Below are 144,179 nucleotides of genomic sequence, written 5' to 3'. Positions count from 1 at the left end.
TATGTAAAACATATGTGAAACTATACATTTCTTGCTGGGTCATAATACCCTACTTTCACCATCTTACCATACTGTTTCCATAATGCCTTACTATTTATCGGCTATCTCCCATACTCATCATCAGACCTAGAACTGCTATTCTGCAGTGCTCTACACATACATTTGCCCATGTATGCACCTCCTTGAAGACCTTTCTGGTGTCACATAGGGTATTATTTCACTGCTATGAGCACCATCTCACCCTGCTACTATAGGCACCGTCCTACCCTTGTTCTACAAGTTGGGGAATATTAATATAGGCACCATCTCCCCCTAGCACTCTGCCTACTATACCACACAACTGTCCCTTCCCAGAGGCTATTATCCCATTGCTACTATAGACACCATCTCTCCCTATTATACCTGCTATCCCACAGCCACAGTCCCTTTCCAGAGGCTATTATCCCCCCACTGCTACTATAGGCACCATCTCTCCCTACTATACCTGCTATCCCACAGCCACAGTCCCTTCCCAGAGGCCATTATCCCACTGCTACTATAGGCACCATCTCTCCCTAGTATACCTGCTATCCCACAGCCACAGTCCCTTCCCAGAGGATATTATCCCACTGCTACTATAGGCACCATCTCTCCCTACTATACCTGCTATCCCACAGCCACATTCCCTTCCCAGAGGCTATTATCCCACTGCTACTATAGGCGCCATCTCTCCCTACTATACCTGCTATCCCACAGCCACAGTCCCTTCTCAGGGGCTATTATTCCCCCACTGCTACTATAGGCACCATCTCTCCCTACTATACCTGCTATACCACAATCCATTCCCAGAGGCTATTATCCCCACTGCTATTGTGGTCCACTGTTGAGCCTTTCCAGACTTTTCCTGCCTATAGTCACTCTGGGGCCCCACTCTGTCTGGTGCCCTGGAATGTCAACCCCTACTTGGGCTTCCAAATTCTGCATTTCCAATAGAGTTCCACAGGTTGGGGGAATCCTAATATAGAGTGTCAGGAAATCTGCTCAGCTGATTCAGCTCTTTAGTGCTACAACCAATTCAAGGTCTTGAAAGTTATCTGCATGTCTGGAGATAAAGGCATACCTGTGTATATCAATAAAATATCCAATTAATCCTTCACCACCAGAAAAAAGGCTCTTCTACCAGCTACAGAAGGGTTAAGTGCTTGCTTGCGATTGATGGGAGCTGCTTCTGGAAGGCGTCGGGAGTTAAGTGAATAGATATATAACTGTACAGGATTATTACAGCAGGCTTTAAACTAATTAAAACAAATTACCGCAGAGACTAGCTGTTGATAAGCAAAAATCTCTTGTTCTGGTTAGACACTTTCCTGATTGAAGTCAAATTATCATTATAAAGATGAGGAGGAGGAGAAGGGGGGTAGGATGATACGGTGCAGCCAGGAGCAGTGCCAGCTTCCCACACTCAAAATCAGGCTGCCTAAAGCTCAGCATACAAACAGTGGCATTGCCAGCACCCCACTGGTAACCTGAACTGCCCAACATGACAGGTATACACCACTGGCACCGCCAAAGTGCAGTGCCACCCTTAGCCACCCTGAAGCACATTCCTCATTACTGTTAATAAGAAACACTGCTAAATAAATAACCCTTTTGCCCACTGCCCCAAAGACCTACTCAAGTACCATCATGCAAAGACAAATATCAATAAATGCAGAGCAGTACATATTTCTCTGTATTTAATATACAGGGAATTTAAAACAATAATTTCAAACTGTGTTATACACAAACCTTGGATGTTAAGTGTTATTTATCATGAGAGGCAAGGTCATATGCAACTCTTTGCACTTACACATATAGCCCCTGTCTCTATAAAAGATGCATACATGAGGGCAACACATGTTCAGGATGTGGGCATATCCTTACATGTACCTTCCTTGTGCATTATTAAAGAGATTCAAGGAGGAGGCACCATGGTATACAATAAACAACACAGAACGCATTTGGCTCTCCAGTGGATTTTTTTATTTCACCATGGTATACAAGCCTGGCTTGCACCTCTGAGCCCTGCCATCTGCACCCACCTCTGGATTCTCTATCCACTGTAGTGCAACCTGCACAGACTAAAGATATGGCAGGTAAGTAGCTTGTGTATAGGCACTATAATGCATGTGTAATGTTATGCATGGAGAAACACCACTTCTGCAAATACAGACCATAATGCCACTTAATCCCTATAGCCTTGTAGTACTGGTGTATCACTGGTTGTTTAAGCAGTGGGTAGACTAGAATGCTCTAATGGAAACTTACATGGTGAGCAGAGAATCAAACAAACAATGAGCAGCATTAGGGCACTCTAATGGTAGATTAATCACTTGGCGCAAGTCCATTGCTGCAGTTGACTCAACCTACTAAGGGAAACCTGGAATTACTGATGGGAATTTCAGGGTTTCCTTGTGTTCATGCATGCACTTGTAAAGCAGGTTAAAGGGGTTCATTAGTACTCACTGCCATCTGCAAAATAACATGTATAGATATAAGTAGGCCTGGACTGGCAAACTGTGGGTTCTGGCTAATGCCAGATTTAGTGGGTTGGTGGGGGCTAATTGGACTTCTGTTTATTTGCTAGGAATGCTAAAGCCTATTTTGACTCCCAATTAAGACCTGCACTTACACTAGCATTGTAAATATGATTACTCATTTGTGCTATGGGCATGGTGCAAATATTTGCCTCGAGGAGGATCAGCTTAGATATAAAGTCAATAATACGTCAAACCTGCACTACCCATCATGGTCCTGATATCCCTCCTTGATAGACTGCAAATGCTGGGCGCACTTCATATCTTGATGTTGTGCTGTTGACTCTGCCACAGTAATTTAACTCTGCTCTGATTACTTCATAGTGCTGTCTCCTGCCTTCTTGGACACTGGCCCAGGCTGAGAACAAATATAGAATAGTCAATGGCATTACCAGCATGTCTTTTTGTGTAGAACGCATTCTTGCCATCTCGCTATATTTATGGGGAAGAAACCATGTGGGCCGCTCTAATTCTTCTATCTCTTGTTTCTCAGTGTCTTGTTGGGAGCCAAAATACAGTTGCAATTTCATTGATTCCTAGCTTCGCGGGTCCAAAATCCCCACTACAGAGCAGCGGATTGAAAAATGTGAGAAACCTGTTGAGATTCTGCCCCAGAGAGTTGATGTTTATGGTACAATGAGAAAATAGCATGGGGCTAGAATAATTCATTGCATTAAAGGTGTATACTAGTGTAAGGAGGTACTGCTTACCTTAAAGGTATATACTACTGTATGGAGGTGCTGCTTACGCTAAAGGTATATACTACTTTATGGTCTTAAAAGGTATCTTAAAAGTATATAATACTGTTGGGAGGTAGTGCTGCTTACCTTAATGGTTTATTTAAGCTCCTGGATATTGCTCCCAGGAGCCTCAAATAAGGCACCAAAAAAACCTCTTGTAGGCTGCCAGTCCACATAGGGGCTACCAAATAGCCAATCACAGCCCTTATTTGGCACCCTCAGGAACATTTCTCATGCTTGTGTTGCTCCCCAACTCCTTTAATATTTGAATGTTGCTTACCTTAAAGGTATATACTACTCTGGGGAGGTGGTGTATATACTACTGTAGGGAGATGCAAACATATCTTAAAGGTATATATACTGGGGAGGTGGTACAACACTTCCATATTTGTACTTTTTGCACATGGGCTGCTATGAACCCCATTTACTTGAGTAATACTAATGCCTGTGTTATGATACTGATTTTCCCATAGGTAAATAATTTGGTGATTATTACAGAGCTGAGGCCCTGGGTTTCAATTTCAGACAGGGCACTATCTGCAAGTAGTCTGAATGTTATTACCTTTTCTGTGTGTGTTTCCTCTGTTTTTCTCCATACCTGAAAACTTAATTGGCTCCTGACAATATTGACCATAATGTGTAAATGTGATAGTGTAATAGAGACCTTAGATTGTAAACTATGGCTGGGAAAGGAACTGATCTAAATGGCATAATGTAATGTAACACATTATATAAATAAGGGAAAATAAAATAATAAATATGGTTTTGGGTACACTTATGGGATGGCGAGGAGTTCTTCAATTGGAGCAAAGAGTGAAGTTTGCTGGTGAGAGCTGTAGCTAGGGTAACACTAAAAAGGTGCAACTTTTGCAATTTCAGAATACATCTGTGCAAGATATTCACCCCCCGGGCCCTGCACAAGTTATTTATATGAACACAAGCATGCAGTACCAACGGTGGAAAAAAACCCCAGTTTTGTGGGAACCATCAAACCAGGCCTACACTCGGCTCCCCACCAGGAACCATAGGCACCTGATTGCGGCTGCAAGGAGTAAGTAGAAGGTAAGTGGTATGAGCTGAGGGGATGGTGGAGGATGGCGGCAACAAGAAAAGTTCAAGAAAAGTTAACTTAACTGTTCTGCTGAAGGTAGATTAATGTCAGTCAGAGCTGACTCCTACAACTTGGCTGTGTTTGGCTTACACCTTTAGGTGACATGAATGTACCCATATGTTATAAACACACATAAAATAAATACATGCTGATGCATACTGAGAATTTAGTTCAAATGAATTTGCTCCATTATTGACTAGACTGCACCCCCTTTCTTCCTGTGCTTTAGAGTTCTCTGGAGGGTCTGCTCTGCAAGTTGAGACCCTCTGCTATAGTAACATGCAAAGAAGCAGTCTAATGAACATTGCAGAACACGCTCTGCTAATTCGCAGCCTCTGTTGCATGAAGCACTTTTTGGTCCTAGATTCAACAAGGGGCTCCTTATACTCTAAAGCTGCCCACACACGCACCGTTAATATTGTACAAAACCTTGTTTCGTACGATATTGGGTGCGTGTATGGCAACTCGGCGAGGCGACCGATATTGCAGAAGGCTGCAGATATCAGACAACTCGCTGATCGGGCGGGTTAAAAAGCGCCCTAGCAAAATCTATGTTCAGGGCTGAATCGGCAGAAGGAGGTAGAAATCCTATTGTTTCTACCTCCATATCTGATGATTCAGCCCTGAACGTCAGTGGATGGTTGGAACGATCTTTCGTGCGACCATCGAAAGATCGAAAAATGCCACGTGTGTGGCCAGCTTTACTCTGGCGTTAGCTTTCCTCCTTTGCAGCACTGGGGGTCATAGGTTTAGATAGAGCACTATCTGCATGGAGTCTGTATGTACTCCCTGGGGCATATTTATCATATAGGCACTTGAAGGCCTGTACCTTGGGTGGCAGCTTTAGGGGGGTGTGCTTTGGATGCTTATACGTTAAATAAAATTTAAGAAAAAAAACATTCCTTGCTGCCAGATACTTTCCTATTAAATCCGGCAGCAGAGATGGGGGGGTGGGATAGGGGATTGCTTAACGATGCTTGACCAAAAGTGAGGTGACGATATTGCTCGTGGGCCGATGAGCACATGGGCACTCACTGGTCCAGTGCCTAGGGAAGCACCAGAGCAGAATATGCTTCTGCGTTCTTTGTGGGTTTTCTCTGTGTACTCGCATTTCCTCCCACACTTCAATACTGGCCCAAATGTGTGTGAATGTAATAACTGCTTAGATTGTAAACTTTACTGGTGCAGGAACTGATGTGAATATATAATCTTTGTAAACCAGTGTAAGTCATGTTGGTGCTATATAAATAAAAGGTAATAATAATATTACATGGTCAGTGTTGGCTGAATATCTCCCTCAGATTCTACTCATGGTCTGGCCCAAAGGAACCCTATTGCAGACACTCTTCTCATCTCAAATTTCCCATGGGCAACTACATTCCCAAAAGCTGACAATCAAAGGCATGCAGGTATGAGGGTGGTACCCCAAACCCATTAACCCATCTATTGCAGGGAAGACATGTATTTCTGAACCTTTTAAATACATGACTGACAAAAGGTAAGGTGTTCTGTCACATATATAAAATACAATCTTTAAAGGGTTAACCCCCCTTCCCCTTTATCCACATCAAATTGGGTGCCATAAATAGACTGAGGTGCAGGGGGGCTGCTGATTGGGTGTCTTGGAGCCGTATTCTGCATGACCCGTGGGGTGAGAGCCCATATATCACCCACTGACAGCTACAGAAAAGCCGCAGATTAGCAACTAAATCGGTTATTGATCAGTCAAGCGCTTGGCTGGACGGGATGCGTTAGGGACGCGTCAGCCGATCCCAGCGAGCATGGAAGGGGGGGAGCTGGACTGTCTTAGGGGACCTTTAACCCTTCCCCTACCCAGAAGCACATTGCAATGATTTCTACTATAACACTGCCTGGCAACAAAGTGGTTAAATAGTCTTCAGAAATTGGAGCCATATAACTACGTAGATGCAAACTGTAAACCCCTTCCCTTCCTCCTATCTATCTTCTCAGCTACAAGATGCACTTGCTATAATAACCCATGCAGTGCCAGGAAGAATTACTGGAGCATGTTAACCCTTTGCAGAGCCACAGAATAAATAGCATAAGGCAGAGATTCTGAACCGTTTTACTGAAATCGTCCCTAGACCATGAAAAGAAAAGGAGAGGTTTCAAGGCTGTGTGTCAGAACGCATTGGGACCAGAGTCTATCCCAGTATATAACTGTTCTCTGGTGTCTGGGCCCTGTGTTGGAATGCAGCTCCAAAACACCCAAAAATTTCAGATTTAAAACTTGTACACTTGTAGGTGCATCTAAGGCATCCTGCGGCTTTTAGATATTTGGGTTCAAAGCCTTAACTTTATTACAATGTTTGATCAGGTCCTTCCCTTAATTTGTAACACAGTTATAAATAAATATTTCACTGAGCCTGATATAATTGCAATCAGTCAATAAGCACATACCCCAGAGTTTACCTTTTGTGCCCCCTGGCTGCTCTTCTAGTTGAGACAATTTTTTTATCCTGTTTTTTGGTTGCCAGGAGCACTGCCTCTACTAACCAGATGTTGATGGGCAGAAAACAATTTTAAAAAATTGGAACTTACTTACATGAAATATATCAAATATGAATATAAAGTCAAGAATTGACGACAGAACATTTATGGGATAATGTAATAAAAAGTCTAAAGTCTGCCCACGACTAGTAACCTATAGCAACCAATCAGATACATGCTTGCAAACAACCAATAAATTCTAACTGCTGATTGGTTGCCTTATTTTTATTAAACATATAGCAATCTTTAGACCATTTCCCCTTTAGTATTCTGCTAATTGCTGTGTTTGTACCAAGAGAGCCAGATGGAAGTGGCTGAAGAGTCATCTGTGAGGGCTGTGACTGTAAATGTGTCAGTGGACAGAACCCTCCGTAGATTGTTGTAGTTATAGATAAATAACATGGAGAGTGAGCTAGCATAATAAGGAATGTTGGAATGATTGCTGTGCAGTGGATAATAGGGATCTGCTATGTCGGTCATAAACGTACAATATGATATTTTTAGATACAAAGTTTTGTAAAATAATCTGTCCATGTATGATGGGCTAATGGTGCAGACAGATTTACATCAGCAAGTGCAGTCCCTGTAATTCCCCTGGAGTAAAACCCATTTCATTAAAGGTACCACAGTTTTCTGGAGCGAAATTCCTCCATTTTCTATTCATTTCTATGGCTTTATTTTATCACTTTTACCCACTGATAAATACTCTTTAAAAAATCTTATAGAAATGAATGGAAGGTGGCGGAATTTGACTCTAGTGCAGTAAATGAGCTCTATAATCTTGCCAAGCATTTCAATTGTTTCTACAAACTGAGAAAAAATATTTGGCAATGTCTGCTGGTTCCTTTCAACAATATCTGTACAGTCAGCGGCATATCTAGACTGCACCGGGCCCTCCTGCAAAAAATTTTCTGACTTCTACCTGTCCACCCGCCCTACCTGTCTCTTGTGTCCCTGGTTCCCCACCACTCACAGTGCATGGCCTGTCTGATGACCATTCTCTTCTAAAAATCATATCTCTAAGATAGCAGTCTCAATTTAATGTTATATAATATATTCTCCATAATTGGTCTTATAATCCTTCATTGGGCATATACCAATGTCTTAGGACAAAGCCAGAAGGGGGCCACGATTTTTAAAAATCTCATTGTTGCCACAATGGAAATATGCGGTGCAGCAGAAACTTGTATTGTTGTTGCCAGGGCGATTGGTCACCACGATTGGATTTTTAAAAACAGCAACAACTAATCGCCCAGCATGTCTGCCCTTAGGGACACAAAATAAGAGAAGAGCCAATGACGTTTGTGGTTATGTGTTAAAAGAGGAATTACAGATAGGAGAAGTATAAGAATCATGGAGATGGGATTTATGAATTAGTAAGAAGTTACAAATTTGCTTCATGGACAAAATTATAATATGAAACAGAAGAAGCGCTTATCGGAACATTTGGTATAACTTAATAGCCAGCTAAAAGATAGGCAAATAATTATCTGATGTATATAATAGACCCCAAGAGATAGTTACACTGAGTAAAAATGAAAATGTAGCATTACATGTAGCAAAAAGCAATTTTTTTTTATGAATGGCAAACAAGAGCATATTGGCAGGGTCAACCAGGAAAAGGAAAGGGTTCTTATACAAGAAAACAGCTCTGCTTGAATCTCTTGTCCTTATACAGTATTAAAGACCCTGTAGTTTAAGGACAGAAGTTTGGTTTTTAAGTTTATATTCAGTTATGGATGGCTATATGCGTATAGTGCTGTGTGTGGCAGTACAACGTTCCTGTCTCAAAGGCTACCATGCGCAGCACCAACTTACTTAAAAACAGATATAAACAGAGATAAATAGACATTATGTGTTGAGATTAACAGCTAAACTCCACAATTCAGTACCAAGCCAGGAAATATTAATTTTAAACCTATTGTATATATATATTAAGTTTTGTGGTTAATTAACCCCCTAGTTTGCCAGTGTGCCATATGGCAAAGGGGGGGGGCATCAAGGTAATGTAAACATGTCCAGGGCTATTAATGCTTTAATCCAGTCATAGTAATAATGGAAATCAAGGTAAAGGTTTGTATAATGTTGAGAAGGAGAATAGGAATATGGCATGATTTTTGCCATTAAAAAGTATAATATGACTGGGAAATATGGAGGGAAGAAGTTTTGTACACAACTGAATGTTAATAGTTTAAAAGGACCAGACTCTCTACTATTTTAATAAACTCCCCATTACAGATAACAGGCATTGAAGAGAATAACATCATAGGATGGAGTGGAGAGTTAGCCTTTGGCATAATTTCTTAGCCGACGGTAGCCAAGTTGGCCAGTGGTAGCCAACCAACAGTCATTGACTGAATACTTTCTGTTTGCTATATAAGAAGGAATATCATTCATAAATTGTAAAGAAAAGGTGCAGGTGACAGGCTTTGCAATACATCAAGGAACTGTCACACAGAAATTGGAATCTATAGAAGATCCAATGCAGACAGATTTCAATCTACAGAAATATTGACCCACAGAACTCAGAGATATGACCTAACCCATACCCCTTGCAATCTACTGCAGTTTCATTTCACAGCAGTTCACTATACACCCCTGGGGCTGAGCACCTTATTGTAACTTGTGAGACATGATCTAAACTGCCAGTCGGCCATCTTTGACTGGATCAACACCAAGCCAATCCTACGTGGATTAGACACAATGTTCCATAATGCTTTCTATTCTTTGCATTCATTCTCTATCAGAATTGACAAGTACCATCTATTGCTGCGCTTCTGTCATAGAGTCTAGGCGCTATCTAATGTGTCCTCCCATTCCCTGTCAACAAATATTACAATTGATTATCGCAAGATTCCTCATTCAAGTCATCCTACATTACATCTCTCACATCTTTCTCCTATACAATCCATACTAAATGCTGCTACACAAAGTACTTAACAGTTCCTGTCTTGTGTCTTCCCCATTCTTTCTCTGGACTTTCTTCTGGTTTAATCTATGAATCCAAACTCTCTCTCTATCTATATATATATATATACATTTTTTTAATGTAAAACATTTTGAGTTTGTTTGCTACAGTATCATTCTCTCTGTATCAGATCAGAGAAATGTGATGCACCACACAAACAAACAGTACTAGAACCTGATACTTGGCACTGGCATTGTGCCTTTCATATACCAGCCTTTAGAAGACTTCAGCTATTAACCTTACAATGTATACAGACTTAACAACTATCTTTAACTGATAAACATGCAAACAAAGACTGAGGTCTAGCATGTGGAGGACTGTGGAGACTGAATCTAAAACAAGCTAAACTGAGATTTGGGTTCTGAGTTGTAAAACTTTGGTTCTGTAGAGACATTGTAACCTTCTATGCCCTCCAATACAGTATACAGTATAAATCTGCAGGATCTTCACAGTCTGGAGTAAGGTAAGGAATCTGACGAAGAGCTAAAGTCTATTAAGTGGCAGGAACATAATATTGCTTAAAACAAAAGGTCCAGCAATGTTTAGGTAATGTTTAGTTTAAGTTCTTAAAGATGCTTAAACTTCTAGCTAGTATGTGATGATGGACACTTAAAGTGGCCATATACGGGTAGATTTCTGCTGCCCATTCAGGTCCTTCAGAATGAGAGACTGGAAGATGACTAGTCTCTCTAGGAATAGGCAATCATATAACATACTTAAAGTTAACCTCTCTGTCTGTGAGCAGTCACTAACCCATAGAGCTTACAGTCTAATCACGTACATTCCTTAAACCCATGCCCTCTTAGTACTGACATCTAGACAGTCCTCATACTGTGTTGCCACTTAGTATATTATAGGATCTACAAGCCCATTGCTCTGTGATAAGATTGCATGGGAACTGACCCATTTGTGGCCAAATTAAATCTTGTTTGTTTTACCAAGTTTAACTGTATTTATAATAGCATATTCCATGTTGATCTTGAAGCAGTAATGAGATAACTGAGGTCCTTTATCAGAGGTGCTACGAGCGGCAGTTATTTTTACCTAATGTTTCATACTCCAGGCATTCTGGCCTTTCTCCTCTGCTTGTTCCTCTCTCTTCCAGGCTATATTCCTCTTGGCTGTTATTTAGTGTTTCAAACTGCCAGAAGCAAACATTCAATCAGAAGACACAAACTGTATTATGGAACCTATCTATCATCTACTGACAGAGGGATTAGTGTCACAGTCTGTGAGCAGGCACTTACCCAAAGAGCTTACAGTCCAATCACGTAACCACAAACAGGGCTTCCAGCCATGAACCACACAGCACAAAAGCCATGATCTTGACTTTCTTTTACCTGTTAACCATTAATATAATCTCTGCTTTATATGCTTATCATCTCTGTTGCTTTATCATTTTGTTTCCCTTTAGTAATGATGTTTAGTGATATAGTTATAATAAGAAAAGTTAATGTTCTAATGCATTTGCTTGAGAGCCATAGGAAAGGCTAATCTCTGAACAATTGTCCCATTCTGCCATTCAAATTAAAAAAATACACATTTGTTTGGTTTGACCATATCCATTTTCTAATATAAGAGTTTTAAAAATATCCCCATAATAGTTCTCCCCATTCACAGATACCTGTGCCCTATGTTTTTCTGGATGAAACTAAAACTAATGTAAACTATTTTTAAATGGGAATCTTTACTTTGAGACCTGGATACAATGCATGGATATAGAATTTTTGGATGTGTAGATTATTTGAGATATATAGTAGAAATGAAAGCCATGGAGATCTTGGAGATGTTTTCTTTCAAACAGGTAAAGCCTACCTGCTACCTACAAGACCTAAGGGGTCATTCATGACTGCCAGTGCAAGTGTGGTTGGCACTAAAACAATTCCACTTACACTGTTGGACTGACTGTCAGTTCATTGTCCCTCTTCTAATAAAAAATCGTACTCAAGTGCCCCTATTTACACTGGGGAATCGTGGAACTACTGCTACCCTGGATGTGGTGGTAGCTCCAAGGTCTTGTGCCAAAAGAATCACATGAATATGCTGGTTTAATGCCAAATGATGGAAATGACCAATAGTATAATAATAATAATGGTAATCCCCACCACAAAAACTGTGTCTGCAACTTGAACTAGCTTTACATATTAATGTAAATAACGGATGTTACTCAGAGCATGGCTGCAATTACACCTGCAATCTGGGGGAAAAGCTGCATTGTGGGTTAAAACATGGCAAATGCACTTTGCACCCTTCACTATATCAGTAAAGGATCCTTCTAGTGTAATCTCTGCCATTTTATTACATTAACCCCATAGGGCCCTATTTGTATATCTTCAAAATAGTAACCTGTACTTAACGATGAATAATCTTAGGCAGGGTCCCTGAAATCAGATGCCAAAGTTGCTGCTAATGTCCATGTAAAAATGTATTTGACATATTTAAATGTAATGGAAATCCCCTAATTTCTATATAACTTCTATATATTGAAGTATTTAAAATTGTAAAAATATTGATGACAATTTTGATTTTTTCCTGAAAATATGTTCCAGGCTGAACTTGCATTAAAAAAATGCATTTTTGTTGAAGATTATATTTTCTAAATCTATGAAACTTCAGCAAATTTTATTACATTGGGTGCCTAAATTTGGTCACATGGGCACACTGCTCCCGACATGAGCGCCACAAACTGTAGTGATGTCTATAGCTGTCTGCTGACTAAAGTTTTTTACATACTATGCTGTAATGGTTAATTATAGCCAAAATAGCACATAGTTTCCGTCGGTGGAGATTTGTAGTCACGTATATATTTTTCACATTGTGGCGGTGGCAATGTTCCCCATGTGGCACTGGCCCTAATAATACATTAGTACGCTACATTTCCAGTCTCTTGATTCGTGTTTCCATTACTGGACATTTTTCTTTCCAGCTATCAATATTCATTGCTGTTTTACAAACAAGGATAAGAGTTAATTAGTTACCTAACAAAAATAATACAAATCATGACAGAGATTTATCTGATTATTCAAGACAGAGGAGCGAGTAGGAGGAAGGGAGACAGAGGGAGCTGTGGGGGGAAATAGACATTGAGATATATCTACGGAAAGAGGCAGGGACTGGGAGAGGGAGGGTGGATTAAAGAGAGGGAGGCATACTGAAGGAAAGAAGTGTAAGGTAGAGGGAGAGAAGGGTAAGGGGGTATAGTGAGGGAGGAGCAGGGTAAGGAAGTACAGTGAGGTTGAGGAGGATAAAAAAGTATAGTGAGGTAGCAAAATATAAGGTAAAGGTATATTTATAACTAGAGCGAGGGAGAGAATGGTAAGGAAGTATGGTGAGAAGGGAAAGGATGTATAGTGAACAAAGCAGTATATAAGGCAATACAGTAAGAAGAGAATGGCAAGAAAATATGGTGAAGTGGAGAAGGGTATGGACATATAGGGATGGAGAGGAGGGTAAGGAAGTGTTGGATGGAGAGGAGGGTAAGGAAGTGTTGGATGGAGAGGAGGGTAAGGAAGTGTTGGATGGAGAGGAGGGTAAGGAAGTGTTGGATGGAGAGGAGGGTAAGGAAGTGTTGGATGGAGAGGAGGGTAAGGAAGTGTAATGATGGAGAGGGGGTAAGGACATACTGAGAAGAAGAATTAGGAAGAGATGTACATGGGTGTTGGGCCCTCTTTAATTGTGGTGGGTTGGGCCTCATAATATATTGCAGCACTGTCCAACCTATGCCTTTGGCTGTTGCTTTACGTTATATACAGTGTAGAAGTGTTATATTCATCATGTTGCCTTAGTGTCACCATCATGTTCTGCCCTTTCTACAGCTGCTGCTGTGGTATCCCAGATTGCATAAAGCTTATTTAATGTGACTCACCTCCAAATGTTATGATTTTATGAAGATTACTGATATGAGCAGTCATGACTAAATTGTTATACGTCCTGGCTATTAGCCCACAACAGAATGTCAGACATGAACACAGAAGGATGCCGTGGACCACAAACCCACCGTAACATTGACATCTTTGATCAAAATGATTACAATATAAAGAGTTCAGGACATTCAGCTTTGTTTTTCCACAATGAGGCCCCAAGAGTTTTATAAATGTTTTAGGACAGCTAGAACCTATGGAGAAAGCCACATGAGCACCTTCTCAGCTCTTAGTATGCACAGCCATGTCGGCAGTCATCATTATAACAATATTCCAAGGAAAACCACTGCAAGATGTTCAGCCACTGGAACAACAGTTCAAGTAATACTGTCATGGAAAAACATGTTTTTTTGTTTTTTTTAAATGCATCAGTTAATATAGCTTCTCCAGCAGAATCTTGTATTGAAATCCATTTCTCAAAAACACAAACATTTTTTATATTTAATTTTGAAATTTCACATGGAACTAGTCATATTCTTCATTTCCCAGGGTTTCACAGCCATGTGACCTGTGCTTTGATAAACTTCAGTCACACTTTACTGCTGAGCTGCAAGTTGGAGTGATATCCCCCCCCTCCCAGCAACGATCAGCAGAACAATGGGAAGGGAGCAAGATAGCAGCTCCCAGTAGGTATCAGAATAGCACTCAATAGTAAGAAATCCAAGTCTGGCTTGGGACTCCTCTAGTTACATGGGAGTAGGAGAAACAATAGGTTACCTGAAAGCAGTTCTAATGAGTAGCGCTGGCTCTTTCTGAAAGCTCAGACTCAGGTACAATGCACTGAGATGGCGCCTACACACCAATATTACAACAAAAATACATTTGTTGGTTCAAGAATAACATTTTAAATGGTAGAGTGATTTATTTGCTATGTAAACAGAGTAATTGATAAATAAAAAGTATACCATAAAAATCATAAAATATAAATACATTATATTTTTATAATATATAAAATATAAAACATGGGGCTAGACAAAGATTTCAGCCCATGTGGCTTTACCCCTTGGAGTAGATAGTGTCACATTTGCCCATAAGTTGCCTAATTCCTACTGTTCCTGCTGCACACCATTGCTCCTCCAGTTCATACCAGCAACAATGTTGTCTTGTGGGTTAAATGCAAACCTGTGCAAAGTTGGACCAATGGATTTCCGACCACTGACTCTCTATATTATAGAGAGAATCACTATAATAACGAGTTAAATGAATGAATTCTAATGCCACTCATTCATACACTGGGCACAATGTTTTCAGGCAGAAGCGTACTCTTCTCTTTTTGACAACAGTGTCCCTGTTGAAATTTAAAGGGGAGAAATGGTATATAAACATAAAAGATTAGCTACAAGAGGCGCGTAGGAAAGTGAATTGTCCCAAAGGGTAAGCACTGAGAGACTGAGCGTGGGAGACAGAGAGATCTCAGTAGAATAAAGATAAATAGACAGAGGTAACAGTTAAATCAGACAGACAGAGAGCAGAGTGAGATGGATCGCTGACTGGGACAAAGTGACTGCATGAATAGAGTTCTCTCTGCTCTGTCTGTGACCTGGGACTTGACCCTATGTCCTCCGTTGACCTTTGACATACATAGTTGTGCTGGGATCACAGTGGGGGGACGTTGGTGCCCCCAGCAGACACTAGGTGGCAGTGAGTCATTTGGACGATTATAGTTAAAATCCCGTCAGAAACGTGTCCCTTGTTAAATGAGGGGCTAATTTACAAAGTGCAAAGTGTGCATTTCAGATGCAAATCACTGATTTTCTCAAGTGCATTAGGGCTCATTTATATCCGCAAGTGCAGTGAGTAAAGTGCAAATCTTCCCCCACAATGCAATGTTGCTGCAGTCACAGCAGGACATGCACTTTATTAAGTTGTGTCCAATTCACACAAGTTAACACAACTGCCCATGCATTTTATTGCAATTATGTGGAAGTTTTCTGGTGCCATTTGTGGTGTTCAGTATGTGAGTGTCGTTTGCACCTGATTCTTTAGGCACAAGTGTATTGCACCTATTAACGCAGACTCCTGGGCTGGGGTGGTGGTAGCTCCAGGGTTCCCATGTGTCAGTAGGAACAGCAGCACTTGATTCAGAGCAGAAGGCAGGAAGAACTGGGACGAGAGCATTTTGATGCAAGTACCTTTAATGAAAGCCATTTTACTACTAACTGAACCCTGGGAACTTTGCTGGACCACACCTGAACGTTAAAAAGTAAATGAGCCCTACTGTCTTTTACCAACATAATAGCAAAATAGTGTATGACACAACATGCATGATTCACCAACGCAGACTCTAATCCACTGTAGTAAATTGCACGCAGTTTGCACCTCCAGTTCTTCATAGTGAATATGTTGGTGTCTCTTCATACACAGACAAAAACAGTGTTATTGGGATTCAAACAAATGAATTCAAATAGCGGGTATATGGACCTTCGGATCGATTTGATGGGAAAATCAAACCTGCCTGATCGAGATCTGTCCAGTTTTAGGCCAAATATACTGTAGGTTGGGTTGGCCAGTCGGAGGTGCCCATACACTGTCAGAGAAGCTTCAGAATCGTTCTGAAGGACCTGAATCTGCAGATGAAATCCCCGTGTATGGCCACCTTAAGTATTTATCATGAAACTTGATCTGGCCCTTTATTTTTTATCCGCCCCCCACATGTACAAACCAATAAGGTTCCTACAGAGAGATGAAGGAATAGCAAACATTTAATCTGAGCCAGGTCTGCACTTCTCCTTCATGTAGATATATTGGCTCAGAGTATAAATCACATTTCTTCATGCAGCGCCTCTGATAAGTGGTTTGATCTGCAAATTTATCACAACTCTGGCGGCATAATATATTTATATAGAGGAAAAAGATGGAGGAGGGAGCACGGCACTGTGGGAGGGGAGGCAGAGTGAACACGGAAGGAGGGGAAGGCGCAGAGATGTACCAATCGGTCTCAGTCAAATCTATCTGTATAAGTAACAGGCAAAGCAAAATTATGTATTTCTGCAAACAGTAAGCGGGACTGAGCTGGAAGTGAATACGGAGGCTGGTGTCCTGCATTATGAAGGAAAGTCCTGGTTTTGAGCACTCTGCCCTCCTTGCTGGGGCCACCTTAAGCAGCAGGTTGATTTGTCCTTTTTGGGGCCTCTACATTAGTAATAATATACATTATTATTTTTACCAAAACAGCAGAAACTGAAGGACACAATAGCCATTGACATATTTCTAGGGATGCACTGAATCCAGGGTTCGGTTGGGTATTTGGCCAGGATTCGGCCTTTTTCAGCAGGGTTCGGATACTGCTAAATCCACGGTCCTGGCCGAATCCTAATTAGCATATTGTAATTAGGATTTGAAGGGTTAAATGTCGCTGCGTGGCCGAACCCAAAAAACTGGGAGCATCCCTACATATTTCTATTATAATTTTATGTAGTTGCCATTGGTAACACAGTGTAACATTTGCCAAAAAATTCCCCTAATATATTTTGTATATCTTTTACAACTGAATATTGAATATTTCAACTCATCACAAAACATGTATGATATAGGTTAAATCTTCAGCATCAAGACTTCAGTTATTAATTTGTTAAATGCTATAATTTGGTAATTTGTGTATTTTGGTTATTATAGTGTATTGGAGTAAAAATGCACCTTTATATATATATATATATATATATAGGAGAAAAATCAGAAGCCGCACGCTCAGGTCTTATGAAAATAAAAAAAAATTTAATGCCAAAAAAGTGAACTAACATTTCGTTTTCAAAAAAGTATTGCACTCAACAGGAATTATATAAGTAAAGCAAAAAATGTTTTACTTGGCGACCTTTCTCAAAGGAAAAACAAACAATCAATATCTTTTCAGTATATATACAGTATATATATATATATATATATATATATATATATATATATATATAGTGGATGTGTAGAAAGCACTCACAGCATATAAAAGTAAAACAAAAGTTTGTTTGTTTATTAGCTCATCGCATCAACGCGTTTCGATCCTAATAGGATCGTCATCAGGACGTTGATGCGATGAGCTAATAAACAAACAAACTTTTGTTTTACTTTTATATGCTGTGAGTGCTTTCTACACATCCACTGTTTACTTTTTTGGTTAGCACCCGGCGAGTGCTCGTGAAACGGTGAGTGCCGATTTTTCTTTGATTTTATATATATATATATATATATATATATATAGTACACAGGGAGGAGCACACCCTATACAAGTCCAAATGCCCTTGGTGCAGGTCAAAAACAAAAATATAATAGAAAGAGTGCTGCACACACAGGGACTTGATACAAAAGAAAACGTGTTTTTATTGGAAAAAATTCCAACGTTTCGAGCACAACCAGTACTCTTTCTCAGGGACAAACTATCACTTTTTCTTTTGTATCAAGTCCCTGTGTGTGCGGCACTCTTTCTATTATATATATACAGTATATATAGTGACTGTATTCTTGGAGATTTGGAAATGCCCACCCTAGTGGTGAGGCGTGGTGCAAAGGGACTGAGTTGGGCTTCATCATGTGAAACACAACAGATCTGAGCTGAGTATTAAGCACTCGTAGCTGTTTCTCACAGCACCTTTTTGCCACAAACTGATAACGGGTAGTGATGAGTGAATCCCGTTGCTTTGCTGAAAAATTTGTAAATCTTTTAAAAGATTCACAAACTGGCGAAAAATTTGCAAAACGGTGAAACTGTGTGTCACATCAGTTCTTACAGAGCAGATTACAATCTAAGGTCACTATCACATTCACACACATTAGGGTCAATTTAGTCAGAAGCCAATTAACCTGCTGCTCACAGGCTTTTCTCTAACCTTTGGGGCAGTGACACACAGAGCACTTTGTTGCCCAAGGGGAAAAAATGACGCGCACATCAAAAAAAATGAAATATGCGTCATTTTTTTTAACGAGCACAACAGTTTTTTTGATGTAAGCAACAATTTTTTGACACACAGCAAATTTTTACTCAGCAAATTTGGACAGTCGTTTTGCGGAAAAATCGTGGAAATTCGCCGCAAATCCATGCCTGACAAATTATTTCGCCCATCACTAATAACAGGACTTTAAGCAGTGAATGGTGGCCCAAGCCTGAAGGCTAGTTAGGGTAAATAGAGTGGCAGCAGTGCCCCATGCCTACTGAAGGATAGGCAATACAGACAATAGGGACCATATGCAAAGTTCAAAAAAGGCTTTAGTTGGCCATTTCTTGCACTTTGACCATCTAGTTCTGCTGTGCTAATTTAACAGGTTGCTCCAAAACAGACCTGTGTCTTCTACCCTGTGGCAGTAAGGACAGGGCTCATCTGTGCCTTTTGAAGCTGCTCCTAGGCATAAGAGCGGCCAATTTCTCTTTGGGCAGCAAAGTGCTCTGTGTGTCACTGACCTAAAGGTTAGAGAACAGCCTGTGAGCAGCAGGTTAATTGGCTTCTGGCTAAATTGACCATAGTGTGTGTGAATGTGACAGTGACCTTAGACTGAAAGCTCCTCTGGGGTAGGAACTGATGTGAACAATGAATAATCTCTGTAAAACACTGCAGAAATGTGGTGGCACTATATTAAAAACTTTAAATAAATAAATAAATGAATAATAAAAATAGAAAGGATAATACAATATAAATAAATACAAAATTAACAATATCTGTGTCTTATTAAAAGTTATTTAGTGCTCCCTTGCTATGCTGGGGTGTGTAAAGAAGGGGCAAATCAGGTTATTCTACTGAACTCCATTCAGTAAAGGTACTTGCTCCAAAGTGCACTCTGTTCACTTCCGCAATTCTGTGCAAATGTGTCCGACTTATGATAAAATGCACGCACAGTTACATTCATTTTGGCAAACTGGATGTAACTGTGTCAAGTGCAGCACAATTGTGTCAAGTGCAATACCCCCTTGCAACCACAATGATGCTGGAATTCTGGGGTAAAAAGGCTTCACTTTGGCACTTGATGAAATAAATGAGCCCTAAATTCTCATTAAGAGACAGTAGGATAAGCTCATGAAATGTATCATGGGGCTACTACTTCCCCTGCTAGTTATAACATGAGTAGGCCCCTTGCATTAGAGCTTGGCTGTTCCGTTCCAACACAACTCCATCCAGACCATTTTAGCAGTTACTTAGCAATTAATCCTAATAGGTAACACTTTCCCATTACTGTACGATACCCCGCCGCTGCCTCCGGCCTCACATATACATACCATTACAAATGTACTGATCATTTTCTACCAACTTATTCAGGACTTAGTTTAATTATTTTCCCCCATGCTCAATTAGAACTCTGTGCTTCTTTCCATCAAGCATGGCATGAAGGATTGTCTGTCCCACACCGGCACGTGGCACAGCAATGCACCCCTGCCTCTGTGTCAACCTAAGTAATAATTAGGCCATTGGCTAAATAGAAATGGATGGGATAATTCTGCTGTAGATGTTGTAATGAAATAAAATTGCAAAGCATGGTGTATCAGGAAGGAAAGACCGTAGCTAATGCACTGCTATGCAGAAATGCTATAATAATGAGACATTGGCTTGGAATCATGGGATAAAATCTGGTATTTTCAGGCACTGCCTTATTTGTAAGTATATTGGAATACCTGCCCCTTTTGACTATATGCATCCATCAAATATGTATTGAAGAAACAAAAATGCCTTCATTGTTTAAATATTGTTTATAAGGGTTCGCTGTGTGTGCTGGGTCCCTCCATAGATTTTTTTGCAGGGGGGGCCCCATGCTCAGTTGTTATGCAACTGTTCCTACAATCCCATTTTTGGGGCCCAAACCCACTTGGCAAGGAATTCAGTGACAGATTTCATTCTGCCATTTTCAGCATCTCAGAAAAGTCTTTGCACCGAACACATCAAATTTCTCCAGTGACGGCTGTCTAAATATCAGTCTGAGGCACCGCTCCGCCGCCAAAATAACGGTGATTAAAGAGACGTGCACACACTGATGAAAAAGGACTTTGTTTGTAATACTAAAGTGTCACTCTGCCACCCTCTAAACAAAGGCTCCTGCTTTGGGGCGTGCTGCACTCACCGACGGGGTGGTGTTCGGATAACTGAAGCAGCCTCCTTGGCAGGATTTGTTGCCCAGATACAAAAATTGTGTATTTGGAAAACAGTTTTGTTTCTCCCTTCTTGTTCTCTAGTTCTAACTACAGGGTTGATCCACTAAAGTGCGATAACGCTTATTGCATGCTTTTTTTGCGTTAAAATTGTCTAGAAAAAAAATGTGCAATTCGCTAAAGTATTATCGAATGCGTTAAGTTGCATATCGCGTGCATTAAATAGCATGCAACCGCATGCGTTAATTCTTGCGCAGAAATAATACTAACGCATGATTCACAAACACTTAGACGCACTAAATATCGCATTAGTCTATGCGAAAATTAACACCTACGTGGGGCAGGCGGTAATTATAGAAAAGTACAGTTAATGAGCTTTTGGCAACACAATATGGACTTTGCAGTGTGATTTATTCAAGTCTGTGTTGGCCCCAGAGTGTTGTGTTGAATACTGCACGAAAATAGACTTAAATAACGAAAACAGCATCGCGTCTAAATTTACGCAAATATCCTTTTAGTTTATCGCACTTTAGTGAATCAACCCTATTCTGTCAGAAGTTAAATCAGTTGCTTCTGCTGCAGGAGGCAGAGCCAGCAGTGCAGATAATGTATACAACCATCCAAACACTGCTTTCAGTAGCAGTTACATTTAGAAATAACTTTAAAACCACTAAAAATTCTCGTTTATGTATATTGGAAAGTGGCTTAGAATTATATATATGCAAAAAAGAAACCCTGTTTTTGGGTAGGGTAAGAGCAGGGGCCCAGTAAAGTCTAGTTACACCCCTGTGGAACAGGTATTAGACGGTCGTTTACAAACACAAGTGCAATGTGCAAAGTGTAATGTTACACCCTTAACGGAGCAGTTTCCCCCATAATCAAATTTACTAATCCAGTGCGACTATTGATGTAATATGTTGTGGGGACCCTGCAGCTTCCTTCCGGTCCAGGATGGCAGTAGCTCCAGGGTTCCCTGATGTCCAAGTACCTGAGCAGCGCCGGATTTGTGACGCGGGCGCCCCGAGGCCGCCCCCTCCGGCCTCCCCCTGTGAGCATGCGTGAATCGCCAACCCTGCCCCCCCCCTCACAGCGAGCGCATGCGCGAACACTCCCTCCGCGTCAGCTGCGCATGCGCAAACATTTCATCTCCCAAACGGAGCAGTGGGGAGAGGTCCCCATTGCTCCGTATAGGAGCAAAATTTAAAAATTTTATTGCGGCGGGGCGGCATGCCGCCTCTAAACTTTTGCCGCCCTAGGCCCGGGCCTTTGTGGCCTCTCCACAAATCCGGGCCTGTACCTGAGTGAATTGCATCACTTTTAGGGCAATTGTGGGTGGGTTCGCAAATGAGCCCTGAAGTTTAAACAGATTACTTTTCTATGTGTAAAGCTGGCCATACACGCACCGATAATATAGTACGAAACCTTGTTTCGTACGATATTCGGTGCGTGTATGGCAAGTCGGCGAGTCGACCGATATCGCAGGAAGCTGCTGATATCGGTCGACTCGCTGATCGGCCAGGTTAAAAGATTTTGATCGGGCGCCATAGAAGGCGCCTGACTAAAATCTGCCTTCAGCGCTGAATCGGCAGAAGGAGAAATCCTATTGTTTCTACCTCCTTATCTGCCTGTTTCAGCCCTGAAGGTTAGTGGCGGATCTGACGATCTGACCAATGGTCCCACGAAAGATCGCCAGATCGCCACGTGTGTGGCCACCTTAACTGTAAGGTGCCATATTGTTACCTTCAAATATGCACAATATAAGGGTTTAGCTAACTGTTTATCTGTTAGTATATCTACATGAGGACGGGGGGCTGCCAAACTATCCAGTACAACATGAGGGCGGGGCTTATTGTGTGCATAATAAGGGGTGTATTTATTAACATTGGAGACAAACATCCCCTGATGTTGCCCATAGCAACCAATCAGATATTTGCTTTTGTTTTCTAACTTGTAGGTTCAAATCTATTTGCTGATTTACTATGGGCAACATCACTGGTGATTTTTGTCTCCAGTGTTAATAAATACACCCCTTATTGTGCATGCAGTAAGTGTCCATTTTAGGGAATACCATATTGCTCCAGGGTTGGACTAAGGTGTGCGAGGCCCACCAGGACTGCTACCCCAGGGGCCCCCCACACCCCCTCTGGGGCCCCCACCACCAGCCACTCCTCCTGTTTACACCTGATACCTACTTTTGTCACAATTGGGGAAGAGGGCAGCGGGGGTGCAACAGGGAAGTTCCTGGGGGTTCCAAATAAGGACTGTTATTGGTTATTTGGTAGCCCCATATGGACTGGCCTAATAGTATTGCTCCCAATAGGCATTCTATGTAGAGTAGACGATTAGCAAAAGTACCTTGAATAGACAGGGCTATTGCTATACAGTAGATACCAGCACTACAGTCAAGGCAAGCAATCTGGTAGCTCCCACTCGTGTGTGTGTGTGTGTGTCTAAGCAAATAAGCAGAGAAGCAATGCCCTGTGCGCATTAACTCTCGGCTAATTTAATGTCTGTTTCAGAAATTGAGAATAATCCCTGCTTGTAAATATGGTATATTTCCCTTTAATGGCTATTTACTTTAATACCATTTCCATCAAGTCGTGTTGTCTGTCTTCATTTCGGTTGATTAGGGTGGATGATAATATTTAGAAACACTGGATCCAGGACTCATGTAGAGTAATCTGGTAAAATAATAAGCAATTCGTGCCTTATGTACGATTCTCCCAGCCGCCTGCTTTATGCAAATCAAGCAGAACATTGGATGGTGGCCGCACATCTGAGGACCCTCTGCTGCAGGGTTAAATGGGGCAGTTAATTTAAACAGACCAAGCAGATCTTCACCAGACGCGCAGAATGATCAAGTCCGCTGCAGATTGCTGAGATAACGCCGGCCTCCCTGGTGTGCTCTGGAAACTGCGACCAAAGAATGAGAATTGGGGCCTACTTAATAATAATCCCCCTTACACACACACATATATATATGTATAGAAAATCTAAGTAAAATAAAAAAAAAATATATGTATGTATGTATATCTTTAGAAAGCAATACTTATGTATGCAGCGCTGTACAGTAGAATAGATTAATACAAATGAGGTTATTAAGATAACAATAGATAAATACAAAGTATAACAATAAATACAAGGTACAGTTGCAGTAAGTTAAGAGTTAAAGACTCAAGAGGATGGAGGTCCCTGCCCCATAGAGCTTACAATCTAGATGTATATGTAAACCAGTTATGTGCCTCCTGTGTCCCTCCATCTCAGACTGAACTACAAGGGTCATTTTTTGGATGCAAAGTAAATTGGGTGCAAGTTGCTTCTGAGCTGGGGTAATGCACCTTATGGTGCATATCACTAAAATGGCATTGACGTGATTCTTTAGTGGCGTAACTATGAAGGAGGTAGATCCTGCCTGCGGTTGGGGGCCTGGGGGTCTGAACCACAGGGTATGCTTCTTTTATAGGTTTAAAGAAATCCCCCCTCTTTGGCTGCTCTCCTACTGGAGAGTGAGTGGTGGGGAGCTGGGGATGTGAGTGGGTTTGCAGGGAGCGGGTTGGGGCCAGTAGGGGTTGCAGGGTGCCAGGCCTGTCCAAACATTATTGTGCAGTGGGGCATGGTGCTGTGTAGTTATACCACTGCTTTTGCCACAAGTCTGCTGTACCTATTAACATAACTCACTTGAAATTTGAAATCACCCCCATGTTCTGGGTGGAGGTTGCCCCAGGCTTTCTCAGTGTCAGCAGGCCCATGAATGTTATGCAGGATGAATGTTATGGCGCTAACTGTAAATATAGGGAAATGCAAGGAGAATGTTTGGATGAAACTAGTAGCTCTTAAGGGGAGGTTCATCTTTAAGTTAACTTTTAGTATGTTATAGAATGGACTATTTTTAGCAACTTTTCATTTGGTATTCATTTTTAATAGTTTTTGCCTTTTTCTGGCTTTTAAATGGGGGTCACTGACCCCTGCAGCCAAAAAAAAAAAATATTGTTCTACAAGGCTACAATTTGCTTTTTATTACTTATCTTTCTATTCAGGTCCTTACCTATTTATATTCCAATCTCTCATTCAAACTACTGCTTGGTTGCTAGGCTAATATGGACCGTAGCAACCAGATAGTTGCTAAACAAAAAGCTGCATAATTCAATAACCAAATATAATAAAATAAAGACCAATTGCAAATTGCAATAAATAATACTAAAAGAAGAACCCCTTTAATGAATAGCATCAATAAGTGCAACATTTGCCTTAATTTGACCTTACTTTCAGCTGCATTAGTAAGTGGCCCTATACAACTCCCAGAAACCCCTGACATTTAATATAAGCTAGCCTTACTAGTGGCCTCCAGAACAGTGGTCCCTAGCACTTTCTGGGTTTTTAAAGTTCCTGTACCTGTAGAAAGAGACTCAGTGTCTGTATGAACTATGTACTATACTATACATGCCTAAATTGATTGGGCCCCGTGTAACACATGCGTACTATAGGGGGGCTATAGAGGTTCTTTGTAAAACATGAAATAGTTAAGGAATTAGGGAGCAAATTAGATACACAGAACCATCTCAAAGTCCTTCCCAGGATCCAAACTTTCCCCTTAGTGACAGTACAGTCTGTAAATGACAACTCAGTCATCTGAACTACTGATGGGATTTGGGATTTAAGAACATTAGAAAAAGAAACAGATCATCTCTGTGACCCTTGGCTCAAATAAATGCAATTAGGGTCCTAGGCATTAAATACTGCAAGTTCTTATTTCATGGGTAAGTGGTCTTATTGCATTTCTAAATGCCGGGCATCTCCAGTGATGGTCTAGGGTCACAGAAATGACCTTCAACATTCAGCCAACCAACCTTGTTACCCTTTTAAGTGCCTAATTGTTTAACTCATTTTTAAGCTCTAGGCCTTTCCAGAGCCACAATTCTTTTTATATTAGCTCTCCGCACCAACAGTAACTGTATGTACCACTTGGTGTGTTTATATGTGTGTAGTTATAATCTCACTACCCTTCCCTCATTATTTATGTCTGTTCTCCAGCCAGTCTCTTTCTCTACCCATTACCTTTCCACTCATCCCAGAATCCTTAGTAGCCTTACATGATTAGCAGGGTGTATTTATATATAGGCACTGTGCTTATATTTAAGATTTTTCTTTAAAAAAAAAATCCCTCTAGCCTTTGCTGCAGGGGGGAAGGGGGGTTCACGCTACGTCGCACTGAGGAAGTAACGTCATGGTCCCTTCCCAGAGGCTATTATCCCTCTGCTACTATAGGCACCATCTCTCCCTACTATACCTGCTATCCCACAGCCACAGTCCCTTCCCAGAGGCTATTATCCCTCTGCTACTATAGGCACCATCTCTCCCTACTATACCTGCTATCCCACAGCCCCAGTCCCTTCCCAGAGGCTATTATCCCCCCACTGCTACTATAGGCACCATCTCTCTCTACTATACCTGCTATCCCACAGCCACAGTCCCTTCCCAGAGGCCATTATCCCACTGCTACTATAGGCACCATCTCTCTCTACTATACCTGCTATCCCACAGCCACAGTCCCTTCCCAGAGGCCATTATCCCACTGCTACTATAGGCACCATCTCTCCCTACTATACCTGCTATCCCAGAGCCACAGTCCCTTCCCAGAGTCTATAATCCCACTGCTACTATAGGCACCATCTCTCCCTACTATACCTGCTATCCCACAGCCACAGTCCCTTCCCAGAGGCCATTATCCCACTGCTACTATAGGCACCATCTTTCCCTACTATACCTGCTATCCCACAGCCCCAGTCCCTTCCCAGATGCTATTATCCCCCCACTGCTACTATAGGCACCATCTCTCCCTACTATACCTGCTATCCCACAGCCACAGTCCCTTCCCAGAGGCTATTATCCCCACTGCTACTATAGGCACCATCTCTCCCTACTATACCTGCTATCCCACAGCCACAGTCCCTTCCCAGAGGCTATTATCCCCACTGCTACTATAGGCACCATCTCTCCCTACTATACCTGCTATCCCACAGCCACAGTCCCTTCCCAGAGGCTATTATCCCCCCACTGCTACTATAGGCATCATCTCTCCCTACTATACCTGCTATCCCACAGCCACAGTCCCTTCCCAGAGGCTATTATCCCCCCACTGCTACTATAGGCACCAACTCTCCCTACTATCCCACACCACCAAGTATAGTAATGAAAGAGCTTACTACTACTATAGGAGTTGCTGCACATTTAGGGTAAGAACACATAGAACATTTAGCCTATGTAAAAATTTCCTCCAATACTTTTCCATCATGATCTGTGTGAACTGTCAAAATAAAATATTTAAATCACGAAAATGTATAAAAGTGGTTTATTCTTCCCTTTTTGTTTAGTTTGAATATATGTTGAATAAATGGACCCTTACTCTTTTACCCACAACTGATGAAATGCCTTAACATGGCCCTGCTATCTGTTGGGCCCAAACGTGACTTCTAGGATCCCCCAGAAGAGAGCAGTGCTAATATGCCCCAATCTCTCTATATCACCCCCATACAAACACTCTCTACTCCTCTGTGATATTTCCTTCTAAACCATCTCTGTACCCCTCGTTCTCCCTGTCTGTTTCCCAATTCCCCCCTTTTCCATTCACCCATGTCTTAATCTACCCCACACTTTCTCACTTCTTCACCTTATCTCTCTTTCTCTTTTCTTTTCTCATTCTTCCCTTCTCTCCCTTTCCTCTAGCCCCTTTTTCATCAACCCCCACTTGCCTTGATATCACTTTTCTCCCCCTTTATCTCTTTGTCTCCCCCTCTCTCTCCCCACCCCCCTTCCATCCCTTTGTCTCCTCTGAATCTCTCCCTCTCTCTCCTCTCTCAAGTGTTTTCAATTTTATTCTGAGTGGAATTAACTACCCCTGATGTCAAATTGCCGCCGAAATCGATAATAATATCTTTACAAAAGAGGATATTCTTCTCTCTCCGAACGGCTTCTGAAAAATGGAAAATTTAGTCGAAATTGATTCATTACTTGACACTTTATAGGCCGGGCTGGGTATTGATCGCGCCTTGTCATGTCCCATCTCCCTTAATCGAAGCTGAAGTCCAATGTCGATGCTGGTATTTTTCATAATTCCAGGAGTGCAGACAGACACAAAAACAGACACATCCCCCCTCCTCTCCATGTGCCCCCTTGGCTGCCAGCCAGACCCCCCAAATACCTGCAGCCCTGCGCACATGTCGCCCCTAATTCCCTATCGCTGCTGCCCGAATCTCCGCTTCCTTCCATCACTGCCCGGAACGGAACGGAGAGCGTCGCCATACAGAATACACTATAGAATACACAGGGCAAGCTAAATGGCAGTTCCACCTTGCATCTCATCGCTAGCGTACCCCCATTCTGAACACCCCTGTATCAAAGAAAGCGATGCCGCTGCATTATCAGATCCCACCAAATTAAATATTATGGAGACCCAATGGGTGACCTGACATACTTGTATTAATACCCCAGTTAGAATTATGAGATAATAGCACATTCTCCCAAATCTCAATAGTATCACTACTAACAGAGCCAGCCTTGGTCTACTGCCGTTCCTGCTGGACTAGTCCCCGTTTCTCCCACTTTAACCAGACAAGCCCACTCCAGATATTTTCTGCCAATGTGCCAGGGTACTGTGCCATCTCATTCCTGATGACCCTATGCTTCCTACTTTAACCAAACAATCGCATCCCAAATGTATTCTGCCAACATGCCAAATACTGTACCATCTCATTCCTGATGACCCTATGTTTCCTACTTTAACCAAACAATCCCATCCCAAATGTATTCTGCCAACATGCCAAATACTGTGCCATCTCATTCCTGATGACCCTATGTTTCCTACTTTAACCAAACAATCCCATCCCAAATGTATTCTGCCAACATGCCAAATACTGTGCCATCTCATTCCTGATGACCCTATGCTTCCTACTTTAACCAAACAATCCCATCCCAAATGTATTCTGCCAACATACCAAATACTGTGCCATCTCATTCCTGATGACCCTATGTTTCCTACTTTAACCAAACAATTGCATCCCAAATGTATTCTGCCAACATGCCAAATACTGTGCCATCTCGTTTCTGATGACCATATTCTCCCAACCAAACAATCCCACCCCTAATTATTTCTATCAGGATGCCCAGGTACTGTGCAATCTTGTGCCAGAGGGGACCCAATTTCTCCCACTTTACTGTACTGTAATTGCTCTAATTCATATCCTGCCATCTGTACAATTAGAACAACTAATTGGTGACTGGGATTGGGAGGGGGCCACTGCCTAGGGTCCCTATATAAAGGAAGCCCCCCAGAACAGCAATTGTGATAGAAGTGAATACAAGTCCAGTATAACACCATTCACAATCTGCTGAAAATGGCACTTAGCTTAATAGTAGCTGAGGTTGAAAAAAGACATTCTATCAACTTTAAACCATTGGTTAAGTCAATCCTACCTATTTACAAGCATATTGATATTACTAAGACATATTTATACAGTTCCTAACATATTCCGCAGCACTGTACAATAACTGGGTGTATACATTAAACATACAGATTACATACAGAGAGGGCCCAGCCCATAAGAGTTTTTAATCTAAATGTTGTAACTCTACATCTTGCCTCAGAATGGTAAAATATAGATAAGGAATGTTGTATGGGGATGCTAGAGTTGTAGTTAAACAACACCTGATGGACAGTTGCACTGTCCTACTAAATGTATCTAATATATAATTGTCGTGACATTATCCAATGTGGCACAATTCTGGCACGTTTTTCCTTTATAATGGAGGTTGCTGGGAGTTGAGGTACAGCAATAGCTGGAGGGCTGCAGGTTCGGTATTACTGGCAATTTAGGCTAATGGTTCCTCTATTGATGATTGTGTTAAGTTGGGAACTGCTGCCAACTTGCAACGTGGACTTCCCTGCCCTATAGTTTTTGCATGTTTATATCTTTGCCTTCTGTACCTTATATGTACCATAACATCTGCCTAAAATACACTATTTCTATGTAAAAAGAATTCAAAACATTTAGTTGTCAAAATATCAATGGGGCAGAAGACCATGTGTGTCTTGGGGGACCTGGAGTACTGAGGCCCCAGTGAGGCCACTGATGGTGTGGATTGTGTGGGCTATAGAACATTTAGTTACACTCTCAGCACATCTGTATGTTATTGAGGCTTGACTGACAGGAGAACTTGACAAAGGTCTAAAATACTTTATTGTGGGGCCTAAAATACTTTATTTTGGGGCCAATTTCACTCCTGTGTCCTGTAGCTTGAATTCAACCCATTCCCAATCTGCTGTGTATTCTTCCACCTGTAAACTCCCATATCAAAAGCCTGCTGTGATATGGGGATGAGGAGGGTGCCACTGTTCAAAAGCCTATAGAGGCTAATGAAATATGTGCCGGGGTATAAATAAATAAATACCATATCTAAGGGTCTGGTATATGATTTGCACTTGCACCTATGGAGTCAGTTCTAGCATAAATACCCTAATAGTGTTAGGTATAAGCTTATCCCCTCCACCCCAAACACAGAGGGTCTCCTTGAAATTTAACTTTTGTTGAACTGAGTAATCTTCAGGAAGTAGAAAGTAGACATGCTTTCAAATAGTCTATCAGACTGTAAGCTTTGTTGGCCAGGGCCCTCTTTATCACTTGTTATTTGTTGCTCTGCAGAATATATTGGAGCTTATAAAAAGCACATGATGATAATAAAGATAATATATTTGTAACATTGTTGCAAGCCGAAGGGGATCTGATTACAGGGGCCCTGATGGATGAGGCAATGTATGTTAATGGAATACCACAGTGGGGAGTTCTTCTCTAGTTTATTGGATATTAACACAGGAAGGTAAAGAAGCCCTTTGACCAGAACCCATTTGTTCCAGGGGCCCTGCACATTTACTGAATTAAAAAAAAAATCTGAATTGCCACCCTTGTGCTTTATATCAATTGATGGGATGGCACTGCAGCTGATGGTGGCACTTGGGGTGGTAAGGCATATTGCTATTAATGGTGGTAACTGGGGTATGATGCTGATAGTTGCTATTGGTGGTGATAGCTGGAGTTGATGGTAATGGCTGAAGCTGGTGGTAGTTGTGGGTTATGACTCTGAGGTAGCAGTTGACTGTTTATGGGGGTGGCAGTGAGGCTGAAATTGGGGTTGAGACTAATGATGATGATAATGATGTTGTAGCTGTTTCTGATGGTGATGGTTCTGCTGTTGGCATGGTGCTGGGTGGCTTTAATTTTGTACTTTGTTACTTAAAAACTTTTCTCTCTTTCTATGCAGCCCAGGAGATTTGGCTTCAGACAGTTGCAGGCACTCTGTGTAATGATAAATCTGTATCCCACAGACTTTGCTGCTTCCCTGTGAGTCTGCACCCCCCGGTCTTGCCAGCACCCTCCTTGCATCCCATTCAGTCCCTGCTTTAATGAATAAGGAGCCGGCAGCACAGGCTGCAGGAGAAATACCTCGGGTGCCTTTTTGGCTGCCTCAGTCCCCACCTCTAGAGTGAGAAGCGGTCGATAAGTAATTGTTATTGCGAGCAGGGAATGCAGAGAGGGGTCCAACTACAACAATTCTCATTTATTTGGCAGCTTTTTATTTTTTTATTTTATTGGTGGCATCTGTCCTTCTCTGCCTCACCCCTCCGCTGCCCCTGCAAGAGGGGTGACATCCATCCATCTCACTTTAGGGGGTCTCTCCAACACACACACATACAGGGAAAAGGGAAAGGAGGAGGAGGGGGAGGAAGGAAAGAGGAGGGGGCGAGGGTAAAAAAGCCATTTTCAGCAAAACAAGTTTTTTTTTTTTATCTAGCACTCCCTAACAGCCCTCTGTAAATGAAATCACTCATTTTCATCAAGTGGCAGGCCAAATATTATCTACAGTGCATTGAGAGGGATCGAATCCTATTTAGAATCGCGATTCGACATCTGTTTTCAAATTTGATCATCTATGAACTTTATTTTCCGAGTTTGGGGAAAATTATATTGTATCGATCCCAGACACTGGCTGCCTGTACATATATTTTCTGCTGCTGCTGCTGCTCTGCTGCTAAGGGGAGAAGGTGCTGGGGAAGGAGTTTAGTCTGATACTGCAGCCGATACACACACACACACCTCCTCTCTCCTCTTCTACTATCTCTCCATCTCTCTCACTGACATTTATCCCTCTGGCTCTCCCCTCTATTCATAGCTCTCTATTTCTTCTCTTTACCTCTTTCTCTCTAATTTTCCACCCCATTTCTCTTCTCTTGTGCTGCGCCTCCATTCCTGCCCTTTGGTGTCTTGATTTGTTCTATATCCTTCCACCTCTTTTCTCTTTTGTAACCACTTCATCTTTACTTCCTAACCCATCTCTCACATTTTTCCTATCTTTTCATTCCATCATCTCTCCATTTCTCTCATCCCTTCTTTCCTACTATCACTCCATCTCTTGATTACCTTCACTCCACCTCACATCTCCTCCTCTCCAACTTCTCTCTCCTCCTCTATTCCTCCTCCTTTCACTTTTCCTTTTCTACACTTTCTTCTCTTCTTTTATGTCCTTCCCGCTTCTTCTCTCTACCCCTGGGGTACCTTCCTTCTGAATTTACCAAGCTTTCCGTCCTGGAAGGAGACTTTGAGAAGAAGACACCATTATTATGAACCCCTCTTTTTTCACTTTCTTTCTTGTGGTTTAATTTACCGAACTCCTGCGGAAGCCCCAGCAGTTTGCATTGGATACTGGATGCCAAGGAAAACGTGAGTCCGCTAAAGGGTCTGGGATTTTGGGAGATTCCCCATGTGCTTGGACTATTTGGTGGGGTGTATGTACCAACGAGTCACCTTTATGTGACAATACTGGGCAGGGGATATTGGAGGGTAACGCACCATTGTGCTATCAACGCGGGCTGTTCCTGCTGGGAAAGTCACATAACATAAAGTAGTGGGGATTTAGGTACCATGCAGGGGAAGGTAATTCATTTCTCAAGTCCAAGTGCAGCAAGTTCTGAGCGTTGGTCAAGGGGAAGGTTATAGCACTACCGTAGAGCAGGCAGTGAAGACAGAAGCGTGTAAACGCGATGTATGGATACAGCTGCTGTACGGGCACCATTATAAGGCTGTTTAGGAAGCTTCCCATCACTCGATGTAGTCCGGCAGACACTTCTTGTACGAGGGCACACTGCTACTGTAGTGTTTGCGTTTAGTTGTACATGGAGTACAGGCAATAAGAGTCTGCAATACAGCTGCTGCAGCGGATCTTTGCCCTGGAGGTGGTAACTCAGCGTCTAAAGTGCAGCCCTGCACTCAGATCCAGCAGTGGGAGTGAGCCCATACCTTCTGCATAGCAGCTCTGCACTGGCACATTGTACCGGGGGAGCAACACAACTTCTCTATGGGAACAGAACTTCTGTAGTATAGATTATGCTCAGTATTGGTGGAGGGAGGGTTTGCATAGCTTTTGTATTGCAGCCTCACCTTGTGCTCAGTCACATTTTGGGTTGATGGGAGTTATAAAACTGCTTTTAAGAAGGCACTACTTAGGGCTGGATTGGAGGAGTAATTGCTGTAGTGGACAGGTACTCTATATTAGGTGAAACAACTGTTGTAGTGAAGAGTAAAAGCTCATCTTTGATTAAACTAGGTAACACAACTCCTGCAGTGCACTCACACCTTGTGTTTGCAGAGATGTAACAGAACTCCTGCAGAGTAGTAGCTCACACCTTGGCTTACTAAAGGAAACACAGCGACTGCAGAACAGAACTTCACATCCTTTACTGGAGGAGGTAACACAACTCCTGCAGTGCAGACACTCACACCATTCCCTGAAAGAGGCAACACACCTGCTGTAGCACAGAACTTCACATCCTTTATTGGAGGAGATGACACAAGAGCAGTAGTTTTGAGGTGTAGCACCTCAGGCTTTCCATGCAGGTGGGTATCAGAACTACTGTAGGGCAGAGAGTGCAGGTGGTTGTGCTGCGAGTGGAAGTTTGGCACTATCCTCCATAACACTTGTAAGTTTTACAGCCCATTTCTCTATCTGATCCACCTATCCTGTGTGCCTGGAGTGAGGTTCCCAGTACCTGTATGCACATTTGGCTGCATTGCCCTACCAGGCTCTCTCTCTCTATATATATATATATACGCATGGCAGAGAACTCACCAAACAAAAACACAGCATTCTCTACCCGCTGTTTCCACTGTCTTTCTGATTCTTCATCCCTGCAACCCCCTCCTTTATATAACAGGTACACAGCTTTTTTGGTGAATATCAAGCACACAAATAATTATCCCTGTTGTTAATTAATTTCATACTTTTTTCATACCTTTTTATTTTTTCACTCTTCCTACTCGCATGAAATTCCTTCCCCTGATTAATATCCCTTTCTACCTTTCTTAGCACCCCATTTATCTCACCCATGTCTCTATCTGCCCCCCCCCTCATGCTCACGTCTCATCCCCTCTCTGCAGCTAACTGGGGCCGGTTTCCGTTTAGATTAAGCCAGGGAACCTAATTCCAGGGCAAGGATCGAATTTTCTGGCAACAAAGGGAAATAGCGTATTGATCAGGAGCTCCGGAGATTAAGAGACAAGTGTGTGTATCCATCAGAGCTAAACTGCCTCTCTCTGCCCTCTGTGGGGCTGCCTGCGGACGCCTGCTGCATGCCAAACTGTCACTGCACTTAACTCTCCCATCACCTTTCCAGGCCTGGTACTAAAATATCCATGTCTTGCCAGCACAGCAGTGCCCACAACCAGCTGCCAAACTAGTGCAAAAGCTGGACCCAGCTTTCTTCCTACAGAGTCACCCCAAAGTAGTGTAGGCTTTCAACCCCCAAATTATCTGTGTATATTTAAAAAATAGTTGCCCTGACACTTTTTTTTAGCCCTGCTTTTTCTTACACACTGACTGTGTTCTCTTGTCTTTTGCACTGCTAATTCACTAGTTTCCCTCTATGCCCAGGCAGCACCACTGCATTCTGTCTATGCCCAGGCAGCACCACTGCTCCCTATCTATGCCATATTAGTATTAATGCTCTCCCTGTGTGTACCAACTGAACAATATGTTTATGTGGCCTGGCAGTACCTATATTTAATGCCTCCCAAAGGGGCAGCACCTTTTTTTTGCTCCCCTCCAACACTGCTGTTTTGTAAATGTGCATTGGCACTACTAGGCATTTATAACTGTGCATGAAAGTCCTGGTTCTTTGTATCTGTATGCTTTTCAGTGGTTCCTACAGTGTTGGTGGCATGCACTGGTGAACTGGCAGTACTTTGTGTGCATTTGTGCAGACGGTCCTGCTAGCGTGCGATGACAGTAAACTGACAGTAGTTATGTAATTATGCATTTGTGATACATTTTTTTTAATACCTGTGCAGTAGCAGTGCCCTTACCTTCAGTCTGTGCCCTTACCTTCAGTCTGTACCCTTACCTTCAGTCTGTACCCTTACCTTCAGTCTGTGCCCTTACCTTCAGTCTGTGCCCTTACCGTTAGTCTGTACCCTTACCTTCAGTCTGTACCCTTACCTTCAGTCTGTGCCCTTACCTTTAGTCTGTACCCTTACCTTTAGTCTGTACCATTACCTTTAGTCTGTACCCTTACCTTTAGTCTGTACCCATTACTTTAGTTTGTGCCCTTACCTTTAGTCTGTACCCATTACTTTAGTCTGTGCCCTTACCTTTAGTCTGTACCATTACCTTTAGTCTCTGCCCTTACCTTTAGTCTGTACCCTTACCTTTAGTCTGTACCCATTCCTTTAGTCTGTGCCCTTACCTTTAGTCTGTACCATTACCTTTAGTCTGTACCATTACCTTTAGTCTCTGCCCTTACCTTTAGTCTGTACCATTACCTTTAGTCTGTACCCATTCCTTTAGTCTCTGCCCTTACCTTTAGTCTGTACCCTTACCTTTAGTCTCTGCCCTTACCTTTAGTCTGTACCCATTCCTTTAGTCTCTGCCCTTACCTTTAGTCTGTACCCATTCCTTTAGTCTCTGCCCTTACCTTTAGTCTGTACCCATACCTTTTAGTCTGTACCCATACCTTTTAGTCTGTACCCTTACCTTTAGTCTGTACCCATACCTTTTAGTCTGTACCCATACCTTTAGTCTGTACCCTTACCTTTAGTCTGTACCCATTCCTATAGTCTCTGCCCTTACCTTTAGTCTGTACCCATTCCTTTAGTCTCTGCCCTTACCTTTAGTCTGTACCCTTACCTTTTAATCTGTACCCATTCCTTTAGTCTGTACCCTTATCTCTAGTCTGTGCCCTTACCTTTAGTCTGTACCCATTCCTTTAGTCTCTGCCCTTACCTTTAATCTGTACCCATTCCTTTAGTCTCTGCCCTTACCTTTAGTCTGTACCCTTACCTTTTAATCTGTACCCATTCCTTTAGTCTGTACCCTTATCTCTAGTCTGTGCCCTTATTTTCAGTCTGTGCCCTACCAACGTTTGCACGTGCCTTGGCCATTCCACTGTTTTACATCTGTGCACTATAACTAACTCTAGTTTTGTACTAATGCACTACTAAAACCACTGTTATGTGAGCACCAGTGGTACAGAGTTGCAGGTCATAGAGTTCCCAGGCTAAAACTGTTAGAGGAAATATATTCATTATCACAATTTATCACAAATGTGTGATTTGAAATGTTAAAAAAGCATAGTTTCCTAGGTTAAGGGGCCACTATAGGTCTGGGGGCCCACTGGGATTGTGTTAAAACTGTCCTGGGGTTTGTGATATCTGGCAAATGAAATACATGGATACATGATTTTAGTGCATGGAGAACATGTAAGAGAGAAAAAGAAAAGGCAAGTAATAAAAGAGGATTCCTGTCCTGAAGAGCTTACAGTCTGACTGGGTGCAGGTGGCTATGAGATGGGCCAGCAGGTATCCCATTTAATGGCATGTAAGATGCAAAGTGCTATGCCAATTTAAAGCAGCTGTGAGTAGGGGCTCCTTTGAAAGAGAGTCTGGCCACTTTTGAGTTAACTATAATGAAAATCCCAATTTTCTGCGTGGTCTTTCTGCAAAAGTCATTTGGGGATCTGATACGCACCTTGGCGCACAAAGTATCGATTGCATTTAAAAAAAGTCAGGTTATTGATCGCTAATGAACCATTATCGAGAGGAGATGGAAGGTTATAAATTAGATATGGAGAAAGGGGGATTCGGATATTAATAGGGGTCCCTAGTTCATTGACAATTAATATGGCCAATTATTAAAGCTTTATGGGTCGCTGAAACCTTTAATTGTATGGTAAGGGAACTTGCCCTCCCCTTTAATTCAGGGCATTTATAAAAAAATAAAAACAGGTCCTGGATTTACATTGTCAACTTTTACCATTTGGCTACAGAGTCGATCAGCATTTCTGTAGTGCAGCAGCAGCTGGCTGGCTCCCAGGGAACATTCATGGCCTAATGATTTTGGGGCTGCTACGCAGTGTAATAAACCCAATATATATGTACAATGAACATTAGTGGTTTTTAAATGTTAAATAATTCAGTGGTACTGCTGTAATTTATCTATTAATTTTCTATATAAATTATAATAAGAGAGGGGAATGCAAAGTACTGGAGCTATAAGTAAAACATAAAAAAAAACATGTTTGTATTAAGGGCTAAAAATCAGAGTTTCAGTAATTGTATAAAATAGGGGCAGAGTGAATTGGACTCAGCGTGCGTGAAAATAAATTACAGCGGCTTGCTACAGAGGTATTGGGTTCCGCACCCCAGGTATTACTGTCATATTGCAACTGTTATCACAGCAGAAGTGACAGCAGAATCAGCGTGGAATCTCAGGGTGCCGGAAACACAACTGGAAGCAAGAGTCGGGTGTAATATTATGTATATGAGACAATGGCAAACATTATATAAATGGGTGGGGGGAAATCAAAGGTAAAAAAGATATATACATATATATCTATATATCTATACCGATCTATATATATATATAGGGATAAAGTTGGATAGCTAGATAGACAGGTCTACAAAAAGAAGGACAGATATACAGATATAGACTTAGATTTGGGTGGAGAGAAAGACCGATTGACAATTAATAGAGATAGATATATAGATGATAGATAGATAATAGACAGATAGATAGATAGATAGAGAGAGAGAGAGAGAGAGTTGGTTAGCTATATAGACAGATTTAGCAAGAAAAGGACAGATAGAAGGACAGAAAGACAGATAAAGAGAATTGACTGATAGATGAACAGAGAGGAAAGACAAGAGAGAGAAAGAATAATAATGCAACAGTTTAGATAGACAGACATACAAGATAGATAGTCTGATAGATAAGTAGCAATACAACTTAGACTGCAAGCTCAGTTGGGCAGGAAACAATGTTCTGTAGAGCACTGTGTAAAGCTGTTAGGGATGTATAAGTCCTAGAACAGACAGATAAATAGACAGACAGACAGATGAATAACACACGCTGGGGTCAGTTTATCACTTGTCCCGGAGATCTGGGAAGGGAATTACAGAGCTCTTGACAGCATGTCTGCTAAAATTGACTCTTTAGTCAGATAAATAACTATGGCTAAATACTGCCAGGCTTGACTATTCTGCATAACTAGACTAATTCTCCTGCCCTTTCTGAGCGATAGCCACAAAAAAATTGGCTTGTAGAACCCCTTTAATAACACTTGTAGTGCCTAAGGCAAGCAATTTAAATAGGGCCCCTCTATAACTGCCACTTCCATTTGCCAACAGGTCAATTCACTACTGTTTTTTCCATTGGTTCCCATTTCATGTTTTACTAGTGAACCCTTTCCCCCGAGAGCTTACAGTCTTCTGGTCAGATCTTCTATATGAATATCTACCTAGAATGTGCGCACCTACGGCCGCACTCTGTCCTACTGCTCAGCATGGCTCTAGGAATACATTCGGTTTCTACATTTGTAAATCTTTTGCTTTTAAACCTGTTATATTGTATTTGCGTTATGTTCATCCCACCAAAACTACTTATTTGTGATAAAAACTAGATTTGTCTTCCATTTGTCTGTATTAATTTTACTGCAAACCAAGGGGCAGAGAGCGTGTCTGGTCTGGGTAGGCTGCCCCCCAGCATTAGAGGTTGGCAAATGAAAAAAGATATATTGTGTAGTGTACTGAAGGCATATATTGTGTAATTGCAGTTGTTCAATTGGGGTTCAGCCTTGCTGCATTGTCTAGAATGTCTTATATCTCTCCCCCCAAAATCTGACCTATTTCTTTTCTGCTGTCTGGTTTGCCCCTAAAAAATGTTGACATGATTCTGTGGCTTGTTAATACATGTATATTTCTATTTCTTTAATGCTACTATTCAGTGCCAAATGTTTCTTATAGCACATTCATTTTAGGGAGAGAGGGAACAAAAGTAAATAACAGAGATTAGGGTCCTGTGTCAAGCGAAACAAGGATAGGAAGCACTTTCTTGCCCAATTGAGCTTACAATCTACTTATAAAAACATATTGCCATTCTATATATTAAAGGCACACATTTATATATTCCATTGCTTCTTTCTCCGTCAACCCTAGCCTTAATCTAGGTTGTTAAATAACAATCATTGTCATTGTCAAGGTTTTATGACATAGCCATGATAACCTCTACCCATTGTACAAAATGTGCTAATACTCAGATATTTTAACAAGAAGTGACCCTTAAATTAAACTGTCAGCTCTTCTGGTTCTGGAAGGTGGAGGTGGAGACATCCCTATTCCTTTACACATGGAAGCACTATTTCTGTTTTAGCACAAGCTCAGTTTCAGAGAGCTGAAATATATGTGGATCGATGGGCTAAAAAATATATGGACAGAGAATAGGGTATGGGCCCTCTTATATTTGTTATATTTTAGTCAATAGGATTGCTGCCAAGTAAAATACTAGCCAGAATCTTACTAGTGGAGAGTGTGCTTGCCCTGGGCACCTTCTGAAAAACCTACTTGAAAAGTGGATAATTATCTTGTCAGGTTGGGGCCACTAGGTATTGTCATGGTTGTAGTTTGGTTGGGGCCCTGGCTGCTTATAAAGTTGATAGTGTAGGTCCCAAGTCTATACAAAGCTCCGCAGCCTAACTGCTTATTGCAGAATTGCCATATTCCCTAAATTCCTATTCTTCACCTTAGCTGTGTGCAACGGGCAACAATAAAGTGATGTATGAAAATTGCTCTTTATGGATTAACAGGGTGCGGAGACCTAGATTGCCCTTTTGCACATGGAGAAGTCCATTTTCCATGTTTAATTGGAACCCTCCCCCCAAAAAAAAGAAAAAAAAAGAAAAGGGTACTTTCCAGTTTCCAAATAGGAAGCGAGCACCTTTTATCTACGCAAAATTCGTCTCTCTAGCAGCGAATGGATTAAGGGATCATTTAAGGATCAAGGCTTGCAGCGGCTCTCAGCTGCACAATTAAAGCAGAAAATTCAGTCTGTTCCCCAAGGGTTCACCAGTTTATTATTTTAGAATCATTTGGAACTGGAAAAAAAAAATGAATTAAGAAACATGGAAGTTACAGAGGGAAAAGGGACAACAGTGATTCAAATAAAGAAATGGACAAAGTTAGAAAAGGTAAAAAAAAAAAAAAATAGTAAAAAAAAGGCGAAAAAAAGTGGAAACATTTTAGAAAAAATATATACGTCCACAATATACTAAAACTGAATAAGAATAGAGCAAGAAAAAAGATAAAATTGAGACAAAAGAAAAGGCGTATTAAAAAATCATGTGCTCTGCGCCTTGTGGATTCTGCCAGTTGCATGTGGGTGGAAAGGGTTAAATTGCATACTAATCCGTATGGTACGGTGCCGGTGTAACAACAGCTGTGCCTGTATTTTCCATTACCCGGGTGCGGGGGGTATAGGAACTCATTCATGTGTACCCAAAAGCCATCTTTCCAATAGGCACGGGAGTTTCCGTCAGATATATTGGTATATGCTGTTAGTGGCTGATGCAGCAATTGAATTGACCCACAAATACACCTGTTGTGAATTAAAAAATTATGGGGAACACATTTATATATGTTATATATATATATTCTATGGGGCAGCATAGAACATCAGGTTTGTGTATATATCTTGTACCCCATAGAATAGCTCTGTTTCTGTGGGAGACTGTCCTTTGGGGCCTGTGAATCTAAGATGGACAGGTATGTGATCTATTATCCTGAAACCTGTTATCCAGAAATACTGCAATGCCATTTGCTATTTCAAGAAATTCATTGTTTTTTTCCTTCTATTCTGTAATAATCAATTATAAAACAGTGCCTTTTACTTGATGGTGAGTAAGCTTCATAACCGATTGGGGTTTTTTAACATTAAAATGTTTTTAGTAGCCTTAAGGTATGGTGATCCAAACCACCAAAAGATCCCTTATCCAGAAAACCCCAAGTTCCAAAAATTCCAGATAACAGATCCTATACTTGTACAAGCTCTGTACCCCTAATAGGAAGCAGTGGCCCTAAATAATGTAGTGAAAAAAAAATATTTTAAATGTACTTGGGTGTGACCATTGTTTGTGTTCTACAGGCACGGTCGGACTGGGGGGTGCATGGCCCACCGGGGCTGCCACCCCAGGAGCCCTGCAGGTGTCCACTGCACCCCCTAACCCAGCGCAGGGTCCCCCCGCTGAGCCTCTCTAACCCCCTGGAGGGTCCCCCACCCAACGTCCTCCCCTGAGCATGCATAAGTTTAACGCTTCAGGGGAGAAACAGTCGGCTGGGGGAGCGCTGGCAGGGTTCCGGTCCAACCCTGTCTACAGGAAGGGTGTATTTTTAGTGGTTGATATTTCCCCTTTTTTCTGGATAAATATGGAAGAGAGGCAGCTGTTTATAGGAAGGGGCTGAAATTGATAGGAGTGTCATGTTATAACATTCATTTCTGCTTGTATGAATAAGTTTGTGGAGAAGACCTCTGTGTCTATTCTGCCATATTTAATTGGGTGGGGAAAGACTCTGCGTCATCGTTTTAACTCTGCGTAATCAATTTAAACTTTAACATGGATGTGGGTGGGATTGTGAGAGTAGTAGTTCAACAGAAGCCAGTGGGCAACAGTTATAAATAACATTAGTTGTCTTTTCCATAATGCCTATTATGTATATGTTGATACATATCTCCGGCGGGAATTAGGAAGAGCCCAGTGAGTTGAACTATGATGACCGGCACGTACAATGTATTTTCCAGCCGAGATGTGTCTGGTTGGTTATTAGGAATCTCTGAAATAGATTTAGAACTGTTTTTGATTTATGTCATTCTTGCCCAGAACATCCCATCACTGCTGTCCCTTTGGCATCTATTTCTAGGCGCTAATACGTGAAGAATATTTTCCATAACTGAAAAGTTCATTTTGAATATGCCTGAAAACAATAAAATATATAGAAAAGTTAAAGGTTTTGGGGGGTAAAAAATTATTTGGAAAACTTTGTCCCTTCTGTAGGAGGGATATCCAAATGGCTAAGCTGCCTTCTTTTACCTTACGAAGCAACAATACAGTCATGCCTTATGGCTAAAAATCTAGTGATGCGGCAGCCTGATGTTGTACATCACAGGATACTGAGCTGGGATAAGAAAGCTTAGCAAGCCAAAATAAACAACTGTAGGTGAAAAAGAAGGTATTAAAACTGGGGAAAGGATCCAAAACAAATGTTGGATTTGGAAGAAATAATACAAGAGGATATTGGGTTATCTAAAGGTTACCCAACCCTGCTGTATACAATGAGATATACAAATAATAGCATGTACAGAGGTAGCGACACAGAAAGCTACATTACTTAGCAGGCCAAGTCTTTATGGTATTTATAAAAAGGTGAATATTGATGTTGCGCCCTCTGGCTGAGGTAGATAGGGTTTGTCCTGGAGGTCTGCAGGTCAGAATCCCACACTTCATACTCATATGTATATTAGAAATTACCGAGAATTTCCCAGGGTTAGTGATTTTATCCACTACCCTAATCGGACTAGGACTATTATTTTCATACAGGTAGTGGATGTCAAAGCTCGCTCCTAATCTGATTTGATCTGATTTAAAATAAGGGGAGCATTATTTCTTATAATACTCATATTTCACTGAGTTGTGATATTAGTGACATCACCAAACATTTGCCAGTCACCTGTTTAAAAGCAAACATCTAATTGGTTGCTATGGGTTACTGCACCTGTACTAACTTATCACACATCCCTAGTCCATCTAATCCCTCCATTTTAAAACAGGGTACAGACTGACCCAGAGGAAAGTTCCCAGGAGGTCAACTATCAATTCAGCCCTCTTCTTGATACCAAATGTGGGAATAAAATTGTTCCTTGGATCAATTACTAATTGTTATTTAACAAACAAGACATGTTATGGATGCACCCCCTGTTGTAAAATATATGGAGATTATAAGTTCCAAGGAGTTCCGTGACATATAAAGGCATGAAGGTGCTTTCTAATATCCTCATATTTTATAGCAAATGATACAGAATTTATAGTGTGGTGTATAATATATATATAATATATATTTATATATAAAGGTCACTTTGGAGTCCAACCCTCCTTCGCTGAACAGGACCCCAAGTTTTGGGACAGAACCCCTTTATTCACAATGTATAATTTTCCTTCAAGGAAACACATGCACTGACGCGGGGGGATGTTGCCTGTAAATGCTGACACACCGCTTAACTCCATTGAAAAGTCTCGTGTTCATTTGATATGAGGAGCAAATTGGCTTGAAAAAGGACATGTGGAAATGGGCCTCTGAGGTTAAAGGGATGATATCATTAAATGGTATAGGCTGTCGTACTGATGCCCAAGTCCCTACACTGCTAGAACATCATGCAGACAGGAAAGGTCTCTATTACGGTACAATTATTGACCCTTGCAGCTGTCAGATTATAAATCACTGACTGGTGTCCAGTCTGGTGTCTGACCAATCTATACGTAAAGTGGTTATGGGGAGAGGATTCTGTAACCTACAGCTATAAATATATTACAGGGGCTAAGTAGTCGATGGATGGAGCTGCTGTAGAGCGGCTGTGCAGCGAGGCCCTCTCTCTCTGGAGAACACTACACCCATAGTAAGTCATGTCAGTAATGCAATAGAGTGGGCTTAACATATTCAGAGGTTGTGAGTGGAGAAGGGGTTATTAGAGCCCCCAGCAGGGGTTATTTTACTCTTCTGTTCTAATGTTTTTTTTTTTTGTTTTTTTTTAAATCACTATTTATATGTGTTCCATTAGAGATACATTATCAATGTATAATTACGTATACAGAAAAGGGTAATGTAATAATAGGTACGAAATTTGCTTTGCTCCAGGGGTAGTAACCCAGAGCAACCAACTGAAGTCCTGCGGCCAAACAGCAGTGACTGCTGCCTGCTGATTGGTTGCTTTGGGGTTACTAGACCTGGAGGAAGCTTCACACCTGCTATTAATTTCCACCCCTAGACTTGTGGTTCTATATATGTAAATGCAGCAGGTGCAAATGTGTTAAGGTCTTAATTCCAGGGCCCCCATTGAGCTCCATCAGTTCTGCCTTTGCTAGGTGCACAGCCAAGGTGGAGCTGTAGGCAGGGCCTAACATGAGCTTCTCCATTAATTCTGGGTGCATTCTGGTATAGACATCTAGCATTATGGCCACCAGAATGGCTCCACTGAGCAGACTGTAGCTGCATTGCCTTACAATAACCCACGTAGCCAAAATCAAACAGATGTTTCATTGCCCAGTCTATTGCCTGCATAAATAAATAAACCGCTAGGATTATTTCCTTTATATTCCATTGATATCCATAACTATACCCCAGCGCTAATGATGTGTCGCTCTATCAATCTTTGCTTTTGTCTTAATCTTGTCTTTAATCTTGCATGCTAAATAGTAGTCAGCCGTCTTGAAATAATGCATGAAAGGCCTCTCGTGTTAAATTTACCCCAGGGATGGGGAGCTCGCTATAGATGGGGAGATAATGAAGTAGAAGTCGTTAGTGTCTGCTAGGAGACATTGAAATGATAAAGGGATTCCAGCTGATATTGCCATTAAAAGGTTGGCATGGGTATAGAATGATCTGACATACAGCTTGTCACTATACGCAAGAGCGTGCACTTGGATATCTGGTGTATACTACGCATAGACTAAAGGGACCACAATCTGGACTCAGAGGCTGAGCATGAATCATGGGAGCTATAGTTCAATAAAATCTGGAGCTACGCAATTTTTGTCTCCCTAATTTAAAGGGAAAAGCACCCTATGTACCAGTAGAGTTTACATTGAACAAATTTTCTGCATACGGAAAATTATTTGTAATAACATTTGGGTTTATTTCAGGACTGGTGTTAGAGAAGAAAGGGGATCTTGGCAATGCTGGTGCCATCTTTGTGGGGAAGAAGATTGTATAACTTGCAGATATTCAGGCTATGTTGTGTCTGCTGTTGTCTTGATACAAATCCAGCTAAATAACAGCTAAACATTCTAACAATTATTACACAATATAACATGCTCTTAATATTAGCTAAACATTCTAACAATTATTACACATTATAACATGCTCTTTGTGCTTACCCTTGCCCCAGGGAATGGGACTGGCCATAAAACTGGCCCTGCACTATATTTATAAAAGAATAATAAAAATGTGTTGAACCCTTTAAAGAATGAAACAGTGCCCTCCAATGGGGAACTTGAAACAAAGTGGGGGGCAGGGTTAAGTGTGACCCGCTTGTTGAGCATGTCTGCACTCCTATATTTGCACCTCTGCTTCTGGGAAATGGGCCCAAAAGTTCTTTCATTTCCCTGTGACAGAAGAAGAGATACAAGGGCCTAGTTTGGTAAATAGGCCTGTGATTTTGAAGTGATACTGTATGTGGCTCTAGGTTTAGAGCAAGAATATCATCCTAGCAAGAAATCTTTGGGAAAATTGTATCAGCATTAATGTAATTGTTGGGTGAATTAGGACATAGTTGTTGGTCATTCTAAAGTGAAATTGACTATTATACTGTTACTAGTATATCTGTGTATTAGATATATTCACAGATTTACATTTTCATATTTTACCTGTACATTCAACCTTGTTTCAGTGCAAAAGCACAAAGACCAGTCATTTACAAAATAATACAGGTGGCCCTGTCCAGTTTTCCCTGTGCCTCGGACTACCAGGCCACAGGAAGGAAGTGCCCAATTACCCTACTGCACTTATCTAGTCATGATGGATGCCTTGTGGTGAACTACTTGTCTGCTGTTATTGAATCTCATGGGTTAACAAGGTCCTGCAAGTGACCTTACAAATGAAATATTGTTAAATAAATGTTATCCCTGGAAATGAATACTATACAGACAATGTACATAGAGATATGCTATAAAAGGATACATTGATGGATAGGCCATTAAGTTGAGCTGGTTATATATGGATGTGTTATGTTCTTCTGTCTCCAAGTAGAGGCAAAGACAAGTAGGGTGGGCTTAGAGGGGCCATTGCTAAAGCTAGAATGGGAAGATGAGAGAAAAGAAAAAGACTTTAGTAGATTGGAATGAGTGTGGATAATGTTTAGGGATGGACAGAGATAGAAGAGATATGCAAGGAAGGAAGGAAGGTTAGATGAAGAGTGCTGATAGAAAGACAAGGAACGGACAGAAGGGCTGGAAGAAGAGAAGGTAGAGAGGGAGAAGAGGAGAGAAAGAGGGATCCAAGGCAGAGGTGGAAGAGAGAGGGGAAAGCAGAGGCAGGTGAGGGAGGATAGGTGATTGGCCACAGAGAGAGGAGACAGGGTTAGGTGCCTCTAGCTTAAACTGCAGCAAGTGGAGAGAAAATCAATATGTGGATAGGAGCTGCTGAGAAGGAATGTATCTTGTCAAAATAATGTATTACCCTCATCCCGTCTGATCGATGCTCTGAATTAGCAGAGCTGCAGCTTTAATATTTACCTCCGTGCAACACTTCCAATCTAAATTTTAATTGATTTCGACACCACCAGGGCTGGAGAGAGACAGAGGCCTGCGGAGGAGGGACCGGCATAAAGGAGGCCAGCAGGCCAGAGGGTAGAGTGGGAGACAAGGGGCAAAGCATGAGGGATAATGTGCTGTAGGATTTCATGGGTGACAGCTTTCAATGAGAGCCTAGAGATGTGCATTTGGGTAAGGTGCATTGCTTTGTAGTGCCTAATACTGAATTTTAATGAGTAATGTCATCTGATGATAGAATCTGCCTTGCAGGAAGGAGCAGTGCTCTTTGGATATTGATAATGCCGCTCGCCATATGGAATCAGCCTCCCAGTGATCCCCACTGTGTTACAGGGAATAGCATGCTAAAGCCTAGCAATACAATGACATATATGATTCAGTGCCTACAATGGTCAAGGCACTTATCAGTTGTTTAATGGCATTTGGCCTTACCAGAAGCATACGATGTTCATTCGGACAGTACACTGGCATCTCTGGCCAATGGCCACTAATAAATTGTAAATCCATTCACAGAATACCAGATTCTTTTATGAGCACAAAACTTGGTGGATTGGACACATGATAAGCTCAGCGCAATCCTCAGTGACCTGGTTATATGATGAATTTAGAACACTTGCTTGGACAGCAGGTTGTATGATGAGTTTAGATGATTAATTAGCTGGTATGATGATGAATGCAGAGCAGTCAACATTGGTGAACCTGAAATATGAGAATTCACACATAGGGGCAGATTTATTATGCTGTGTAAAAAACGGCAACAAAATTCACCACACATGGCCAGGCTTTGCCATGTAAAACATGCTCTAAAATTGGCGTTATTTTTTTCTATGATTTTTCTTCCACTGTAAAATAACAGTGTAAAATCTGCCGTTCATTTTACACATCTTTTAACTCTGTTTTTTGGGGAATTTCATTTTACACAGCATAATAAATAGGCCCCTTAGAGAGTCAAAAAGTTTCACCCATTTTAGCTGCCTATTCTCAAGCCGGCCTTTAATTATTAGATTCCTGTTCAACATCCAGAAGTTCAAAGAGGGTTGAGGACTCTCTGCATATGCATAGTGTGGCCCTAGAGAGCAGCAGTTGTAGGTCGGAAGAGTAAGATACAGCAGATATAGTAGAGCAAGATGGCAACAGTAGTGCAAGTTGGTGACAATGGGGCATGATGGCCACTAACACTTTATCTCATTGTTGCTCAACCTGTGGCTCATGTTACTGGGTGCTGAATTACTATAGGTGGGAATCTGTTTGCCCTATGCTCTACCATCATTAAGCAAACTCTGAATTGCAAGCATGTGTTTATAGCAGTACCATAACACTGATAGCTGATAGATCCTTCCTTGGCATAACCAGTGGCTGCATTTATTTTGTCTGGTTCTTCTATGGTGCCCATCTGAGAGAGACCCTATTCCACTTTCTAGATGCCCCCCATACACGTAGAGACCATCAAATAAACATGGTCAAGTGCAACAATCAATAGTTAGAGGAGATATAACTTGGAGAGAGAAGCGCTGCAGTGCTGTGTAGGATTTATGAACAGATACAGAAGCCTTTCTCTTTGTAGAACAAATGACATATCTGCGGGCACAGTTCCAGATGCTTTTTGAAAAGAAAAAAAAAATATAATATATAATCACTTACCCGAGCTGTACATGTGCACTATGTAAATCCAATTTACATAGCATTAGCAAGGAAAGGAAAAAAGCCATAAGGGAAAGGTACGAGGATGAGTGCCTTCAAAACAATACACACATAATTACACATGAAACATCAGAACCCACAACATAAATAATAGAATGTTACATGGAATATACTAAAGGGCACAAAAACCCATTGATTTCTATTGGATGTTATCCTTTGAAACATATGGCTCTCTTTCTCCCCCCCCCCAGAAGACTCCTTTGATTGGTTACACATGCCCTCCAGTCATTGTCTTCCTCTCTACGTAACTTTGCTTTGTACACATCTGCGCGCCTTAATGTGAGCTCAAAAGCGAACACATGCCACTACCAGGCAGCTTGGGTCAGTCTTCAAAGAGAATAGACTGTAAGCTCTTTAGGGCAGGGAGCGGCCCTCCTGCTGTATTTTCCTCTAGCCGCTGTGGTATATTCTATAGTTCTGTTTTACTTCTGTAAGGCACTGACAAATGAAAGCTTTATATGTTTAGGTATTGGGTCACTGGCCAGAAAGCTCAGGGTTTCCTGGATATGGGGGGTCTCGTATTTATATGTATAGCTCTATATATCATAATACAGGGAAGAGAAAAAGTCTGAAGAATGTTCTCTGGCCACTTACAGTATTTTACCTTAATAACTAACTTGTAGTGCCTATTATGCCTTTACAGACCTTATTTCTGTTTAGTAAAGAAAAGGACACAGGCCCAGACTGGCAGTGTGTGGATTCTGGCTAATGCCAGAGGGGCTGCTGTAAGATGCCATAGACAGTCACTATTTATTGGACTGGTGGGGGCTGTTTGGGCCTCTGTGTAGTTGAAATGCCAGGGCCTATGTCGACTCCCTGAAACTGGCCCCACTTACCCAGAACTACCAGACCAGTCAGTGATGGGACAATGCAAGATGCTCTGTGGTTACCTGTGTTCCCCTCCATCCCCTCAGCAGAAACTGGCAGGCAGAGAGAAGGTGAAGGAAAGCTTTGGATGCCATACTGCTGGGAGGAGAAGAAAACACAGGGCACGCTCAGGCAGAAGCTCATCTGGAAGAGAGAGGCTTGAGGGCACCAGGCCTGTGAAGGGAGCCTGCTGGGTTGTGCGATGCCTCTCATGCAGAGCGCAGGAACTGCAAGCAGAGCTCACATATTGTGTGAGTGTTTGCTGGCCTGGGGTGTGTACATACTGTGTGATTGTCTGTGTGACAGTGGGGTGCTCACTACACACTATGCACTATAGGATAGGAGATGCTCTGTGAATATTAGATCTGTATATTGGGGCTGTGTCTTTAGTGCATCAATACACTGGAGTTGTCAAATTCTTTAGTAATTCTGCAAAATACACAAAAAATTGCTTGGTAAACGTATATATAATTGTATTGAGTCATACATTGTGTCAGAGAGGGGCCTCTTCCCTGCCATGTCCTGGCTTCCCTTTCCTCTATCTCCTGCCATGTGGTGACATGGCTTGTACGATATAAACTCCATATGAATCCCCAGCCGTGGATATCAAAGTGATGCAGTTACCTTCAGTTGCCTTCAGCAAGGACAATCCAAGAATCATGGCTAACGTCCCATTTGCAGGCAGCATGGTGACAAAGTGGTAGCATGGCTAACTGGCAACATTTTTGGTCCTGAGCTTGATTTCAGCTTGCACGCTGTCTGCAAGTAGTTTGTATGCTCTCCCTGTGTCTGCATGGGTTTCCCGCACACCAAACACATACAGGAAGGTTAATTGGCTCTTGATAACAATTGTATGAGACCTTAGATTGTAAGCTCCACTGGGGCAGGGACTGATGTATAGTCTCAGTCTAAAGCACCATGTGAATGTGTCCTCACTATATAAATACTGGGAAATAAATACATTTCTGAACAGTAAAAAGATAAGGCACAGTAATACTTACATTCGAAAGAACATTCCAAAATTTTCAATCAATTTAATCAGTTGCCCACAGTCATTCCTACTTGGTGCCCTATGCTGCCCCCTGCAGTCAGATTGGAAATCCAAGGACAGGGCATAGTTCCATATTCAGTGGGTATGAGACACAAGGTTTGTGGAGGATCTTCTCAATATGTTGACAGTAAGCAAAGTAGGTGGCAACATGGTGAGTAGGTGAGTTTTTTTTTTTATTAATTGAGGTCAATAGTAGTCGTTTAAGGGTGAAGGCACACAGAGCTACTAGTAACAGCTACTTGCCATGGCTACTAAAATAGACAATGCTGATCATTTACTGATAACTGCTTTAAGTGTGCTTTAGCAGAGGCAATTCTCACTATTATCTATGGTAGGTTATTAGTAGCCATGAAAAAGTAGCTGCTACTAGTAGCTCCTTGTGTCTTCACCCTAAGCATTTCACTGCATATCATAATGTGTATGACTGTGTATGTGATGAATAAAATTTGAATTTGAATTTTAAAAGATTGTGAAAGTAGAAGAAGATGGCAACAATAGAGCAATATGGTAACAATAAGATAAGCCATAAAAGTAGCACTTTATATGGGTTTACATGGGTTTGGGTCCTTGAGGTTTCTTTTCAAGTCTAGCAGCCACCTCTCAACACCCACCGTAGGGCCATTTAGACAGATTATTATAAAAAATGGAATCTGTCACACTCCGTTTTGCAACCAATGATGGCCCTTAAGAATATAAACCTAGCAGTAGCTTATTAAATGAGAGCAGCAAGGATATCTGTGTTCTCCATGGCTCCTGGCCAATAGAATCTATATCCCTTTATAAAGATAACGGTGTTTTTACACAGAAAGGCATGGGTAATGGAGGAATGGAGTTCTCCCATTCTGTTAATCTATTCCATGTAATATGGTGCCATTCAGCACCGCAACATTAAGCATCTCCTCTGTTCCAATAATTGTGAGAGATTATTGCACCCGCAATTGAGGGGAGCAATTTGAGAGTTGCATTCAGCATTCTCTTTGAAAATGTTAACAAATGTCTGAAGGCCTAAGGGCCCAGTGATCCTGCGGGAGATCTAGAGAATTGGCATTCACTGTGGTGTAAACAAATTAGCCCCCTCTTTGTATGAAAAAAATAATAGAAAAGGTTCAGTCAAACTTACATTTGCCCAAGTGTGGGGGTTGAAGGGGAGCAAACCCATTGCCTCAGAAATAGGATCTTATAAGTAAGTAAGAGCATCAGTATCGGTCTGTGAATGAAACTTTGAGAGTGCAAATATAAGTGCAGAAATGTGCCACTCCCTTGCACTATACTTGTGCCAAAATGACTGTTGTACCTGCACTATAGAGAGCTCATTACTTTCTGAGAAGGAGGATATTCCAGGGTTTCCTTTTCATGTTGAACCAATAGGGTTCCTACCAACTGAATCACCCCCCACCCATTGGCACACCCACATTAGCACCACCCCAACTAGTGCCAGATTTAGTTCCAAAGTAATTCAGTACAAGTTGGATTGTGTACAGTTTTTTGCACTGGAATACTGGGTAAGGTGGTGGATTGTGAGTAAAGAAACACAGCATATTGTGTTGGATTTTTGTGATTTGCCTCCAACTTCATTTTAATTAATTACCCTTTTTGCGTGTGAATTTCTTACAACTAACTGTCAGGGGATCTTTGGTACTTTAAGCTTATACATGTGCCAATCTGTAACCGATATGCCCACCTTGAGATGGATTACAAAGGTAGGCAGGGTATCGGGTCTGTATCAGCATACAGATGTGGTCCTCAATCCGACAGCAAAGTCAAACCTGCCTGATCCATAGAATTGTTTGGGCAAAGATTAGGCTGCCGACTCAGTTTGCCAAGTTTGTAGCTTTTACTGGCCCATTTTTACTGGATAGATAGATAGATAGATAAATAGATAGATATATTTGTTGAATGTAATCCCCCATGAGATGTTGGCTGTTCCAGCAGTTAAGGAGTTAAGAGCTCAGGCACAGGCAATAGATATACATATTGTTTAAAGAGAAAGCAGAGAAATAAAGGTGCCAATTGAGAGGGCGCAGGAGGGGAGGGAGAGTGTGCGGCTGCCATTTAGATGCCTGAAATTATCCAGGTGTATGATTGGGATCGAGCTGCTGTTTATATCTCTAATGACAAATTCTTTTTGAAAGTGTCGTGGTGATGTGTTCCCAACCTTTATCTAAACACAGATCTATAGAGCACCAAATTGCCTCCGAGCAGATATACACACACAAGCCAGCACTCAGCCTGTCTTCTTGTATAGAGAGGTCACAGGAACAATGAGAGCAATTATACCTCTCCCCTAATCCATGTACACAGAGCAGGGACACACTTACCTCTCCCCTAATCCATGTACACAGAGCAGGGACACACTTACCTCTCCCCTAATCCATGTACACAGAGCAGGGACACACTTACCTCTCCCCTAATCCATGTACACAGAGCAGGGACACACTTACCTCTCCCCTAATCCATGTACACAGAGCAGGGACACACTTACCTCTCCCCTAATCCATGTACACAGAGCAGGGACACACTTACCTCTCCCCTAATCCTTGTACACAGAGCAGGGACACACTTACCTCTCCCCTAATCCTTGTACACAGAGCAGGGACACACTTACCTCTCCCCTAATCCTTGTACACAGAGCAGGGACACACTTACCTCTCCCCTAATCCTTGTACACAGAGCAGGGACACACTTACCTCTCCCCTAATCCTTGTACACAGAGCAGGGACACACTTACCTCTCCCCTAATCCTTGTACACAGAGCAGGGACACACTTACCTCTCCCCTAATCCATGTACACAGAGCAGGGACACACTTACCTCTCCCCTAATCGATGTACACAGAGCAGGGACACACTTACCTCTCCCCTAAGCCTACTATGCTGCACAGAGAAACACTCAGCACTTATTATAGCAGCCTGAGCACCACTTACCTGTGGTTTTATTTTGAGATAGGGATCTGTGTATTGTTTTTGTGGCATTTTGGTCTCATGGTACATAACAGGGGTTAAAAGTGAAGTAATATTGCAAAATGTATTAAACTTGAACCCTGTGTGCTGTGTCTCGGGGGGCTGGAATAGTTCATTTTGTAATACCAGTCATAATACTAAAAAACATACAAATGGACTCTGTTTGCAGTGAGGAGTATAAGCTCCAGTGGTTAGAAGTGGTTGCACACAAACTCAGCATCTCTACGGCTACTGGAGTTAATAAATAATGAGTGCATATTGGCCCCTTGGTATAAACTATAGATGTCAGGAGGAATCGTAGAGAGATCACACAGATGCCATATGTCTTTGTACGTGTGTGTACGTGTGTCACAGAAATCTTGTGTTTGTGTCTGTGTATTTGTTTGTGTGCATAGCGGTGATAGAAGTGCTTATGTGTTATTCAGACAAAGGCAGTGCATATTTGTTGTATGGGTTTGTCTGTGTGCGGCTACACAGTGTAACAGAGATATAGACTGTAGGCATTCCATGGGGCTGAGCGTGGCCCTGACAGGATGGACAAATGATTGTGAGGCTGAGAAGCCGAAAGTTCAATTAGAGAACACACTGAGAGAGTCGTTGGTGTAAGTGACCTTACACGTTTAATTAACATCCTATCATTATGAAAGATGGGAATCAAACTTCCGTCACTTTGATAAATTAACAAATTATCCACAAAGCCTGAACTCGGGAGCTGGAGTCCGGTGCCGCTCTCCTACCAAGCTTTGTTTGTTCCCTTTCCTGCCCAGCTCTTTAATCTCCTTACTCCTTATTGTTCCCTGTTTTAGAGAGATAGATAGATGATAGATAAATAGATAGATAGATAGATCATGGATAGATAGATGATAGATGATAGATGATAGATAGATAGATAGATAGATATATGATAGATAGATAAATAGATAGATAGATAGATAGATAGATAGATCATGGATAGATAGATAGATAGATAGATAGATAGATAGATAGATAGATAGATCATGGATAGATAGATGATAGATAGATAGATGATGATGATAGATAGATAGATAAATGATAGATAGATAGATAGATAAATGATAGATAGATAGATAGATAGATGATAGATAGATGATAGATAGATAGATAGATAGATGATAGATAGATAGATAGATAGATACAAAGATGGATAGATAGATAGACAGACAGATACATGATAGATAGATAGATAGATAGATAGATAGATAGATAGATTCAGTAGATAGATGAATAGATAGATGGATATTCCTGGTTTTAATTGCACCTTTCTGACCAGTGTTTAAAGGTTTCTCACTCAGGCACAATGACCCCCTCACAGGTTCTCTTTCAGGGAGTCACAGGGCTCTGTCTTGGACCACTTGCTCTTTCCATCAAATGTATTTATATTGGTATCACCCAAATATAACTTTCTGCTCTTTTCCACCTACAGTATCCCACCAATCTGGGGCTCAGTTAGATTACTTTACTGGCTCCAAACTTCTGCAGCAATTGAACAAAAAACCCTATCAGTCACATGCAGTACCCTGACAATTGTGACCCATCAATATATCTCCTTTCTGACCTCAAATACCCTCCTTCATGGGCAATGTGCTTTGCTTCCAACCGTAACTTATTTTCCATTCTTTCTACAAGATTTGTCAGGCTCCTCTGAACCTCTCTCCAATAATCTTATGGTTCTACTGTTCCCTGTAGGGCTCATTTATGTGCACAAGGGCAGTGGGCAACTTACACGTTTTCCCTCAGTGAGTTGCGTGTAATACCACTTTCATTAAAGGTACTTGCATCAAATGCACTTCTTCATTTCTGTACAATTGCGCTCTACTCCACTTACTCACTTCTGCCTTCCATTCCGAAAGGCCGCTACTACACCTATTAATGCAGGGGAACCCTAAAGCTAACACCACCTTTGGACTAGTCAGTAGCTCCAGAGTTCCCTCAGCGCCCTGTGTCAGAAGGCCACACTTGCACTGAAAGTATAGGGCGCACATATTAGTGTTCCCAATTTGCAATAAGTTGCAGTTATTTTGGTGAATCAGACACAGCTACAGTGCAATTGCGTCAAGAGAGCCGCCATTTGTGTTTACAATGGCACTGGAATTCTTGGAAAAAATTATCTATCTAATAATAGATGATAGATAGATAGATACATACATACATACATACATACATATCCTTCTTACCCCACTGTAGCCACGTTGCCCTGCTATGACTGCTGTTTTTTGGGGCCTGACTGTGTGCAGCACCCAAGGCAATTATCCTATTTACACCCCATTACAGACAACTCTGACTAGAGAATACTGTATTCTGATCAATACTTATCAGTATAGTATACTGGTTCTTAAATACACCCTGCACCACAGTGACTGTTGGCTACAATAAATAATGAGCAAGTGCTTTATTAAATAGCTGTTATGGTGAGATTTATCCTGTGCCCGGTGAAAGTCGCTGCTGAGTTACTGACTGCGGGACGAACAGGGTTTGGAACAGACTGTTCCTGTGGGACACAAATCAGCACAGACAATGCCATATATCATATACTTCCAATAAAATGTATGTTTCCATGTATATTTTATGTGAATTTTTTACTGGAGCCACAGCTCTGATAAATAATAATCTTGCCATAGATTAACAGAAATTAGAATGTATAAAATATATAAAATCACATTTTTTCAGTAAATAATTCTCCTTTATTCCATTTTCTACACTGGCAGGAGCTGTATTGGTCACTACTGTGAGGCTGATGTAAAGCCCAGCAGAACATGACATTCTGGTGATGAGTTGTTATTTAACTAAGATCAGAAGCTTCTTTAGAATCTCTGGTGAGTGGGTCCATTTAATGGCTCAGCCCAGGGGCATACCTACAGAGGAGGTAGTAAGACCCTATTACTGCTGAGGGTCCAGGAGGGGTTAGGGGTTCAATGGAGCGCTGACTGATAACCACTTTCAATATGTGTTAATGAAAAATGTCTTATTTACCAACTTTAGAGGGGCCCTAAAATGATTTTCCTGTGCGGCCTACTTACTTCTAGGAACACCACTGGCACAGTCATTTGCCTTTCTCTGCTGGGGTTTTCTAACATATTGTAGGCTTGATAAGGAGGCAGGTAGGGAAACTGTATTGACTGGGAATATGCAGTGAAAGGTAAGGGCACATAAAGGGTATTTAATCTGTGGGGACCCCAATATAAGGTGCCTTTGGGTAAACAATTACTACGAAAATATTATATTAAGTTAACTTTTACATTTTAGTATAAAAGGTCTTTATCTACATACATGAATTATTAATTTGACTGCCACACTCCGAGGGACCCCAAACTTGTTTGGAATGGGGCCCACTCTTGTATAACTCTGGCCCCATTTGCGTGTATAAAGCATTGTAAAGCTGCCCATACTTGCTCCGATATTATCTTACGAAATGAAGTTGTACAATATATGGTGCGTGTATGGTGGCAAAAGCCTTGGAAATCAGTCGTCGAGTTGATTGGGCGGGACAGAAAATTTTGACCGGGCGCCATTGGAGGTGCCTGAGCAAAGGCAAGTGTTTAGAGCTGAAAAGTCAGATAGGGTAGAATTCCTATTGTTTCTACCTCCATATCTGACGATTCAGCTCTGAATGTTAGTGGAGGGTACGAGCAAGAAAGATCGTAATTGGTACGTGTATGGCCACCTTAAGAGGTAGAAGAGATGTAGAAATATTATCTATTTGAAGTTCTTTAGTACAAGCTAGCTAAGGATGCTGGGACTTGACCCCCTGGTGCAAGGGAAGCCTATGTTGGGCCCATTACAGGACATGCAGTTCAGGGCCCCAGTGCAGGGGGCAGGGCTGGGCGGGACAGAGAAGGATTTGGAAAATCCGATGCTGTCAGTATGGAAGGAGTTAGCTACACAAACAGAAAAGCGCACAATCGCTTTTAGCAGCTCTTGGGATGTTGATAAAAGGACCAGGATTGTGTAGGAGTGATTTGTGGGGAGGCTGCTCACAGAGCCCTTTGATTCGCTGCCTGTCTCCGCTTCTTTGCCCGCAGCTCAGTCCCCCTGGCCGGCTTCCTGCTTTGAAGTCCTGGAGCCCCTGTTTGAGTGTCCTTGCGCGAATCTGCTGCATATTACAGGAGCCTAATTAGAAATCGATGCCACTGGCCCTGCGGGTGTTTGCAAAGTGTTTGTGGATGTTAATAAAATTCCCAGCTCGATAGAACTCATCCTCAAGCTTGGGGAGCAGGAAAAGTAGCAAGCGCAGGAAATCTGAGAGTGTCACTGAGTGGGGGAGCAGGGGAATGGGGGGGCTGCTGGGTCAGGCCTGTGTGGATTGGTGGTGGGGCCCCTTGATTTCTAAATAAACCTACAGTTCTCCAACTGGAGAGGAACCTAATAGAAAGATAAGTAATAAAAAGTAACAATGATAATGAAATTGTAAGATCACAGAGCAATGGTTTTGGCTGCCGGGGTCAGTGACCCCCATTTGACTGCTGGAAAGATGTACAAGTGGAAGGCAAAAAACTATAAAACTATAACAATAAAAAATGAAGACCAAATACAAAGTTGCTAGGAATAGGGCATTCTATAACATACTAAAAGTTACCACAAAGGTGAAACGGCCCTTTAACAGCGCTAAATGTTGCTTTTCAGACCATATATTAAAGGCTGTTACTGTATATTAGAGCTCACCTACACAGGGGGGTGATCAGCCGCCCGCCCCTCAGTCCTGCTGGAAAGGAAAGAGGAAAGAGTTAAAGACAGCCATGACAGATGTAGATAGAATTCCCTTATTAAAAAGCCATGGAACACACTGGCAGACTGGCGGCTTTACTGCGCCGCTGTAATTATTCAAGTGTCAGTGGTGAGGGGTATTTATAAATTAATTTAGCACAACGCCCTGCTGGGAAAGGAGGGGACAGTAGGTAGGGGTTAATGGAGGGACAATTTATGTGTAAATTAAGAGGATTAGTGAGTGGGGCAGAGTAGTATTTTTATATATGTGGGGATGAGGGGGGTCCCCACAAAGGCAACTGAAGAATGAAGAAAAAAACTGTTCTTTTCTCCAAGGCCTCACAGAGTAGAAATTGTATGGGGAGTGAAAATAAAGAAACTCCACTTATCCATTCTTTAAATTCATTCTGGGTAGAGGCTTGCACTACTGGGCAGTGTGTATAGTAAGGCAAGATGGTGCCGGGAAGCAGCTCTAACAATGTGACAGTAGGTATAGTAAGGGGAGATAATATCAGGGGAAGAGGTTGTGATTGTGGGCTAATGTGTATAGTAAGGCAAGATGGTGCCGGGAAGCAGCTCTAACAATGTGACAGTAGGTATAGTAAGGTGAGATAATATCAGGGGAAGAGGTTGTGATTGTGGGCTAATGTGTATAGTAAGGCAAGATGGTGCCGGGAAGCAGCTCTAACAATGTGACAGTAGGTATAGTAAGGTGAGATAATATCAGGGGAAGAGGTTGTGATTGTGGGCTAATGTGTATAGTAAGGCAAGATGGTGCCGGGGAAGCAGCCCTAACAATGTGACAGTAGGTATAGTAAGGTGAGATAATATCAGGGGAAGAGGTTGTGATTGTGGGCTAATGTGTATAGTAAGGCAAGATGGTGCCGGGGAAACAGCCCTAACAATGTGACAGTGAGTATAGTAAGGGGAGATAATATCAGGGGAAGAGGTTGTGATTGTGGGCTAATGTGTATAGTAAGGCAAGATGGTGCCGGGGAAACAGCCCTAACAATGTGACAGTGAGTATAGTAAGGGGAGATAATATCAGGGGAAGAGGTTGTGATTGTGGGCTAATGTGTATAGTAAGGCAAGATGGTGCCGGGGAAGCAGCTCTAACAATGTGACAGTGAGTATAGTAAGGGGAGATAATATCAGGGGAAGCGGTTGTGATTGTGGGCTAATGTGTATAGTAAGGCAAGATGGTGTCAGTAACAGTTTCACTGGGAGTTATAGTCCAGTAACACCTGAAATGCTATAAATAAGGGAGAACCACACTAAATGCATTACTAAGGGGCACCACCCCCCTAAGAACAGCCCTGAGTGGGTGTGTAATTGGGGGGGATATGGGGAAAGTGTAATTTCACTCCATTCTCACTCCATTCCACCCCCCCCCCCCCCCCACAGGCACATCTACCCACAGAACAGACAGCTGTGAGATGGGAAAAAAATCAATTTTAATTCTGCTTTTTGAGATTGTTTTAGAGAAGAAAAGTGAAATGGAATTTGTAAATATTTTCTAATTTCCATTCTCTCCTCTCCCCCTCTAAATGCTTTGCCTCCTTTTAAATCCATATTCCTCCCCCGTCATAGCTGCCCCCTTTTAATAAATGCCCCCCATACCCCTCTATTATTGCCAACATATTAGCAAAGGATTCACACAATACAACAACCTTAATTTCAATCCCCCCTTTGTGTTTTTATAAACTATTAACCCTTCCCTGCCGGAGGGAAGTTCTTGATTTAAAGAGACAGTGCCCTGAACCCAAGCGTGCAAATTGGTTTCTTGCGATAAAGTTACGAGTAGAAAACAAACCGAGAGTTTTCTTAAGTAAAAAAAATGAATTTTCTCTGCATGTTCCAAACATTTTCATCAGCTCGGAAAATCAACAGATCTTCAAACTATCCAGCGAAGGGAGGTATCGATCCTGATCAGATCGGTGCGAGGTGGAACCGTTTTATGTCTGCCTTCAAAGACTTTGGGCAAAATATTGAGTTTCCAGACACTTTGCACATCCCTGCATTTTAATCAGCGCCCAAATACAGGGCTGTGTGGGAAGGGCGCAGGGTTTAACCCCTTCTGATCGGCTGCTTGGGCGACCGCCTCTGATTCGCACGGAGTTAACCCTTTCCGTGTTGTGTATAAACTTAGTGAGATTGGTAGTCAGCTGGAACGGAATCCTTGCACAATAGTCGGACACTCGCACCTGCAAGGAACTACTTACAAATAATAGCCAGTCGACCGCATACAATCGCATCGAAAGCGGGCGAATAGCGCTTAGCGAAAATTACAGCCACTCTGCCTGCATATATATATATTTTTTTTTTTGCTCACTAATATTCAATCACTTGGGCAGCCTCTTTCCTCTTCCATTTGTCTACTAATTATGAATCTGTCAATATATCTATTAAATAACTGTCTGTTGCGCGTATCTACCTATCTATCTATCTATCTATCTATCCATCTATCTATCTATCTATCTATCTATCTATCTATCTATCTATCATCATCATCTATCATCTATCTATCTATCTATCATCTATCATCTATCTATCTATCTATCTATCTATCTATCTATCATCTACCTATCATCTATCTATCATCTATCTATCTATCTATCGTCTATCTATTTATCTATCTATCTATCTATCTATCTATCTATCTATCTATCATCTATCTATCTATCATCTATCTATCTATCTATTTATCATCTATCTATCTATCTATCTATCTATCTATCATCTGTCTATCATTCATCCAACCAACCATCTATCTGTATTAGATATCATCTGTTTCACTCTATCTGGGTACATACTAACTCTATCCCAAAAATATAAACAGGGCATAACTGAAACTAATGTGTGTATTTGCACACCTACTATACAAATGTATATATTGTATACCTGAGTGCATAGCCTTAAACCAAACATAAGTACATGACATATACAAAGGCCAACAATCTAGTACCCAGTCGGTAGTGCGCACCCATACGCACAGCAGGCACAGTATCTGGCGCACACACCTATACATACATACATATATATACATAGATTGTGGCGCACAACCGGTGTCAGTAACAGCAGAGGAGGGCAGTAGGCAGAAGTGTGGTCCCATAATGAGCAGTTACCCTTGTATTTAGTGGCCCCTCAGCCCCAGCCCCCTCCCTTAGCAGGTGCACAACAGGAGACTTGATCTTGGCTCTCACATGAAAGGCTCTCTGTAGCTATTAGTTAAGATTTGCCATTGATCCCCATTGATTAGGCTCGGCTTACCCTAACATGCCAGGGGCTGGGGGGGATAACGGGGGCTGTGGAACAGACTGGGTATAGCTATGGATCTGGAACTCTAGCCGGGGGTTATAAAACAATGAGGTTATAAGTTAAAAAGAGAGAAAAAAACTTCCCTCCTTTCAACTCTCCCAAACGCTGCCCTCGGATATATAAATCGATAATTAATGACAATGAATAATTTACAGTATCGATTTTACTGGCAACATATCCTTTCGGATTGAGCAGATATATCTGTGTGTGTATGGCGAGGTGCTAGCAGCCACACGGGCTCTCTCTGAAGCCAAATCTTGTTGGTTTAGTGGCTGTTTGTTCTTCCTGCGCTCTGTGTTTAAATAAATGCAAAGAAGGGGGGGCGAGTAGAGAGAGACAGAGAGAGGGAGCAGGGAGGGGAGAGGTGCAGGGATTGGGGGGGGAGCAGGGTATTCCCTCAGCTGCTTGTTATAACGTTTCTCCGGGAGATTTAAGCAAGTTGAAAGCTCTTGTAACTAAAATCAAAACTAACAAGGAAATGATTGGTGTCTCTCATCTGGGCAGATCATCCTGGGGCCCGAGAGGGGCTCACTGGCATAAGCTTTGATTTCTAAAAAATGCATTACCTCCGAAATCAAACGGAAAATTACTTAGAAGAGAAGGAGAAGTGTGAGGAGGTGGGAAGGAGGGGGCATCGCTCATAGAAGTGTGGTATGTGGGAGGGAGGGGGCAGTTGAACAAAGTTCTGAGCTGAAGAGATGGCTGTGCCCAGACTGGTTGGGATTTAGGTTGGTGCCCTGCTGCCCCGGAGCGCTCACTGTCATGTGAAACCCAGCAGGGTCAGACTCACTGGCACTTTGTTACTTGCGTTGGTGTGAGGCTGGGGGAGAGGTCTTATTTCTCTTTGGTTCCATTACTCGGTCGGACAATGAGGGAATTTGCCCGCGATCAGCAGTGCATAAATGGATTAACCTGTAGCTCTCCAGATGTAAGGGCATGCTGGGAGTTTTAGTTTGCCAACAGCTGGAGGGCTCCAAGTTACCCTCTACATGGTGGGGCTTGTGGATAACTTTGCCATGTATTAAACCAGTGATACCCAAACCCCAGTTGTTTAACTGCGACTCCCACCATCCACGTCCGTGGGTTATTGCCCAGGAACAAATCCTCTCTTGCATTGCATGGGGGTTACGGAATATATTCTTTATGTTCTGTTTAGGGTACTATACCACTAGTGCCAGTCTGCGCCACTTTCTCAACATTTCCCTGAGCCCATGCACAAGCGTTGTACATAAGCAGTGTCTGTAGTCTATTTAATAACCTTTCCTACCAAGAGTTGATACTAATGAGATTAACCTTGGATCTACTAGACAAGATCACTAACCACCTAGCAGCCTGGATACAACTCTTGAGCAATTCTCTGCCATTTAAGGGTGAATTAATGTACAAGTGCTCCTAGCGCTTAACCCCATTCCCGACAGCAGCCCATAAGCGCATTAGGGCAGAGCGTTTATGGGGATATGAATTAGTTCGCGTTGACAAAATTAGATTGCTATATGAATGTTTCCATTGGCAGAATAACATGGGTTAGACAAAACTTCAGCTGGGAATCGCTTCATTGCGCAGTGTGTGCGGCGCTAAATGCCCGACCGTTAGCTGGCAGAGCAGGGGGCGCAGTTACACGGCGCTGTACGAGCTGCGCTGGCGCTAGGAAGGCCGGTTCCATGGAGCTGTCCCAGTGCTGATCAGAAAGCTGTCCCAGTGCTGATTATAGAGCTGTCTCAGTGCTGATCAGGGAGCTGTCTCAGTGCTGATCAGGGAGCTGTCTCAGTGCTGATTAGAGAGCCGTCCCAGTGCTAATTAGAGAGCAGTAAGAGCTGCGCATTGGGGATAAGTTGTGCGATTGCGCTGGTGCCACCAGGGGTATCAGTCCGACTGCCCATAAGTCTCTGACGGAACCGCAGCCCAGTAGTAGGTCTGTAGGAATGAGCTGCAGGGCCTCGGTGCCTTTGGGCAAGTTTATTGGGGAAAACTAAATCCCTCTTCATATACAGTTTGCCTCTCACTTTACGGTGCTACTCCCGGTAACAAACTCACTTTCCCATTTATCCGAACCCCCCAATTATTGGCTCATTTCTTCACTTATCGTCCCCCCTTTTCTAATTTCCCTCCCTATTTTCATCTCTCGGCCTGCTCTTTCTCTAACCCAGTTCTCTGTGACATTCACTTCTTTCTATTCATTACTTTTCTCCTATTAATTCTCTTTCATGTAGTCTCACTGACTCTCTCTTATTAGTCTCCTATTCATCCTCTCTTTCCAGTCTCAGTCCCTATCCCTCTCAAACACATAATATCCGCACATTATTTTTCTCTCCATTTTCTGTCCATTTCTCTTGTATTCCTTCTCTAGGTTTTTCCACCCCAGCCTGTGTTTTGTCTCTCAGACTCGATCCATTATGCCTCTTTGCTTTGCACTCTCTCATTCTCCCCTCTCCCTTTCTTATATCCTCCGCTTCCACCGGGCTATCTATTTTCTTTTTGCCTTTCCCATTTATCTGCCTGCCTGAGCGCACTCTGTCCCAGCAGTTTCCCTTCTCCTTGTTTGGCTGCGAAAATTGGAGCTGGGAGGGGAGATGTAAGAGAGAAACAAACAGCCCCTTAATGAAGATAAACCGACTGCCCAAGCACATTGGGACTGTGTACAGGCTGCCTGAATTAACTCCGACTCCAGCCCGGCTCAGGCTCAATGGATCAGGCAAGGGGTGGGGAGCAGGGGGTATAGAAGAAGAGGTTGTTAGTTTACAGGGGGGGAGATTATGCTCTACTGAAAGGCAAACAACAGCACTTATAGAGGATCCTGGGGCAAGCTGCATGTTGGATAGGCCTGAAGTCTTCTCTGACACCATCTTGCATTACTGTACACAAACACACCTACAGCTGTGGCCTCCTTGCCCGACATTTTGCCTTACTATACACATACTATCCCACAGTTCCAGCTCCGATAGACAAATAGTTGGATAAATGAACACTGGACATCATTAATATATATACTGCACATTTATTGTACGGTATATATGGTTTACATTCATATGTACATATTGCAACCCCCCTTCCAAGGGATTTCTCTGAATCTTAGGGTCCAAGGCAAATGCCCCCATAGCCACACTCTGAATCCAACCCAGCACCCCCCTGTACCATTGCCTATATGAGTCTGGGAAACATTCATAGAACATACTGCAAACTGCATTCACACCATAATATCTCATAGCACATAAAGCCCACTGCGATTTGCACTTCCTGCTCTAAAGAGCAGCCGGATGTTTCTGGCCTCTTGTTGCAATGTTACTCTATAACAAAATAGGTCATTTTAAAAAAAGAAGATCTTGTTAAATGGCACTTGGGTGGGTGACTGGAATGGAGTCAAAAAGAAACTGAGGATGGAAAGATAAGTTTAGGGAAAATGGTTCTGTAATTGTAAATTGTGATGGAAAAAAGACATTTTTGGGGGTAGGGGCAGAATTTAGAGACCGAGCTACAGCTACTGAGTAAGAGGTAGGGAGTCTTGTTGCTTCCTCTTAAAAAGGGAAAGAAAGGAACTGGCACAGCCCCCTCCCCATGGCACCAAGCCCCCAGCCTGCATGTCACACAAGAGGCGAGAAGACAACACAGATCAGTGCCGGGGGCCCCACATTCCTGCTACACCCCATCTGCTGCTGTTCGGCGGATCATTATCTGGCTTTGGCTTGTCTGAGACTGCCGGGGGGCTGCTGGGGAGGGGGAGAGGGGCTCACAACACTTTGTGAAAAAAAGATCAAGCACTTGGAGGAGGTTGCTTAATGCTTGCTGGGGGCATAGCGAGAGCAGGATACTTGGCTTCCTTCTCATATTATCAGTGTGTGTGTATAAGGGGTATTGGGGGGGCTGCCATTGTACCCCAGCAATAGAGTGTGAGCGCACTTGTGCCTAGCCCCTGTAAGTGAGCAGGATTTAATGTTACTTGGGAGGCACTGCATTACTGTGGGGTTAACTCTTTGAATCAAGGCATGGGAACTGGACAAGGAAGAGCTCCACTGCTTTAGCTAAATTGGGGGTGTCAAGCGGGTGGTCCCCAGAGTCTCAAACATACTGAATTTGCAGTGCAACATGCCAGTACTGCTCTATACATTGAATACTATGTTTGCCCACATTGCGCTTGATGTACAGAAGTGTTGGGAATACCGGCACTGTGCATTGCCCAGTATATGTGCTACTGAGTGACCATGGGTGCTGGGACTGTAGCCAATATGGCTAGTATGAGTATGAGTACTGCTTCTGTCCTGCTTATTCGTTATTCTCACTGGGATTCTCTCTGCTTTTTCTCTGTTTTCCCTTTTCCTTTTATTCCCTTTTCCTGCCTTTATTCCATGTCTATCTTCTTATTCTGGGGTTTTCCCCCTTTTCCCTCCCCGTCCCACCTCCTTCTCTATGATCATTTTCTCTCTGCTCCTTCCTCTTCCTCATCTCCTATCATGGCTCCCCTCTCCCCCCAACACCCCCAAACTTTACTCTTCCTTCCTCACCTGCTTCACCTCTCGCCCCCCCCCCCCATGTCCCTCATTCCCCCCATTGCCCCTGTCACTAACTCTTCCAACACTTCCTCCATTCCCTCATTTGCCCGGCCCGCCTGTCTCTCCCATACCTCACTTTCTCTTTCCTTAATCACTTCCTTCCCACTGGCTGCCCCTCCTTCCCTGCCCCCCCCCACACACACCTGACACTTCACCTGCTGTTTCTCTCCCACATCTTCCCTTTCCTCTTCCTCACTCTCTACTATTATTTCCTTCAATTCTCTCCTGTCCCCTCATGAATCCTCTCACTGCCCCTGTCCCTTCTCCTCCTGTACATTCTGCCCCATAATTATTTCATCCTCTTCAAGCATTTCTTTACATTGATCCTTTCTTTGCCAACCCTCTTCCTTCCTTTACTCTGTCCCATCTTCCACCTTCCCGTTTCTCTCACTCTCTTTCTCCTGCTTTTCTCACCCCCTGCTATCTTTTCCCCATTCTCTCCCTGCCTGTTCTCACCCTCTCTTCTCTCTCTTCTCTTTCCTGCTGTTGCTCTGCTCTCTCCTACCTGCCCCCTACCCCTTGCTCTGCCCCTACCTGCTCTCCCTTCTGCGACCCCCCGACCCTTTCTGCAGAGCCGAGCATGGACTGTAGCTGTGTGTCTGACATCCTGCTGACTCCCTCAGTGCCGGCTCTCTGGACCCCAGGTAACATTATATTTCAGTGAATGCATGTTCGGCAGGAGCCCCTTCCCGGCGCTGTAACTGACTGGATTAGATAAATCAGAGGCTCATTAAAAGATTACTGTTCCCCAGCTCTGCTCCGGGATGTTTCTATTGCTGCTGTGCGCTGCCCTACGCCTGCATGCTGCCCACTAGAGTGCGGCTCATTTATTATCCTGGCGCAAACTAGTGTAGGACAGTTACATGTACAGCTATGTTGGTGAATGGAGCCTGGTGTGCGGCAGAACAGGGCAACTCGCACCAATGCTCTGAGAGACTGTGTCCCCTTTATTCATTGCCCCCCCAGATCCCCTGCTTCCTTCTCATGGCCCTGTGTCTGCCTCCTCTCTTGTGAGCCACATAGTCATGGCAGGATCTATTCCCTCTGAGCAACCTCAGTCTCTTAAAGCTTTCTTACCCCATGTCTTCCCCTGTCTCTCAAACTGCTAAAGAGCTACCGGTTCTTTGGACAGGACAACCATCAGACGGTATAGATGTTACAAGTCTTCTTAAAGTAAAATATCATGTAGGAAAGGGCCCAATTGTCTCCCCTGTAGAAGGCCCCGGGGACAAAGTGACCATAGGGCCACCATGAGAGTCACCAATAATCACTAACTTGGAGCCCTCACAAGCCCAGTTTTAGCTCCAAAACTAGTTCTCTGTCACTAAATCCCCATGTGAGCCCCCGGATGGTCTCTACTCCTCATGTGACCATTGGATCCCTCAGTAATCTACTTACTGCCATGTGACTGTATGACCCATCAATACTCTACTCCCTAAGTGAACTCCCTCTACTCCCTATGCGACCAATTGATCCATTAAAACTTTCTGTCATATGACAAGGGGACCCCTTTGTGCCCCTTTACCTGCGCCCACGGTGTCACCAGGGAAAAGAGAAAGCTCTGTTTTTTAAAAGTGGCCAAAGACCTTGTTTAATAGTAGGGTCCCCCAGTTTATCCTCAAAATGATCTGCTTTTCCCTGTCGCACAGATTTGTAACAGTGTAATGTTCGGAGTTACAGCCGGCGGGCCCCCAAATAAACCTAATTATTAGAGGCTAACTATCAGGGTGTAGAAGGGAAACGAAATAAATCGTTATTCGTAATCAGCATCACTGGGAATACACAATCAGTATTTATATTATCGGCAATGATTCCATCTCCAGTACAAATGCGGATTTAAACTGTAACTAAGTCAGAAATAACAGAAAAACATCTTAATTATGATTTCAATAAACAGAGCTGAATTAGCTCCTCATTTAGAAAAAAAGGAAAGTTATAAAAAAAAATCTAAAATTTTTCCTAAATTTAAAACAAAGCCTTCAGGTATAACAAATGTTAATAAGGTCAGTACAGTCCTAATTTTTGTCTCTATGTAATGTGTCAGCTCGGTCGTAGTTAGCTCAAAATACAAATAGTTATCGAATACAAATAAAACATAGGAATAGAGCATGTACCCTAACACAATTTTGTAATAACTTACACAATCGCAGGTAAATGAGCAGCGCTCTAGGGAATCTGCGCAATATTCTCATAGCAAAGGCGGTATATAGCGCTCAGCGCCATGCAATTGTATTGGTAACGATTTCGCTGCTCGGGCGAGGTTTGAATGCACCACCAGTGTAGGTTTGTCTACTGACCATACGAATGATCGCGTTTACAGCCCGATCTATCGAGTTTATATTTATAGGAGACTTTATATACGATTCGATTATTCCCTGAGCCAAGAGCAGGGAATTAGGAGGGAAAGGCTGATACAGAGCAGGAATAGGAATGAACAGCAATGGCGGGGAGAAATCTAATATTTCTTTTCTTGCACTGCCTTAATGGGCGATTCGTGCTGTTCGACTGGAAACTTTGTAGGAGTTGTAGGAGACCCTGCTGATATATTCTTAACAGTCCAACTCAACTGGAGTTTTAAGTACATTTCTTTTTATTTGTAACGTCTTACTGGAAATGTTAGCTTCTTATAACTGGTTCATCTATTATGCAGGCACTATCATATATCAGCGAACTCATTTGTACTCATTTGCAGAACCACTAAAATCACTGCTTCTTGGGGATGACCCCCCAGTTGTGCCTATTGATAATGTGTAAATAATATGTAATTCCAAGCAACATTCCAATACAAACTAATTAAACAATTCAGTGGTTTTAAAGTTATTTGTAGATGTAGTTGCTACTGAAGGCAGCTTCTGTCTCTATCTGCACTGCTGATTGTGACTCTTGAAGCAATGTTTCAGAAGCCAGCCTTACATTCTACTTCTTAGATCTGTTATTGATCAGTTGGCTTCTGCTACATTCCTTCAAAAGTCAGAACTATCAGAGAATGCAAAGGGACAGGCTGATGCTGCTTTCAATAACAAATTCATTTACAAAAAAATCATTGTAATTAGTGTATATTGGTGCATAGATGAAATGTTCTGTATATTTAAGAAGTGTTAATGTTTTAAAAATGTAATTATGACATAACAGGGTAATAATAACTTTTAGTATAATGTAGTAGGTAGAACTCTAAGACAATTTGCACTTTAGTTTTCATTTTTGTGTGTGCATTTTTGTTTTTTAATTACTTTTATTTCAGGTTTGAAATGTAAAAAGGGTTGTCAGGGGTAGCAGGGAGCAGTTTTGAAATCATAATGGAAGATGTATAGGAGAGGACTGAAAAGAAAAAACAAAAAGCAATAAAAAAATAAGAATAACGATAATACTGACTTTCAGCTGAGGCCTGGAAATGGCAGAATAGAAAGGAAAATCATTTTAGAAATAGACAAGATAAGTAACGAAGATCATTTGAATGAACTGTCGGTTCTATACTAAAGGGGCCATATAAACAGTCACTTGGAGGTCTGATTAGCTGCCAGTTCTGTGCAAGTAATAAAAAACCATATCTCCAAGCTATTCCATAAAGGGCATCAATGCACAGACAGAATTCCTGACAATACCCTGCTATAAGTATTGGAATGGCCACAAAGCATGGCAAAAGTGCAGTAATCTTATAAAAATTCAGCCGTTAGCATTTTAGCACAAAACGCTTAGTGTTCATTGCAATATCCCCAGCGGTGGATCCATAAGGCCTATCCAGCGCCTAAAATTCCCATGGGGCAGTGCAGTGTGATGGGTGACTGGGGGCAGGACCTGTATTGTGGTGGGAAGGGACCCCAAGGAAGAGCTAATCTGCCCCTGCCTAGCCCTGTGCACTGCTCTGGAATACATGTTATTGCAACAAGCAGCTGCTCTATGGAGGTAAAGTCAGACAGAACGGTATTTATCAGTGGTCCAATATATTATAATGTTCTGTCAAGGCCTTTAGAGAAGAAATACAGCATGGGGTACAGCACAGAGAGGCAATGAATGACACAGTACTGTGTGCCTGGGCACTAGTGACGGAGGGGGCTATAATTATGCCGCTGGAAAGTTTGCCTAATAACTTAAGTTTGAGAAATTCTCTTCAACAGGAAGGAAAACACAACCCCAGCTGCCCATTTAGCCTCTAACAGGGGGTATAATATAGAATAATATTGCTCCTAGGATCAATTAATACAATTGCCTTGTTTTTTTGAAACCATAGAGATCATAAAACTTTCCTAAGGATAAACTTAAATTAGACTCCATATGCCGCCCTTGGAACTCTGCTGCTCACACCATCACTTCATGTTCCGGATTAGGGGCTGTAAGTGGAGTTGCACATGGGGAGTAAAATGCTGGCAGAGAAAAGGCCTAATGTGCCCCCAGCCCAAGATACACAGCTTGGAATGAGAATTCCCAGAGAAAACTACATAATTAATCATGTTTGTGATGAGAGTATTAAAGTGTGCCAGGTTCCTGATGCCAGTATAACAATCCTCAGCCCACACACTGGCAACCATTGCAGGCAAATGTCAGTCTAAATAGGCTCTTTGTAATTTCAGGGTTTGCCTTTCCTGACTGGGCCTACAAACCAGAATCAAGCCCGGGCTCAAGACAGATCCAACTGTGGCATTTCATTCTAGAACTTCTTCAGAAAGAAGAGTATCATGATTTCATTGCCTGGCAGGGAGATTATGGAGAGTTTGTCATCAAGGATCCCGATGAGGTGGCACGTCTGTGGGGAATACGGAAATGCAAACCTCACATGAACTACGACAAGCTGAGCCGGGCACTAAGGTATTGGCCATAAGTACCACAATGACTTAGAGTAGATCACTCTTTCCTCTACAGATAAAACTGTGTTCTGAAGGGTGGCAAACCATAGAAAATGCCAGGGAACCTGTGGATTCCAAATGCCAGAGGGGCTGCTGTAAGATTCCATAGACAGCCACTATTTATTGGGCTGGTGGGGCTGTTTGGGCCGCTGTAAATGCCAGGGCCTATTTTGAAGCCAAGTCCAGACCTGCCCAGGCCCGGATCTGTGGCAAGGCCACATACGGAGCCCATACAGAGCACTGTGGACTTGCAAAAATCTTCTATGTGAGTGAAAAGGGGATGCGCATGTGCGTGAATGGGCGGGTGAGGGGGTGTGGCAGATGGGGCGGCCGCTGGGCACACAAATCCGGCGCTGAACCTGCCTGGTACTAATGTAACACGCCAATAACAGAAAGACTGACCCAGTTGCTCTACTGTGCACACTAACAATACAATAAATCCTAACATTCTGGAATTGTCCAAATTCTTAATCCAAAATCCTCTATAAAAAACTTGACCAAAAGCCCAACATGAAGATTTCACAGTTTTTGTTTTACCATTTTGTGCTTTCTCTTTCCTATTTATAAAGAATTTTGACAAAAAAAAATTCAAATGACAGTTTTGTTTTCACGACAGATTTGGCAAAGGTCATTACAGGTACTGGATCTGTTATGTGGAATGCTTGGGACCATGGTTCTTCTGGATCAGGGATCTTTCTATAACTTGGATCTCCATATCCCAAGTTGGCTAAAAATCATTTAAACTTGAAATAAACCCAATAGGAGTGTTTTGCCCCCAATATGGATTCATGCAGCTTAGTTCCCATCACGTACATTATTACAGAGAAAAGGAAATCACTCTAAAAATGAGAATAATTTGCTTATAATTAGCGATGAGCGAATCTGTCCTGTTTTGCCAAAAAATTCACAAAACTGCTGAAAATTGTGTGAAACACATTGAAGTCAATAGGTAACAAATTTTACACGTGTGACATATTTTGCGCGCAACTTTTTTTTACTTCAGATGCATTAAAGTTAATGGACATTTTTTGTATCAGCGACATTTCTTGGCAACTTCTTTGTTGCAGCAAATTTTTTTTGTGGCAAGTTTTTGCCGCAGTTTTGCAAAAAATTTTGCTGATGGCAAAATGAATCCCAAGCATTGTGTATAATAGATCCTATACCTGTATGACATCAATTAGGGTGGGGTTTAGGGTGACCCTTAATTACTGCCTCGATATCCTTGAAACAAGGGTTAATGGCTCATACAATGATGTAACCTTGTAATGAGCTAAGTGGGGCCCAGAACATAGATTTGCCCTCCAAGGGGAGATTGAACCAAAAAACGTCTGAAAACCAGTGATCAATGGGGGGGGGTTGAAAGATGTTGGTTTTGGCAAACTAAGTGAATAAAAAAATCATTAAATATTTCTACTTTTGGGAAAATGTATGGAAATCGGTGAAAATTAAATAACATTAATGGGATTTTGGTAACAAATTACTATACTGAATGTAATTCTCATTCCAGTGCAAGCTTTTTTTATCCCAGCGCCAGGACTAGGGGTAGGGAGCATAGGGGAGTATTTCGGGCACCTCTAGTGGTGGGGGGACAATAAAAGGGAGTAATTAGTGGGGGGTCGGAGCGAGCAGTGGGCAGACTGTAATTAGTGGGGGGGTCGGAGCGAGCAGTGGGGACCCTGTTGTAACTAAATGGTAGTGGGGTTTGGAAAGAGTGAAGGGGGCTCCGCGTCATGCAGTGTTGCTTTTGGCGGCAATATGACTTGGTCCGGCTCTGTTTGATCATCTTAATTAAAATACAATTTGTTGCCCAAAACACCGGAGCTGTAACTTTAGGAGGTCCACACAGGGGCAACTGCCTAGGGCCCCACACAGGGCCCCACAAAACAGTAGTTGCAGAAAAACATGTCAGGCAGTCCCTTATAATAATAATATAATAATAATATAATAATAATAGGGGTCCAAACACTTAATAACATGGCGCTGGCAAAAACCTACAATTTCTGTTTACAAACCTCAAATTTACATTTCCTTGTTTTCCTTTATTTTGCACCACACTTTAGCCCCAGTTTTCACCTATTTGTAAGTCCTTCCATGGATAAAGACATCCAGTTGCTTTCCATGTTTAGTTTCCTTCTATGAATAGAAAATTTTGATTGGCTGTGCATCTCAAGGAATCTGTGCTCCAGCCAAGGCTCCATTTCCCACAATGCCTTGCATGTTTTCTTACTGTTTGGTATCAGCTGGCTTCTGATACATTGTTTCCTTAGTTAGGCACAGAGTTGCTTAACAATTTTATATTTGGGTTTATATCCCCTTTAAGCAAACAGAAGATATTTTACAGTCTAGTAGAGTAACGCAATTAAAAGAATTCAGTCAAATAATTAAATGAGTGATTTGTTGAACCAATATCCTTTTGGCAGCTGGATGTTGCCAGGGAATGCTGGGAATTGTAGCTCAAACACCACTGGGTATCTGCAGATTGGATGCCCCTGATATATATCTTTTCCCCCTGGATAGGGGCCCCAGCCTTCCCGCATATCCAGGGGCCCCGAATTGTCCCCACTAACGCTGGCTGAGCAGACAGAGCACGTCATCTGTATTCATATTGCCTGATTCATCTTTGTGATCTGCAGTTTGAACCAGGAAGGTCCCCCTGGGGATTGTGGGTAGGCAGGGAGGGGGGACTCTAAACCCTCTACCGAAAAATTACTTTTGACATTTAATTTCAAAACTCTTTTCTTTGCTAACACTTGGGTGATGTGCCTGCCCTGTGAGCACAGTAAAGTCTCTCTGGAGAAGAAGGGGAGACAAGCAGAAATATTATATGTATTATATGTGCGTCTCCATGCACAGACATAGGCAGTACAGCTGATTTACTATAATACGTCTCAGCAAGCTCTCCCCTTGTTATATGTGTCGCTGCTGTGTTTCTGCATTCCCTGTCCAGCCCACCATTAACCCATTCATACAGGACTTGTTTTAGGACTGGGCCAGGAGAGAATTTGACCTGGGCACCCAGGATTAGGAAGGGACCCTTGGTTTAAAATATCCCTACTAATACGGTAGTAAAAATTACATATTATCATGTGATATATATTTATTTATTTATTTATTTATTTTTTACAATCTACAGGCCTTAAGCACTAAATGAACTACAGCTTTCATCCCCTGAATCAATACACATCATTGTTATAATAAGAAGGATTAAATGACCCTGTATCAAAATACTATTTGTTTGCAGAGAGTTCTAGTCTTTAAGATCAGTAGGCAGCTCCGGCAGATACAATCACTATACAGATTTCCAGTCTGGGCTGGCATTATATATATATATATATATATATGAAAAATAAATGAATCCAAAATTATCAGGGGGATTAGTCCCAAAATGATTGGTATGTAGCCCAATAATTTACAGCAGTCCCAGTTTGCCAGATTACTGGCTGTGAAAACCAACCACACCCCAGTCTGTTCCGCTTTCCCCTAAGCTACACCCCATTTTGGATTCACAAAACATTAGTTGTCATTTAGGGGGAATTACAGATAATAAGCATAAACACAGGAAGCAGGTTCTATGGTACTGAAGCAGTCTGAGCCCATTGTGTGTGCGTTGGTCTATAATCAGGTTGCATGCCAGATAGAAGGGATAGGGCAAAGTTGGCAGCCCAGGCCCTACTGCAGAGCCGTGCATTCTGATACAGCAGTAAGTAAGGTAATGATACTGGGCAATGATACGGTACAGGAGGGGGGACTGTAAGAGCCTAGAGTTAAAAATAACCAAGGGGGTGGGTAAACTGGCAAATCTATGCAGTAACCCCATGGGCAACCAGTGTCCTTTTATCCTAGAACAGGACTAGATAGCCTGAAATCAATGGGAAATTGCAACATGAACCCCTCCCAGGCCAGCTATATGCAATGCTTTTGTACAGTCCCAGGGGTACAGCCACTTTATTACAGGTTATACCATCATATGTGCCCCCCATATCTTCATCATCCTTTTCAGCTTTTCTCCTGCTGCTGGTAGCACTACACATGCTCAGTGAGGCCTGGGCTGACCAATCAGTACTGATCCCCCCGTGATACCACAATAGCCTGTGTACAATGCGCGTGGTACTCAGTAGTGATGGGCAAATCTGTGGAAAATTCACAAAATGCTTTTGTCATGGATACAGCATAACTTTTTTTTTACGTGCTCAAAACATTCTCTTGCACATGTGCATCTATTTTTATGCACGCAATTTTTTTTTCACTCCAAATACATTAAAGTCAATGGTCGATGGCAAAATGCAGAATTTTGCTGCAAGTTCATGCCTGGCAAAAAGAAAATGCTCATCACTAGTAATCAGCCTTGGGGGCTTGAATGGCCCATGCAGCATTGCATTCCTGTACCCATACCGTAATTCTACCTTATAACGTAGAGGCAGCCAATCGCTAGGCTTTTGCTTCTGGGAAGTTGCTTAGAATAACAAAATGTTTCCTTTCCCCTCTCTCCCCCGCAGGTATTACTATAACAAGAGGATTCTGCACAAGACTAAAGGCAAACGGTTCACCTACAAATTTAACTTCAGTAAAGTCGTGTTGGTGAATTACCCACTGTTGGACATGGCCAACTCCTCCCTTTTGCTGGGGCAGAACCCATTCCCAGGGGCCCACCCTCATGATCCCTTTACCCCAGAGGTAGGTGGCTGTGCTGTGACTCCATATTAACATTGCTAAGGGCACATCGATGGGCAATCAGAGACTTTCCAGATGTTGCAGTGCACATTACTTTTTGGTCAAACTGGGGCAATGTTAAAGGGAAACATCTAAAAGGTGCTGGGATGTACTGATTCAATATAAATGAAATGCAATTAGTGCTGCTCTTCTGGCTGGACTTCTATAGAAGTGTCCCCAATTTTTCACATGAACCGGTACCCTAATAATCAGCATCACAGCAAGAGGCTCACAAGATAGAGAAACTATACGAAACCCAACTCTCTGACTCCCCCTAGTGCTGTAAAGCTGGCAGGTCAAGGTTAATTACAGATCCAGGAGAATAGGAATCATCCCTGCCATTGCTGTCAATCACCTTGTTTTCATCTTATATATTAAGATTAATGGGAAATGTATAACTTGCCAATATGGCACATGGGTTTAGCACCATTTAGGTGGAGCAGCCTTGCTATGGAAGTTATATGTCCCTATGAAGGACAAGCTGCAGCTAAAGATAGTTGCATTGTATAAGGGCTGCTCTAGTGCACTTAATTGAATGGCTCCGTAATGGGCAAGAAGTTGACCAATTTGCTTACTCTGCAGACTTTGCAGTCTCTCTTCTCCTCTACAAGTCGGGCCCCGCTCCTAGATCGCCCTATCACTGCTCCAGACACAGAGAAATTACGCCTAGAAGCAACCTTCCCATTTCTGGGCTCAGGTGAGTGGGGCTGCCATACTGATCACGTTTCTCCTAAATGAAGTACAAAGCCATGGCATAGTGGGCAATCACTCAAGCGAATGTGATACTGAAATGCATTTAATGGGTGTTAATGTGTTACTTTCTTTTCCAGGCTCTGGGTACGCCAAGCCCCCCACGTTGCTGCCACCCTACAACAGAAATTCTCCTTTTCCAGACTACTCATGGGGGTTTAACCCCTACCTCTCAAGCAGTTTTCCTCTAAGTGGCTCCAAGTTGCCCACCTCCCTGTATCCACCACAGTTCTACCCCACCTCACTTTCCCAACTGCCCCCACCTCTCTCTCTCCTGCCTGGGGATCATATGGACAGATCTAATGGCTTACTTCAAGGGTTACCCCAGAGGCTCTGCACTAGCCTAAACCCCCACCCTGTGCCCCCTCGAGGAGGGGCAGATCTAAGCAGCATTGTGGCATCAGCAAGGAGAGAGAGGGCTGAGCAGCCAGAAGGAAAGCAGGAGCCCGACTCGGATTCAGACCTTGAAATTACGGACGTGAGCGACTGCAGTTCGGAGGCAGAGGGGTGTGTGTACAGCCCCCCATGCCCAGTTCCCCCCATGGGCAAAAGCAAAGCTGGAGATGAACGACCCAAAGCAGAGGCCAAGTTATCTCTGGAAAAAGCCACTACTCCCACCAGCTAGAAGTGGTGACCCACACAAACTATAAATAGATGTATAAATATATATATTATATATATAGCTCTATGGATATATATTGGGTAAACCCTGTGTTTCATTAACCTGTTCATCCCAGAGCCAATTATGGGAACATATGGAGTTGCCCTACTGCTGACATGGGGCAATGTACACTGACAGTTCCCAAGAGCCTATTCTTTCTCTCCTTTACATATTTCAAAGAGAAAATAATAATTTGCCTTATATGTCCTAAATACGTCTGAAGTGCCAAAGCGCCACCATGTGAGGGTAAAACAGGAGGCAGAATGTTTGCCAGGTCAGATATCTAAGCAGCTCCGTCTTGGGATTAAAGAGGGGATCCCACATTGAGACAGGAAGACAAAGAATAAATCAGGGATATCCAACCCAATAGTCCATACAACCAAGTCCTGTGTCCCATAATGTACAAGAAAGGAAATACACATGTATCATAAGTATGGGAAATGTGTGGCGCTGCAGGATTTGTCATAATACAACTACCAGCAGTGTAACCATAATATGTGTTTCCTTTAGCATTTAACATTTGTGGCCAAGGTGCCAGAGTTTAGGGGCCAAGGAACAGAACCTAAACCTGACCATACACTGGAGGTCACCAACAACGTGGATATTTTCCCAATATGGCTACATAGGTGGTAGCCCATACTGGGCTTATATACAGGGGATATTTTGCCCCCCAGGCCTTCTGTTGGATATTAAGGGGCCTGTGCTGACCTGTTGAGATGGAGGGCAACATAAATTTCCCCAATTTTACAGCCAGTCGGATTAATATCTGGGCAAACCCTGAAGATAGCTGTCATTTTGGTTCTATATACAGGCCACAAAGCTGCTAAACTGGTCAAGAGTGGCCACATTGCCTGCTGATACTTGCTAATAAATGGTCACCCTAAAACCCAGCTCCTTTATTAATGGCAAGCACACTAACCTGTGGGTCCAGTAGATTGGATTTAGAGTCTCTATCAGCATGTAGGGTGGTCATTTCATAACAGTCGCAAACATTTTTCCCGTTCTATTAACCCATGAGCAAGTAGCACTTAGATGTTTGCGTTTTAAACTGCAGACCTGTTATTGGTCGCTGTGGCTTCCGAGACCTGATTTAACCTTTTAATTACACCAATGGGGTAATGTAATAAATGGTACAATGGTTTCCATTGAAAATGATCCTTCAAACATAAAAGGGCAGCTGGTAAGGGAAATGTTTATAAATGTTTTATTCTAATAGTACACTTACACGTATCATATTGTTTTCCAGACCCTTGGAGCTAAATTCCCATATATTAAGTCTATAAAGTGTTTATTTTTCTACTGACACTGTTGAACAGTGGATATCCATAGGCATGGTATCTATATTACTGGTATTCTGCAGTTAGACAGAGCATTTGCCAAAACTATGATTCCAGCTCCTTCAGGGGGGCACTCAGAACTTTACCTGGAACTGATAAATATAGCCAAGAACCCAAATAGTGATTGACTGCCACCTTCAGTCGACTTTATCAAACTGCACTCAAGAACAGCAACTCCCTGCAGGGCTTTCCATGTGGTGTAGGTATGGCTGGAGCAGGACATTGGTGTATTGTAATAATACTACAATTTGGGAGCGCGATGCCTCTCCGGATCAGACCCAAATAAAGCATGGCACCATGGTTCTCCCCAGCCTCAGGAAGCAAATGTTATGTACTTTACCCAGAACTTCGGGGGAAGAAGGTAAACTCTTTCCTCTCAGTAATTGCCCAATGGTATTAAATCCATACCTTTAGCTGCTATAAGTGTTCCCTGCAGGGTAGGAATAGGAGGTGCAGGAATATTTTGATCACTGATTCGATCCAGTGTGGATCTCCTTTTTCAACATAACATGGCCATGCCCTAAAGGCCAGAGCATAGTGAGAAGTTGGGCATGGCTAGGCCCGTATATAAAAGGCTATGATACTTTCTGAATATGTTCTTGACTTTAGGAACTCTGTACTGAAGCAAGAATGATTGCAGATAATACAAGTACTGGGCACTGCCGCTGGGCACCTTTGCCCCATGACACCTAATGCCAGTTTTCTTTGCCATCTATTTATTCCAAGCACTTCATGCCTCTAAGTTCAGAGCTGACCCATCTGTCCTCCTCCAATACAAGTCAGTAAAGTTACCTCCTGCCAATAGGGGGAGCTACAGATCAGGCTGAGCTACGAGGGGGCAGGCTGGACAAGAGGCCACTGACCTTCCCATCTAGTCAGCAAACTCCCTTCATCCACGTTGTTTGTTGCTGCTTTCCGCTCGTGCACCCGACCCGTTGAGTCTCGTGTGGGTGTCTGTGATCATCTTGCAGTTTCCCAAAGCACTTTCACCCCTGTGTTTTGTCAGAATGTCTGTGGGAGTTTTGGGGGTTGGGGGGAGGGGGTGAAACAACAAAATGTGAAACTTCAGGTGCTTTTTTGTATCTGTGTTCAGAGGACTGGGGTTAATTATAACCAGAGCAATAAATAAATCCGAACAAGTGTCTCCTGAGTCATTGCGAGAATTCTTTATCAAGTGGTCTTCCTTCCTCGTCTGGCTGTTAGCTAAATACAGCAGGAAATGCCGTCTGGTTGTCAGAGGGTCACTGACCCCAGCAACCAATAAACAGATGACATGTTTTATTTTTAATTTTAGGCTTTCAACTATTCATCCTAAAAATTCTACTAAGTGGCTCAGTTTTACGGTAACAGGAGGGGGAATGTATGTATACAAGCCTCAGTGTATATAATCCCCAGGCTATCTTTCAAAGCTAAATACAAATGAAGTGATAACAAGCTCACCCCGTAAATTATGTGCTCCGGGCGTGTAAACTCCGGACCCTCCACCTCCAACACACGACTTTAAAACAGTCCTGGCAATGTTATTGGGAAATACACTCACCAAAGACAAGTGGTGGTCCAGGTGCAGCGCCCTGAACCCGTAGCTTGAGGTATTAAGCGAACATCAGTTTGAAGAGAAATGGCACGCACTCCTTAGTCCACTAAAACTTGTGTTTATTGTAGAGATCTTTAAAACAAAAAGGTCCTTTCTACTATTCATATTCCATTTTGTTTTCAAACTGCACCCTGGTTGCTAGGATACTTAACACCTAGCAACTAGTTTAAATTCCAAGCCGGAGGATTGCAGAATCAAAATTTTGCCCCTTCAAACAAAAACTTTATCCAACTGAAGAATCTGTCTGGGATGCCATATTTGTAAGGGCTCTGGCACACGGGGAGATTAGTTGCCCGCGACAAATCTCCTGTCTCCCCGGCGGTGGGATGGCAATCCATGTGCCACAGCCCTAAAGGACGAGTAAACATCGTCCTATTCTAACATCCAATAAACATTTCATTTTAAGATTAAAATGATCTTTAAAAAGATTTCCCACTCCTCCCGCAGATTCCTCTGCAACATACCAAACTGCCATTCTCTTAGCATTAAACATTTCTGTCTGTCCCATTAGCCAGCCCTGTTTCTTCATCAAAATCAGATTTCCTTTTATAATCATTATTCTTGGCCCTTGCTGTATTGTTCCTTATACTACACATATTGATGTACAAAAATGAATTGGCTGTTTTTTTAAGCAACAGCAATCAAGTTATTTGGCACAAAGGCCCAGCAATTTGAAACATACACACCAAGTCAGCTGGCAGGCGATGTGGGAGTTGTAGTTAACCAATAACTTTAGGGCATCCACTTGCACATTGCCATAAAACTAAAATTTTCCTTTTATATAACGTATAAATAAATGTTGTAGGAATAACAATATGTGTTGCTGTTTGTGCAGTTCATTGTAGTCATTATTTATATGTATGCAAGCTAATCGAGAACAGAACATATAGCCAACATGGACTGGCTATAGCAGAGTATGGCTAATGCCACACGTAGCATATTCTCGATATCCACAGAAAATGCAAAGTCTTGCGTTCTTTGTTGGATATCGCTATATGTGCCTGCAGCCGAGCGTATTCAATGCTTCGGGGTGCACGCACAGGTAGGAGGATTTTTAAGCATAAGGGAAAATATTATTGTTTTGCCCCGAATAAGGATTAATTACATCTTAGTTGGGATAAAGTACTCGGTACTATTTTATTACAGAGCAAAAAAAATCATTTTTGAAAACAAGAATAATTTATAACAGGGTCTATGGGAGATGGTCTTCCCGTAATTCAGGACTATCCAGATAACAGATCCCATACCTGTATTTTGTTTGGGATCACTGTGGCCTGGGTGTTACACACACAATGTCACATGGTCCAAGCAGAAATGACTTTATTTGTGCTTTTTTCTTTTTCAAGTTACATCTTTTCTGGCAAATGGTCTTTGGTATACACTGATATTTAACTTTGCATAGAAAGATCATTCCCCCTGCCGCCCACCCCCCTAAAAACACAACCCCGTCAGAAAAAACAATATGTTCACGCAACCCCCTATTATAAAAACAAAGCTTCATATATATATATATGTATTATATATATATATATATATATATATATATATATATATATATATATATATATGAATGACATTTAAATAAACCAAAATGGAACTAAAATGACATATACATATAATACTCTTTCCTGCGCGACCCATACAGAGGAAGAATCCTTTATTCTATGCATCTTTACTGTCAAAGCAGAAGGATGGAACCTCAGGAGAGTGTGAATGGAGGGGGTTAAAATGAAGCCATTATCTGTTGTGGGCTGCACTACCCAAAATGCAGTAGGGTTATCCCCTCAGCCCTATTAAAACCAGCCACCGGTTGCTAATTGCTCATTAGCCCACTGTCGACTGCACTATTTAAATATAACACTATATCCTTCCAAGTACACTTGCCTTTAACCCTTTCCTGTAATATGAGATACACATAACTTTTTCCTTTCTTTCCTTGTAGGGGAGGGGACTTCCATTCTTAACACACACACACACACACACACACACTATTTATATGATCCTAAAATATAAAAAAAAAAAAATAGGAGAATTTAATTATATTTGGACTTGGGGTGTCAGCCCTCCTTACCCTAATACAAATCATGGAATGTTCCATTACTATGAGATTCCTGTTATACAGGAGGACACCCCCCCCCCCCCAAACACAATACTAAAATACTGATTTCCTCTTAAAAACTTGGCTAGCAATATTATCCAAGCACTCCCAGGCATAAAAATACCCGAATGCCTGATGAGCTGTACCAACATTACTACAGACACCCCCACATCAATAGAGACTTACATATGGGGTATGAATAACTAAGCAGAGAACACACATCCCATTCATTGCTCCCCACCTCCCCCTGTAACAAAACAAACTCATTTCAGAGATACCATCCCCAAACACTATGCAGCCTGTGCAGCACTTACTGCCTGTCTCAGAATGCTATAAGCCACACAGCCCCCTATAACCCACAGCTGTTGCTTCATTATAACTCCCTGCATGTAGAGATGGGGGGAAGCTGTAGCACAGTGTCATTCTATAACGGAATGTATGCCCGGCAGTGAGTGTAGAGCAGTTGGCATCGCTACAGTTGGTTCCATCCTCCATGCCAGGGATAAGTGGCAGGAGTAAGGCACGGGGATATAAGGCACTAATTGAATGTAGGGGGAACGCGTGGCCCCTATACATGCGCAGTTCTAAGAAAGAGCAATCTCAATTCATACAAAGCAGACATGATTATTTTACTGTACAGCTAGGTTAAGAACCTCTATATCTGAAATATATATATATATATATAAACTTTAAAAACCGAATACAGAATATATATATAGAACTCAGCAGCCCCTACTCCCTCCAATGGTTCCCTGAAAATAAAAATGAAGGCACTTTGTTGTCCAATACGTAGGATAGGCGGTCCTGACGAGTAGCAGTTGCTGTCCAGAGACTGGTAGTAACTCCCCCCCCCAATATAAATATGACAGTCTTTTCAGTCCTGTATAGTCCAGCCTCAAACATGGGGGTATAAGGGACAGAAGGAAAAATCCAATTACTTCCTGCCTCTATGGCTGATGCACGGTTATGGTGGGAGAAGCTTTCCAGCCAAAACATGGATGCGATCTAAAAGGGAATATGGAAGGAGTGAGAAATAAAACACACAGGGATCATGTCAAATAGCAAATACCAAGAAGAGTAGAACATTCATTGGAGAGATTTAATTTCTACTCCTCTGTGACTTTCCCCAATACATTCTGTGGGCCCCCTCAACCCAATGACTCTCCCCCTCAACCCAATGACTCTGTGACTCTCCCCCTCAACCCAATGCCTCTGTGACTCTCCCCCTCAACCCAATGCCTCTGTGACTCTCCCCCTCAACCCAATGCCTCTGTGACTCTCCCCCTCAACCCAATGCCTCTGTGACTCTCCCCCTCAACCCAATGCCTCTGTGACTCTCCCCCTCAACCCAATGCCTCTGTGACTCTCCCCCTCAACCCAATGCCTCTGTGACTCTCCCCCTCAACCCAATGCCTCTGTGACTCTCCCCTCAACCCAATGCCTCTGTGACTCTCCCCCTCAACCCAATGCCTCTGTGACTCTCCCCCTCAACCCAATGCCTCTGTGACTCTCCCCCTCAACCCAATGCCTCTGTGACTCTCCCCCTCAACCCAATGCCTCTGTGACTCTCCCCTTCAACCCAATGCCTCATATGCCTGACACAGGTGGCCATACACGTAGCAATTGGTCACAGGAAAGATCGTTCCCACCCTTCATTGATGTTCAGGGCTGAATCGTCAGTTATAGAGGCAGAAAAAATAGAAATTCTACCTCCACCTGCCTATTCAGCCCTAAATCTTTTAACCTGCTCGATTGGCAAGACGACCGATATCCACAGCCTTTGCAATATCGGTTGTCTTGTCGAGCCGCCATAATATCATATGAAATGAGGTTTCCTACAATAATATTGGTGTGTGTATGGCCAGCTTAACAGTAACAGCAGATCATTCAATTCAGGCTCCATAATTGTATTATCTTCTCTCCACCCTGACCGGAAGTACCTGTCTCATGTAAAGCTGCTCCTCGGTACAGTGAATTTGGCGATTGTTCTGTGCAGGTTGTTGTAATCTTCCTCGATCAGCTAGAGAAAGAAACCATACAGTTTAGACTGAGGGGGCTGAAGGCAGCTCAAGTTTATCAGACTGGCAGTAAATACTACACTGCTTCCAGCTGGAATTACATTAAGGATAGTGGCTCTCATGGGCTCTTCTCGGCCTGCGTATGAATGTGTAAGTACGCACAGAAATGCACTGAAATCTGCTCTGTGGGTTTGCACCCAGGGCAACGCAGCGCCTCTAAATTCTGACACACGAGCAAGCAGATACCATTGGATCAGCTGATTCTCAGCCTGCGTGTACACACACAAGCCAAGAATCAGCCCTGTGTGGCACTACATTTAGGGTGAAGACACACACAGCTACTACATATTCATATATTCAGCAGAACTACAAAAATAGACAATAATGTCTCTACGTGAGTTTTAGCAGAGGCAATTCTCAGTAGTGTCTATGACAGGGTTTTTTTCTGGCATTTAGTAGCCATGACAGGTAGCTGCTACTAAGAAGCGTTGTGTGTCTTCACCCTTACATATAAAAACATTTATTTAATGTATCTATGTGGGAAAGTTTCTAAGAATGACACTTTCATAAGGAAGTTTTGGGTGGAGTTCCCCTTTTAGCTTTCAGTAGAATTCAGACAATTTGCCAGATATCTATGCATCAGGTACCATGTATCTCTGTGCAGTTCATGTGTTCAACAGGTCTCCATAGACCGACAGTATGATGCAATTGTTGGACCAAATTCAAATGATGCCACCTAAAATCTATCACAAAATTAAATGGGTTTAGCTTCAGCATAATTAAATGATACTCTATATCAGTAATTAAAGTCAATTCTAAGGTTGAAGTTCCCCTTTAAGTTGCAGGGAAGGATAAATATAACACCAGGGATACAGAGCACATTAGATTGTCCTACCTTAAGCTGCTGGATCCTCTGCTCCAGTGACAGAATGTGCCTCTTCACCTCCTCCGACTGTTCTTTGGACAGTACAATGGGTGCGCACAGGGACTCTGAAACATCTGCAGAACTCTGCTTTCTGCCTGTGTGAAATAGGGATGAGAACTGGTTACAGTTACAATACTTGCAAGAGTATTCAGACCCTCAACCAATTTGATCATAGGATATTATTTTGGCCCATGCCCTGCCCCCCCAGCTGGGGAATAAGGGGTAGAAGACATAACACCTCCTTTATGCCCCAGATTAATAATATTGAGAGGTGTGGCCACTGCATATTATATGATGTTACTAATACATAGGATGTTTTCTAGCCAAGAGCCCCATTTGCAGCTGGGAGAAGCAGAGCAATTCATAAGGTTTTCCCTATGCCCTTCTTATGCAAAAAAAAAAACAGGCAACATACAGATATAACATTATAAATACAGTGATAACAAAGTTACAGCAGGGCTTTCTGTTTCCAGGGGGAGCCTGGGTGTGTATAGGCCCTGGTGGAGATTCTGATGGAGGAGCAGTTGCCACAAAGGCAAGCTAAACACATTTTCACCCCAAAGATTTGTGGCTGGGGGATAAGGGCCCTAGGAGCTCACAGTGCAACACTGCACCAGGGTTACAATATAACAGTTATGTACATTTACCATTCTCTCCCTGTTGTGTAGATTCCATTTCAGAATCCTCTGCCTCTCGATCCCCATTGGAGGCCCTTCCCTGTTCAGAAGCCTCCAGTGCAGGTTCTTCCCCCGCTGACCAGGTCTCCAGGGTTGAGAGCGTGTCTGCATCCACACTGAGGCGGATATTGCGCACTAGCAGGCGTTTTAGCACCGACACTAAGGGTAAAAGTGAGGGAGAAAAACATGAAGAAACAGTTCTGATCATACAGAGTCATTGCTCACACAGCCATGTTTGCTTGCTGCTCTCTAACCTTCTTCCAAGGCCTCGCTGGCAACATTGCCTCCTCCAGATGCTGCATCTTGGTTCAGATCAATGTTGCTGGCAAGGAGGTATTCTGTAAGGCCGCTGAAGTCCTTCTCTTCCTGACCCTCCAATGCATCCTCCACCGACTCTTCCTTTTCTGGGGAAATAAATACAGGAAATAAGACCTAAAAACAGGGTGATGTATGTGGCTCCCCAAGCCTGCAAAATCTACTGAGCATGACAAAAATTTAACACACTCCAGCCCATGTATACAGCTTATATATATGGACATTTCTGTTCTATGAGGGACAAATGTGCAGGCAACTTAATTAAAAAAAATTCTAACCAAACAGTGCCCTCCAGTGGCCAATTATTAGAGAGTATGATGGAATCAGAGACAGAGCAAGGGGGGCTGGCAACAGAAGCACATGCCCTGCCTCCCCCCATGGTGCCAATTGGCTAGAAAGGGCAACTTACAGAAACAAAGGGTTGAATATGCTCACACCTGCATCTCTGGCACTTCCAATTCACATCAATAGGGGAGCGTGTTTTTGGGGCAACAACTGCATGATGAGCACAACCCACAGTACTTCCCAATAATGATAATTGGAAGTAACATAAGAGAAATAGCAGATAATGTAATCACTGAAAAATGGATCAAAATGCTGCACCCTAAAGTCTATTGAGAAGCTCGCTATAACTTAATGAGTTGATAAAGGCAGGTTTGGCCGCCATGATGAGTAGTTTTATTCAGCAGATAACAACCAGAGATGGTGCAGGGTTAGTGGCCATGACAGGGAGGTGGCAAGGGGGGGGCATTTGCTTAGCTACATCATAGGAAAGACGAGTGATTGTCTCTTACCATCTTTGGATACTGAATCTTTCAGGGAGCCTCCATTTTCTGAGCTGCTCAGCAGCTGATCTGCAAAGCTACACCATACAAAGAAAGGGCGTATGTTAGAAAGGAAGTAGATGGAGATGCGACAATACGATGTGCTACAGAACAGAAATATTCAGCCCCTACGTAGTCAGGTAGGAACCCGATGCACCATTAAAGGGTGTGCAAAGTAATTACAGGGATATATCAAGAAGAGAATGCCCTGGGCACTTTGTGCTTACTACAGCCAGCTATTCATGGTGGTTATGCCTGATGGGAAATGCCATTAGTATTTGTGTGCTGAAAATATACAATACATTTGGTGTTTAAAATACTAAAGGTATGGTTTAATATCAAATCATTTTCCGGTCTTATGTAGGAAATGATATTGGCCTTATTATTATTTTATCCATTCTGTGTTTCGCTGCAGGTTACAACTACTACTATCTGGTTGCCCGAACCCACCTTGACGGATTCTGCTGAATCCCAAACCAAATCTTGAAGAGGAGAGCTGCAGAACTGCAGCAAATGCAAATGTTTCAGAATGCCATTTAAGGGTGCGTGCCATAGGTACAACATACTTACTCGGAGGGGCTCTGCGGCATTGTGCCAGGAGTGATAGATCTGTGTCTCTGTTTGGAAGAAGCTGGGGGTTCCAATAAGCCTGTAGTGTTGCTGATCAGTAAAAACCAGCTAAGGGAAACAGGGGTGGATGGTTAATATGGCGTTATTTACAGGACTTTGCTATTATCACTGTACCCCATATAGCAATTGTTTCTGATGTATTTTAGCCGCTGCTCCACTGGATTAGCATTCAGGCCTTGGGGTTTATAAAATAACTTATACATCAGTCCCCTTGTGTTTAATTCTCTTACATTCACATTTCCCTAGTGATTGTAACTACCCACCCTGCACCACCCCAAAGTGTCTAACTCAGCGGCTTCAGGCTCTTACTTTTTCTTCTCAGCGGGTGTTGGAGCCACAAGTTCATAGAACTGTGCTCGATCCTCCCAGTTGAAAATCACAAAAAAGGCATTCTTATCTGAAAGGGAAAATATGTTACAAGTCAACTTGTGTCTGCCTAAAAATGGACACTGCCGGATCTCAATGTCGCCGCATGTTTACGAGCAGTAAGGATGCACACTGACCTGTAGCCACCTCTCTGACCATGGCCATATTCAGCTTGATGATTGGGCTCAGCATGAGCTTCCCGTCTGGAGCAGGAATAATAGTCCGACTCTGGCACTTCAGTACCAGCCGCTCATCTTGTTTCAGCAGCAGCATCAAGAGATCATCCAGGAGGAGGACATGGACATCTGTGATGTGGAGAAGAGGAGAAGTGGGATGAGAAAAAAAATGAATGAAAAAAAGGGAATAAAAAAAGTAGGAAGGATCCCAAAGCCCTTAAAGGGGTAGTTCACCTTTAATCTAACATTTAGTTCAATTGGTCTTCAGTTATTATTTGCTATAGTTTTTGAGTTATTCACCATTGTCTTTTGAATTTTTACAGCTTTCAAATGGGAATCAGGGCTCTTCTATTCATCTTCCAGACTCCCTTTCACACCACTGCATGGTTACTAGGGTAATTGGCTTCTAGCAACCAGATACCTGCTGAAATTCCAAACTGAAGAGCTGCTGAATAAAATGCTAAATCATTTAGATACAACAAATAATAAAAAATTGAAGACCAATAGCAAATTGTCTCAGAATAGTACTCTCTACATCATACTATAAGTTCGTTTTAAGGTGAACAATCCCTTTAAGGCAGGAAGGACCCCAATGGCTGAAGCAGAAAGTGCCCCAAACTAAGGTGACAGAAGGGCCACATAGTTCCAAAGCTGAGGAAGGAGGGAATGTAGGAGACCACAAGGCTGTAAGAGAGGAAGGAGCACAAGGCAAGAGAGGCCATACTCACAAGATAATAATGTTAACGTGGCAACAGAATTACAATAAACCGAGTTCCCATGTTATGAGAATAAGTTGGGAGACTGAAGAAGAAGAACAGATAAAGTCTGACAGAAATGAAGAGGCGATTCTCACCAAAAGCCTTGTCCCTGCTCACTTTCCATGTCAAAGATCCTTCATGTATCAAATTCTTTTTGCTGATATCAATGTTCTGCAAAGACAAAAAGAGATTTCAGACAAATACTGCTGGGTTCATAAAATTGACTTCACTGTCTAAACACAGGTCCAAACATATTCCACAGCTTCTAATACAATACTTTGGGTAATGATGCTATTATGAGAGGTAATGAGGCTAGTTGTGCAGACATAGTTTAAAATACTAACCTTAAATTCATTAAATAAGGGGTCGTTGATTTGCCTCAGGTTGGAAACATCCAGGCGTCTTTGGTAATCTGTAAGTTTCTACAGATAGCAAAAAAAAAAAAAAATTGCATTAGATAAGTAGAAATGGGTAGAAGCAAAATGGAAGAGTAATAGGAGCAATACATGAGCAGATAATGCGAGATGGGAGAAGTCAGGGCAGTAAGAGTCCCAAGGCAGGGCAAAACATGAGGAAGGTATTTATAGGAGCAAAGGGGAAAGTAAAGCTCTAGGTATCCCAGAAAGGGACATACATGAAATGAGTAGACAAGGTCAGAAAGAAGGAAAGAGGAGAAACTGACTGACATAAGAAGGGTAATTATGAGAAGGCGAGAGAAGGTAGATGATTGCAATTCCTGGGCAGAGTAACCCATATATATATATATATATATATATAGTAGTACTTAGAAGGCACCGACTGACTGAGCGAGGGCAGGTTGGATAGATATGAAATAAAACAATACTATCCCTAATATATATATGTTTATATATACAGCAAGAGGTTATATCAACATCATGCTGAGCTGTATTCAGAGTACAAGAGAATGGATGTTGGACAGGCCATCTTACCATCTTATTCTCCATCTCGCGCACCTCCTGGTTAACATGGTTTAGGATCTGCCTGCAAGACTCTGCTGCCCTCTGCACTCTCTGCTTCTCCTCGTCTTCCTCTGCAAGAGCCAGTAATGAACATTAGTGCCTGTACCAACCCTCCCTGCCAGCTCCACACACCGCTTGATAGATAGACTTTACAGCAGCCACAGAATAAGGTCATTTTTTGGCCTCACCAGTTAGATTTGCGATGTTCTGCAGCAGCAACGGGTACTTGGTCAGCCTTTGCATCTCAAATGGTATAATGTCCTTTAGTTGTAACCGCCGGCAGTGAGGGCTGCTCTCAGCTTCCTGTCAGAGAGGAAGAGCAAGGGATAAGATGGAAGGAGTCAAATATTAAAATTTATAAAGGAAACTGTTGGGCTTGGAGAGCGGTGAAGAAGCAGGGAGAAGACTGAGAGGGCAAGGAGACTGCAGAAGAGATTATGGATAACTGGAAAGGCATGGAGAGAAGAAGGTCAGGGCAGGTAGACTGAGAAGGGAGGGGAGGCAAAAAGAGAGTAAAGAAGGGGTAAGAATTGGGGAGAAGGTGCTTGAGGGAAGCCAAAGGTATTGACTCCTCCCAGTTTATAAGACAAACCAACAGGATTACAGTTTATTATTTTATTTAAATATTTACATATCAACGCAATCCTTCCTGATAACTGTGCTTAGTTCTTTGATTGGTCATAGGAAAATTTAGCCAGGACCCCACAGGAAAAAAAAAACTGAAAAATTCTACAGTGTAGATTTTGAAGTTTCACTGGGCCTCATTTGTCAACACTGGGCAGTTATCAGATTTTTATTATATTAAAAAAAAAAAAAAAGATTTGATTAGTTGCCAATGGTCATCATTGTTTCCCTCTCTGCACTTATTCGGTGTTTCTCTGGTACCTGAATAAACTGCGTAAATCGAGGGTCTCTCTTCTGTTTCGCTTTCAACTGTTCCAAGGCAAATGGCTGCCGGCTGCAGAACCGAGATGAAATCTTCTGAAACCAGTTGCCCTCTGTGCCGTCAAACTGGTACAAAAAACAAACAAACAAACATATAAGAATGATATGGGGGTGAGACAATGCACAAAAGAAAAAGTAATTTAAGTAAAGGTGAACAAGCAGGCCTCATAATTCCACTAAACAGCAGTTCTCCCAACAGCCGGGCACACTATGCCGCTTCCTACACTGCCCCCAAGTGGCCACAATCATATGGTTCTCAAAATGCAAACAACATACACATGTGATCTCTAGAGAGTCAGTGTGGGAGGAGAGAGGGATGAATGTCCCATAACATTCAACATAGAGATTCACAATAATAACATTCAACAGAGATCCCTCATATGAATAGTTCTACAAATAAGAAATGCTAAATTCATTAAAGGAACAGTATAAACATCTGAACATCTATCAAAGTAATTGAAATATAATGTACTGTTTCCCTGCTATAGTAAAAGCTGTGTAGTCAGGGAGCCATTCAAACTGGAAAATGCACAGGTGACATAGCAGATAACAGATAAAACACCATTGTATTCTACAGAGCTTATCTGTTATCTGCTATGTAACCTGTGCCTTTTCATCTTTTTTTCAAGCCTGAAAGGTTGCCCCCGTGGCTACACAGCAGGGTATTTATATAAACTATACTAGAATTTTTGAGGCAAACACACCAGTTTTACCAGTGCAGGGCTATGGTACATTATATTATAATTACTTTTAGGCACTTTCCTTTTTTGGTGTTGCTGTCCCTAAACTGGAGCTGGTTATGGGAGTTAATTAAACGAAGAGTAGATGTGAACGGATCGAAGTTTCAGAAGGAGGGTAACAATAATTAACAATGCCTTCAAATAAGTTCATATTAGCTCTGCATCTTGTAATCAGGTTAGTGTCAGTGGCACTGCACATGCTCTGTATGCTCCTGGTTGCTCTTGCTGGGCTAAGCTTAGGAGTTGTGGGAAATCATGAAACATTAGCAGAAAGAGTTTACATGTCTTAAAGAAAGTGATGCTACAGGGTTGATACTAAGGCAGAATGCATAGCTGCATAGCTGTTCCATGCAAAGGGAAAATAGGTGAGCATTCTTAAGAAGAGGCAGGAACCATTTTTAAAGCACTATGCCAGTTTATATAAAATGTAAAGTTGCAGATACAATGTTTTAATTTGTATTTTAGCATATCTTTGAGGTCCTTACCCGGTTCAGCAAGATGGTGCCTATTTCCTGGATCACTGAGTTATTCTCAAGGCGCAGACGCTTCAAGGTGTCCAGGAATACAGCTGCAATGGAAGTACTCAGTCAGAGGGTGTACAGGACACAACTTAAAGGGCCCCTAAACTACAGTCAGCCCAACCCAAGGACTTCTATCCCTTCACATCTCACCATGAGCCTCGATAAGGTCATCCAGGCTAGGAAAGATGTTCTCCAGCTCCAAGGTGGGGATCCATCCATTCTGCATGGGGATGTAGAAGACATCATGCAACACACGAAGCATCCGTACATGAGCGTGCTCTGTAAAGAAGAGCTCTGGGGGGAGGGAAGAGAGAGCAACAGTCACTGATGGTTGGTGGAATCATTGATTGGAAGATGTATGGAATCAGAGCAAGAGGAAACAGATCAAGAAACCTCTTAGGAAAGCTAGGACCACTCCACCGAGGAGTAAATGAGTGTATGCCAATGTGGTCATGCCGGACACTATACATTTATACCTTTAAAATGAGTCATAAAGAAGAAGGAAAATGCCCAAAGAGCTATAGAAACAAGGTGGTCTGACCCACATACCATTGATGACCTCTTGCCGCTTGATTTCGCTTTTCTTCAGCCTGAGGAGTATTTCAGGGGGGACGAGCTCCCTCCAGTTTGGGGGGTCGCTCTCGGCCTCCTGAACGCGCGGCTCAGTCTCCTCAGACTGGGGAAGCAGAAAGGGCAGCGGGCCCTCTGAACTCCCTCCAGGCTCTGGGCTACATAATGGGGAACAGGGAAACATTGAGCTATTGTAACTGACCATAGCAACTATGCATGGGTTTTTATTGTCAGAATGGAAGAGTGTGCATAGGCTAAAAAAATAGATATACATATACACAATATATACATATCAACAATATACAGTTGGCCTCACAGTGACTCTGCCTCACCGAACTAGGCAAACAGTATTTAAAGTTCCAGAATGGAAGGAGGCAGAAGAGAAAAGATAACCACCTCTGACAACAAGATGCAAGTTCAAATTTAACAGCTATAGCACAGAACGTTGTTGCAATATCTGTGGATCAATATAGTGCACAAAACATTGCCCACTGAGTGGTGTGATTTTGTCCTCCCACTGCTCCCAACATACGTGTAGTTGCCAGGCTTTGGCCCAAGCTTGCCAGTGGTGCCCTGCAAGTCGTTGGCTCGGGCAGCTGCCTCCAGGTCAACGTCGCTACGGGAACGTGTCTGCTTGGCTTTGGAGGAGCCGCGCTGGGAACGCTTGCGCTCGTAAACTCGTAGGCTCTCCGAGCGGCCCAGCTTACCAGAGAGCCTGTTCAATTCGCCCCGAGAAAGGGTCACCAACATATTAAGGGAAGAGGTGAAGGCATGCATGAGAGAAAGGACAATGTCGGGGAAAGTCAAATAATTGGTTGTGTAAGAGGGGAATGAAGAAATCTGCGTATAATAACAGAGCGAGAACATTACAGAATAGTTTGAAAGAAAGAAGAGGAGGTAGGGACAAAGCAAGAGCAAAGATGGAGGAACAGCAATATGGACATTCGATAATGGCAAAGTGCAAGGTAAAAGCAAAGATGGTGGAAACACCAAAGAGGGCAAGTCCAAGGCAAAGATGATATAGAGATAAAAAAAAAAAAAATCAAAGCGCAAAGATAGTGGAAAAAGTAACAAAGTCAAGTCAAGGACAAAGTGGGTAGAGGGAGCAATAAAGATAAGGCAAGAGGAAAGATTTTTGAAGGATCAATAAGGGAAAGTCAAGAGTAGAGACTATTTATTTGGCTGGTGGGGGGCTGTTTCGGCCTCTGTGTACTTAAAATGCCAGGGCCTGTTTTGAATCCTAGTCCAGAACTGACAGGCAAAACTCATGGAAAACCAGATGTGAGCACAGAACACAAACACATATGAAAGGCCACAGCTAGAATCATACGTTGCACAGGGTATAACGTCACCATTTACTTAAACAGCACTAACAAGTTACTCAGCTCTTTGCAATGGTTCCAGGAACCAACAGACTAAATGAGGATCTATCTATCTAATGGGGAACACTTACAGTATCAGTTTAAGCTCCTATGAGATCAAACATCTCTTAGCTCCATTATAGCTCTAAGAATATCTAGGACAGCAAATGCTTGCCACTGATACACAAAAAGAATGTCTAGTACATAAACAACTATTTGTTATTATTACCACCAACACTGTAGCAATGTTTAACCACACGTAGCTGAAATAAACTTAAACAGCCACACAACTTGCAATAATAAAGTGATGCTGAACAAAATAACAGGGCAACTGTGGCTAACACACAGAGAATGGGAAAGATAACACAGACAGACCAATAGGCAGGGGTCCCCAACCTTTCTTACTCGTGAGCCACAGTCAAATGTAAAAAGACTTTGAGAGCAACACAAGCACCATAAAAGTTCATGGAGGAGCCAAATAAGGGCTAAGATTGGCTATTAGGCAGCCTCTATGCACACTATCAGCTTACAGGGGCTTTATTTGGTAGGAAATCTTGTTTTTATTCAACCAATACTTGCCCCCAAGTCAGGAATTCAAAAATAACTACCTGGTTTGGGGGCATTGAGAGCAACATCCAAGGGGTTGGGGAGCAACATGTTGCCCCTGAGCCACTGGTTGGGGATCAACACCAATAGGGAACAATTCAGTTCTTCTTCTGAGCAATGGAAACTGGGCTCCCCATTAAGTGTAGGAAAGGGATGAATTCAAGGGTACTGATATGCTTAAGGTCTTGGGACTCAAAAGGACCTTCGCCAAACGGAGAGTCCCAGAAGTTGTCAGTCTATGATACAGGGCAGGAGGCTACAGATTGAATTTGGAAGGTGACAGAGAAAGGCAATAAGGTGAAAGTCAGAAGCATGGGGAATGGGGTAATACTTAGCCAGGCCCTGTAAGGAGCCACTATACAAACACCTCCCAGGATGCCACTTCCCAAACATGCACTGACCTTTTCTTTCGTCTGTGAACAGAGCATGGAGGGTTAGTTATACCGAACTCAAACCTCTAGACATAGACTGGAAGCTCTGCAGAGCCTACCCCAGAGGCATCATGGGCAATTTAACCCTTCAGCTGTCCTAATGGGTAGGCACCACACTGCAAAGCGAGCTCAGGCATCAGGCAGGCGTGCTGTACAAATAAAAGCAAGGCTGATCTTATATTAGATACTTAAGATCTCGACAGCAGGTAGAAAAGGGACCACACAACAGTCAATACATTTTTATATATGTATGCAACCAGTCTGCAGGGGAGGAGACAGACAAATGACTGCACAGACCCCAATTTGTGAGGAGCCAAGAAGCTTGTTCTCAAAGATAAGTATACAGTCAGATGTTGTGGGAAGAAACTAGAGAAAATGATTAATGCAAGCAATAATGGCAAACTGCTGCAAGAAAATAAATCTATATAAAGCCAGCAGTAGGGTAAGAAAGAGTATGGTTTTAAAGCGACAACCCCAAGTGTATCCAACTCAGTGATGCCAATAGGATGCAAAATGTATGGATCCAAGGCAGAGGTGTATGGTGATGTGTGGCGAAGGGGTATAAATCAAGCTAGCGTAATCTGTGTGTCTGTGTGCAGTGTCCATCTGAGAAGGGGAGAACGAAGGAAGAAAGCCAAATAATATCTGGCGCAACAGAGAACAGGGCGACCATGGAAGCTTAAAAAAAAGCACCCAGTGGAAGTCCTTGCCGTTTCAGAAGCCTGGCAAGGTAGCGCGGCAAAATTGCAACAGGAAGAAGCTTGGCAGTAAATTGACTTAGAACACCACAAGAGCCAACAACTTTTGGGAGGACACCACAGGAGCTTGGCAACAACATGATGGTGGAGACCAAAGGAGCTTGGCAACAAGTTGACGGAGGACACCACAGGAGCCTGGCAGCAAGTTGGGTCACTCTGCAGGGCCCAAAAGCAGAAGGAAGGGAAGGTGGCACAATGCGGAAGAGTGTCAGCAATAGCCTCGCAGAATGTGCTTTACCCCAGTAAGCCTTACCTTTCATTTTCTGCACTTTCCTCAGTCTGGTCTGCTGGGCAATGCTCAGTGGTGGGGGATCCTTTGAGGACCTCAGATGCATCATTAGACAATGCCCCATCAGTCACTGCTTCAGAGGAGAAAGAGAGAAACGACTGCAGTTATATTCCATTCCAGAACCATCCTAATGGCACCACCCATGCACCCCCCCCCCCCTTCTGCCTTCAACTATGCTCTCCAGTGCAGGTGCTGGTTATGCTAGTGCTCATTTATTGTGCCTCACACTTACCTGGGTCAGGATCATTGGGCTCATTAGGAGGGGGGATGATATTTACAGACACCACAGAATCAGGCCCTTCGCTGTTCTTGGATTTCGCTGTGCTGCTGTCACTCCTATCAAAAGTTCTCTGCCCCTGGCTGACCCTTCTGTCCGGGTTTGGCTTCTCAGCTGCAAAAAAACAAGCGGTCACGATAAAGACTTTATCACTTCTCAGAAGAGCAACCAAAATGTGGCTATTTTTTTTTACATTAGCTAAATGCCTTCCCACTATCTACACCCATAACCAGATTCTAACTCCTTTTCCAATTTAGACAATCACATTGAATATTACAGGCTCCAAGCCCAGTTACGTTAATTCATTTTGAACACATACTTTTATTTTCCTGTTGGATTATATTACTCTACCTTAGATTCTGGGCACTGTCAGCTTTATAAAACAATACAGAAAAGAAAAATCCCATTAATGATTAGTATATGATATAGGAGCGTAAAAAGATCAGATTTAGCTCAATCCCGTTCCCTCAACCCAAGTGACAGAGCATGTTTTAGAGAAAGGAAAGAGAAATCAGATGAAAGGCCTAAAAGCCTTCGTCCCACAGCAATGAAATTACACATCTCCTATTTATTCCCTTAAAGCGCCAATTGACGAAACAATCACTAAGAGTGCACTCTGTGACTTGCCCTTTAAAGCAGATTACCCCCTTCATTTCATCCCCTGGGTGCTTTTCTTATTCGATTTAAACTATGTAAACAGAGTGCAGAGTTGGCAGAAAAGCACCCGCGTGGCAACTGGCAGCCTCTCTCTCTCACTGCAGGACGAGCAAAGAAAGGTTTAGCGCACTGATCTTCTTAATGGAACACTTTGACCTTTCTATAGTCCCATTGGATCGGGGCAATTGGATTGGTGGGTTAAAATGTCACAAATACCCACAATAAAAGAAAGATGTGGCGCTACAATTAAGGCTGCCACAGATATCTGTCTGGTTTGCCCCTCGCTCTCTGAACATGTTTTTTGTTGTTTAAAGGGTCGGTTTCAGTATTATGTATATAGTGCTAGCTTAGTTAGACAAGGACCTATCATTACCAACTGTTCAACTAATCAGCATTTTTTACATTTTTTTGTCTATTTTAAATGGTTTTTGAATTATTACCCTCACCATTCTGCCTTTTCTCCAGCCTGCAAACATAAATGTCACTAACCCCAGCATCCAAAAACACGTGGACTTAAAAGCATTTGTTTTAATTGTTATTCGGTTGCATCTGACTTACTTTTATATTCTATTCTGACTTCATAACTTCTACCTGGTTAGGGGAAATAATTCAGCTTTCAGTGGATGGGAAGGGGGGGCAGTTGCAGGGAGTTTTACTTCAACAACAAGTGAAAGGCTGAAGGCTGGTTACTGACAGTAAGCATTACAGCTTGTCCATATTTGTAGCCCCCGCTTATTCCTAACTACACCCTATTTAGCAGGTCCTTATTATGTACCCTTTAAAGATAGATCTGTCTCTCCAAGAATGCAGGAAAGCAACTACTGTATGAAGCTAATTATGCTTCTTGCACTGGGAGACAGAGTGTGGCTGCTAAAATCAAAGTGGATGAAGGAGAGGCTAATGCGCCAAACATAGCTGCTTCATGGGACTGAAGCTTTAGAAATAAAATTGTATTTTAGCAACAGCTTGGGGGTAGTAGTTTTAACATCCCTGCCTCCTAATAAGCACTCTAATGATTTGCTAGCAGAAATAATACCCTTTTTATAAGTAGGGCTATGTTTTGTTCTTCCCTGTAATGTATAGGAGGAGGAGAGCTCACTGTGTGCACAGGGCATTCTTTTGCATTAAGAGTGGAAATATTCTATATCCTATACTGAAGCTGTGTAAATGTATTCAGCTGCCGGGATGTTACCCCTTTCTGCTAGACCAAGGAGTTGCATTTTTATTCCCCTCAAAGAGAAGATGTGGAAGAAGAGAGATGTGGAGAGGTGGTTGTGGGGTGATTAGTGAGTTTGGTTCGGAAGGTACCTTCGGGCTCAACTTTGGATGGTCTGCTGTCAACATCTGCGAAAAACACGGGGAGGAGCGGAAAAAGGGAAAAACAAAACATGGCATGAAGACAAGCTAGGACAGGAGGCCACCCACACACCCAGCACGCCCATAAAGGCAGAGGGACTGTGAAAGAGTGCCATGCAACAAACAGAGAGCTATGCCCAACACAGACATAGTGACATATTTATTATACCGGTGATGTTGCCCATACCAACCGATTGGTTGATTGTTGCTTTTGTTTTCTAACTTGAAGGTGACTGTTCAATTCTAACTGCTGATTGGTTGCTATGGGCAACATCACTGGTTATATTGGCTTACACACTGTAATAAATATGCCCCTAAGTGTGCAATTCCCAAGGAGGCCACCATGCATCTTACCCATGCACCCCAATGGAAATCAAGACAAATGCAAGCTTTACAGAAGATGCTGCAGAGACAGAGGTGCTGACTACATGGCAGACTTATTTAACAGACAATGACAGTAAAAGGCTTTTATCACCTTAAAAATTAACTTTTAGCATGATAACATATTTATTGTAATTTGCTACTAATTGTTATTTTTATGTTTTTTTAATCACTTAACATGTTGCGCTAAAGCTCTGCAATATTAAATTCATACTACTATCTAGTTGCTAGGGTGCCACTTACCCTAGAAACCAGGCTGTAATTTGAAAGTCAGACTGGGGCCGACTTTCCCAAATATAAGCATAGGTTGTGAAATATTATAATAACATATTACAATAATATTAAATTGAGCTTGAACTTTAGTGGCCATTGTACTGAGTGTGAAGACTGAATGTGTGACTGAAAGAGTACAGAAACTGGAGGAGGAGCAGGGAGAATGTAGGGAGGGAATGAAGATGGATGAAGGTGGATGGGCATGGAGACTGGGAAACAAGCAGGGAGGAGGTGGAGAGGGCATGGTTATCGGAGGCTGAGAAAGGAGGAAATTGTGAGGATAAGGAGCTTAGAGAACATGGAGAGAAGATATAGGGAGGCCATGGAGACTTAAGAACAAGGAGGTTGGAGATGGAAAGAAACAAGAACAAGTCTGAGGATTTGAGGGAATGTACCCTGGAGAACAAGCATGAAGGAGATGGAGAGAGCACTGCTACTGGAGAACAAGCAAAGAAGGAAATGGAGAAGGAATGTAAACTGGAGAACAAACAGACAGGAAACAGGCAGGGTACAGAGAGGAGATGGAGAGGGCTCAGATATTACGGAGTAAAAGGAAAGGAGGTTAGAGGGCACAAACATTGCAGAACCAAGGGGGAAGGAGTTATGTTAAAGTGCCAAAAATTCAGTACGATATTAACACTGGCTACATCATGTTATACATATTACAGGGTTATTTTTTTTTGCAGTATTTAACCCTAAAATACAAACCTTAAATGTCATGTTACTTTATAACACTGAGAAACTATAGGGTTTCCTGAAAAGTTGGCTTTGTCTTAATAATATGATGCATTTCCTGCCAATGTAGTGCCATAGTAAAAGTTAATTCCAAAGTGAATTGGCCACATGTTAGAGACAGAGGTGTTAGTCAAGCTTCATACCAGGCACGGTTAACAAGCAGCCTTCAGATGCAACTCTGACTGACATGCAAGGAGAAGGTAGCTCAACAGCATCCTGAAGGGCTGCCACTTTCCAATACCTTTCTACACAGAAAGATAGTATATGATTCCCAATATAAGAGTGACAGTGACACAACATGTGATAAAAAGTGTTATTACCAGTAAGAGATAGGCATGCATTTAACAAGACCTGCCCAAGGTGCCAGCAGAACACATAGGGAAGGCTTCTCGGTACTCACAGTGAGAATCATTTCGGTTCCAGCGCATAGGATCCAAGATGCTGAATGTTTTCTTTGTTTTCAGAGGCTCATCCTTTTTATTTGTAGAAACCTGAGACAAAGCAGGGTTTAGGACATGTTTACACAGATGCACTGCAAGAGATTAATAAAAGCATAAAATGAGCAGAAATCTGGAGAAAATGACTCAAGAATGGAGAAGAACAGGGACTCGGTGAGTCTGATCCAAACATGGAGAAGAACAGAGATCTAGAGGGCTCATTTCAGCACAGCGAGGGACAGGGATGCTTATTGTGTGTCCCAAATGTGATGATCCTAACAGATCTAGCAATACAAGCACAGAGATCAATAACAATATCTGCTCCTCACCTTTTTCCTGAAGAAGATTCCTTTAGATTTTTTGCTATCCGCCGCCTTGGTCTTCACCCCCAGGTGCTTCATGTAGGCTACAATGGCACAAAAGATGGCAGAGCTGCAAAGTGGAGGAGGCAGAGGTGACTAATAAAGGATTACCAATATCCCCAAGCCTGAAGTAAGTTTGTGTACAAGGAACTCCATTTCTGTAGCCACCAGCTTTTTTCAAGTTTGCATAAGGAGCAGGAGAGCAGCAGAGGTGGAATAACCTGCTGGGCCCTACCATGGGGGGGGGCATTAAAATGTGGCAAGCAATATGTTATGTGCAAGTGACTGTCTAACTAAGTATTGGTTAAGTTGGAAGAAGAGATTGTTAAGGGTATTTAATACATTGAGCTGGTGGGACAAAGGACAGTTGTGTACCTTTTTTCCTCGTCTGGAGCAATAGTTAGGCTGTGGAAAAGGAGAGAGAAGAACGTTAGTGCTGTTGGGAATGAGGGGCATCAGATTTAACAACAGGACCAATGTCATTAAGCCTGTGGTACATGCACTGGTTTTGCACATTTGGTCAACCATGTTTTCCTTCCAATAATCTCCCCTTTCTTTTCCAACATGAATGTTCCCACCCAAACCACACCAGCCTGTAGTCACTGATTATACCACATTGCAACCTCTGATTCCCATATCTTTATTTCAGCTAAAATCCATTGCTCTGCCACACAGGCATCACTAATCTCAGATGACTCTAGCATTCTACCACCCTTGGGCACACCTCCATATTAACCTAGTGAAATCCCTGCAAAAGTCCAGTCACATGACCTGAACAATTCAGCATCCACAAAAGCTAGCTCCATCTGTATTTCACCATTCCGTCATGCATAAAACAGATACACCCTGAGTATCCAGTTTCAAATATGACTGGCACCCTCAGGGCAGCCAACGCATCCAGGAAACACTAGACACATGCAACATCCACACACCAACAGGCTAATTGGCAATGCATACCATTTGAAGTTCCATGGCTGTGCAGAGACCAGTGCAGCCTGCCTCATGCATATATAGGAATATCTATTTTAACTTAATAAACTGAAACATAACTAAACTAAACTTACCGTAATACACTAAAGTTTTAGAATGAGTGAGGTAAAAGCCATGGCACATGCGGTCTAATTTAGCCAGTGGAGAAGTACCCAAAGCTGCCTGTGCTGCATGGCTGGGCTGGGGTGATTCTCTGCAGGCGTTTTTGAAATGTGTCACAACACAGCTACTAGTCCTCCCTCCTGAGGAAACCTCCATTTTCTAATCTATTAGTAACCCCCAATATCATGCCCCTCATGCCCAGGAACTCACCCACTGGATATCATGTTTGTTGGGTGCAAGTAGCCGATTGTTCATGGTACAAGGCAAGAGCAAGGATCTTGCAGTCTTGGGAAAGTGAGTGTAGGACGGGGCTGCAGCAAGCGCTTTATATACCCGCCACCGCAGCAGGGTGATGCAACCCAGTGAAAGACCAGGCAGATGTTTTGTATTAGGGATAGAGGGGCAGGTCGCAGGATAGTTCCCATGCCTGCTTCCTCATCATTAACCCCATGGCTCCCATGGGCTCCAGAAATTATGTGCTGGGATATATATTAACTAACTGTAGCAGGGTCACCCTATTGGCGCCTTTATAGCATTTGCTGGACTACTATACCCAGAATGCTTAGCTTGGCATTGATAGTTCAGCAAGAAGGCAGAGATGTCAGAGCTTGACTCAGGGGTTAAGAGTGAAGGAAAACTAACTGCACAGTTTAATTCCCAGTGGTAAAGGGTTCACAAAAGGTCCTGAATTTCCCATCCTGGCCCAGCACATTCATTATCTTTGCCTAAAATAGCTGCACATCTGGAGTGAGGCAAACAATAAGGGAACTGGAAAGCCCAAGAGATAATATAGGCAGGGAAGCCACCATAGATGCACAGCTGACACAGGCACCATCAGGAACTGAAAAGATGCCCATGGGCGCGGCAGAGCTGCAAAAACATCCAAGGGCTCCGCAATGTTGCACCAATGCCCACAGGCACTTTAAGGCTGCACAGGCACCCACAGGCAATATAAGGCTGTCCCTGTGATAGTCTGCATCAATTGGTGCGAAGGTGCCTTTTTTCTGTCTCTCTCTTTCTGTTTTTGTCCTAAAACTTTTTCACACACCAACTGTGACTTTGTGAGGTGTAGCGTAAGTTATTTCAATTTGTAAATATAAGGCTGCCCAATGGCACCGCAAGGCTGCACTGACACCCACAGGCACCACAAGGCTGCGCTGATGCCCAACGGAACCGCAAGGCTGCACTGATGCCCAACGGAACCGCAAGGCTGCACTGATGCCCAACGGAACCGCAAGGCTGCACTGATGCCCAACGGAACCGCAAGGCTGCACTGATGCCCAACGGAACCGCAAGGCTGCACTGATGCCCAACGGAACCGCAAGGCTGCACTGATGCCCAACGGAACCGCAAGGCTGCACTGATGCCCAACGGAACCGCAAGGCTGCACTGATGCCCAAAGGCACTGCAAGGCTGCACTGATGCCCAAAGACACCACAAGGCTGCACTGATGCCCACAGGCAATATAAGGCTACAAAGACACCCACAGGTACCGCAAGGCTGCCCAGACACCCATATTCTACACAGGGCCAAAAGGCACCGCAAGGCCGCACTGACACCAAAAGGCTGCATAAACAATTACTGGCATTGCAAGCTACAGAGAAAAAGGCAGGCAATGACAGGCATTGCAGGCTGCCAAGATTCAACAGGTTGCACAGACATTACAGGTACTGCAGGCTGCACAGACACATCAAGCTGTACAGACATCAAAGGTGCTGCAGAGACACCAGAAGAGGGTGCAAGCACACACATATGAGAGACAAATTAGAACAGCAAGTGCAGAGCAAACACAAGCATGTACAGCTGAACAGAAAACACACACAGACTCCATAACAGCAACAAATGAACACAGATTGCAACCACCACAAATGTCACTGCAGCCTACAAATACATGTTATCATGTAATTTCCACTTTCTTAAAGGGGAAGTTTACATTGGTCTTCAATTACTTTACTGAATTATTATTTTTTTTTTTTTTTTTAGCTTCTCACCAGTTTGGAATTTCAGCAACTGGTGTCTCACACCACATGGCACTTAATATCTGAGTATTTATACTTATTTATTGTATTTATTATAACACTTGTCCTCCCTGTATGTAATTTCGTATTTTGTAAGATTGTACAGCGCTGCGTACCCTTGTAGCGCTTTGTAAATAAAGTTATACATACATAAATATCGGGTTGCTAGGGGGTAATGTACCCCAACAACCAGGCAGTGGTCTGAGTAAGTAATAAGCAGTAACAACAATAATAACTCTGTAGCCTCAAGGAACAATTGTTTTTTGGCTGATGGGGTCAGTGACCCCCAAAAGTGCAAATAATTAAAAAAAAAATAATCACCAAAAAAGTCCAAACTACAAATTAGCAGGGAATATCAATGCTTACATCATTCTAAAGTGAATGAAAAAATGAACATTCCCCTTTAGTTTATAACACATAGAGGCCTTATTTTAGTTGTCACATAAAATGCTATGCTATATTGTTTAGAACCTAGCAAAGTGTAATGGCCTACTGAGACCATTGCCTTTCATTCCTGTGGTTATACCTTCTCAGAAAAGGGCAACTGATAAAATATCAGTGCTTAAGGGTGAAGACACTACAGAGAATTGCCTCTGCTAAAACACATGTAGAAATAATTATTAGTAAATGACCAGCATTGTCTGTTTTAGTAGCTGTGTCAAGTATTGCTAATAGTAGCTCCAATTGTTTTCACTATTAGGGCGAAGAAACATGAGGCGATTTCCCGCCATAGGTTACTGTATAAGTCGCTGTGACTAATCATGCACGGTTTTCACTGTGCAGCTTAGTCGCAGTGACTTTTTAAAAAGTTGCAGCTACTAATCACTGCATGCATCCTCACCCTTAGAAAAGTCCTATAGTCCTAACAGTCTCCAGCACCCAACCCCTAGGGAATATGCACCAGCTTTACACCCCATAACTGAGCTATATTCACCCCATAACAGAGATATAACAGGGTTTAAATGTACTGACTGCATCTCATCCAGCCGTGCCAGGAGCTGCTCTGCCAACTGCTTCTCTTTGGCTTCCAGGATACTGCGGTCGTTGGTTCGATAGGATTCAAGCTCGCTCAGCTCCAGTTCCCCAGGGGTCATACCAAGTACTCGCTTGGCCCTAGACGTGAAAAGACAGTAGTTATCCGAGGGGCTTACAGGGAGAAAGAATATCAGATGGGCAGCCTGCCTTCTTCCATACTCGGTGTAACCAGTATCCTAGTATAACTATATTCTAAATTCCTAACCAAAATGATGGAAGCATGCTAGAACCATTAGCCAGTCCAAAAATATTCCAAGGGACTACAGAAGAAAATAGTAGTGTCTTGTATCTCTCTGTACAGTACAGTTTGGGGTCACTACTTCCAAAGGAATTTATCATAAACATCAAATAGAATCCACTGGAAAATGCTAAATAAAGTCTGCACAAACTCTCCAGTGGATTCTATTTGGTGTTTACAACCATAAGCCAAGGTGCAGTGTGGGGAAGGCACTACTAGTGGCATGCAGCACTTAGGTTCCAAGGCACCACATAAATAAGGCACTTACTAAGTCACGCTGTCAGCTATAAGCCAAGGCACAGTATACGGCAACACTGTGACATGCTGCACTAAGGTACCAAGATGCTACTAAAGAAGGCACTTCTTATGACAGGAAGCGCATATATACCAATGTGCTTATATGTGTGGCAAGTTATGTATAAGTTCCAGGACACTATCTTGCAAAGGTGCTTCCTGAACAATGCTGTGTCTATTTATGTAACTGTATATATACAAAGTGACTCAAGTCTGTATTTCCTTTTATTGCCATAGTGAGTAATGTGAATATGTACCTAAAGTCCTCCAGCTGTTGGGAAATGGCCTCAGTTTGGTGCTTCTGAATGTCTTTGACATATTTTCTCTGGGTTTCTTCTGGGATCATCTCAGGCCTTGTCCGATCTGCACCAAAGAGATATAAGACAGATTTATATTCATATATTCAGTGCAACCCAAAGCCTATGGAGTTATTAAGCTGCGGAAATAAACACTGAAACACGGACATGCTGGCATTGCCAAGCTACAAATGTTGGGCAGGCTTCAGCCCACAAGCAGGGGGCAGTGCAGAGGGACAAAGACACATATAGGCTGAGCTACAAATAGTGGGTAAGCTCTGACCTCTGCTATGCTGTTTCAGGAGTCAGAATGAGAGAAAAGAAAGAAACAAACAAATACTATTTTCAATAGTAATGGCATTTACAAAAAAACTTCAGAACCGTTAGAAATGTTTAATAAATATATCTTGAATTATGCAAAGATCAGTTTTTGAGTAGTGTTATCTTTTTCCCCTTAATTAAAAGTTAAGTACAAGCTCTACAAAAGCTGAAACTCCAAAATCTGCCTGTTCTGGCTTTATATGCTTTTTTTACTTGGTTCAACTTTAAATTGTAATGCATTATGGGTACTTTTCTGAGTATGTGGCATTTATCGGTTGCAGTACTCTGGCTGTACACTAGAGGCCCCCCGTCTCAAGCAGTAGGCCCGGAGACAGGAAAGCCGTGTAGCATTATATGAGTTTCTGCATCACGGCCTCAAAAGTCACACAAAGATTGTAATGTCAGTGTGTAAAGAGGAGCACAAAATAATGTACATACACACCAAGCACTTACACCAGGGAGCAGTAACACACCCCAGGCCAGATCTATATGGCAGGCAGGGGAAACTCACTTTCATTCTAGTTATTTTTATGCTTCTAGATTTTGAAACATGCCAGGAGTTGTAGTCCACTGTGGGATAGTTGCTAAAGCATAACTCTCTTCAGCCTTGAACACAGATAAGAGGACAGGGGATGCTAAGAGTGGCAGTGCACTTAACGGATGCATTGGTACTTTAGTGAATGGGAAAAGAAAAATCCCCATACAGGATGCTGGGTGCCTTTGTTTGTCCAATTACAGGAGAAGAATGCAACTTACCCAGTTCAAAGGATACGCTGTTTGGCACACTGACATGCAGTACCTGTAACAGAAGGCACAGTTACAGCACATTATGACAACTGCTGCAATGTAAAGGTGGCCATACACAGTGTGATACGCTCTTATGGGGACCTCAGTTATTGGGGGTATTGCCCAACGGGCATATCAGGCTAATTTGATCATTAGGCCCTAGGGCCAAACAATCTAAATTAAATGGTGGGTATACGAGCCGTCAGACCGAGGACCCAAATCAAACCTGCCCGATCGAGATCTGGCCTGAAGATCTTAGGCCAGATCTTAGACCAGATATCGGTTGGGTAGGCCCGTTGGGGGGGGGGGTTCCCATAAACGGGTAGATAAGCTACCATATCAGTCTGAAGGACCCACATCTGCAGTTGAAATGTGCTGTGTATGGCCACCTTAAATTGGGTAGAAACTCACAGCAGACAAAATTATTGCTTTCATTGTTCTACTTGACACTGACTAAATGAAGATGAACACAGATTGGTTCTTATTTTAATTTTCCCACTGATGATAAATAAGCCCCACTGATTTATATAGCATAGAAAGTTTAACTTATATGCCTAACTGCTCCAATCAGAGCTTTGCTTGCATTATCTAACCTGCAGTAGCTAAAAAAAAAAAACAAACTTATAAATGGTTGTTGTGGACAACTGGACTTAGTTCACCGTCACTACCATCTTACACCAGCCATGTTCATGGGGATTATGCAATGCAAAGTTATAATGGGCATACAAAAAGTGTCACTCAAACCCTGCGTGCCCCCCCCCCCCTCCCCTCCCATGCATATGCTTACCGCTCCTTTCATCAGAAATGTGTAGTGAAAATCCATGAAGACTTTCTTAAGCTCTTTGGCTGAAAGGTTCTTTAGCATCTCCGCATGCAGGAAACAGAGCTGAAGAGAAAAGAGAGATGCTGAGATACAGATGTGAGTCACAACTGCCTGCACTAAATGCCACCCCTCGGGGGAACATCCGCATCTGGCACCACATATAAATCAAATGTCCCACATTACCATTGCTTTTTCTGCCTCATCTTACCAGTGGGCTGGGGTCAAACTGAAGAACCACGTGCTGCAAGAACACCATAATGTAGGCCGGGTGTTCTTTCACTAGCTCAATGCTTCGGAAGTAACTGCTCTCATCAACCATATTCTGCAGAGAAAGCAAGAGAGAAAATGAGTAGGGCACACAGTGGGGTAAAAAGCAAAGAGACAACCAGTAAGACTCTGTAGGCTTGAAGCAGTGACATAGGGAGCTCATCTGAAGGCCAATTAGGTTGAGACTTGAGGATAACGCATATTTGCTTCTCAAGATACAAGTGATAGAATTACACGCAACCCAAACCTACAAAACTGTAATTAACACCCAAACCTAACCCGCAAAATGTTGCCATTGTAGGACCAGCCATTGTAGGCTCTGTATACTTCTTCTGCACACCCCTCTGGTTCCAAGACAGGGAATCTTCGGGATCGGTAGAGTGTACCCAACCTGAACCCACAATGGTTGCCCAAATTTCAACTTGAACCCGTCCAACCCATAGGTTTCGGGCCACCCTGCACATTGCTACAAGATACGTCTGAAAGCTGAGCCTAAAGCTGCCCATACGGGTACAGATAAAATCGTATAAAACTTTTTGGATCACCCTGATAATTTTCGTACCATGGCTATCAGTGGTTTAGTTGATTGGCCAGGTTAGAAAATTTGGTCGCATAACGATAACATCTGTGCATGTATTGTGTATCGGATGATATCCTTGGGGGACCTGCAATGAAAGTCACTTTCACACGATTGGTGTCTTCCAAGTATTTCCTGTTCAGAACATCCTCTGATTTGTATTTTTAGGGCTTCATCCTACAATTTCAGTCTGAATGTTAGTTTCAGATCATTGCATTTAAACGTACAACTGATATTTGAACATTCGTCGGAAGACGACTAAAATCTGAACGTTTAAGTCCAGCTTATCAGGTAAGCTGGAATTGGGACTAAGACCGGGGCAATGGCTGGGGTGCCCTAGATATTCTTGGAACTATAGCTGAATAACTGATACACCAATATTATCCTATATTTGCTCCTTGTTATTAGCTATGGGGGGGGCTTTAACTAAAGGTTGGAACCCCAGGCATAAATTTTTTTGCCAGGCATACATTTGCAGCGAATTTCCGCATTTTGCCATTGGCGAATTGTTTTGCAAAACTTCTGAAATAATTTGTGCCGTGTCACAACAGGTGCAGTTGCGTAAAGAAAAAAAAAAAAAAGGCACGGGCGCGTCAAAATGGGCGTGGGTGGCAAAAAAAAACAAAAAACAGCACAACAAAACATGTTTCGCAGATTTTTCGGCAAAGCAAAACAGGACATATTCGCTCATCACTACTAGTAACCCATAGCGACCAATCAAATGTTTTCTCATATCAGTTGAAGCAGACCAGTAAAGTGATCCAATTATTGGTTACAAAACCTCAGCAAATATTGTAGACAGTAACATATGTGGGGGGGGGGGGTGATTAATTTACAACTATTTACAGTAGAATAGGAGAGGAAATGATTTAGTCTTACTTTCACTCCCAAGGAGGGCATGAGTGAGACAACTACTAAATGCTCTAACTGCAAGTCTGACATTACAGTGCCCAGGATCTGGGAGGACATTTCTTTTAATTAAAAATTAAACAGAACCCAGTTTCCCTTGTACAGGAAAAAAAGGAGGTAAAAACAGGATGAGGGAGTTCGGAGATAACCAAGTAAGTCACACAATAAGGAGAGTGCGGGAGGGAAATGAGGCACAGGTGCATGAAGAGGTTCCATAGAAAACAGGAAGCTGCTACACAGGGGGCTTAATCAAGGGAAGTCGTATGAATGAATAAATGAGGCACAGAGAATGGGAAAGATGCCCTGTACTGGGTGCATCACAGAACTGCAAATCTAATAGGACACTGCTCCAACATAACAATTCTTGCATCCAATCAGATGACTGCTTAGGTTATTCTAACTGCAACTGACCAGTAAAAGCTAATGATTGATTGGCTGCTTTGGATAAGGGGACTCAAAAGCTTGGCAAACACACACAGAAAGATTCACTCATTTGGTGAGGGCTCAGGTCAACAGTCAAATCACAATGCAGGCCTGTGTGGTCCCATACATGTCCAGCTATAGGAAAACTGCCATCACTTGCACATAACCCTGCGTGTCGATACAGAATCACAACACAGCCCGGTCTACCAAAAATCTTGGCTTTCAATCTCAGATGCGCTTACCGGTTCAATGTCATTCTCAAAATCCTCATCCTCTGCTCCAATGATCGACATGGACCCCTTGGAGTACAAACCCTGTACAGATAGAGCCATAGTTAGGGGAAGTTCCAGCACACTCCAAAGAATGTGACATAAAAGAATTTATTTGACAGCAATACCAACACAGAAAAAAAACTGTGTTATGTAATAAAAGGCCCCAATTTTGCCCAGGAGCAGTAACTCATAGCAACCAATCAGTAGGTAGAATTTTCTACCCAAACAGCTTATTGGTTGCTACGGGTTACTGCTCCTGGGCAAACTTAGTGCCTTTTTTACCATATGTGGGTAAATGTATACTGCTGCTCATTAGCAGTAGCAATACTACTCCTCAGCCACTGGCGGCACCAAAATCTTTCCTCAGACACCAGAGCGCTCTTCTGCATTTCTGCAATTTACATAAATTGTGTTTTTTTCTAGTTACTAGATATTTGCAGTTTTTATACTAACTAATAATAATAATAATAATAAATACTAATGTAATAATTTGAAACCATGGTGCCGTATGCTGTTCACATGCTGTCCAACAGGTGGCGCAGTTTTTTTAAAAATATCTTTACAACTAGAAAATTATTAATGTACATTGCAAAAGTGCTCAGAAGAGCCCACTGAGCAATTGTGCATTACTTTGTTCTGAAGGTTTATATTTCCTTTATGCCAACGTATGAAAGTACTTTTGCGCTGGTACAATGATATAATACCTGGCAGTGTTGGTACCAGCCCTACAATAAGAGGCCAGGAACGGCTTCTGAGCAAGAAATGGAAAGAATGCAAAATAAACATAATTACTGTAAGCACTGCCTTCCAACAGGAAACTTCAACTACAGTTCAAATGTATCCCGACTGTGTGTTAAAGCTTTAATTATTGTATTTGATTCCCTGTAACAATTAATTGGTGCTTTTAATTTGTTTATTTTAGATTCCCTTCAGAAACAAGCAGGGCTGGAATAGAGCTGAGCAGAAAAGAAATGTGCCCTCTGGGCCCTTAATAAGAAGAGGGAGGGCCTAAGCTACGGTTTTCACCTAGCTTTTGTAATCTGCTCCTCAGGCTTCTAATGAACTACAATTCCCAGCATCCCATGACAAGGGAGGATATTAGTTGCAGTTTCAGCCTGGTATGCCTGCTCATACTCCTGCCTTACTTGGGGTTCCCACTCCTCTAAACTCCAGCCACAAGTATGAGGTAACTTAAGTAACCATTTGCTAAAATTGCTTGTTATTATCTCTTTCTTTCATCATTAGAGGAAGTGGGGTTTCTCCCATGAATCATGGTGCGTTTAGAATGCTAGAGAGGCGCAGCCCTGATGCAGCGCAGAGCAATTGTGTGCAGGTCACTCCGTGCTGCGCTTAACCCAAAATCACAATGCAAACAGGAAAAGCTATTATTTGCTCAGATATGCCTTGGCACAATGGGGAAGGCTGGGCAGGCTCTACGGCTGGGTAACCATGCTCTAATCACCTGGCATTGTTAGAAGGGAAATGTGAGATTTATCTCTCTTTTTGTTATTTTTTTTTCTTTTCAAGCTCTATTTGTTATTTTTATAACACACAGAGCATTCTAACATTTACTTCAGGAGGCTGTCTCTCACCGCCAGCTTGCGCCATAACAAGTGTGTGCCATGCTCTGCTGTGCCATGGCTATCAACTGATACAGGGTGTTCTGAGGTCATTAATTATGCCTCACACCAGGTAACCTTATAGGCCCAGTAAATTTGACAGCCATTTCCACTCCTCAATGATGGCTGCCAGGGACATGGGTCAGTGGGGGGGGGGGGGGTGGTAACATTCAGATGTAGCCATTCCCACTAAGCCTAACAGGAATTCCAGCTGTAGAAAAGCTGGGGGTTCACCTGCTGACATACATGAGTTTTAGTGTACCCTTAAAGTCACATGACAAAATATAATATATATATATATTTTTTTTTATTTATTTTTTTTTAAATGAGTATATGCAATTACGATTCAGCCCAGTATTAGGCTATAGCTTTTGTAGAAAATTCAATATTGGGCCAAATCCAACACAGTGCACCCCAAATGTTTATTCTGACGAGTGGGGGCTACCCTACTGTTTACTCTGACCATCACATATTCAAGAAGAGCAGACGTTTCTCAACGTGTTGGTGCAATGCCTATGTTATATGGCTTCTTACCAACCTGTTAAACAGTGTTTCACTCATCCCACTAAGATGCCTCTATATTCTCAGTATGAATTCTCTGCCCACTTCTCAATTGTTCTATAGGAATGTACCACATGGCACCAGTCAGTGAAATCCCCTACATACAAGGGGCATAAAGTGACATTCCAGTAGAATATTTTTCTGGGCCCTATCCACCTTGCAACCAAGCCACAGTACTCACCCCAAAATGGCCATCGTCCGGATCCATGCTTCTTATCTGGCAGACGAGGGGTTTGGGAGTAGTCTGGCAAAAACCTGAAACAAAAATAATATTGTGATTTGTTAAACTAGATTTACCAACGGGAGGGTCAGCACAGATATATGCTTTTCAGCCGGAGTGGCGCTGCCAACTGGCCGGTGCATTACGGGTATAAGTGGTAAATATAAAGTGTTATTTAAAAGGAATAGGAAGGCTTGTAGTGCTATTACTGTACAGTGGAACCTGCTTCAGGCTGGGTTCTACATTGCCGAGAACTGCTGATTGGACACGCTTCATCTGCCTCTATATAAGGAAATCTAACCTAGTTTAAATTTGCAAATAACTTTAAAAAACCCATGGAAACTTTTTAATGAAAGTACAAGGGAAACCTGCATAGAAATATATTTTCATATCATTCTTTAGACACGATATTATATTTGGGTTTGCATGGCCTTTAAGAGCAACAAACATAAGCCAGGCAGATAATATTGACCAGCTAAAAAGCTGAACAATGACTGCTGTTTTTCTGCTCTCATACCCAGTGAGTGAGACAATGGGAATCCCCTGCTCAGGTCGGCTGATGCATAAGTGATGCACAGACCAGGAGAAACCTGTGAGCCGTGCTTTTGGAATCCACAATAACTCATGCAGGAGGGTAAGAGGTAGACAGAGTGAGTCATGGCCAAGGGGGATGATTCCATGGAAGTGAATGGCCAGGGAGACAGGGAGTAAAGGAGGAGGGCAGGGCAGGGGGGTGGAAAGGAATCTCAGGTATGTGGCAGGACAAAAATCCCCCAGTGGTGACTCCTCCCATGGCTGTTGTGCTGTGCCAGGGACAGGGGAGGGTCACTTGGGACAATATCATTCCCACTGACTCCCTCAGGCAAAATTTCTGCAGCTGTGGCCTAGTGGGAGCGTGCTATCTAGAATGTGCTGCTTTATAATTCCCGGCTGTTGTGCGCGCCGGTCCTGCAATACCTTTGTGTGCCACTGTCCTGCTACCCCATACAGAGCCAATGTTAATATGCCTAGGGCCCCAGTGCAAAGAAAGGAATCTAAAAAATGACACTGATCCAGGTCTGGACTGGGAGTCAAAATAGGCCCTGGCAGAAGTACACAGAGGCCCAAACAGCCCAATAAATAGTGACTGTCTATGGGGTCTTACAGCAGCCCCTCGGGCATTTGCCTGAATCCACAGATTGCCAGTCCAAGCCTGCCCTGATCAAATGACCAATTACTACAACGTGTAATTACTGTAACAACTAACAAGGGATTTATAACTCTGCCCCTCCAAAAACCACAATGAAGAATCCTAAGCTTTCCAATATACAGCCATCATACTTGCACCCACTCTGACCCCATCAGTTAAAGATGAAGGAAAGGTCTAATCACTGGGGGATTTTTTAAATTACTGCGCATGCGCTGGTCTCAGGTTTCCGAAGATAGATGAGGATCCCTTAGTCGTATGAATGCTGGGCCAATGCAGTTTTCTAACATGAATGCGGGCCCGGGGTATCAACCAGCGATTACAATCACTGGGGGGGGGGGGGGGTCAGTGTCACTCCTGTCATAACGTAAGGCGAGTACCTTGGCTCAAGCGGCAGAGAGCAGCTAGGTACCAGGGGAGGCAAAAAGCCACCGCTAGTAACTTTAAGAACTGTATTTCAAAACAGAAATTCGGCTCTTCTAGTGCAGAAAGCGCAATAGTCGCTACGACGTGGAAGTGGTAAGCGCAGAGCGGGTAAGGAGAGGTGGCTGCAGCCCAATAAACGCTGCTGGGCGCCTAACATTTGCCGCCTTCCAGTGACAGTAACTTTCCTTCTCCTTTTAAAATTATCACTGGTTTTAATTAAAATAAAAAGTAATTGCAATTGAAGGGAGTGTTGATATGGTTGTTTAAATTCTCTGTGCTGCTAATTCTGAAACCTGAAACAAAGTAGCCCATTAACAGGCCTGAAGCAGAACTGACAGAACCAAGGAATAATACTGGTTTAAGTAGCAATCTTATTGTTCAGAATTACAATTTTGGGAGGATGTCGTCATTAACAACTACCACCACGTGTAAACTATGCACTGGCCCGTATGCGGTGACACATTACGCACATTCTGCAGGGGGCCGCCAGATCCCAAAAAGCAGAAATTTACACCACCACTTAGCACTGGGCTTTTGCTGAGAAAAGCGTGCGTGAGCATCTGTATCCAAACACTGGCAGGGGACGGGCAGCCCTTCCTGTTTCAAACAATATAAAATAGCAAAGTGCAAAGTGATGCCCAATTTGCCTGCCCAATCGTTAATTATTTCCTTTGGTAGGAACAGAGAGTGCAACCACCGTAGGCAAAAACAAGCTGGGGGTCAGTAATAACATGACCCCATTCATTTTTTAGACAGACTTACAGGGGTAGTTAACACTTGAATTAAATTACAGTATGTTAGAGAATTGCTAAGAATTGCACAATATATATATATATATTTTTTTTTTTTTTTTTAAATTGGCCTTTTTTATGATTTTTAAATTATTTGCTTTCCTCTTATTCCTTTTCCTCTTAAGAATAAGTAAACTTTTTTTTTTTTTTTTTTCAATCTCTAAAATTACTATGTACAGCCCCTAGAATAACATACCTTTAACCCTGCATGCAGATTTATTTAGTCTTTCTATTATAAGCTGTTGAACTGCAGCTCTTTTACTGACTTGTCTAGCGTAAAGCTCCTCCCCTTCTGCTTTCTGAGCACTCCTTCTCTCTCTGACTATGATGACCTCAAACAGGTGCCTTCTGTGCACGCCTGATTGATTTTTAGTGGAGCAGAGGCAGTGAGCAAGCTGAATAGGCAGCTCTTTCAGGTCTTCATAGTCAGAGGAAGAACAAGTGCTCAGAATGCAAAAGGGGGTGGAGCTTCACGCTAGAGAAGGAAGTAACTAAAATAACTGCTATTCAGCTGCTTGTGATAGAGAAACAAAATAAATCTGCATGTAGGGAGAAATACATGTTATTCTGTGGCTGTACAACTAATTTTAGGGGATAAAGGGTTTACTTATCCTTTAAGCCTCTTTCCAGCTTTTTAAATGGGGGTCACTGACCCCAGTAGCCCAACAATGTTATTGTTACTTTTTATTACTCAATTAATACTTGTCTACTTTGGCCCTCTCCTATTGGTATCCCAGTTTCCTGTTCAATCTACTGCCTAGTTGGTAGGGTAAATTGAATCCTAGTACAAAGTTACAAAAAAACCCTGAAAAATAAAATAAAGATCTACAGCAAATTGGATAATACTGACATAGTACTAAAGTAACATTTTCCATAACATACACTGCAGACTTGGTCTCTTTACTCCATTTAGGAAGGAACCAAGAGAATTATTTTTTTGTGGATTTCAATCTCAGAAGAAAGCCTACAAAAATATACAATAATTCAACTGCTATGGAACAAGCCACATAAGTATGAGACACTACTCTATAGCAAGGTTTTCTCCATCCTACCTTGAGCTGCATCTCATTATTCCCATTACAATGCCAAATCTTATTAAGGCCCCTCCAGGTTGCAGTGATGTATTGTTCACATATTAGAATAATACAAGTAAAGGAACATTACAAAGCGCTGCGGAATATGTTGGCGCTTTATAAATAAATGTTAATAATAATAATAATAATAGTTTGGCCAGTTTTAGCAACCCATAGCAACTGATCACATCCATGCTTTCAAACAGCTGACCAATAAAGCCAATTGCTTGGTGTGGGTTACTAGATCTACAGCAAACATAGCACCTTTTATCCTATTACCCCAACATCATGACTCTTGTGACCCCATGCTTATTAGTTATAGCTGACTTGGCTTTGCCCAGTAATCATTTAGCTACTGCTTGTCTAACATTTAGAGTAATGAAACAAAACATCTGATTGGCTGGCATGGGCTTCTGGCCCAAATCACTACCTAGCCCCTCTAGAATATGACTCATGAACCATGACAGCTCTGTTGGGTTGTCACAGGAAGGAAAGGGACCAGTGTGCCAGGAAATAAATTTTCCTATTTAAATACAAAAGCTGACCGCACAGTTCTCAAAATAATCACTTTTCCCCCCCAATACTGCTCTATAGTATATACCCTTTTTCAATAAAACCTTAAAAAAAAAAACTTTACAGGGGGAGACCTGTTAAACATGGGACATCATTTGGGATCAGCACATGCATGAATTCAGCTCCAGTGCATGCATGTGTATGTATGTATGTGTGTATGTATGTGTGTATGTATGTATATATATATATATATACCCTGAGGAAGAGCATAGTTGGTGCTTGAAACGTTGGATTTTTTTCATTAATAAAAAAATTTTTTGTCTTCTAACTAAGCCCCTGTGTGTGCGGCTCACTGTCTTGCTTTATACATGTTTTTTGCAAGCACCCGGGGCAGTTGATTATTATTAGGGTGTGCTCTGTCTTTTTCTGAATATATATATACCCAAAAAATACAGCTCATCCCATGAATCAATCAAAACTAATTGGGTGCACGTAGGTGAGTGGCTTGTATTATATACCATACACATTACCCCAGTGTGTGTATATATATATATATATATATATATATATATATATATATATATATATATATATATATATATATATATATATATATATATTATATATATATATAGTTATTTATCTTATTGTCAGGGCTGACACCTGCATAATGGCCCCTGCTTTGTACCTCAGAGCTCCATTAGCACAACCTGATCATCAGTTTCTTTTTCTTTATTTTAGAGTTACATCACAGAGCATTAAAAAGGGGAAGTTTAACTTATTGAATGATGTCGACATTGATTTCTAAGAAAATGTCACATAAAAATGTCACATAGCTTTGCATTTAAAGGAGACATATCCTATAAAAATTATGAATGTACCAGTGAATTATACTCCTCTAGATATAGAAGGATTGTGCTAGAAAAGTTGTGTTTTGACTGATTTATTGAGAAATTCCCCCAAAACCCCACTAGCCCTGCCCATCTGTTCCACTTCCTGCTGGCTGAATTCTCTGGATGTGCTGAAGCCGGCGGCCCTCAGTACACTGCACTGTAGGATAGGAACCAATCAGCAGCTAGGCTGACCTGATAGGGAACTGAAGCCTGTCTGTGCTTGTGTGACTGCAGGGTTGTGATTGGCTCTCCCCCTCCTACTGTGCTTCTGGCAGGGACCGTTAGAACACGCCCACTCTTCATTTCAAACTCAGACAGAGAAGTGGGCCAATAAAGGGGCCATTGTTACAGATAGTATTAATTTTTAGCACAAAGTGAAACCAGCACCATATATTATTCATAATTGCCTACAAAATTAGGGTTTTTACCATTTATCCAATATGTCTCCCTTAACAGCCAGTTGCTAGGGTTTGATTAGCCTAGCTACCAGCCAGCTGTTGGTAAAGCACAAATAGTAAAGGGCTCAGCACAAATATATGCAATAAAATGAATAAAAAAAAAAAGGTGGATAATGATCAAATAAGAGCTTTTCGTTCCCATTGAAGAGCATCTTAGAACAGATTAATCTATGTGCAGGTTGACAAACTGTCTGTGTTTAACCTTAACGCATCCCCTCCCAACCCAGACCTGCCCAATTGCCATCACTTACTTACAGGCCTGCCCATCATTTTGATGTCACAGAGGAGGTGGGGCAGGAGCAAGTGTAAAAATGAAAGATAGCCAGGAGGAGGAACACCAGAGGGTCATGAGCAAAGTCAGCCCAAACCCACCTGAGGCCCCAGATACCATAAGTTTCAGGCCAACCCCTGCAGCACTAAAGTCTATCCTTTCCTTTTGAGAAAAAGTAGCGAACTGGCTCACTGACCCACTGTATTAAATAAGCCAATAATAACAGTGAAAATACTGCAATGGGATTTCCACAAGTTGTTAAACTTCAACTCACAGCATGTTTGCACAACAAGGTCATGATTTTATTTACATGACACAGAAAATGAAACATACAGTGGTGTGAAAAACTATTTGCCCCCTTCCTGATTTCTTATTCTTTTGCATGTTTGTCACACTTAAATGTTTGTCACACTTAAATGTTTCTGCTCATCAAAAACTATTAGTCAAAGATAACATAATTGAACACAAAATGCAGTTTTTAAATGAAGGTTTACGTTATTAAGGGAGAAAAAAAACTCGAAATCTACATGGCCCTGTGTGAAAAAGTGATTGCCCCCCTTGTTAAAAAATAACTTAACTGTGGTTTATCACACCTGAGTTCAATTTCTGTAGTCACCCCCAGGCCTGATTACTGCCACACCTGTTTCAATCAAGAAATCACTTAAATAGGAGCTACCGGACACAGAGAAGTAGACCAAAAGCACCTCAAAAGCTAGACATCATGCCAAGATCCAAAGAAATTCAGGAACAAATGAGAACAAAAGTAATTGAGATCTATCAGTCTGGTAAAGGTTATAAAGCCATTTCTAAAGCTTTGGGACTCCAGCGAACCACAGTGAGAGCCATTATCCACAAATGGCAAAAACATGGAACAGTGGTGAACCTTCCCAGAAATGGCCGGCCAACCAAAATTACCCCAAGAGCGCAGAGACAACTCATCCGAGAGGCCACAAAAGACCCCAGGACAACATCTAAAGAACTGCAGGCCTCACTTGCCTCAATTAAGGTCAGTGTTCACGACTCCACCATAAGAAAGAGACTGGGCAAAAACGGCCTGCATGGCAGATTTCCAAGGCGCAAACCACTTTTAAGCAAAAAGAACATTAAGGCTCGTCTCAATTTTGCTAAAAAACATCTCAATGATTGCCAAGACTTTTGGGAAAATATCTTGTGGACCGACGAGACAAAAGTTGAACTTTTTGGAAGGTGCGTGTCCCGTTACATCTGGCGTAAAAGTAACACAGCATTTCAGAAAAAGAACATCATACCAACAGTAAAATATGGTGGCAGTAGTGTGATGGTCTGGGGTTGTTTTGCTGCTTCAGGACCTGGAAGGCTTGCTGTGATAGATGGAACCATGAATTCTACTGTCTACCAAAAAATCCTGAAGGAGAATGTCCGGCCATCTGTTCGTCAACTCAAGCTGAAGCGATCTTGGGTGCTGCAGCAGGACAATGACCCAAAACACACCAGCAAATCCACCTCTGAATGGCTGAAGAAAAACAAAATGAAGACTTTGGAGTGGCCTAGTCAAAGTCCTGACCTGAATCCTATTGAGATGTTGTGGCATGACCTTAAAAAGGCGGTTCATGCTAGAAAACCCTCAAATAAAGCTGAATTACAACAATTCTGCAAAGATGAGTGGGCCAAAATTCCTCCAGAGCACTGTAAAAGACTCGTTGCAAGTTATCGCAAACGCTTGATTGCAGTTATTGCTGCTAAGGGTGGCCCAACCAGTTATTAGGTTCAGGGGGCAATTACTTTTTCACACAGGGCCATGTAGGTTTGGATTTTTTTTCTCCCTAAATAATAAAAACCCTCATTTAAAAACTGCATTTTGTGTTTACTTGTGTTATCTTTGACTAATAGTTAAATGTGTTTGATGATCAGAAATATTTTGTGTGACAAACATGCAAAAGAATAAGAAATCAGGAAGGGGGCAAATAGTTTTTCACACCACTGTAATTGTCTGTATATTTATTACTACAAAAACTAGAGTTAGCCAGCAGGACCGGGGGAGTTTATTTATGCTGCATCTGCAAGGCATTTAGCATACAGGTTGCTGGCAGCCACAGACAAACAGCAGCAGCCAGGGCTTCTCCCATACAAAGGTTTTAAAGGGAATGTAATCCCAAAAAGACAATTTTATGTAAAAAAAAAAAAAAAAAAAAAGTAATAACGGTGTTCAATGGTTTAAAAATTATTTGCCAGTGTAACTGCTGTGGAAAGCAGTATCTGTCTGAACTGCTGGGTCTGACTAATGAAACAATGTAGAATGCTTCATTACACATCCATTAGCTGGCTACATTGCTCTGGAAGTCAAAACCACCAGGACAAAGAAAAGAAAGGGACAAGTACATTTACAAGTAACTTAAAAATCATTGACGATTTAATGAAGGTGGAGGGGGGAATCATCATTTGTATAATGTGTGGGACTGCAAACAAAAATAAACAGGAAGTAAGTAGCGCCCAGAAAACTGCATCCTACAAGAAAAAGGTTCTATGACATAAGTGTGAAGGTGACACAGTAGGTGTGGAAGCCACAGACTATTTTGCATCAAGGTTGAAGTACATTACTATCCGGCCTTTACAGTAGAAGCAATGCATCATCCTGGAGGCATGGGGGAAGCTGCAGAGGAACCGTGCACCTACGGAACCAACCTACAAAGTTTAGCATTAGACTGGCATTTATGCACATCCTGCCGAGAGTGCGTGGGAGTTTTGCAGGTCACCAGCTGGAGATAAAGACTAAATACCCAGGTATTTGCCCTGCCTCCACCAGACTCTCAATTAGAGCCCCTATGTCTGCATTCTCCATGCCCCCCCCCCTACCCTGCCTGGCAGGCTGCCAAAAATTACTCATACATTTCAACAGCACAAACACAGCCATAGCAACATTACTTCACAAGTGTGATGGAGTGCCAGGGAGGGAGGATGGCGCTACAGCATTAAGGCCGAACCCAACAACTGACACTTTGGAAAGCATTTTATGGGTGGACAGAATAACACTGAGAGGCTGGCAACATGGGGAACAAGGGGAAAAAAACAGATAAAATGCACTTGGAAATCTATAACCCTAGAGGGAAATAAAATTGCAGGTGAAGCAATGCCAGTCACCAGGTTTATTTTACCTTGAAGGTAAAGGGGTTGTAACATAGCAGGAGGACTACAGCTGTGAAAAGGAATCTTGCACCGAGCAGCCATTAAAAAGTGGAGCTATAGTGGCCCTTCGGGAGCTCATAAGATCCCCATGTCTGGACATGGAGCCTAATCAGATACAAACAAATGAGATCATAACTGTTAGGCCTAAGCCACATGGGGCTTATTCTCATACAGTGAGTGAACGCAGGCCTAGAATCAGCCTCTATGCTTCAAACAGTCTTTCCGGTTGCAAGCACCCGGAGCCACTGCATTGGCCTGGGTGCAGGCATACGGAACAGGTTTTGGCACCAAAATCCACTTCGTGTGCCTGCACTTGGGGTTACACAATGGCTCCGGGTGCAGGCACATGGAAAGGTTGTTTGGAGCGTAGGGACTGATTCTTGGCCTGTGTTTATCCACAGGCCAAGAATGAGCCCTGTGTGACTACAGTCTTAAGCTACAGCCACACAGGGTGCAGGCAGAGAAACTGCCCTTCGATTCAATCTGCATCCAGAGACACTTTGTCAGCACTGGTGCAGAGGGAAAGGACTTTGGCACCGACACACGCGAGTATGCATTTTGATGCCTAAACTTGCTCTGTACATCCGCACTCGGGCTATGCAGTGTCTCTGGTGCAGACAGATTATAAAGCAGATTGGAGCAGAGAAACTTTCCCGTGTAGCAGGCACCTTTAAGCTGGCCATACATGCACCGATACTATCATACGAAACCTCGTTTCGTACGATATTCGGTGCGTGTATGGCAAGTCGGCGAGTCGACCGATATCGCAGGAAGCTGCCGATATCGGTCGACTCGCCGATCGGGCCAGTTAAAAGATTTGATCGGGCGCCATAGAAGGCGCCTAACCAAAATCTGCCTTCAGCGCTGAATCGGCAGAAGGAGGTAGAAATCCTATTGTTTCTACCTCCTTATCTGCCTGTTTCAGCCCTGAAGGTTAGTGGCGGATCTCACGATCGCAGATCGCCACGTGTGTGGCCACCTTTAGAATATCAAACAAGAATCCTCCCAGCATCCCCTATGAAGTGACAGACTAAGGAGCAAGCAGTCCCCAAGAGCGGAAACTTGCCCCTACAGAACTGAATGGATTCTATAACCTCGAGTACAGCCTTTATGGGCTTCCTATTGGTACAGAGTACAAAGTTTTCCGGCTCGCTTGCTCTCTCCACTTATAGCCAAGAAACAGACCTTTGATCAGTTTAATGGGCAACTTAACCCACCTAAATACAGGTTAACACACAAAGAGCCACACATGCTACACAGCAGCAGTGTGACAGTGCTTGTTACAGATCTGAGCGAATGTATAAATGAAAGAACAGAACAGCACACTATTACACACAATGCACAGCACTTACAGCTAAATACAGGGCCCCCAGTGGGTCTCTGCCCCACAATGACACACTCACAAACTGCTAGACATAATAAACACAATGTGCATGAAGGAACATGTAACTGTAGCACCGACAGGCACCTAGGAAGGAAATGGGAGGGGGGGATCACTTTAATTAAAGGGGCAATCGCCTTAACTTAAATGCAGCTTGTGCTTGAAGTTTGTTGTTTCAAAAAAAAAAATAAATAAATAAAAAAAAAATATTTTCATTATAAACAACCACCAGCTCCATTAATCTGCATTAAACGGGTGGTTCACCTTTGAATTAACGTTTAGCATGATGCAGACAGTGATACAAGTTGCAACTGGTCTTTTTATGGAAGATTTAGCATTTTGCTTGACAGCTCTCCAGTTTGGAATTTTAGCAGCTCTCTAGTTGCTAGGGTCCAATTTACCCTGGCAACCAGGCAATGGTTTGAATGAGAGACTGGGAGATGAATAGGAGAGGGTCTAAATAGATATATTTGGAATAAATAGTAACAATAACAATAAAATTGTAGCCTCACAGAGGCAAGTTTCTTGACCCCCAGTGACCCCCATTTGAAGTCAGAAAAAAAAGTTTTGTTAATAATAGTAAATAGCCCCTTAGAGAAGAGGTAGAGAGGTTTTTCTTTGCAATTAAATGTGTTTTTCTTATGAACATGAATGGGTGCTGTGTACACACACACCTACACTGTTATATAAATGTATCCCCAGGGAATACTGTTCCCTACACCTAGATGGAAATCCTACCACATATCCATTAACCTGGCATAATAAAATGCTTACTCACAACTGTCCCTAGAGGCAACAACAAAACCTATTGTGTGTGTGTGTGTTGGGAACACAATGCACTCACAGGAAAGTGAATTCATGGGAACAAAGAGCCATAGCAGGGGCACAATCTTACACTGGGCATACACAAATAGATGTGCTTGTCCAATTTGACCACCCACATGTTTGACCAAATCAGGCTTGTCCAATCATATGGCCCTGGGCCAATGATTGGCTCATAATAGGAAACCAGGGAAGGCCACTGGGAGAGGACAGCAGCTGCAATCCTCACCCAGTTCTCAAACCTGCCAGGCAAGACTGCAGTATCAAACTCATACATGGGCAAATAAGCTGCTGATATGGGGTGGAGAAGCTTAGTCAGCTGCCAACATCAGCCCATGTATGGCCAGCCTTAGGCACATTCACACAGGACAGGCTGTTGGCTACAGATAACCACACACACACACATAAGTGACAATGCATTCCCCATGTTTCCCCTTTGCCTGCCAGCAGCTTGTACTCACACACACAGACACACACAGAACTACACAAGTGTGACAAGCAGTCACACATACAGAAGCACACCCACACTGTATCCCACAGCCAAGCACATTTGCTTTTTATTATGGTTCTTTATAGCACCATCATATTCAAAACATACAAACTCCAAGCACAGAGTCCAAGTGTTTATTATCCATGTTACTATTACACACACACCCTTTGCCAGCGACACCCATGAGCCTCTTCTTTTCAGCACCTTTCTATTGTGCCTTTCTTGCAGGTGGGTTAGTCGTTCATTCTTTGTCCTGACCTTAAAGGAGAAGGAAAGGCTAAATCTCTGGGTGTGCCAAATGTTAATAACCCCCCCCAGTGATTGTAATTGCTTACCTGAAACCCCCTGCTGGTGCTCCTGTTAGGAGAAAACTGCACTGGCCGGGGGTAATGCAGGCAAGAGATTCCTTCTCCTTTTGACGACATACTGCCACCCGCACATGCACATTTGAGTGAAGAGACAACTTTTTTGCTAAAGTTCAGCTTTTTACTTTACTGCATGAAGATCGAAGGAGGAAGAGGATCTCTTCATCGCAAACACCCCCGGCCGGTGCAGTTTTCGCCTAACAGAAGCCTTGGCCGGGGGTTTCAGGTAAGCGATTGCAATCACTGGGGGTGCCTAAAGGTCCCCATACAAGGGCCGATTCTAGCTGCCGATATCAGTCCCTTAGACCGATTCAGCAGCTAATTGGCCCGTGTATGGGCACTACCGATATCTGACCTGAAATCGGCCAGATATCGATCGGGCAGGTTAAAAAATCTAGTCGGATCGGGGACCGCATCGGCTCGTTGATGCGGTCCCCAGTCTGACTTTGCCTATACCCGTCATTATAATTTGATCATTTGTCCCCAGGGCCAATTAGCCTGGACTCTCCCGATATCGTCCACCCGTAGGTGGGGGATATCGGGAGAAGATCCACTCACTTGACAACATTGCCAAGCGAGTGGATCTGAAGGTGTATGGGCACCTTAACATTGGTGCCTCCTTTAGGATAAAGGTATGGTTGCCACTGTTATTGGGCCCAGTAACAAGACAAATGGGAGAACTCCCATCTCCTTTATACACACAGAGCTGGGAAGTGCAAATACAAGAGTCTATTTACAAATGCACATAAGATGTTCCCCGTGCATACACACTCGCCGCTCCCCTGTGCACTCGTATTTATATACACACATGCACACAGCCATGCAGGTGAAACTTTTCCTCTGTGACTTAGAATAAACTTAGAGGGGGGGGGACAGTTACTCTAAAGAGTAAAGCCGGTACCTTTGTATGTTATTTTAGGGTCCCGAGCCCCTCCTGCTTTGACCCCCGCCCTGAATACACAGTCTGTCAGAGCACAAACCCCTCTCAGTGTCTCTGAAGGAAAAAGGAAGGGGGGGAAAGGTAATTTAAGATGCCCAAACTGCCAATCCAGCCAAAGGCTGGTGGAAAAGGGGAACACCCAGGCTTGCATCACCGCCGACAAGCAGCCAGCTCACAAAACAGCCATTCTATAGCCCTGACAGGAGGCCGCTGCCACTACAGAGCTCCAGTGTTGGACAGCAAAGCAGTGATCACATCATCTGGACACAACCCAGCGTGCGAGTGCCTCATTGCACTTACAGGCACAAGCCTGCCCCTGAGTGGGTACCAATGCCAGAGTGGCAGAATGACAGAAACAGCGCCCACTCTGATTCATTCACAAACATTTCCCATCAGTGCGACCCATATACACCCATCCTGAGTGGTTTTTTAAGCTCACACAAAGGCACCTCTGAGAGAGATCTTGCACAGGTTCCATAAAGGAACAGAGTCATCAGAATCTTTGTGCCACCCCAGAAGGAGAGGGCTTAGGAAATAAAAGCATATAGCTGTGGTCTGTACTCGCACGGGGGAGTATATTTCCTGGTAGCCGTGTGGCTATGTCTTCTTTCTTTTTTCCAAAACCAACAGCACTGTCATCAGTCAGAATAGAGTTTATTGGGTCTCGAAAATCTTGGACCCTTCAGATAACAAACACGGGGGTTTCTATTGTTTATATCAACAAAGAAAGGAAGGCACTGAAAAGGTGACATTATGGAGTGAGCGCACAATAGTCAGCAGGGGACATTACAGGATAAAGCTGGGCATGAACATAAGATCAGCTTGGGTCTAATAGCCCAATTATAGATTGGATCATAATGAGGCACAAAAGAGACCCATCAGCAAAGGAATTCATTAAAGGGGTTGCTCACCTTTCAATTAACTTTTAGTATGATAGCATTTTCAATGGCAGAAAAAAAAATAACAAAAACCAATTACAAGTTTCCCTTCAAAAAAAGCCCCTTGAACTGTCATGGTGAAGAACAAAACGAAAACATACAAAGCAAACTAAACCTGGGCACATACAGCAATGCAGCCCGAGGGGTAGAGAGGGGTGGCGTTTTTATAACAAGATGCAGTCATTCTTGGATAGAACTTTCTACAGAACACTCTATCTAAATGGTCATAACCCTTTAAGAGCAAAGTGGTGACCTACTTGAAGAAAAGACGAAGATGAAGCGAGGAGGGTGCTGGAAAGTGAAAGTGACTTATTTATCTTCGTTCGCTTGTTTCACCACTTCCTTTCTTCCTGCCCTCTCTTCCGTCCACAGAACATCCTTCTTATATAGAGCAATAGGGCATAAAAGGGGCAAAACATAAGGGCAAAACCTACAGAGCCAGTATGTGCCCCATACCCAACATGAATAAGCCAATAACTGGCCCCTGTGCTGTGTTACTTAGGGCTGATTAGATATTATGGACCAGTTCCATTTATACCAGCTGTTGGCAATGGAGCCTTGGCACAACTCTCCATGTTTATCTCTCATTAGGCAAATAGAAGGGAAAGGGGAAATTGCACAATGTGTAGATTGTCAGCTCCCTCGGGACGTGCTCTCTATCTGCCTCTGAAGGTCAGTTTGTTAATAGTGTTTCTTTTTCTCTATAGGGAAAGTGTCAGCACCCTGGACAAATCAGATGTTGTTGCTTGAACTAAGGCCTGTTAGTTGTTGTTAGACTATAATATTGATACAGTGTGTTAATGTGCCCATCTTACTCTACTACACACTGATCTTGCCATCTACAACTCAGTCAGCAAAGAAGGGCACACAGTATTGGTCACTATTTTGCACAAAAATGAATTAAAATAGGAGCCGCCAGATATCAGTTTGGCTCTCTAGGGCCCATTGTACAAAGGGTGCTTATGAGCCCTTTTGTGACTTAAAGATGATCCAGAAAAGATGCCAGAAATGACAGGCCTGGTACAGCTGCACTGTCAGTTGCCCCCACACGGCTGCCACAACAGCTGTTTTACAGCAACACTGCTAATCCAGGCTTAAACCTGCGGGGGCAAATGACATGGCACGCAGGGTGAGATTTTTGTCTATTTGAAGCTCTGAATGAGGCCTATTGCTCTTACATGTCATTGTTCCAACACCACAATTTAACTAAATATATATTGTCTATGCCAACTCCTAGCATGAAGGATCAGAATCCTTTGCACCCAGCGCCCAAAAGTGACAAAAGTGAATTTAACCGTGCAGCATGCAGAATTGCCTCCCAGCACACAAAGTTTTCCTGACAAAAACAACTACTTATTTACTTATATTTATGTATATATACATTTTTCTAAGTAATAGAAACCTATATACGTTGCTTCATTTAGCACACAATTATGAGGCAGCTGAAGAGTAGAGGAACTTAACTAAGCAACTGTTTTCACATAATGAAATAAAATGTATTTTTAAGCAGTATTCCTATATGCATTCATTACACATTTTCCACGGTTATTGTAAAAGCAGTATCTATGTCACTGCTTATAATCTTGCACTGCTGGTTCTGACAACTGAAATAATGTAGACTTGGAAGAGTACTGGCTGTTGCAACATTGTTTTAAGGGATAAATAGGCACTGTTTTTGATAGCAATTTAATTTACACATACGAATAAAATGATAGGAAACACGTAATGAATGTATGTTGAGTTGCTGCACAGACTGATATTTTCTTTCATTATGCAATGAGTGGCTTATGGAAATCCAGACTTCAGCTCTATATAGCTGCTGCTGAACTGCAACTCCCATTTACATGCCAACCAGTGGATCACTAATAAATGAAAGCCATGCTGTTGCAAATCTACTGGCTGCTTCTAAGGAAAACTGCACACAGGACGGTTTGTTGCCCACGTGACATTGTGGCAATATGTTAAATACCAGTGTCTCACCTCTTGTAATGCACACCTTTGCACTATTAGCTGGAGGATCACAAGAGACCCCAAGTCACATTGACCACGGCAGCACCCTTGCCTTAAGTATTATATGACTTTAGGCAATGTACAGCAGTTTCCCATGCTGCATCTGCCAGGCAGCAATGTGCCCCAAGGCAGAAGTATCTGGCCAAGCGGAAGAAAAGACATCACTTCTGCTCCTGCAGTGCAAAGGAATGTGAATGAACCTGCAGAATCCCAGCCTAAGAATGTGCCAGGAGCAGAGTGGCATGGCTGGTATTCTTACTTGTATAGCAGGGGATCAGCCCAATCACCCACAAAAAGCTAACAGTGTTAGCTCATCTGCACTGCTGCCCACTGGCACTCTTCCATGCGCCAGACTACATTCCAGGTATAATTATACCATTTTTCCATTGGGGGAGGGGCTAACAATGGCAGGGAGGAGTCATATTTGCATTGTTGTTTAGTCAAAGGTAAGTCAATTAAAAAATGGCAGAACTTTCCATATCTGTTCTCTTTCCCCCTATTAGTAAAATGTGCACTATTTATCTTTTGTACTGGTCAGCTGACATCATTCACCTAATATCGTACAGGGCACCAAAGAGGCAATCCTGGGGCAACTGGGCCATGCCATGTGTGGGCACCCATTATTCTCAATATACAGCTTTCCATCTGTTATTCTACTATATCTCCCAGCATCCCTTGACAGGCTTTAATTCATATAGCCCCATCTCTAACACCACCATCTCTCTTCATGACTTTATACACACACTATCCCCATCTTTGGCACCAGTTTTTACCTATTATACCAACTATCCCATTCACAACCTCTTTACCTGACACCATTTTACTCTATTATACACACTAATCCTGTTACACTTCATATAAAAAAAGAAGATAGAATTTACAATGTATAACTGGTTGGCAACTATATATCAACTGACAACTATGTATCAGAGCTCCAAAAGGCAATGTCCCATAGACAGCAATGGAGAAGAGATTTTCTTCCTCTACCGCTGCTAAATAAACCTTTATAGTCTCGGGTGCTGGGATTTTGCTAACAATCAGTTTAGTTGGCCTTTATACAACATTACACAGCTTATTATGAGATGGTTTAAAATGTATAGAACGTGCCATTAAGCCTCCACATAAATGAGGGGTGGATGCAGGATGACAACCGGGAAAGAAGTACAGAATGTTCCACTGGAAAAATATATAATAGCCCTCTGCCCCAATTAGGCCTTTTCCAGAGGAGAAATCTGAGCTGATGGTCCTTAAGGAATAATTTAACCAAATTAGCCTGTACTGTTTCTCCTCCCTCCTTAAAGGGTAAATAAACCCCATTCACTCCAACAAAACACATTGCCTTAGAAATTTCTGAGCAATGACTTCTATTTCTCTACCAATTTTTCTTTATTCTTTATATTGGAAACTGTCATTCAGTTTCTTGTCAGGGTAAGCCACACTTCAATGAAACAGTGCCCACTAGTGGCCAAACAAATCATTAAACAGCATCTGACTTTTTTTTATATATATATATATTTATAAAAATCCAATCAGTATTAAGTCCCTTTTAGAAATCATTTGATATAAAGCAGCTGTTCCTGATAATATCCCAGACTCAAAGAGTTAAACAAATTCCCCAAACTGTAGAGGACAATGGAAAGCAGCTGGGCAGCTCCACTTAAGTCCAAGGGCTGTGGGAGACAGAACAGGAAGAAGACTGCAGCAAGTACAGGGTCAAGGGGATACAGGCCAGTATATAGAAATATACATCATGTGTGCCTACTTTTGAAGTACAACTCCCTGCACCCACTGGGCTTAGAGAATGCACCTTGAGAGCAGCAGAGTGAAACAAGACAGACTTCTCAGTAAATAAATGGAGATGCGCTGATACCATGTAGGAAGTAGGGGAGGGTTAAATAGATGGTATCATAGAAGGCTGAGAGATTGGTACAGAGGAAGTGACAGAAACTAAAGCAGAACTGCTATTTACTGGCAGCAGGTGAAAAAAAGAGCAGAAAAAAAGTATTCTATTAAGCAGTGAACAATATGAGTAATTAAACTGCAACTCCCATCAACCTCTAAAAGCCAAATTGCACAAGAACTCCCAGCATCCCCAAGAATTCTGGGATTTGTAGTTCAACAGACTGAGTGTCTGCAGCTCGGCTTCTCAGTCGTACAAAACATTGTGTCAACCAGGTTAGGGATACTTAAATACTGAAATGTCATCCTATGATACCCACACAGACTTGTCTTCCTTCATTCTATCACCCATGCAAACACAAACACTTCTACCCCATAAGATCAATATGATACGAACACAGATTTTTAGCACCCGATACCAAATCAGACACTACTACCACAATTAGTTCACCCACATTGCAATGATACCAACACTTCTCCCCCATAGGGTCACCATAATACCAACACAGACTGTCTCCCCCTATTAGATCACTATCACCCTAATACCAACAAACACACTCATCACCCCATAAGATTACTATAATAACAACAAAGACTCATTAGCCTCCTAGAACCCTGATTCCAAAGTAGACATTTTTGTCCCTTTTAGATCAACCATTTTGCATCCTAATTTGAAAACAAACTTTCCCCCTATTAGATCATCCATCTTGCACCCTGATTCCAAAACAGACGCTCATTCCCCTTATCAGATCACCCATCTAGCACCCTGATTCCAAAACAGACGCTCATTCCCCTTATCAGATCATCCATCTTGCACCCTGATTCCAAAACAGACGCTCATTCCCCTTATCAGATCACCCATCTAGCACCCTGATTCCAAAACAGACGCTCATTCCCCTTATCAGATCACCCATCTAGCACCCTGATTCCAAAACAGACACTTATTACCCCTATCAGATCACCCATCTAGTACCCTGATTCCAAAACAGACACTTATTACCCCTATCAGATCACCCATCTAGCACCCCGATTCCAAAGCAGACACTTATTCCCCTTATCAGATCACCCATCTATCACCCTGATTCCAAAACAGACGCTTATTCCCCTTATCAGATCACCCATCTAGCACCCTGATTCCAAAACAGACACTTATTACCCCTATCAGATCACCCATCTAGCACCCTGATTCCAAAACAGACACTTATTACCCCTTTCAGATCACCCATCTAGCACCCTGATTCCAAAGCAGACACTTATTCCCCTTATCAGATCACCCATCTTGCACCCTGATTCCAAAACAGACACTTATCTTCCTGTTAGATCACCCAAATAGCCAACACCGACTCTTCTGTCCCATTAAATCACCAAGAAGTCAGGGCTGGATTACAAAAAAATATGTATTCCCCCACCATGCTCAGTAACTATCGTAACTAGTATAACTATAGTAACTAGTATAACTGTTTGTACATAAAGAAGGCAGCCATTCCTGCAGCCAGAGTCCCACCACCCCAGGGCTTGCAGCTAACAAGGGGCCACTCCACCTCTCCAGCCGGGGGGGGGGATCCTGGTGGGCACAGCGCTTACACTGCGCTTACCCAGCGCTTCCCCTGCTCTTACCTCCTGCCCGTACGAGGGACTCCCGGCAGCTCACAGCAGCTGATTGCACATTGGGGGGCCGGGGGGGATCATGTGGGTGTGTGAATGGGGCAGGAGAGTTGTCACCAGCAGAAAGTAGTGCGGGAGGGGGAGACAGGAAGGGCTGTGCGAGCGGGGGGAGGGGAGAGACGAGGGGAGGGAACAAGCAAGGGGGAGGGAAAGGCTGACACAGACTGGAAGGGGGCGGACTGACAGAACCAGCCAGACTGGGGAGGGAGGCACTGGGTGGAATTGGGCACTGCTGCACCTAATGCCGATAGGCAGGAGAGTCATCTACTTACATAGGTGTAAATGGGCTTTGCTGCAGCCAATCAGGCTCTTGATTTCATTAGTCTGCGCGCTACAGCCAGCAAAGCTACTTCCTGATTGGTCTTAAAGACTTATGCGGAGGTCCAACTTTGCACCAGAGTTAGTTGATGTAGTGTGCCTTTTAGGAATAAAGTCATTAAGTGATACTGTATAGAAAAAGTGGAATCGCTTGAGTAATATAGACACATGCTTTCACACTTTTTGTACTATAAAGACTGATTTCGATGCTTTGTAGCTGGAAGGGTGCAGGCTTAACACCAGAAAAGTCCATTTTGAGGCCTGGAAGATTTAGTTGTGGGGTTAAGGTTAGTTGTGAGGTTAAGGTGTTTGGTGGGACTCCAGGAGGCTCAGTCTGACAGTAGCCAGAGGGCCCCAAGCTGGGAGTTACAGAGAGATACCACCAATAAATAATACTGGAACTGGGAGATTCTATCTTCAAATATCAGTGATTTCAGCTTAGGGAGAGCTCCCTGATGTGCTCTGGCTCACTGGCAAGTCCATACAAGTCAGGACTGAACCATTCTTTCCTTCAGTGTGACATTCCTTTCTTTTTATGTTGGGAGTTCCTGAGAGAGCTGTTTTCTTTTTGGATCAGGCTTGTTTGTTGGCAGAGGCCTTTTTCACACGCCTATATTGCCTGGGGCCACAGTTGGAGAAAAGGGGGCCCCTGGCAATGCAGGAAGGCTGAGCCCTCATCTGAGGGTGGAATACTAGATCAGTGATATCTAACCTGCAGGATCTTGGAGTGCGGTACATTCAGCAACAGCTGGAGAGCTGTAGACTGGACGTTCTTGGTCAATATACCGAAAAGGCACACTAATCCAACAGGCTGGAGATCAATGAATTCCCCCCAGCCAAGTAGGAAGGCTGCATGCAAAGAACAGGAACTAAAAGATAATAGCATAAACTGGTAATGCCAGGTATTGGGTGACTGGGGGGCCAGCCTATGAGATCACTACCTAAAGCTGGCCACACATGTGGTGATTTTCGATCTTTCGTTCAGGACTGAATCGTCAGATATGGAGGTAGAAATAATAAGATTTTTTACCTCCTTCTGCCGATTCAGCCCTGAACATAGATTTTGCTCGGGCGCCTTCAATGGCGTCCAATCAAAGTTTTCTAACCCACCTGTGATATCAGTCGCCTCGCTGACTTGCCATACACGCACCGAATATTGTACTAAATGAGGTTTCATACGATATTATCGGTGCGTGTATGGCCATCTTAAGGGCACAGAAGATGCAGCAGTACAGACTTCCAGCAGCAACTGGGTTGGGAGTCTTATTGCATGGGAGTACAGTTTATTGCTATTCCACCCTGTCAATCCTTGCACCTTCCCCAGCCACCATAATGCTTTACTAACCCCCAAAACTTATTGTGGTTATTCTGTTTCATAAACACTTATGGAAACTGCTTATATGTCTTTACCCCACTACGCAGGGATCCAGGCATAGGCAGCATAGACGTGCCCAGGGAGCAATAGGGGGGAGGACTAAGTGGTTTACTCGATGTTCTTGAAATTATGGGCAGGCAAGCAGGAGTAGCCAGTGAGCAGGATTGGCCAGGCAACTGATTTTCTACCTTGGGCACAAGTACTATTTGGCTCCACGGGATAGAGGGGCCACTAGAACACCTTTCATCTGGGATAACTTTTGGCAGAAGCATCCCACAGAGATGGCAGACCCCTCATTTTATTGAACTGGAGTGAGAGTTATTAAGAGTTATTAAGAGTTCATTTAATTTATTTGTCTTTTCTCCTGTGGCATCACCATTTTGTAATTTTTCTGCTCACATTGCTGTTGGTGCAGGGCAGCACACCTGGGGATTATGTCTACTTCAGTAAATGCAGACCATTTCTTCACTGCCTGCCTTACTATATTAAAGCTTATGTGCTTGAGGGTTGTTCTTAAGGGAAAAACCCACAAAGGGAGTTACTCGCCTGTGATAGATTACTGCTATCACAGGCGAGTAACCACTCCAGAAAGTCTTTCCACCGATACCGAAGTCGCCGGTGGAAAGTCCTTTGTATTGTTTCGGTAAATTTACTTCTGCAGGCAACCTTGCATGTTGCTTAGCCAGCAGAAATATACCCGTGGGACTGAATCATGTGTGACATGATGATTATCATATACTGAAATGCACTGCTTGATCTGGTGTAAACAAGTGGTTACGCTGGTCAGCGAGCTGAAAGCCATCTTCTAAATACCACTTCAGATAATAAAGTGGTACAGTACATGAGGACATTTTAAATACACTTAAAGTGCCTGTTTAATGCTTTTCAAAAGTTATCAGGTGAGCTGGAACCCTGGACCATGCATCCCTGCTTCATATACAGTGATCATCCTGTGCAGTATGATAGGACTGTAGCCTAATAACCCTCTCATTATACAACAAAGGCCCCTGCCTCCCCCTGTGCATCACAGTAGAATCACATGAGCAGAGGTGAATTCCATTAGCAAGAGTGGCGCTGTGTAGGAATCATCTCCGTGAGTTCATAGCAGGCTGTCCTAAAAAAATCCCAGCTGGGAGTCCTTCTGTGTCAGTATAACTGAAATAGGATGTGTACATTGCTGGATATAAGGCAATAAAGGGGGAAATGTCACATTTATCTTTATGGAACCTCAAGGGACTTTTTATTTTGAAAACAGTGCACAAAACAGTGCAAAATAAGCTGTAAAAAGAAAAAAGTACATCCTGGCCACAGAGATTTATGTAACACATACCGAGTCAATGTACAGGGCAGCCAGTCACAATACTATCAGAAACAGTTGAGAAGAGAAAGGAATATTGGTTCTTTATGGTGTTAGTTAGGGTCTATGCATCTCCCCAGACCATAAAATCTATATTCTCCTATGAGATCCTCTTGCGAGATAAGTGAGTTTGTAAAGGAAGGAAAGCCTTGGCTTAGTCAACTGTGACTACGCTTAGGGCCTTGGATTGGCTTAATGACGGTAGTGCCTCTTTTGGATTTTCTGGCACTGGCACTACAAGTAAAAGAACTGACACTCTATATTTCAGGGGCAGGCATGCATGTGTTACTGCCTGAGCAGCTGGACAGGTGTCTTGCAGGTTGGAGGGCTTTCGGGAAGCCACCTTCTTTTAAATAAAAGAGAAGCAGAACTTCTGCTCAGCACAAGGAATGGAGAAAAACTGACACTCTTTTTGCAAATGTGTGTAAAATGTCCCCACATTTTATTGTGTTAAAATGTTAATGTCATTTGCTATTGAATTGGTCTCTTTCCCTATAGTGGCCAGCTTAATGTAATGCTTTCTGGTTTTCCTGTATCTTCTATATTTGTCTCTCCTGTTCTCTAATAATAATTTCCCTTCTTTAACTGTTTACTCTTTCCTCTGTTAGCTATATCTCCCTTTCATTTTATTACTTATTACTTTTTCTATCTACTTCTTTAGGGCATCGTCCCTTCTCCCCCACTTTGCGCTCTGCCTTTTGGCTTACTATTCTGCTCTTCAGTTTTCTGCTATTGCATGTACAGTATGTCTCGCCATGTGTGCTTTTTCTCTTTAGTTTCCCCCACCCCCTGTACTTTTGCATTATATATCTAATCTGTGTATGAGCTACTTTAGGTGTCAGTGTGGACGGAGAGGATATTGCAATCAATGACTAATGGTTTGAACAAGAGCAGACAAATTCCCCTGTTTTTAAGATGTAGATTTGATGATGGACGTCCTATAATGTGTCCAAGTGGAGTATAATTACTGGATTTATTGCCCAGGAAATGGAGCAATATCTCTCTTCGGTGTTCAGATTTGGGTGGATTTATTAACAGTTGCTGCGTTTGCAGATTAAAACGGTGGATTTTGCAACCCACCTGCTAGATATCTGGCACATTTTACCCCCATACACGGACAAATAGGCTAATGACTCATCTGAAGGGGCCAAGCTGGCAGCTTTTATTGGCTTTGGTATAACCACAAGCAAATGCCATAATTAAGATGTTTCATTATGCTGAAATTTTCTGGGGGTGACCTTTTGCCCCCCTTGCATGATTCTTGCCTGACGTTCTCACCTTGGGGCTAATACACCCCAGGCAATTAGATTCCTAAACTGGAGTCTAACTCACAATATTTATTACAAACCACAATTTTATCTTTCTTTTCAATTCTGCTCTTCTATCCAGTTTCCAGATGTCCTTTTCCCATCACATCCTCCGTGATGCAGATAGGGTTAACCGCCTGTACAAGGGCATGTGCCTGCAGTTTCCCCCTCATGAGCAGAAAGGGGATTAGAAATATTTAGATAGTGTTTCTCTTGTGTTTGTCAGATTTATAAATGTAGCTTTGCGCTGTGCACTTTACTTTGCGGGGGTTCTGAAGTCTGACGGATCCCTTCGTTCCATTGCATATGTAATAACATCATTTATTTTCACATATACCGGAGAACAGTAAATGCTTGGAGCATGTTTTCCGAGCCGTTTGGATAGGAGCTTTCTAGAGCAGTAGAGTAGGAGTTATATGATAACAGATGCAAAGTTTCTTCTGTTCTAGTAACCCATAGCAACAAAGGAAGATTACCTGATTTGCTGTCTGAAGGATAATTTTGACTAGATCTTGGGAAACATTTTGAATAAGTTACCTGCTAAACAGCACCTCTGCTCATTTTATGCAAAATCGCAGGTATCGTCATTCATGGAACACCCATCTCAGGCTTTTTGGGTTCAAGTTCTATGTTCCAAAATTTGGTCAGGTCTAAGATACCCGAAACAGCACATAAGCACCAACATAATCACTAACCCGCAAATATTTCCCTTGCTGACCCATAGATCAGCTCACTTCTATAAGTAATCACTCAGACCTTTTGAGTGATTACTGATACAATGCTATCTGTCATATTATGTTTGTGAGTATACCCAGTTGGGATTTTATCTTCTATTAAAAAGACATACTTCACAATCTAGTGCTCCTTCTATTATTTCAAATACTTTGGGGAATTATGCACTTGCTTAGCACATATGCCTTCTACATCTGGTGAGTAGGTAATCTCCGCAGTGTTGGCACTGAACCTTCACTGAATGGATTGGTTTTACACATGGCATTTGGGTATGTGCACTGAAATAGGAGATTTACTGTTCTAGAAATTCTGCACCGGGAAAATAATTTGTGGTTTCCCACAGAGTTTGCTTTTATAGCAGCCCCATAGTTTGGGAACCAGTGCCATGTAGACTGAAGCTCATACACTGGGTATTAATTCATAGCTGGTGCTGATCCCAAATACAGACCTGTTTTGCTCTTATTGGTGCTTATCAGTATATTACAGGGTATTCTGATTATCATACTGCATGCAGATTTCAAGAATTCCTTGCTTTCCTCCTTACTGCCTAAGGGCCTCTATCATGGGATACAGTGGTACTGTAGTTAGGGGCCCTGTGGCTAGACAATCCCAATTCACAGGCTGGAGTTTTGATGTGATCAGAAAGTAACCAGGGTGAATGAGCATTGTGGCAATGTGTGTCAGGCACATTTCTTGGGGAGCCCCTGCTTACTTAGTGCCCTTACCTATGGTGTAACTATATAGGAGACTCCACCGGGGCTAGGAGAGAAGGGGAACTGTGGGGAGGGGCGCAGGTGACCTGAGATTTTGCTAATCACTCAAGGAATTGCAAAATCACTGGTGATCCACAATGTTGTGCAGGAAAGCAAGCATTAAAATGTTTTTTTTTTTTGCTTGAAGGGGACCTAGATCCCCGGATTAAACCCCCCCACCACCACCCACCTATACGTGAAAGATCACAACATGAAAGTGTTACTAGTTCTCTCAGTGAGCACAGACATGTATGGGGTCCTATAAAAGGACTGAGCATCTTGAAGTTTGTTTGGAAAATGGCTGTACTGCATTAAAAACTGGCCTTGGGCATGTGGTGGCTTTTGACTTACTTAAACAGATATGTAATTTGCAATTTAATCTGTTGAGTTGCTAGGGCCCTACTTGCCATAGCAACTGAACAGTAGATGAATTACAGATTGGAAGATGAATAGGAGAAGTGAACAAAAAGTGTGGGTGCTCAGTAATGATCAACCCAGCAATATAATACCTGCTAGAAGCTCATATATAGGGCATCTCCTGTATTTAAACTCCCATATACAGCTGAAAGACATAATAATCCATTATTTCATTTATAAAGTAGTCTAAAAGTCATCACGGCCTGGCGGAGGGGTGCAAGCATGGCCAGCTGGGACATGTAGCTCACAACAGTGGCCAGGCTGAGAGTTTGACATTCCTCCTCTACAATATTTGCAGTTTTAGCAAAAAAATACCAGATTTTTTGTTTGTCCTGGAAGATCATTATATTGAACAGCTTTATTCGATCTATTTTACAGCTAGGGAAAATTCCAGTGCTTATATCAGCTTTATAAAATTGTAATTATAAACTTGTAGAAGTAAATTTTCACACCTCAGACAGGAAAGTAGAAACACAGTAGATCTTATCTAGGCTGGGAGCTGTACTAGTACATCCCTAGTAGTGACCCTGACAGGTCATTAATTGTAGCACAGTGTTGTACCATGTTAGGCTACAGGGCTGATTCTTACCCTGCCGGAAAACGCAGGCCAAGACTCAGCCTCTTCGCTGGCATCAGGCTTCTACCTTACCTGCACCCGGAACCATTGTGTTGGCCCGGGAGCAAGCACATGTTGCGGATATCAGCTCCTGCACTGGTTTTGGCTGCACGCAAGGTAAGAGGCTGATGCCAGGGGAGAGGCTAAGTCCCGGCCTGTGTATTTCCGCACAGTCCCGTGTGACATAATTTATGGCTGCATTAGTTACTGTACATCCCCAGTAGCCCAGTGTTTAAAAACCCTCTTGGCGGTGTAATTACACCATTGTATAAATATGATCAGATTTAAGCTGATTTCAGTCCAGCGTTTTCTTTTAATTTTCTCATACTCCATTGCAATTATCAATAACTTCTAATTCCTCATGATCCATAAGGGTTGATTCACTAAAGTGTGATAACGCTTATCGCATGCTTTTTTGCTTTAAAATTGATGTGCAAAATAACGCGCGATTCGCTAAAGTATTATTGCATGCCTTAAGTCACATATCTCGTGTGTTTAATAACGCGCAACCGCATGCGTTAATTTTACCGCATTGAGTTAATTCTCGCGCAGAAATAATACTAACGCATGATTCACAAACACTTAGACGCGCTAAATATTGCATTAGTCTATGCGAAAATTAACAGGCGGTAATTATAGAAAAGTACAGTTCATGAGCTTTTGGCAACACAATAAGGACTTTGCAGCGGGATTTATTCAAGTCTGTGTTGGCCCTAGAGTGATGCAGCCGCCAGTTTGCAGGGAAATGGTCATTTTCAAAAAAAGTAGTTTTATGAATGTAATGCTGAGTATGGCTAATATGGCATGCGCGCGGCAAGTAGCGCACGTGCATTAATTAGCGCGCGCGACAAGTAGCGCGCTGCATTAATCAGCACATGTTGCGTCAAATACCGCACGAAAATAGTCTTCGTGACTAAACGCAAACTGCATCCCGTCTAAATTGACGCAAATATCCTTTTAGTGAATCGTGTGTTAAGACACGAAAAATTAGACGCGATAAAATTTTTAACGCATGCTATAAATAGTGCTCGTTTTAACGCACCTTAGTGAATCAACCCTATTGTGTCATTATGCTAGCATAGTTATGTAAACGTAGTGACGCAGGGCACCACTAATGATTAGGTACCATGCTCCATGTAAAGACGCAGAGACATATCCTGGGGGAACTGCTGGTGCCATGTTGAAAACATGGTATATTCCAGCCACATGTCGTAGTTACCATTGCATTTGCCTTGCAGGCAATATTCATAGAAGGTTAATGGCTTTCTTCAGCCAAAGCCAAAAATGCACTGCCCTGAATTGTTTGGCATTTTTACCTCCATCAGAAATGCATGTGTTTACCATTTGGCTGATCCAGTTTATTTTAATGTGAATGAATTATTAAGCATAACTGTTCCACCAGTGGAGTTTGTAAAAACTCCATGTATGGTATTCACCTAAGAGTTTAAAAAAACATCATTTTGTGCTACATATAGAGACTACTATCTATGATTAATGTTCTTCAGGTAGATTTTTCAGTGGTCATGGAACAGGTGAAGAGCCATAGAAGGAGACACTGGGGTTTATTAATAAAGGAGCGCAAAATGCCAATGGCAACCAATCACTGACTGAAAAAATGCCACCGAAGATCACCCAATGGAACTGTAAATGGCGCAAGGTAGTAAATCAGCCCAAAGGCAGATATGAAGTAAGGGAAGAAGCCAGGGTACTAAATGGTTAGGCTCAGGGCCTTATTTATATATAAGCACCCACATGCCCAAGCCTAGGGCCTCAGCTTTGGGAGGCATCAACAGATGCCTATATATAAAAAAATAAATGTTAAAAAAAATTAACCCCTTCTGGTCATTGGACCCCTTTGGGCTTATTTATCAATTTTTGAGTTTGTGAATGGGAGAGTTTCTCCTAATTCGAATAAACTTGCATTTCAAAAAAATTTGAATGTTTGCTTATTTATTAATAGAGAAACTTGCCTAGGACAATTCTCATTAACTTCTACATAAACCTGCAAGCTTTTAGACGTTTTACATTCGAGTTTTAGGGTGTTTTGCACTTAATAAATATCGTTTTTTGAACCATAATTGAAAGATTGAGTTTTAGCTCAAAAGAACTCAAATTGTGATTTGAAAATTGATAAATCACCCCTATAATCTGCAAGCAGAGGTAGGGGAAGGGGTTCCTCTGGAGAGCGTATTAGCAGCAACCCAAGTTTGGTGTATTTTTTAAAGGCAATATGGTATCCCATCCAAATACAAAAAATGATGTATTCAGTGCATTGTGGCACGTCATTGTATCCTGGCATTAGAGGGCCTTTGTGTAAATCAGGTCTGGGTCTGATATTATAATATTAAAATAATGGCTTCCCTGATGTGTCTGTCACCTCTGTGTGACCAATCCCACATCTCCCTATCCTTAGATAACTGTTTTCTTGCTATAGGAAGGACACCCCAAAAAACAGTTTCATTCTTAGAATGAAAATCTGCCTCCTGCTTTGATTGGCTCTTGGACAGAACTTCCAGAAAAAAACAGAGGAACATTGTGGACTTATGGCTTATACCATCGCTCAGATAAATATCCTTATCTAAAAGGAATACATCATGTGTTTGATATGCACAAATAATTTCAGGGAAAAATAGCAGCATTAGGCAGACAAGGAAACTTGGCACAAGAGATTTCTCTGACGGCCAACTAGCTGATGCTCAGAAAGTTCCATGAAGGCCCGAAAATAATAATGTATTGTAGAATTGGCTAAGCCTTCTCTCTGTGACTAAAATCTTTTGTGCCACTTTATTTTCCATGTGTCTGATGAAAAATCTCAAACAAAGCCAACACACCCTTATAGTTTTGGTTATTCCTGACAGTGATGATGTCGTATTTAAATAACTCATTGTATTCTCTTATTGAAAAGAGAACTAAACTTAGCAAAGACATAGGCTATAAATGTTACAGGCTATGTCTTGGGCTTCTGTACCAGCCCTAATTTACCACAACCCTTTAGCAGGGAGGATCTGTGCTTCCGATGATGCCCCCATTATCACCATCTTCTGATTTACTGAACATGCTCTGGGCTGTGGCTTTACCTGAGCTTAGGGACCAACAATATACTGTATGTTTCTACTTGTATACTACTTGTAAACTACTTTCACCCCACTGCTTGTCTCAACAGCTCTCTATCTCCCACCAACCGTGCTCCCTTCAGCAACTTTACCCTCATACCCACTACCTGCTTGGCATCTCCTTAATACTCTCCACAGCTGCTCTAGAGGAGGCAGAAGAGGTACGTGCCTAGGGACCTGGGGCAATTCTAGCCACTGGCCCACCCTGTAGCAGCTCTTGCGATGCAGCCCCCCTCACCCTCCAGTGCTTACCTTTCCTGCATCACAGGGGGGCTGCATTGCTAGTGCACAGTTGCGCTCTCGGCACTAGAAGAAATCTAATTTACAGTTAAACAACTGGAAATTTGGCTCTTAAAGTTATCAGAAGCAGCTTTTTGCCACTCCAAGTAACTTGTGGGGGGTGCATGAAATGCCCCACAATTGAGGCAAGTTTCTCACCTTGCCTCATGGCAGGAGCACCCCTGTGCCAACCTGTTGTTCTACCCTGGGATCATTACTGTTATAGAGCTGCTGAACCCCAGGGCTGTTACAGTACGTTCAGTAGATAAAATACAAGTTTTAGGCTTAAGGCTAATGCCAGACAAGGCGTAGGGCGAATATATAAAATTCCGCCCTACGCCTCCTACTTGTGCCTGCACCTGAATGAATGGAATACGCTCGGGTGCAGGCACATGTAGCAGAAATACGCATAAAAACGCGAGAGTTTGAAAGTCTCGCGTTTTTATTCATATTTCGGCTACACGTGCCTGCACCCGAGCGTATTCCATTCATTCGTGCGCAGGCACAGTTAGGAGGCATAGGGCGGTATTTTCAGCAAGCGCTTTTCCGCTTGCCCGAAAATATCCGCCCTACGCCTCGTCTGGCATTAGCCTAAGTTCTTCTTTAAAGGACATGCATAATTATTGCCGATGCCTACTTCATACTAACATTTGTTTTGCTGGAGGGCCACATATTGGCCTTTTTTTTACTTAGATTTGGCCCCCAGTCTTCCTGTATTTCCCAGAAATCCCTGTCCTTTACTCCAGCTCCAAACATTGTCCCATCACAGCGCAGACCTTATTCCAGAAACCCTGGGGTAATGCTCCAAACAGTACTCTACTTATTCTGGCCCAGGGACTGTTTATTTAACAATTTTTTAAGAAGGTGAATGAAAAGGTTTTTTTTTCAAGGAAATACTAATTCCAGTGTCTCACTCTCTGTGTTCAGAGTTTCCTTTTCCAAATCACCCAAGTGTAAAGGTCTATTCACACTCCAACTTTCCATCAGTAAATCAGAAATGACTGCTGGAACTGAAACAGGGACACTGGCATCCTGACTGGGCCAGTTGTACAAAAGTGGCAGCAAACTACAAATGTGCTCCAAATGTTCAGACTGACATTCATATTACAGCACCAGAAGAGCTTACAATCTAACAGGTCCATTAAGGTCTGTTTTATTAAAAGGAAAACAAGTGACATATTCCATGTAAATATGTTCCTATGTATCTGTTTTTTCACTGTCCAGCCTTCTCGATTAGTATTTGAGCTGCAGAACTAAAAACAGCTGCTACCCAACTGCTTCCCTTATTCTTCTGCAGGCAGCAGGCCTTTCCATTAAAAGCACATGGAGCCCAGCTTTATTAATGATCCATTATAGTAGAACAGTTGTTTGCATTTGAGGCCCTTAGTCAGTGCCCAGCAGACTTATGTATACAACTCTCTCTTATGTTTATATTCTGATAATAAGAGTTCTTGCCTCTTCTTAGATCTACAGCGTTTTGTACCTTTAGGGTATAAAGTGAATTGTTAGTATTTTAATGGAAACTTCCTCTGCTGCAGACACCAAACATGGGGTCATCCTATCCTAATATTCTTTTTTTGTTCTTCAAAACACCAAAAGGATTGTGCAACATAAAGTGCTACTGTCAGCCAGTCCCTTCCCAGAGGCTATTATCCCCACTGCTACTATAGGCACCATCTCTCCCTACTATACCTGCTATCCCACAGCCACAGTTACTTCGCAGAGGCTATTATCCACACTGCTACTATAGGCACCATCTCTCCCTACTATACCTGCTATCCCACAGCCACAGTCCCTTCCCAGCGGCTATTATCCCACTGCTACTATAGGCACCATCTCTCCCTACTATACCTGCTATCCCACAGCCACAGTCCCTTCCCAGAGGCTATTATCCCACTGCTGCTACTATAGGCGCCATCTTTCCCTACTATACCTGCTATCCCACAGCCACAGTCCCTTCCCAGAGGCTATTATCCCCCCACTGCTACTATAGGCACCATCTCTCCCTACTATACCTGCTATCCCTCAGCCACAGTCTCTTCACAGAGGCTATTATCCCCCCACTGCTACTATAGGCACCATCTCTCCGTACTATACCTGCTATCCCACAGCCACAGTCCCTTCCCAGGGGCTATTATTCCACTCCTACTATAGGCACCATCTCTCCCTACTATACCTGCTATCCCACAGCCACAGTCCCTTCCCAGAGGCTATTATCCCACTGCTACTATAGGCACCATCTCTCCCTACTATACCTGCTATCCCATAGCCACAGTCCCTTCCCAGAGGCTATTATCCCCCCACTGCTACTATAGGCACCATCTCTCCCTACTATACCTGCTATCCCATAGCCACAGTCCCTTCCCAGAGGCTATTATCCCCAATGCTACTATAGGCACCATCTCTCCCTACTATACCTGCTATCCCACAGCCACAGTCCCTTCCCAGAGGCTATTATCCCCACTGCTACTATAGGCACCATCTCTCCCTACTATACCTGCTATCCCTCAGCCACAGTCCCTTCCCAGAGGCTATTATCCCCAATGCGATTATAGTTGCTTCCTGTACAGATAAGTTGAATATGTTGTTCTTT

At 42.6% G+C, this 144,179-nt stretch overlaps 2 protein-coding genes across 10 annotated transcripts; one reads left to right on the top strand and one right to left on the bottom strand.

The window, feature by feature from the left end:
• Positions 1-31,858: 31,858 nt before the first annotated feature.
• Positions 31,859-79,328, top strand: erfl (ETS repressor factor like). Of its 2 annotated transcripts, XM_004916241.4 has the most exons (6): positions 31,859-32,630; positions 66,500-66,571; positions 70,496-70,730; positions 75,265-75,442; positions 76,061-76,175; positions 76,309-79,328. In XM_004916241.4, exons 2-6 carry the CDS (start codon positions 66,508-66,510, stop codon positions 76,851-76,853), a joined length of 1,137 nt encoding a protein of 378 aa, XP_004916298.1. In that variant the 5' UTR covers positions 31,859-32,630; positions 66,500-66,507; the 3' UTR covers positions 76,854-79,328. The 2 variants fall into 2 exon arrangements, with proteins under 2 accessions (XP_004916298.1, XP_002941975.2); XM_002941929.5 differs by lacking the exon at positions 31,859-32,630 and having other exon boundaries at positions 66,446-66,571.
• A 1,822-nt stretch (positions 79,329-81,150) lies between these two features.
• On the bottom strand, positions 81,151-131,554 carry arhgef1 (Rho guanine nucleotide exchange factor 1). Of its 8 annotated transcripts, none has more exons than XM_012967446.3 (33): positions 131,273-131,554; positions 111,999-112,072; positions 109,608-109,679; positions 107,398-107,511; positions 107,154-107,252; positions 106,337-106,379; positions 105,221-105,326; positions 104,369-104,509; positions 100,662-100,691; positions 100,254-100,356; positions 99,888-99,978; positions 98,051-98,086; positions 96,041-96,199; positions 95,773-95,881; positions 94,732-94,743; positions 92,896-93,078; positions 92,343-92,521; positions 91,944-92,087; positions 91,758-91,840; positions 90,473-90,598; positions 89,776-89,890; positions 89,558-89,658; positions 88,952-89,029; positions 88,703-88,778; positions 87,811-87,978; positions 87,617-87,704; positions 87,248-87,355; positions 86,648-86,715; positions 85,793-85,942; positions 85,509-85,697; positions 84,832-84,956; positions 83,859-83,938; positions 81,151-82,923 (listed from the first exon to the last, which is right to left on the bottom strand). In XM_012967446.3, the coding sequence occupies exons 2-32, from the start codon at positions 112,023-112,025 to the stop codon at positions 83,864-83,866; spliced, it is 3,198 nt and encodes a 1,065-aa protein (XP_012822900.2). In that variant the 5' UTR covers positions 112,026-112,072; positions 131,273-131,554; the 3' UTR covers positions 81,151-82,923; positions 83,859-83,863. The 8 variants fall into 8 exon arrangements, with proteins under 8 accessions (XP_012822900.2, XP_012822895.3, XP_012822896.3 ...); XM_012967441.3 differs by lacking the exon at positions 131,273-131,554 and adding an exon at positions 112,555-112,711; XM_012967442.3 differs by lacking the exon at positions 131,273-131,554 and adding an exon at positions 112,555-112,711 and having other exon boundaries at positions 95,773-95,878.
• Between the last annotated feature and the right edge of the window lie 12,625 nt (positions 131,555-144,179).

Source organism: Xenopus tropicalis, chromosome 7, assembly GCF_000004195.4.
Source record: "Xenopus tropicalis strain Nigerian chromosome 7, UCB_Xtro_10.0, whole genome shotgun sequence".
NCBI classification, from domain to species: domain Eukaryota; kingdom Metazoa; phylum Chordata; class Amphibia; order Anura; family Pipidae; genus Xenopus; species Xenopus tropicalis.
Note: the sequence above shows the minus strand (reverse complement) of the source record. Positions and strands in the feature narration are given on the sequence as shown.

What these genes read in the sequence shown, in the direction of transcription:
- erfl (XM_004916241.4), top strand. Translation starts at nt 66,508, where the DNA reads ATGGACTGTAGCTGTGTGTCTGACATCCTGCTGACTCCCTCAGTGCCG. An exon ending in AAGCTGAGCCGGGCACTAAG is followed by an intron (nt 70,731 to 75,264) that starts GTATTGGCCATA and finishes TCTCCCCCGCAG; the next exon opens with GTATTACTATAACAAGAGGA. An exon ending in CTTCCCATTTCTGGGCTCAG is followed by an intron (nt 76,176 to 76,308) that starts GTGAGTGGGGCT and finishes TTTCTTTTCCAG; the next exon opens with GCTCTGGGTACGCCAAGCCC.
- arhgef1 (XM_012967441.3), bottom strand. Translation starts at nt 112,696, where the DNA reads ATGACTCACTCTGTCTACCTCTTACCCTCCTGCATGAGTTATTGTGGA. An exon ending in GCCCAATGATCCTGACCCAG is followed by an intron (nt 95,882 to 96,040) that starts GTAAGTGTGAGG and finishes TCTCCTCTGAAG; the next exon opens with CAGTGACTGATGGGGCATTG. An exon ending in GGTCAGAGAGGTGGCTACAG is followed by an intron (nt 87,705 to 87,810) that starts GTCAGTGTGCAT and finishes TTTCCCTTTCAG; the next exon opens with ATAAGAATGCCTTTTTTGTG.